General features: G+C 44.5%; 2 protein-coding genes across 7 annotated transcripts; one reads left to right on the top strand and one right to left on the bottom strand.

Annotated features, from left to right (window-relative positions):
• Window positions 1–15,379: 15,379 nt before the first annotated feature.
• On the top strand, window positions 15,380–22,946 carry NIPSNAP3A (nipsnap homolog 3A). Its single transcript, XM_064438447.1, has 6 exons — window positions 15,380–15,543; window positions 16,943–17,150; window positions 19,098–19,259; window positions 21,427–21,576; window positions 21,959–22,045; window positions 22,159–22,946. Exons 1-6 carry the CDS (start codon window positions 15,454–15,456, stop codon window positions 22,233–22,235), a joined length of 774 nt encoding a protein of 257 aa, XP_064294517.1. The 5' UTR covers window positions 15,380–15,453; the 3' UTR covers window positions 22,236–22,946.
• A 1,679-nt stretch (window positions 22,947–24,625) lies between these two features.
• ABCA1 (ATP binding cassette subfamily A member 1) lies at window positions 24,626–119,033 on the bottom strand. 6 transcript variants are annotated; one of them, XM_064438441.1, is made up of 51 exons: window positions 118,895–119,033; window positions 118,432–118,511; window positions 102,636–102,779; window positions 96,937–97,030; window positions 92,905–93,046; window positions 91,902–92,023; window positions 75,208–75,329; window positions 71,031–71,222; window positions 63,775–63,861; window positions 58,974–59,214; window positions 58,245–58,384; window positions 57,443–57,559; window positions 53,757–53,945; window positions 52,683–52,888; window positions 52,414–52,590; window positions 51,588–51,810; window positions 51,014–51,235; window positions 50,186–50,390; window positions 49,531–49,644; window positions 48,883–49,054; window positions 48,197–48,328; window positions 47,535–47,674; window positions 46,381–46,518; window positions 45,610–45,830; window positions 45,070–45,142; window positions 44,361–44,563; window positions 43,356–43,404; window positions 42,344–42,457; window positions 41,849–42,000; window positions 41,250–41,374; window positions 40,757–40,855; window positions 39,407–39,596; window positions 39,157–39,251; window positions 38,724–38,756; window positions 38,048–38,153; window positions 37,283–37,357; window positions 36,698–36,867; window positions 35,621–35,798; window positions 35,022–35,137; window positions 34,789–34,933; window positions 33,411–33,534; window positions 32,651–32,780; window positions 32,399–32,519; window positions 32,147–32,209; window positions 31,569–31,675; window positions 30,997–31,138; window positions 29,581–29,715; window positions 28,716–28,819; window positions 28,495–28,587; window positions 28,071–28,314; window positions 24,626–27,869 (listed from the first exon to the last, which is right to left on the bottom strand). In XM_064438441.1, exons 3-51 carry the CDS (start codon window positions 102,699–102,701, stop codon window positions 27,729–27,731), a joined length of 6,789 nt encoding a protein of 2,262 aa, XP_064294511.1. In that variant the 5' UTR covers window positions 102,702–102,779; window positions 118,432–118,511; window positions 118,895–119,033; the 3' UTR covers window positions 24,626–27,728. The 6 variants fall into 6 exon arrangements, with proteins under 6 accessions (XP_064294511.1, XP_064294515.1, XP_064294516.1 ...); XM_064438445.1 differs by having other exon boundaries at window positions 41,849–41,997; XM_064438446.1 differs by lacking the exon at window positions 53,757–53,945.
• Between the last annotated feature and the right edge of the window lie 25,146 nt (window positions 119,034–144,179).

The following is a 144,179-nucleotide window of genomic DNA, read 5'->3' as shown; positions in this document are numbered from 1 at the left end:
GGTGAATAGCAGCTTTTTACAGCACTACCGGTATCTGGAAAACCCAAGTCAAAGCAGGACTGCTGCAGCCACAACTATGACTGCACTGACATGCAACAAGCAGCCTTCAGAGTCAGGCACATCACTCCACTGTCCTCCCCAAAATGAGATCATTATGGTCCACAACTCTGGGACATTCGTACAGCAGTCACTGCCTGAAATGCTGCAGCCAAAGAGGGAATCCACACTGCTGAGAAGAAAAGTCCTAACAAGATCTGCTTCCATTGCTTAAACAAAGCAGGTGTGGACAACAAACAGCTGGCAACGGCCAGGCACATCCATATCCCTCCCCAGCTCTCCCCAGGCGGTGAGCACACAGCAGTTGCAAACGGCAGGTGGAAGGTTAAGCGGCAACAGTTAAGCACATTTCATTGGGACAGAGCAAGCCCAACCAACGTGAACAGATTGAGACTGACTTTGGTCAGAAGTGGAAAGTGTCTGCAGGCAGGTCTCTTGGCAGATTTTCTAAACAAAGGAAGGTACTGTTCGTTCCCACAACAGAAAACAGGAGCCAAAGCTGAAAAAGACTCCAGCTGGAGGTATCGTCTGTCTGGCTGGATCGTGACACCAGAGACACCCACTCTCCCAGTGCAGCACCATGGTAACAGCTGCTGTTTGCAGTGCAGAGGGCTGTATCACCAGCCATGGTGGGGTATGGTGTTTTCTCCTTCTGTAGCTGGTTTCCTGGGGCAGCCTGCCACAGAAGGTGGCTGTGCAGCCTCCTGGGCTAACATCAGCCTTGAAGGGTCATCTGATGAGATGGAAAGCCTTAGGAGAGCAAGAACCCCAAGGTACCTGGGAGGGCAGAGAGAGAAGGGAGGCATGGCTTTGCATCAGGTGACAGGGAATGTATGCCTGGTGTTACTCACTGAAGGTGTGGGTAGAAGATGGCCTACTAGGGGAAGACTCCTGTCCTCTCTTCTCATGTAAATGTCCTACAGTTTCCTGCTCCTCTCTAAAGCAGGACCCCAGACCTTCTTTCAAACTCTTCCTCTCTCTCTTCCCTCCCCAAGTGTGAACCTCAGCATGCCCCCTCTAAATTTCCACCCTCTTATGTACCACCCCACTTCCTCACAACCAGCCCCACCTCTTGCTCCTCACAGCCCTGGCCTCCTATAGCACTCAAACACAGGCCCCAGCACAGGAGCTCTCAATCCCGCTGCCCTCCTGCTAAATACCACTGCTGCCCCCTCAGGGAAGGGTCCCGGCTCCACCACCATACATCCCCTGTCTCATGCTCCCTACCTCCCCAGCAATCACTTATCTTCTTATGACTGCTCTTTCTTCAGCTAATTTTTCATTCCCAACCTGCCGTGGCCAGAGATCAACCCTCTGTCAGTGATATGGGCACAGACTCCACACTCAACATTACTTGAAGCAGCAGGAAAGCTGTAGGAAGTTCCCACCCAACCCACTCTCGTTCTTGCCCACCGTCTGGAAGTTGTGCCAAATGCCACATCTAGCCAGGCCCACCCTATGCAGACAGAATGCTCTATCCGAGAAGCATCGTTTTCCATTTGAGCTTTTCTTATACATTTTTCCCCTAAATGAATTGCTGCATGTTTGCTCCTCCCACCCTTTACCTCAGCCTTACTTTTCCATCAGCAACTGGATACAACAGCTCCTGCCTGCTCCTGTGTGATAGCCTTTAGCATTAGTTTTCACCATTTCCATACATCTTCCTCTGCACCCCAGATAACTGTACTAAAAGCCAGGCTAGCAGGCTATACAGCATCTGTGTCTTTTCTTCCCCTTACTTCCAGGAAATCTGCACCAGGAATGCAGAAGGCATGAAATGAATGATACAATGTCATGATTGACATGCAACAATGACAATAGTCTAGCATGGAGATCTAATCTCCTGCAAAGCAGGTTTTACCTAAGCAAATGTGGGCATTTTGGGGCATTGCCTGTTATTTCCTACTCCCTAGCACTCACCATCTCGATGTGGATCCAGTGCCTACAGGTGAAACAGATGTGCTGCTCTTGGCTCCGTCAAATCCAAAAATCCTTCTTTATTCTGTTTCCAAAGCTTGATTTTTTTTTTCCTTCAGTGTCATACTGACTTTTTACAACTCCATCAAACCAGCTTTACAACTCCACAGCTATCTCAACATCAAATCCAAGTCCAAATTCAGCCCAAGGGAAAAAGCCGCTCACTCCCACAAGTATGTGTTCTGATCCTTCGTGGTTCTTTTCCATTCATATTTTTAAATTAGGATGCTAGATTTTTGATAGCTGGTGCAGAAGCAACATGCTGTTTTCTTCCCTTTTCTGGACGTCAGAAAGACTGACTTGAAGAGCTTGCTGGATTCCTGTTTTCTGAGAGAAGCAGAAGATGAAGAGGTATGCGTGGTGATGAAGTGATAACTATCTGAGACAGTTGTGGGAGATACAAGCTCGGATCAAAGCCTGCTGGAGTCAGTGGAAAGCTATCACTGACTGCTTTGGCCTTTGGAGTCTCCCTTTGTTCTAAAAGCTTAAGGTTCTTCCCAAACTTTGGATTTCCAATGGCTGTCTTAAAAGTAGATGTTTAGTCTGATTCTGATCGTGCTGAGCACATTCAACATTTACTGCTTTGAGCAGTAGTGGCAAACAGTCAGCTGTGCTCAGGATAAGGCAAGTGTTTTCAAGTGCAGGACAAACAATTCTTAATTATAGTTTTTCGTACTGACAGGCTTCTCTGAAGTCCAGGGCACACACTCATTAATTAATCCTCCTACATGACCAGTCAAAAAGGAAAACCCTAGCAATCTGAATTCTCAGATGAAACAAATGAGGTAGAGAAGTTAAAGGATATGATCAAACCACAGATGCAAGTGAGTATTACAGTCAATATGAAAAGGCTGCTCTTTGCATGGCAATAAACCAGATGTCTTTCAGCTTGACGCCTCTCAGTCTCTACTAAACACATGGTTCAGTCCCTCTGAAGATAATCACATACATGAAATCAGGCAGGCACACAACAGCTTTTTGAAACTGGGATACAAATATCTCAGATTCACATTCATATTTTCAGATGCTGGTCAAGCACAAGGCAGAAGCATGACCCCCAGTGCATTTAGTGCAGCCAAAGTGGCCACAAAATAGCCAGCCAGACCAGCTGTCTCAGGAGTGAGCTTTGCTGAACTGAGCCTCAAGGAGGGCCTGGATTTGCCCAGGTCATCTGAGCTTGAGCTGTTGGAAGTGGGTGGCAAAAGAAGAGAATGATATTCAGAAGCACTTGGGTTTCTCTCTCCTTCCTCCTGCTTGAATGGGGTGCAACTTTCAATCAGTGACCTCAGATTAATAAACCTGTGTCACATCTTGGATTTCAGCTTGAGGGGATTATACAAGTCGGATGGCAGATTTTTATCTCTTTTTGCAAGTCAGTATTCGTCAATGTGTTAGCAGCTCCCTTGACACCAGCAGAAGATCACTGTTGGTAAAGTAGATAAAATATAAAGTTCCAGCTTTTCCATAGAATTCCTCATGCAGCAGTTCTTTAGACACACCTGTGGGAGGCAGATAGGTTTGCACTGGATGTTAGCAACAGCCAAGAGAACAATGGAAAACCCTTTTACTTCCCATAGTTGGAATGTGATTATTGCTAAAATAACTTGCTTAAATAATGGACTTGCTTAAATAATGGCTTTGATCTCCAAAGAAAACAAATACTGCAGGCTTATGATGACACAAAACTACCATAGCATCTGGTGGCATGACAGGAATACTTTTTGCATTTCCTGCACCCTCCCTGCATTTCCTGCAGGGAATGCAGTTTTGGAACATAACATGAACATTGCAAAGGCAACCTATGTATGAAGGCTATGGGCCTCAAGCCATACAGCTGCACTTGATGCAGCCTGAGGGTTTGCAGGCTCCTTACCAAGGGTCTCTTCTGGATATAAAACATTCAAACACATGAAAAGAAGCATTGTGCTATGTGCACTGAGGTAACCTAGCAAAAAGAGATTGTCAAAGATCCTTTCTTTTTTCTCTATAGAAAGCCATCTTTGAATTTATTAAGGCCAGATCACTGGGATCCAAGGGGTACTTTACAAGAATTGGCAGGGGTTGGACACACACTCCAGCAATTTACTTTGGCCAATGTGTGTGGCTGGAGATCTGGTAGAGGAAGGTAGTGGAAGGGAACAGACTGACACCATCTGTCTTAATGGCCACCACAAGCATGGGGTTTCCTATAGATCAGAGCCCAAAGAAGGTCTGGGAGATGGTAGTTTGCACACCACAAAACCTGTTGTCTAATGGATCTCAAGCCACCAAGATCTTCTCTAGAGACGGCAAGACAAGCCAGCAGTCGAAAACTCCCTGTAGGGACTAGAATCATCCTTAGGGGATGGCACTATGTAATTCAAATGATATTGCATGACAGACTGGACAGCTACAGGGACACTCATATGCTTGGAGTGGACTGGAGAATGAAATCCATCTTGAAGACGAACACAGTGGAATGCTTTCAAAGACCGGAGCATATTGCAGTAAATAAGGTACAGTACAGACCACCCAAAACTATCAATATAACTACTGTTTACCCTGTGGGAGAGACCAAAATGTGCAGAATGCTTTCTGAGCATTGCACCTTACCCAAAAAGTTCCCAGTTCAATCTGAGTGATGTTTTGGTTTTTCTTTTTTTGTTTTTTTTAAAAGCCAATGTTTTGCTGTGAAACACATGACAAGGAGGCTAATAAAGGTGTCCTGGAAGGTGATAGTTTGTACTGAGATTCTGCGGTTCCCCCTGTGCCACATCCTTCAACCCATCACCTTGGCTTCTCCCTCTAGCCCCAAAAGAAGGCACCATCACAGATGGGGACCAATCCCAGTCCCTCTGAACTCACAGCCACAAAGGTGTCTCCACCTCCTGTGCCCACAGTGGCTGAAGCAGTATTGCGAGCGGTGCTGAACATTGGATCCATGAGGATTCTATCAGACCAGCCTGGGCTGGGATTTTATACTCACTGTCGAGCCACCCCCCACCACCCCCCAAAGAGTCTGCTGGATTTGGCCCCCTCATTTTTTGAGGCACAAGCTTTCTCTTGAGTGCCTGACTTGACTAACTCACAGGCAGCAACAATTTGATTAAACAGTGCTTGTTTTAGCCTGGTTTTCTAAGGAAACAAGAGCTTTCGGGGTTATGCTACCTCTTATCTGTTTGTTCATCTGGCTGCTTCCCGTAATATCTTTTGAACCGGTTAGCTAATTTCAAGCAAAAGTAGGACAGAGGTCTCAGGGAAAATTAGGTTAATGGAAATCAGCACTTTATTAATGTTTGTTGCAAGGGAAAGACAGGGAGAAGCACATCCCTTTGGGCAGCAGTTAGCATTGGCAAGTCGTCCACTCATCTAGGCACCTTTTTTTTGCCCGCCAGAGGTAGCCACCAGGACACAAATGGGAGATAGGAAATACTGGTAGGAGTCCCTGAGGTTGAGCCAAAAGAGTGAATCCTCAGGCACAGAGACTTAACAAAATATTTTACTTTTTGATACCATTGGTAGAAGTTCCTTGTGATTCATGTGCCCTGCTAGCAGGTGAACAAGGCCATAGTTTTCTTGGTGATTCAACACCAACACCACAGTTGGTCCCTTTGAAACTCTGCCAGCTGTAACTAGAGGACTCCTTCATTTTCTTTGCTGGCAGAGGGAATTGATCCTCGTTACCAAAGGGCAACTCTTTGGTAAATACCCGGGTTGCTGCCTCAACATAACAGGCAGAGAAGGAATTCTGAAGTAAACATTTGAACCAAGTTATGGCATGGCGTTCATGGTTGTCCACCCTTTTCTGAGGCTGTGTCAATGCCAGCAAGAACTAATTCATGGAATATAGGGGGCAGAGCTGCATTGCAAAGAGCAAACCTGAGGCATCCCTGGTTGTTTCAGGAGCCACTCAAAATGTAGAAGGCTCTCGTCAGCTTTCAGTGGCAAAGGACTGGCTTTTGGCAGTAGCTGCTTGTCAAAACACAGTAAAAATCACCAGCTATAAATAAAAGTTACTTTCTCTCAGAAATTGACATTATCTTAGACAAAACGTCTGGGGGAAATCCAGAAAGTCAGGTAGCCAAAAATGTCTCAACCTTCTTTAATCAGGAAAGAAAAGGCTACAAGCCACCTTGCATTTCAGACCTTGATGGAGATTAGGAGGGATGGTGATCCATGAGTACATTACTCAGCATTTGATCAAAGAGTTATCATTTTACAAAATGGTATTTTTACTAGTTTTGCCCTAACACATCATATAAATGCTCAGAGCAGAGGGCAGAGGTCTGCCACATCCCTGCTGGCTGCAGACTGAGGGGTTTCTTTAAATTGTTTTCCCACTGCCCTTTCACGCTGCAAGGACCCTGCAAGTCTCATGGACTGTTAACTCTGTGGTCCAAATCCCACAGGTTAAAAATGCTGATCTAGCCCATACCGGCTGTATGAATGCATGAACACCATTTTAAGCACCCTTATTATTTTCAGGCCCGGCTATCCTACTTTCTCCCAGGCAATCTTTTCAAATGTTTCACTATCTTAACAAGTGGAAAATATCTGATCTAAATTTCCCTTCCTGTAATTTCAGCCTGCTGCTTGTATCTTACCCACCATGGACAGAGAGAACAGATTACACCTTTCTCTCCTGAGGCACTCTTGTAATTACATTAAAAAGGATCATATGACCCCCGAGTCCCCTCTTCTCTCAATTAAAACAACCCTGGCTTTTGTTCAGTCTTCCTTCTAAGTCCTGCTGCCTGTGTAACTTGTTTGAGATAGGTCTACCTACCGGATAAAGGAAAAATGCAAGAGTTTACCTTCTCATGAGAACCAAGCAATGATTACTGCAGCTACCTGTCACCAAGCATGAAGAAAATGTTCCAGGCTTATAGACCGTACATTTTTGGGACCCAGAGCTAGAAACACCTAGATGCAAATCCAAATTCTGCTGCTGCCAGTCTGTCTGGTCCTAAGCAAACTGAATCCCAGTTCACAGCTCCTTCACTTGACAGGTCTAGAAATAACAATGTGCTTAACTTAGCACAGCATGACCAAGGCAATATGAAGTTGGAGTTTGTGCAGATGTTGCAAGGTCTGGTGGAAGAGCTTACTGTTACAGCAGACTTCCATGTGGATAGGTGTTCTCTCATAGAAACTATTTTAAAAATTTTGTTCTGATATACTACAGGTGTCTTTAAAAATCAAAGTTCCTTGAGAGTGACTACATCAAACTGCTGGGATATCAGTAGCTTCCAAGTAAATGCGGGTAAGTTCAGGACTTCAGAATACCAGGAATCCCATGGGTAAGTATTGATATTTGAAGCCCTCCAAGTGAATGATTAAACCAATTTGCCTAACGTTGCCATGGCTCACAGGTTTCCTAGTATCAAGCCATCTGCGCCTGCTGGGAGGATTCTTTCCACAAGAGGTGTATTCCTCCTCCCTACAAGATGATTATGAGTATCAGAATGCTTTCTGGTTCAGGCTGGCCTTTTTATTTTTGTATCATTGCAGGAAAGATCCACATGGAATCACTCAAACACTTACTGATCGGACTTTTCCTCCAGACTGGAACTTTCTACACAACCACCTTTGTTGAGTTGTACTGGCCAAAGGACTCTGTATTAAAACTTCATATGGAGTGTTATAGACTTCCTAAGTTAAAACCGGAAGAATTTGGTTTGTTCTGGTTTGAATATATTAAAATATAAGAGAGATCTTTCTGCAATAACAATCACAGAGAGCACCAGTTCAGATCATTTTCTGAAACAGTGTGGACATATTAAAAGACAGCAGTGTTGCTTGTTTTTACTCTTCATTGAAAGAAAGAGTCCCACACGGGTAGATGTAAATACGCAAAAAAGGGAGTAGGCACTGATTAAGTTACAATCTCCAGGTGAGCCGAGCCCACTTGCAAACATTCTTCACATTGCACGTCCACTCAATTCATACCTGTCTACCTACCGTTTATTCAGGTGCTACAGTCGCACCTGTGTGGTCACAGGACTGCTGAGGTGTATCTCACAGCTCTTGCTGCCTAGTACCACTCTAGGAATTGCTTTGAGGATCATGGTGGCAGAACTTGTCTGTTTTGCTCCCAGCCTCCATCTTCTTAGCCTATCCATTTATTTAACTGAGCATACCCTGCTCAGCACGTTCAGCCTGTGTTAACCATAGCTCACTTGCAAGTAGATTAAGTAGTCCAGCCTTCAGCTGTGCTCATTGCACCGTGATGCAGGCTGGAAGGACAGAGATAGTGATCACACCATGCTGGACAGATGCGGAGGTAGCTGACAAGTACTGCTGCAAATTTCCCTTGTATGATTAGCACAGACCTGCAGCTCATTACCCTAAAGAGCAGCAGTGCCTCCTGACTTTTGGCGAAAGACATTGTATAACAAGGGAATTTCTCATCTTGCAGTACCCAGAAAAGCAAGTTTCCTAGGGCTTGAGGGAAGAGCAACTAAGGCAGAAACAGAGGCCTACTATCAGTACTCATTTCAGTGCAACATCAGGCAAAGGAAGCCTTGAAAGAGGAAATTTACAGAGAATGGAAGAGGGAACAACTTTTCCAGGCAAGTGGGACAAGACTGTTTTCTTACAGAAAACAGATGTTTATCTAAGCAATGCATCAAGAATTAGGAGAGGTGAGTCACTGGAGCTCATAATTCAGCCTTGCTTAGAAAACTGAGTCATTATTTTGGGTTTTTCATTGATGAAAAATCCTCCAGAACTTAATCTCAAACTCAACAGTTGAATTAGGGCAGAGAGGCTTGGTCACAACAAAAGAGCAACAAGACTGGCTGTCTCAAACCCTAAGAAGGCCAAGCACAGCCATCATAGAGTTCCTTTCATTAACACAGATGGGACTTTTGCTGCAGGGTGTGTGGATCAATGTCGTAAGCAGTATCACTGGTATTACAGAGGGTCACAGGTAAAAAGATAAAGACCAAAACACCTAGAAATCACACGCTTACTATGTGCCAGAATTGATGCTTCTCCACCCAGGTTAACGAGGCCCACAGTGAGTCAGCAACACTGTCCTTCCACATTCGGCATTGCAGGGGTCAGGCTCAGCAGGGCAGCACAGGGAAAAGGGGCTTGCTGGTCAGTCGGGGCTTCCCACTGCCACAAGCACAGCAACAAGACGAAGTGAGAGGATGCGCTCATCTGAGAGGGGCCAGCTTGCGTTCATCTTGGATCAAAGGTGGGAGAGGGTAAAAGAAATCACCCAAGAAAGGAAAGTGGTCCCTGTTAGCCTCCCCGCTTCTCTTATGCCAGCCCAGGACCATGTCTTTTCTCCACCTCTAGGCTGGGCCTGGCATGGGACTGCAAAGTAAGAAGGTGCTTTCCCCAGGTAGATGTCTTGTGTTGGACTCCATCTTCTTTCATACAAATCCAATGCAATGGGTACTTCTGCTTGTCTCCTCCATCACACAAGGCATCAGTCACGTTAGGAGACAGTATTGTTCCATCCTCAGCTGAAATAATCCCAGATTTCTCCAAGTTAAAAATGTCCAGGTCTGTGTGTAGAAGACCAAGTAGAAGACCCAGAAAATACCTCCCCAAGGAATGGCAGCGTGGCCCTGAAAGACTGATCTCTGCCAGCTGGCTTTACCTGCTTTCAAACCAGAGAAGTTAGAGCCTTCCTTAAAGCAATACTTAGCTCCCATCTTATACTCATGTCTCTGCAAGTAAACCGGGGTTCAGAACACAAGTACAACCTTGTCTCGCACAAGAGATCCTAGAGAAAATCTCACTCCGCACTTCCAGAAGAGAGATTACTGTATAAGGAAAAGAGAATTAAATAAAAGAAGGCTGTAGAGAATTTTAACTTAGGAAGGAGGATCTGCATATTTGATCAGCATCCTTTCAGGTCTTAATTTTATTGGGAAAAATGTTAATTGAGCTAATTAGTATCTGTGAAGCAAAAAGTCAACCCAGCTAGGTCTTCCTTGTGTAAACCTTCATCTGCATACTCATGTTGTCTCCTTGCTCCTTGCTTTCTGTGTGCTTTTTGTAGCACAGACCTTCCAGTTCTCAGCTGCATTGTGCTTGAAATGCCTACAGTGGCAGAAGTTACCTTATGTCACCCCGTCTGTGAAAACAAGCAAGCAGAGCTTTCATTTTTTGCCTAATTAACTAAAAAGGGATGACTAAAAGGAATATTTTACTCTCAAATTTTAAAAATATCATTCACAAAGCCCACATAGATATTCTGAGAGGAGCAACTGTAATTACAGTGGCCAAGTAATAAGCAAAAGCAATTAATACAGTCAAATAATTTAAATATAATATTTATGGCCTGTTGATAGGACAGAATTATTTTTTTAAATCAGAGGTTTGGAATAAAACCATTTGACTATAAAAATGATTGGAGGATTTCAGTGTGTGTTACCTTTAACATGTCCCTTCTTCTGGAATCACTAAACCATTAAAGATTTCCCATTAAAAAAAGAAAGTTAAAATCGATTCACCAAGCTTCTAAGAAACACATCCTCTAAAAAGGAAAAGAGAACATATCTGAATGTTTTCTTCTGAACTTCATTCAAACAGCCATAGTGGCCTGTTACCCAGTTTGTGCTACAGCTACTTACAATACGAGTGGTGAACATTTGATACAGCAAAATTTTTCTCCTCCTAATGCTGATATAACAATGATACAAGGCAGCATGACATCAAGAAGCAGGCCCAAACGTTTTTAAAAATCAAGTAGTATGAAGCAGCTCTCCAGTTCCCTTCCAGATAGCCATAAGCGCCTGTTCTGACCTTTATCTTCTTGCTGTGCAGCTCTGAAAGGCTGTGGTGCCTCAGCCAGGCCCAGACAGCTGATGGACTCTACCCTGGTGTGGTCAGGGGCATATTCAGGTCAGAGCATATTCAGGTGTGGAGTGGATAAATCTGGAGTGGAGAGCACAGACCAGCTTCCCAGAGAGATAAAGCACTATGTTGCCCTCCAGCAAAGCAAAAACATTAAACCAAATTTCTCAATGTTCACTTGCTTCTTGGTAGGGCACCCGAACGTGCCTCTGTTTCAAGCATGTCCTCAGGCCTGTGGAATAATTGCTGGAGGTGACTTAGAAATTAAACATATGTTTTTAGAAAAGGTGCAGTATTGAAGAAACTGTGAGGGTGAAGTGGAGCTGATATGCGAGAAATCCATTCCACAGAAGTTCCCTAGTAACCTTAGGGGTCAGCAATGCCAGGAGAACTTGGCATACTGACTCTAAGAGGAGTTGTCCGGAGAGTAGAGCGGTGTGGAGGCATTGCAGCCAGGCTCTGTGATAAATGGGAACTTGAGGAACCATGGAGCTGGTACGCTGCACATTTGCTACCCTGGGCCAACAGTCCATCATGCTTTTGACAAAAATGCTGTCCTTTTGGTGAACTTTGCTCATTATAATATCATTATAATTATCATTAACACACCTCCGTCTCAAAAGTTATCTGCCTCTAAGGTGCAACCACCCCTCACTGGGCATGCACTTTGAATTTCTTCTAGTCTGTGCTTTTAAAAGTAAAGCAAGGAAATTTTACACCAATTATAATAAAAGTATGTAAAGCTCTACCTGAAAGATAAAAAATAGTATAAAATGTGTGAAGAGGAAGAGGGTGTTGAGGAAGATACCATTGCTTACCACTCTGACTCCTGGGACCAGTCGATGGGCTGAGCCTCTCTTCCCCCCCACTGGGACACCTTTGGGTAGGACTGGAAACCTCTGTAGAGTCACTTTAAATCCCTAACATATTAGAGCTGTTTTGCTTCGTATTAGAGTCACTTCATATTTGTTTTGCATACTTGTAGCCTAGCAGTGTACTCATATCTTTGGAATTTATGTGTGTCTTGTAACCAGCAATCTTATCACCGGTAATCCAAAGAACCTGTGTATCTGTTGCTTTAATAAATTGTACTATTCATTAACCTAGCTGTGATCATTCTCATTGAAAGCGACCGGCCTGGGCATCTGCCAGATTAGTTACTAACAACAAATACTGTGATGAGTGGTTGCTCCTACAGCCCTTAGAGAATAAACCATTGACCAAATATGGGACTAAGGCCGGACTTAGCCGCACCTAGACTCCTCTCAAAAAAGGAGTTTGGAAAGCAAGGGGGTCCTGTCTGAACCTTGTGACTCAACGGTAGGGTCTCTCTCTAGCCACTCCTCAGACTCCTACCATTAATGCAACAAGGCCCTGGGTGCAAAGAACACTAACGTGATTCTTACCACTGGTAAACACAGAGATAGCACCGGTTCTTTAAGGTATTTTCATCAGTGCCACACAATAAATATTTATATACAATGCAGATTGTTTTCATGAGATGAGGAATGCAACCTCGCTAGGAAAAAAGGGAGAAAATACCAGGTTTGATAAGCTGTTACTCCGATTTTCATGTGCAAGAGCTGAAAGAATGGAAATCAGAGGATATTTACGTGTTCTGGCCTACTGGGAACGTACCAAGAGGCTGCATTACATTCAGGAATGTTGCCTTGTGTGCAAACCAGGAAACCACTTGTTGCTTGCTCACCCAGCCGCAGAACTGGAGAGAGGAAGGGCAGCACCCAGCATGAGAGATCTGTGAAAACGTAACAGTGGAAACCCTGTGTATTACACTTACACTAAACAAGCTCGTTGCAAACCTTTCTCAAGCCTACCGGTGGCACTGCACTACATAATGGAAACCCTGCTGCCACTGAAAATGTGTGATGAGTTAACACCCTCCCATGTTTTTGAAAACTGCCTTTCTGTTGAAGGAATTTAGGCTGAAGGATTTATGGAGAAATAGAAGGAAATTTTCTTGTTTTATCCTTCATGCAAGAGGAAACTTAAAGCTGTGATTCACAATTGGGAACATCTCCCTTAGGAAAGGAGCAGGTACTGTGCTTTCTCATCTTCCAAAACTCTGAGTCACTTCTCTGTGTTTAAGCAAACACCACAAATGAAGTTTAAGCTGCTCTCGAAAGCATTAAGCCTTTTGGTACAGGTGGTTACCTTTCTTTCATTACTACCATCTCCACTTAGAGTGCAAAGGAAATTAAGAAAATCCTACCCAGTGCTTGCCCACATTCACAAGTCACGTACAGATCAGATTAAAAGTGTTCCCTGTTCCATGTGAAAATGAAAATGGATTAAAATGTTGCATGCAGGGAGTACAACACATAAATGCTCTAAAGCACACAAATTGCCTTCTTGCATTTTGGCTCCCTGCAAACAAAAGGAAAAAAAACAACAACAAAAGGAAAAAAAGTTTTAAATAAACCATTTCAACTCAGGCAGCTCTGGCAGTCACAGCTATGTGAATCGAAAACTTCATTTGCTTCATCAATTCAGTACCAAAATTGAAAATTCCCATCAAAAAAAGCATCTATAACAGATACTCTCCACTATTATTTTTTCTACAAGATCGACACTGTCATTCCCTGATGTCCAATACCATCCGTGAGTTGTGGAATTTATGTCTATGAAGCACAGCTCCTGTTTACCATTCTGTGTATTGGTAGGCAGACCTGCAAGAGGCAGGCAAGGGTTCGAGGTACAATCCTCTCTCTTCACCACTGGCTCTGCCACAGCCACCAGGAAAGAAGAACAAACGCCTGGACTTCTAGAAGGACATGAATGAGAAAATACCAGGGGGCATGGTGAATTCAAGTTCCAGGCAAAAATGCAGAGCTGAAAGTTCAGCCTTCCCAATGAATTTTGTCTTAGCCACTTATCCATAGCTGCACTCATAAGCAGTTTTCTCAAATTTACTTGCTGTATGAAATAAGTTGCTGAATTGTTTCAGGGAACCATTTCAGGCCTTCACTGAGTTCCAGTGCAGTTTGTTGTACATTTTAGCTCTGAACTGTGTTGAACTGTTGAGCTCAAATATGAAAATCATATCTATCCCCTGATTACACGAAAGAAATATAAAATCAAAGCTTCTCCTTGACTATTCAGGTTAGGAAGAACAAAATCTGCTTTTTATGATTACTCAATTCAGAACGGGGCTTGTGTGATCATTCCTGATGAGAAAGCAAACACAGAAAAAGTTCAAACAATAAAAATAAAAGTTTTTAAAAATGTGAAGGAATATTCCAGCACAATATGACTGTGAACAACATTATTTCATCCATATAGGAAGAGAAACAAAGGAGAACCTTAAATAATTCAGAGTTTGCCATCTTATTCCCTGCCTTGAGCTGAAATACAATTTGTTCATAAGTAAAAAAAAAAAACCCACGTTAAACCAATCTTAAACCGGCAATAACTGCATTGCTAACCACACTTCATGTCTGCCTCTGCCGTAGAGACTACGAGAATTATTCATGCCATATTGCAAAAACTTTATGTTAGAATGTACCATGCTCAGCTCTTCTGATATAAAAAATTTAACCAATAATACCACTTGCAAATGAACACATAACATATATGCAGTGCAGATGCTTAATTCTTTCCATATCACCCTTTAAATAAGTTTGCTAGAACTAGCATTTCTATCTCATTTTAATTTAGACAATCTTTCTTTCTGGGCTTGTCTTTTAACAAAAAGAAAAATTTTCTGGAATTGTGAGAAAAAGCATTAATCCATCATTTCTCTCTTCACATTAGTCCCATGCAGAGGCCTTCAAAATCAATTACTTGGGGTGGAGGAAGGAATGTGCCGCTCCTATTAAGGGGAATCATGAAAGATACTGCCTTATTAATTTAGGCAGTCTTCCATAAACCACCCTTTGCCTTCCATAGGTAAAACTGACATGCGCTGACACCAGCAGGAATTTCACCTTTACATTAGTTTTGGCCAATATTCAATTCCACAAAGGTGTACCGTCCAAGCCACCACAAACCCCGACCCCTTGGTCACCGTGTGGTAACAAGAGCTATAGAGTGGGGTGCACGGCTGTGATGGGGTGACCACGCTGTACGCCCTAGCACAAAGCTCCCGTTTACCCAAAAGGATGCCACAGAAAAAAAGCCATTGGAAAAAGCTTTCTTCCGGAGGGGGACGGCGGGCGGAGGGCTTCTGCCCGTACAATTTGAAGTTTGATCCTCAGGTCCTGGAGGGCGGGTGGTTTCCTGAGCGGCCTGCCCCGCGGCACCCTGTGGGGGACCGGGCGCCCCGGGTCTCCCCGGGCAAGCAGGATGCTTTGTTACTGCATTCGGGCGCCCAGGCAGAGGCAGAGGCACCACATTTCAGGCGCTGGTGACCTGAGCGAGCATTTCTCCTCAGCCGTCCGTCCGTCTGTCCGTCCGTCCGCCCGCCCCACTCCGGCGGAATAAAACCCATCACCCAAACCCCACCGCTCGCTGCTGACCCACGGAGCGGGGCCCCGAGGGGGGAGGGGCCGCCGCCCCGCCCCGCCCCGCCCCGCCCCGCCCCAGGGCCGTCCGTACGCCCGCCCGCCCTCCCGCGCCGCCGAGGCGCTCCGCCGCGGTCAGCTTCCGCCCGGCCTGCCGCCCGCCATGCTGACCCCAGGGGCGCTCCGCCGGCCGCTCGTCGCCGCCGCCGCCCGCCTGGCCCGGGCCCGGGCCCGGGCCTGGGCCGGCCCGCAGGTACCGGCCGGGGCGCTGCGGGGGCGCCGGGGGCGGTGCCGGCGGGGAGGGGGCTCGTGGGGTGCGCCGGAGGGCGGGGTTTGGCCGGCGGGGGGGCGGGGTTTGAGCCGGGGGCGGGGTTTCCGCCAGCGGGGGGGCGGGGCCTTCCAGGGCTGGGGATGTCGTCGTCGCGACATGCTCTTTAACGGGCCTGTTTGCAAGGGCGGGAACGGCTCGTGCTGAGGGTGGGACCTGGGTCTTCTCCGGAGTCGTGTGACGCACTCTTTGGCCGGGAGAGGTGGCCTGGCAGCGGTCCCGTATTTGCTTGAACGGCAGAAAGCACCTAGGTCTCCCTTTTCCTGCAGAAATTCAGCATCGGTAGGGTCGCTGACCAGCGACTGCTGTCATGATTGTTCACCGTAAGTGCAGGATTCCTATTCGTTCAGGATCCCGTGGGGATTTAGAAACTGTCAATGCTAAAAGGAGCCATGACACATGACGGCCAAAACTAGATGCATAAAGCTCCAGAGGTCGTCGGGAGTCAGGACGTCTGGTCTCGGCCATCTGTACTGTGTGGCTTGAGCACTACAGTTCACATGCTCGAGAAATGCGTCAGGTACAGAATCCATCCTGCGGCCACCTCCATGCAAATATTGGCAAAGGCCAAAGGTTTGGTTCAGTCTTAATTTTTTTGAGTTTTCTTTGAGAGGCAAGTAGCATGTTCCAGGCTATTGAGGCCATTGCAAAAGTAAGCATATTCTGGGTCTTCTGAAGGGTTTTATGTTGTATGAATAGAAAAACAGGTCTTGGCCAGCCTTTGGGAAGCAATCAGTGGAGGGCAAGGATGCAGACTTTAGCAATCTTGTGCTAGAAGGAATCAGCCTTTCCTTTTGCCAACAAGATGTAATATGCTAATACTGACGTAAGACTGTAATTAGAAGACAGATTGCAGTAGCGTGAGTTGGTCAGATAAGGGCAGCACCGGCAGATGTTGATGGTGCCTCTGCTTCCGTGGCATCAGCACCCTACCCTTTTCATGCTGTGTTTAGCCAACTCTTTATTGCCTCGACTTTTTGCATCCTGCTGCTGGCTTCTTGAGGCAGGGGTAATAGGAGAGGAAAATCCCGCTTTGTTAGGAGGTAATAATTAAGCAATTGAGTGTGACAAAAGACACGTTGCGGTCTGTTGCACTGCCAAGAGGAGCTGCAGCAAATAATGCGCATGGGAACTATTTCCAAAGGAAAAAGTCACAAGATACTTTTTTAGTGGAGATCACGAAGTACTCCCTCTCCCAGCCCCCAGTAAAAAAAATCACATCTATATCATCTCACTGTTTTAAAAGAAGTCTAGAAATTAGACAGAAGGTGGTTTTCTGGCTCAAGAATTTGTTTTAGTTATTTTTCTTAACATTTTCTCTCAGGTACTCGCATCCCTTGCTACAGGGCCCAGACAAAATAACAGCATTTTCTACGAAATTCGCACATATGATATTAAGCCATCGAAGGTGAAAGAGTTTGTGGAAATGGTCAACAAGTACCTTCACCTTCGCACAGCTCACTCGGAGCTGGTGGGATTCTGGTCTGCGGAGCTGGGAGCAATGAATAGATTTGTCCACGTTTGGAAGTACGGTAGGCTCAGCATCCCTTTGCACTGCACGGCTCTCTCTGTGCTCCCTGTCTCCTAGGCAAGAAGGCGAGGAGGATGCTTACCTGGCTTTTATTTGTTGCTCTCACTGTAAGAAAGTGTCAAAAAAAATTTGTTCCTGTACTGGTTACTGAAGAGAATGCTTCAGAGCCTATCAGGACAATTTTGACCTGTTGGGATAAGAGCCTTCCAACTGTTCTTAGACAGCGGTCTCTGCTCAGAACAGGTGTGCTAGAGGAACTGTGGCAGAGCATTCATGGTAAGTATTTGTAATTTAGGGCCAGTTCCTGAACCCCAAATATCTTCAGAATTACAAAATGGATGGAAAAAAGATTGACACTTCCTTAATCAGATAATACATGTAAGCGCAGACAACCGATATGCAGTCGGTGTACGTTTATATGCATGTATGATTGTTCTCCAATTTTAGTTCAGTGTAACAGTCACTCCCCTAGAACAAACAAGCACACAGTCTGCACGCTTAAACGCCTTCTGCAGCGGGACTGTGCTGAGGTGGGAAGCCACTCCGCCAGACCCGACTTCCCAGGCTCACAAAGTGTTTCGCTGCTGCTTAGGCCTTGGTAGCAGCAGGCTTCTTGCAGTATAATCAACTTTTTGTGTGTCTGGAGTCCGTACTGACCTGGAAGGTGCTGGAGAGCCAAGAAAAGCTAACGACGTGAGAAACTAGGTGTGCTGGCTGTGCTCTTTGTGGAGACCAAGGGGACTGGATACTTGGGTTACGGAGAGGTGGAAAGGCACACCGGTATAATTTCTTTGTACACCTGCTGCAGGGCAGGGTACAGCTGTATGCTGAGACAGAGAATTTTGTTTCTGAAGTCTTCGGCCTGCTCACTGAAACGAGCATGTTCACAGTACCTGTTTAGAATAGAGTCACCCCTTTGACCTGGAGGGGTGAAGGGACCAGCCATCTGTTGACGGGAATATTATGAGTTTACATGCATTTATGGTTAATAAATTGTCCTGCTTCTCAGAACTTTCTAGCCTTGTTCTTTCTCTAAAAAGAAAAATAAATTAGTTATCTGTGAGAAATTTTGAAAACTGAGGAAAAACCTACAATTTTTATTTGATTCCTAATGGTGTTTACATGCGTAAGGTACAACATCCTTTTCTCCTGGATTCATCAGATGCCTGCTTGTACCTTTTTAGTACTTAAAACTAATTAGTATATTTTTCTCTTGGTCCCAATATACTGATACGTGTCAAGGTTCTTCCCATTCTCAGATGCTGTATTTTTCTCTTGTATTATTGAAAGCTGTCTGTGTAAATATACTGCTTAAGATGCCACTGCAGCTTAACTAGTTGAAATTCAGACACTCTTTAATCCAGTTAATTTGTTTTTAATTAAAAAAAAAAGAAGAAAATGTTTAGATTTTGGGCACTTAATAGCTTTTTATGTAGCTGAACAAACATTACTTCTACACTTGTAATTTTAATGTCATTTTTATATATGCCAAAATTTATCCTTTTCTTAATTTTCTCTTGGTGGGCCAATTTGCCTTCTGAATTTTCTTTTCAACTTCACTTCCTTCTCCATCGTGCTTTTGTGGAACCTCCTTATCTGTGGTAGCTGTTGCCACATCCAGTAGTCCCTGTGGATGCCATATATGAACGTTTCTTAATAGTAACATTACTTAATGTATTTTAATGGTTTTATAACCTTTATTTGAAAATTTGGTTTGGCTTGAAACCATTTAAAACTGAGAGCTAAAGCAAACGTTTTTGCAGAATTTAAAGAAAACTTACCACATCTGCCCTGAGCTAATACGCTGTTTGAAAATACTAGTTTCAAACTTATGTAAGTGCAAGCTTGCCTCCGTGTAATTATGCATTTTTGATTGAGTCCCATGTGACCTTTAGTGCAATTTTTCATGGTTTTTTTCCCCCTTTTTTTCCCTTTTCCTTTCTTACAGATAATTTTGCCCACAGAACAGCAGTCCGGCATGCATTAGCCAATGACAAGGATTGGCAGGGAAAATTCATCTCCCCAGCTCTCCACCTGATAGAAAAGCAGCACTCTGAGGCTGCATATCTGGTACCCTGGTGTCAACTTGGGAAGCCTCCAAAAGAGGGGGGTGAGCTTATTTTCTCTTTTGTTGATTAAAGTTACTGATGCTGATGGACTAAGGAAAAATGGCTGAAAGTTTAAACCAGGTATTTCACAGTTTTATAACCTTTTATGTAACAAGTGCATGTACATACACCCATGTGAAAAAGGTGACGTACATAACACAGATGAGGGACAAAGATTTTACGAAGGATTTTAAACTAACGTGCATCAGTAATGTTAAGCTTGTGAAGAGGTGTGTGAATTGCTTAAATGAACAGGCAAAATGGCAACAAGGTAGTAGTGGTCAGAGCAGTCATCCTGGCCTTGCTTTGTCCATCTGTCAGTGAGAGGGCATTTCCTGGAGACACTTCAGACAATGTTCTCTGTCACAGAGGTTTTTCTCTTCTGTCAGTTTGCTTTGATGTTACTGTTTCATTCTGGTAATAGTTTTAAGAAAAACAAACAAACAAACAAAAATAATCCCTACTTTTAAAAGATACATGCAAGGCAAGCATACTTTGTAACAATCATATGTGTCCTGATATACTTTAATCCTCTCTGTAGCAATTCTGTGGTGTTAATAGTATTGATTGTTCTCCAATTTATGAATGTTTGCAGACTTTGTTGCATGGATTGACGTCAAACAGGCCTTGCTTTAACCCTCAGCATGCGCATATGTGCAGTAATCTTTGTCCTTCATTTCCCTGTGGTTCTGAATTTTATGCTGTTGTAATTTGATTTGAAAGCCGGCCGGTTTGTTTTTAAAACAGGAGAGCTGACCTTTTAAACACTTTGTTCCCATTTTAGTTTATCTCCAGCCCATTGCTGGAGAATGACACCAGAGATTCCTGTATGGCAAGTGTCTAGCTTTCTGTTGGAGTGTCAGCAGTTGTGCTCTAGAGTAACTAAGTACCCAAACAGAAAGGAGATGGATAACGTGTCTTGTCGCAGGACTGGAGTATTTCAGCAACTCATGCCATTTGTCTACAAACAAGGGAGACTGGCAGAGCAGAGGTGCTAAGCTAGTCCTGGTCTGTTGGTTATGCCTGCAGCTCTTGCTGTGACCAGTTGCCAGGTGTCAAAGGGGTTTTAAAGTCATAAACCCCTTCAATGCCAGAAAACAGCACCAGTCTTAGAAAAGGCCACCTTGCATTGTTCAATCAGCCATCCAAATCCCACAAACATGTATGAGTACTTGTGATTTCTGCAGAGTAGTCTGAATCTCCCTAGATTTCCAGGCAACACTGAAAATTGCTAAGTTGGTCTTTGTGCAAAGCCCTCTGTTCTTCAGGGTCCTGGTGCTTACATTTGCACTTGAACTAGCTCCAGTTAGCGAGCTGCCTGCCTGTGCTGTGCTTTTGGGAGTCCCTAGATGCTGTGAGATGTTGTGCATGCTGAGATGAAGTGGCGGTTTCATGTTCTGCTGACACCAAATGACAGGCAGTTGTGTGATCCAAAAAAACGGGTTTTTTCACCCGGTGTGCAAAACGCCAAGCTACACACAGAACAGAGGTATTTTATTTAACTCAGTTTTGCACAAAGATGAGTCCTAGGTGGTAACCCACAGAGCTAACACCCCGCACCGAGACACTACAAGGCATTTATACAGTTAACTGTGTCAGTGGCAGCTAATATTCATACCCCGCAGCTAATAATTGGTTAATTTTGTTCATGCTTCAACTTAAAGGTACAGTTCACTTTTAATTTACCATGCATGCTCAGAGTAAGGGCTTATTTGAGGTGGGTAGGGGTGGGGGGTTTCCTGGCCTGTGGCCGTGATCTTTAGTGTTATAATGAGGATAGGTCACCTAAAGGATACTTTGTTTTAGTTCTTATCAACATCCCACTTAGTTGTTCTCCATGGCTATACACTTTATCACCCCATTCTCAGCATCTTCTGAGGCAGGACATTTGCTTTAATTAGTCTCTCAGCTCTCCTCAAGGATATAGTCATAAAACAAGTGCTTGTCTATCTCTCCATTCCCTCCTCTGACCTCAAATTCTCTTTTGCCCGGCTCACACAGTTCATTGTTATGGCTTAGTAGAAAAATGCAAAAAATTCCATTTTCTTCAGGATATCGGTTGCATTACTGGTTTCACAAGAAGTACATCATGGCCCTGACACACTGTTTGAGAACTGGCATATTAATTTGTATTTCCTTCCTTGAAGTAATCTTTGCCTCTTCTTCCAGGAATGTACGAATGGGTTACTTTCCAGATGAAGCCTGGTGGGCCAGCTTTGTGGGGTGAAGCGTTTCAAGCTGCGATCAATGCTCACATCAACACAGGGTACACAAAGCTCATTGGTGTTTTCCACACAGAGTATGGATTACTGAACACAGGTACTACTCAGTTTCTGATACAGACCGTGGCATGGGAAGGGGCAGAGGGAGTGGGGCAAGCCCTTGTCCTGGATCAGGATTGGCCTGCTTGATGAAAACGCTGGTGTGGCTCACCAAAGTCCTGTAAACAGTCCTTGAACCCAGCTTTGTGTATTGGGTTATAGGCTTAAGCCAGGTGCTATCTTTTTTCAGAAAGACTCTCAGATCTGATGTTACAGAGTCAAACCTTTTAAAGGCTCAGCAAAGGCTTATCGCACCACTTGGGGAATTGTTTCTGCTAACTGCAAGGCTTCTAACGGGTGAAGGCAGACTGCTAGGACTTACAGTACATGTTGTATTAGAGCATAACAGTATTCAGCTGACTTTATTTGTACTTTCTCAGTCCACGTGATCTGGTGGAACGAGAGCCCAGATCATCGGGCAGCAGGAAGGCACAGTGCCCATGAAGATGCCAGAGTGGTAGCAGCTGGTAAGAGCTGATGGATACTGAGAACTCACTAGTGTTGCTACCTGCATGCTTGCTGAGAGAAGTACTATGTCTCATTGGATTACTGTCTTAATTAACTATGCATTTAATTTCAGTGCGGGACAGTGTCAGATTCTTGGAGTCCCAGCAAAATGTGCTCCTGATTCCTCTGCCATGCTCGCCGCTGAAGTAACCTTCTTCTGGAGGATGTAACTGATGGCAGAATGGACAACATGGAAGTGCTATTCTACATCCCCAGGAAAAAGAACGCGAGCTGTATCACTTACAGCATGAACCACACTTCACCCATCTTCTATTTCAACCCCTCAGTTCTTAATGATCTTCTTCATAGCTAGATCACTTATCAAACCTAGTAAGTGAAGTGCTAGTTTCCAGTGTTACAGCTCAGGGCTGGTATCATAACGTATTTCAGTGACTCTTGTGATTATCGCATCTTGGCTATTGCATACTGGTTTAAGAAGGAATGCCCCCACATAGCTGTTACACAGTTACATTCTGGGTCACACTTCTCCTTGTGATTCTTTGTATTAATTCTCAGTCATGTAAAACATCAGCGTGGCTGGAATTGCCCCTAGTAGGTGCTGCGGCGAAGCTGTGCAGGTAGAGGGTCCTCATGAACTCTGCCTGAAGAAGACATTTACTCGCTATCTTGTTACAGTTCACTTCAGCTCTTTCCTTTGCTGTTCAGTAAACACTTCCTTAGGACTATGAATTACACACGTAATGCTTTGCCTTAATTATTATTTGTTTAGGGGGCTGACATTAGATTAGCCCTTCTTGTTCAACTGTGTCGTCAAACTCAGCTGAGCGACACATGCTTACATTCTTTGAAGTACATGTTGCCGGACTCTTAAAAGCAAAATAAATTTGGATGAAGAATGAATTTTTAGTGTTTACAGCTCAAGCTCTTACTCTTTTTAAACTGTGAAATCATAAACCCCCTTTTTTAAGTACAGCTTTCAGGACAGGCTTGGTAATAGTTGCTTTAGAGGCCATAAGCTAGAGTGAATAGCAGCAGGGGAGAGGGCACATGGGCCGAGAAGGCAAACTTGCTTTTTGTGTAAAGTGGTACAGAGCACCCTCTTCTGCAATTTAAAGGTCACTAACTTGCAGAACGCTTGGGAGGCTTTTCCACAGGTTAATCACTGACCTGCAAAGAGCAACTGCTTTCACATCTCTACTGAAGCACCTTTGTGTAGTTCACCTAATGATGGTAATTGCTTCTGTAAAGTGCATCAAGATCTTATGGAAAGCACAAAGAAAACCAGCTGTAGGCAATTATGCTTATGTCCAAGGTCCAGGGGTGGGATGCAGCTGCTGTAGTAAGGAAGTGTAACAGGTGAGTACAACCAAGTCCTTATACTCTCCTCCCTCAAACAGAGCCATTTTTTAGTGCTTTCAGAGTCGAACAAGCACTATGTCAGAGACTGCTGTTTTCTATTTTACTAATCCACTTTTCAAGGTATAAGTGGCTAATAAACTATCACTAGCAAGTTGATTCAGAATGTTGCCTTATGGCAGTTAACTCAAAGGAGGACTTTTGATAACAAAAACATGGGCAGAAAAATGGGACAGGGAATTAATAACGGGTTTTTTTCCCCCCACATGAATGCAAGAATTACACTGTTTTATTGGTTTTTTTAAATTTCAATAGAAAGGTATACTAAAGACAGTATAATATTTTTTAGCAAAACTATTTTCCTAGTGCCCAGCATTGCAAGTAAAGAATACGCAGGATGTTAGAGGTGTGCTTTATTCCAAAGTTTCTTGTTTTCTTGCAAGAGGCTGATAAATCAAGCATGTTACCCAGAGCAGCAGCTATATGCTAGATTAAAACAGAAAACCCAGGAAATTTTAATTGGCTTCTTATCTCAGGATGAATTTTCCTGATGAGTGTAACTTCCAGAATTGGTTGGATTCTGGAACTTAATTGGCTGGCAGTGGGACTAGAGGCAGTAGAAGTCAACACTTTAAAATCAGTTTTCCTTTGAGCAATTGGACCATTATTCTGCTTTCATTTGCAAATTGCTGTTCAGAATCAACCTAGTATTCACTTGAGTGATCTTCCTTTAATTTGATATTAACTAAGGATTAGCTAAGTTTAGGGTATTTCAGATTCTTTATACTCAAACATAACATTTTGCTTTGTCAGTGAAAGCAGGTATATTTTAGCGAAGAGGGGGAATGATTATCAATAGTTAACAACTGCCACATCTCTAATAGAAAGATTCGGAGGCAGGTGCCCAACTTGGGATTTAAACATCCAGTTAAGTCTGTTATGCTTTGCAGCTGGACTTGACAGTTACACTGATCGCTTTTTTCAGGATTTGCTGGAGACTTCTTTATTTCCTAGCTTTAGAAGCTTGAAGTAGCACTTGCCTTTCAAATCTTGCACCACCTCACTTACCTGAAAATAGTATGTGCCCCATGCTACTTTGTAGAGATACTGGAACTTGCTTGTACATTATCAACCGAAGTTCACACCACAACAAAACTGGGCAAACAAGAACTGCTAGCAGCACTCCTCAAAAGAACATATGCAAAAAACACTTTGCAGACCAATGGTGCCATAACAGCTTTATTTTTTACTTAACACAAGGCAATTAGAGTGCCTTTTAATACTTCACATAACAATTATTAGCAGATACAAATATATATACTTTTTTTGCTTTTAATGAAAGTGTCCATTTAAGGATTTAACTTAGACATTTCAGTTGTGAAATCTCTCTAGATTTTTGCAAAGTTAACAGATATTCCAGTGCAAAAATAGATCCCATTACAGATAGCATAAAGTGCTTGGAATGAAGGACCAACTGTTATTCAGGAGGGAAGGATAAGCACAAAGTGGTAGTTTAACCATGGGGAAAATACAACTTACTGAAATACAAATGTACTACAAAGAGGGATGCAACATGTCAACAGTAATAAAATTTAAAATAAGTTAACACCTCAGTGCAGTTTTATTTTCAAGAGTGGTTCATGTACTGTATGTGACTCGAGTGATTTTTCCCCAACACACACTTGAGTAATTAGTGGCTGTCTGAACTTACTCTATGACAAAATCTTCATGTGAGAGTTGCATTATGCTGTCTGTTCAGTACAAACAAGACAGATTAGAGCTGTGAGATAGTACAGTTAATATCCGTGTTTAACATTTTGTCACAGGTAGCAGACTCTGGATGAGCAGACAGTCACAAGGCAATAGGAATCAAGAATCTCTTTTTGGAGGGCTAAGGAAAGAGTATTATGATGTGACCTGTTTCCTGCTGACTTTATCATTTACATGCCCAGTTACAAAGAGCAAACCACAGCCCTTTAAAGGACCAAATGTGAATCCTCCCAGAAGTTGTTCTAGTTCTGCATGCACTAGTTCGGTGCAGTGCAAAACCTGAGCCCTTCACGTTGGTGACTTAATGCTGATTTGTAATAGTGATTTTTAGCAGTGGTAAGCCTTCAATACATGCTGTTTGTTTCACTGATACTGTAACATACCTGCAGCCTGTTACAAAGAAGTCATGGCTGTAGCTCAGCTGTTTAGTAATTTTTCTGCACCTGGAAGTCTGATATATTCATCACCCTTTAACTCATCCCCATAGGGTGATGATGCCATAAAGGTAATTACAAAGCATGTTTTAAGTGAGGTATACCAATCCCCATTACACTCCTTTCTCAATCCCCTTAGCAATGTGTTACACAGATTTAAAAAAAAAAAGTACGAAAAAGGCACTTCAGCAGAGCATGTAGTAAGCTCTTACTTTATCCCAAGGCAGGACACAGCAGGGACTGGGAACTTGTGCTAAATATTTTAACTGTTTGTGTATTAAAAATGCTGAATTGGTCAGAGTTGCACTGTACACCCGGAAATACGCAACCTTCTTCAGGCTCATGCCAGCCTCTCACTGTTTGTTGGGCTGCTATGGGCGTGTGCAGAAGAGAATGGTCTGTGACTGATTCACGGCAGAGTAGCATCAAGAACTAGTGCAGAACCTGTACAGGTATTTAAGGTGGAGGCATGACATACAGGAACAGCCCAGGAACTGCACTTGGGTTCAAACCACATTACTGAACCTACTTCTGAATGTGAAAGCAAGACAGAGGGGCCCCGAAGTGTATAATCTCCCACGACTGCTGTACAATGTGACCAAAAATCGGTTGCTCTTAATGTGTAATATCCCCTCCAACATTGTTTGGCTTTGTAGAACTTTAGAAATTATTCACCAATGTAACTGTAGCACTACAGTTTTATTCTTGAAGGGGATTTTTACTGAAGCAGTTTGTCACATGTATAATGAGGGTGTATTCTCTAGTTAGGGATCACCTAATGACTGAAACTACACTGCACAACAGAAGCAGAAACTTACACATTAATCTCATGTTATACCAGTTTCCAAGCGGGAAAATTTTAGGTGAACAACTTGCAGTAATTGCAGATAGTGGCTGATTGCTAGAGTCTGGAACTTGGTCTGGAACACGAATCTGGCTTTCGCTGAATGGACAGAATGAGAGCATAGCATTGCAGGCGTAATGTAAAGAAATACTATGGCTACAAAGATCAACTGAAAGCACTTTCAATCCCTAATTATGCTACCTACCTATTTAAAGTCATAAATAATACTGTTTAAAAAAAAAAATCTACATCTCACTTCTAGTTTTATCTGGCAAAGCCAGAAATGGCAACAGGCTTGTGCTAAGCAATAACTTCAGATGATGGGTACCTTTCTGGTGCAAAGCAGGGGTTAAGGAGCAGATGTTACGTATCTCAGTGACCTCTCATGATTTAGAATTTGCTCTTGGCATTAGCAGCTTGTACAACTACTGAGTTTGCTGCTGTGGTCCAAACCTTAAGTCTGCTTTCTCACCCACTTCCTCCTACTAGGTGTTCATGCAGCTGCTGCAGTACCTCGACGGAGCAGGAGAGTACTTAACTACACAAACACCTAGTCAGAGTAGGTTATTGGTTGTGATGCTGGTGGGATGATCCTGTGCATTTGCAGGGTTCACAGTTCTGCATATCACCACTTCCTGATAGAGATGAATGGATATGATGGCCCGTCTCTTGCCATCCCATCTGCACAGCACTGCTCTGTGGCCCCAGATTTGCCACCCACTGACCTATACCACTCCAGGAAAAGCAGCTGGTCAGGTAAGTTCTCACAACCTAAGGCTACAACACTGGTGGTGATTTTCCTTGCCACTGACTGTCTTGGTGCTTTCATTGCCTGCAATGGATGTAGCACCAGGAAATTCCCACTCCTGACATGATTGTTTTAAAGACTACAACGTGCATGTCTAAAATATCTATAAATTAGCCACTGGCCATGATTCCTCTATAAACTATTTCTGCAACCCTAGTAAAAACATACTGCACAGGACAAGATACAGTATGTCTGTGAAAGCCCACAGCATCTGGTGGGTGCTTTACCACAGCGTCAGAGTTATACTGTAATGAGCTAAGTTCAAGTCTTTCACTTGAGAACAGTACAAGACGACTCCACGAGGCACTGCCCCTGTAAAGGAATTTTGTTTTTTGTTGCATTGATTTGCATTGCATTGAATGGTTATCAGTACAGTGTCCAGTTTCTCTTCCTCTAGCTTCTTTGGGAGTATCCTAATCCCAGGAAAAGGAAGTTTGCATTCTGCTCATCATTTCTTCGCTGAAATTGTCTCACACACAACTTTCTTTTACCTTCTCATCTTGCAGGAAGGAATTAAGGATTGCAATGTCTACCACAGTCTGGTTTTTGTGCAATGACAGGTCCTTAGTGTGGTCGTCATCACTTTGGTCCTTAGCGAAATTTACAAATACCTACAAGAAAAAAAGGTCTTGTCACACATCACCCTGGATTTTCATTAATTCAGGGCTTTTTATAGACTGGGCTTCCTGTACTAGTCCTGTGATTCAGTACTCTGCTGAAATGCCCTTAAGAAGACAGGTCCAGTAAATTGGTGGATTTATTCCTACCTTTGCTCAAAGAAGCTTTTGGCAGACAGGCTACTAAAAACTTACTTGGTCAAGTGTGGTCTGAGAAACGGAGTAGTCTTCTATGTGGAGTCTCTTTTTGTTCTGAGAGAGAATACTGAATATTTTAGCCAGGGAAGATGGTGAAGAGGGAAGCTGGTACTGCAGCATATTCCGATGCTTTTCCTTCAAGACACTTCCAGGGAAGGCATGCCCAAAGAACTCCTCAACAGGCTTCAGGTCGGGATTTGCCCCTGCAATTCTCACCACTATGGTGTAGCCATCTCCAAACCTATAAACAAGAGGGACAACATGAGTTAAGTGCCATTGAAATAGAATTGCAGCTTAAAATCCAGCAGCATTTCCTACAGCCAGAATAGCAATGGGAATGCTGCAGAAGGAATTAAGTCTGACTGTTATTGCCATCAAAATGCAGACAGCTCTGTGCTGTAAGTGAAAAGGAAATAGCTACCTGTTCTTTAGATGCTGGACGCTGCCCAGACACCTGAATCGCCCATTGACCATTATCGCCATTCGAGTGCACAGGGCTTCACATTCTTCCATGCTGTAGGCAGAAGTAACATCATTAGCACTACAAGCAGCAGTGAAGGGCTAGGCAGCCAAGCAAACAGTTAGCATCCAGCCCTGGTAGATGCAAAAGCCAGGGTATCATACAATTGGGCTGCTACTTGCCTGTGAGATGTGAGCACCACTGATCTCCCCTCTTTGATTACACTCAGAGCACAGTTCCACAAGAAACGACGCGCTTTGGGATCCATCCCTGTTGTTGGCTCATCCTGCAAAACATACAAAAAACAGGTTAGTCTGTTACTGACAAATACCTCATCTCTGAGGTGACCTGTCCGTTCCAATTTTGCATACAGAAAAAGCTGAAAATAAGGAAGTTTGACTCATCTTCCAAAATGAGGGTGTGATTTATACTCCAAATATTAAGTTAGCAAACACCTTTTTCAGATCTGAGTAGTACTGCTTATACTGCAATTACAATATGTTGAAATATCCAGTTCTAATAGAAGTTAAAGTCAATTAGCTCATTTAAATAAAGCATTAACTTCCTCCAGCACTATCAACTTTGGTAATCCTAAGGTTTGTCCTCAATTCTAATGTAAAGAATCCCAAAATATTTCCAATTTTCACTGAATAATTAAAAACATAGGACTGATTCTCCTGCACAGTAAGATTTGCATATGTCCAACAAGACGACTTATTTTTTTGTAGGTACAGAATCTTTCCAGGAGTACTGAGGTGGTGAAGTTACTACACAGCTGGCAGTTTGGGATCATGTTCGAGACCCCCACTTCCTCAGTGATTTTTCAGAAATAGAAGCTTGGAGGCACATTATAGCTTGCACCTACATTTACATAGGGAATCTTTATTTCTGTGTGCTCTTTGCTCATTTTTAAGTGACTAATGATGTATTTAAACATTAATTTGATGTATTTAAGCTTTAGTTGGCCAGGAAATACCTAGTCTTCATTTGAAGCTGATTTTTCTCTTTTCTAAGGAAAGCATTAATAAGCAAAGGTTGCAGACTTACCAGGAACACCACAGGTGGCCCTCCAATGAGGGCAATCGCTGTGGAGAGCTTGCGCCTGTTCCCTCCACTGTAATTCCCAGCATATTTTTCTCCGTATTTCACAAGTCCCAGTTTCCGAATTGCCCACTCGCCAACCTACACGAGACAGCACAGCACCATCTTGAATCAAGCACAGCACCATCTACACAATGATGTTTTCCTTATGTGCTTTGGCTTTAAAAACATTTCTGTGAAGGGCCACTCCTCTGTGGATCTAATGCGGCAGGGATACGGGGGTTTGGAACATGCTGTTCACCTCTAGATCAGGACATATGCAGCCTTATCCCTGGGAGGCCAGAAAAATCAAACAGCTGCAGCTTATTGGCCGATGAGCATGAGTTCAGCGTCAGTCGAGCCATGTTAACCACCCGTGTAGTGCTCTTTGCAGCACCGGCTTTAGCTAGCTTTTCAGTTGCTGTGGGCTTGCAGCAGGGACATGGTCACTACTGACACACAGCAATCCCACCGTGGTGCATCTTAGCCTTTCAGACAGATGGGGGGGATCTGGTTTGCTATTCAGGAGTATTACTACTGATGCCAATAGGTAGGCATTGTTGTTGCCCTGGGGTCTAAAGAGAATTAGGGGGAAGAGATTCAGCTGCTACTCAGACCATAGCCATAACTGCATCCTTTTTTACATGGGCCTGGTGGGAATATCACACAGAGGAACTCACCAGCAACTTTCGATGGAGCCTGCAGTTTTCACCCATCATCACTACTCTCAAAGAGAGTACCTGGACATACCCTAGGCACCAGCTCTTGCCCTATCCAATGCACTGGGTACAGATTCCTACTTACAGCAGTTCCTGTTCTGCAGCACCCGGGACACATACAGTGAAAACTGCTGTTAACTCAAGAAAACAGCACTGAGAAGGTGACTGTATGGTGTTGGCAGCTGTCATTAGTTACCTAAAGACTGTTAGTGTAACCCAATGACTGAATGCTGAAATAGCAGCACATTAACGATGCAGCATGATCTATCAGAAAGATGTAACAGCCAGCATGAGGCTTCTGTTAAGCTGCCTAGTGCTTGTTCCCTGGGGCATTGAAGAATAAACTCTGGACAGCCAGTGAGGTTCTGTATGACCTGCAGCTCCACAGCCCTTAAACTCTTAAAGGAAAGAAGTAATTCAGTGGAAAAGTCCATCCACTATGAGAATGCAGAATCCAAAGAATCTGCCCTTCCATTTAGCACAACTTTCTAGGCAGCACTGAAAAACTACAGCAACTTTGGTTTGCCCTGGAAGAAAAGGGGGCAGATTTCACCACACATTATCTGCAGCAGCTTCACATCATGGCATTGCATGTGTTGCAAGGATGGTGCATGCAAGCAGGAACATCTGGTCACAGGGGCAGGTCCTACAGCACCATGTTTACCTTGCAGACTTCTTTCTCTGGAACACCTCTCAGGAGCGCGAAGAACTCCAAGTGCTCTCGCCCTGTCAGCAGTTCATTAACAGCATCGAACTGTGGGCAGTAGCCCATGTTCTGATGGACTTCTTGGATGTTGGACAAGATACTGTAAAAGAAAAAAAAAAATCTTTGTTAGGACGTCACAGTACTGGCTGCTATTTTAGGCATTAAAAGCAGGAAAGTGCAACAGTGGTTCTGGAGTCACTGAACTAGCAACAATACAGGATCCTAAAAGCCCGTCTTGGCCATATTCTTCTCTTCTTTCTCCCTGTCCCCCCTTCTTTTTTTAAATATGACATTTAAACATGAGAGGGCAGGTATTCAGGAGTGACTACCAGACTAAATAAATTTTCCTAAGCTGCCGAAGTACTTTACCAGACTCAAAGGGCTGAAACAGATGCCAGGAGTTGAAAAAGGGAAAAATGGGGCAGAGTTTAGACTTGCTGGAAGTAGAACAAAGGCAGTGAAAGCTGGAGGAGAAAGCAGCAAAGGACCTGCTTTGACACAAAGCAGAGGAAAAATGCATGGTCTTTCACCTGTTTCCTTTGAGGAAAGCTTCTCCTCCTGTCACATCTGTATCACCAGTTAGCATCTTAAAAGTGGATGACTTGCCAGCACCATTTACTCCCAGGAGTCCAAAGCACTGGGGACACAAAAGAGCAGATGAGCACGGTGTGCCCAAGAACAGGATTCAGTTGCACCGCTTTCAGCACTGACAAGATGAGAGGGAGCAAACTTGACCCTCAGGACAGCTGGAGGGAGCCTTTAGTGCATTTTCAGAAAAAAATCCCCAAAACTTCTGGAGTTTAAGTATAGATCTTTAGGCTGGGAAAATGAACTAACTGTGGTGTCACCTTGGTGCAGTGCCACCACGGTGTATCTGTGCCAAACCCTGGAGGGTACCAGGGTCTGGCTTCTGGTCTCAGACACTGAGAGTTCTGTGCCTTCTTCAAAGGCAGAGAGAGAGACAGAATCAGAAACTGCTTAAACTTCTACAGTTTCCTTTGATGTAATTTGAACATCATCTGTTTCCGATCTTATCCTATCCTTTACTGTCTGTTGCTCTTAAATACAGCAGCAATAGCAAAGCCATGAATTTGACAGATTAGCTTACCTCTCCAGGGGGGATTCCAACACAGATTCTATCAACTGCTGGCTTTCGCTTCATTCTGTAAATCTGAAACCAGAAGGAAAAGAATGAGAAAGTCAATAGCAAAGAGAACTATAATTAGAACTATAATTATACATATTCAACACTCCAAACACAATCCCATTTTGATCCCACTAAATTCCTCTGAATGAGGCTTCTGGTGAACTGCATGGTGTTGTGCCAACAAGCCTTAGCAATGCAGAACTTTTCTGTCACCTTGGTTAGCTCCTTGATTTCCAAGATGTCACTCTGTCCTCCCCCGCTAATTATCCTCTGTCTCTCCCTGGATACATCCTCATCTTCATCATTCACAGGAGGCAGCTTAGCATAGACAGGCCTGGAGAGAGCAACATAATAAAGCCTCAGCAAAAGATGACAGGGCCTCCATAGTTAATATTCTCCCCACTTCATGGGGGACATCAATGAAAACTTCCACCTGCTTGCGGTGAAGTGGAGCAGACAACCTACCTGGGTTTGATGAAGAACCTGTATTGGATGAGCACTGTAATGAGGAAGAAGACAACGCCCTCTACTGCCATGGCAAAGAGGTTCCTTCCCACTAGTTCCCACGACAGAGGGGACACGAACCGATTTTCTCCTGCCAAAATGAGACGCAGAGCAGTCACCTTTCCAGAGCAATGGGAGCAGGCTAGCATTTCTTCCTGCAGAGCTCACCAAGCTGGGCACCAGGGCAACTGGAGAGCAGCTAGTGGGAGGAGGGAAGAGATAGACCCCACCAAGGGGCCAGCTGTGGCTGCAAGTATATTTCTTACTATAGTGAAGTTGGGACTTGGGCCCAGAAAATTCAGTCTGCCAGAAAAGAGCTGGCCCACCTTCCTGAAAGGTTAGCGAAGCACAGAAAGACTGACTCAGGCCTGGCATCTGCACCCCAGGAAAAAAACAAAACAAAACAAAACAAAACTTTCCAGAATCTCAGCTACTCTTTACACTTGGCCTAATGATCCTCTCCACACAGTTAGCTTTCTGCATTTTCCTTTAATGCCCCTAGTAACTCAAAACTCTGGGGATCTATCCTCCTGGCACCCTTCAGTCCTTGAAACACCAAAAGAGGACAGCTGTTGAGACTTGCCAGCTTTGATCAAATCTGCAAATCATCAACTTCCAGTTCCTGAAAAGTCAGAGAAGCGGAGGGTGCTCATCCAGAGCAGACTCCAGCTTTTCCTGTTCAGTTCAGGCCACTGTCCCTGTGATACACAATTTCACTTACCAAACCTCTCCAGAGCATCAGCCATGGCCTGGTTTTTCACCATGTCAATGAGCCCCCGCCCCAGGCAGAAGTGGGGGAAGATGAGGAAGACAGACTTCAGTATGTCATTTATGTTGTTCAGCTTCTGTTAAGACAAAATCAAGTGCCAGTGAGCCATCTGAGCAGAAAGCAGCCACCATCTGCCAAGTGGGACCCATGCTGTGACTTGACCCCTCCCTCCCCCAACACTGCAACCCCACAAAAATTAAAGGATTAGAAATGGTGTCCCAAAAGCCAGTGCCAGGGCTCCTCTGGACAGTCAGTGTTGTTGCATTGCTCAAGATACTGCTATTTATACAAGCAAACTACACTGAAGGAGAGATTCCTCCAAATGCTCACAGTCTAAAAAGCAGTGTCTGCAAACAGTAACATGCAGAAAGGCTACAGCTTGAGGCGACATGAAGGTTGTGATTGCATAGACTGGTTATCTCAGAGGCTGTGCGTAGCCCCTCCCTAGCCCATACTGCAGGCTCTAATCCTTTTACTTTTTTGTCTTCCAGTTGGCTCAGCCCATGGGTTGGGCTGACAGCAGCCTGAGGAGAGGTTCCTGTTCTACCAGGCACTGATCTTCAAGCATGTACATGTTTTTATTGAGCTAAAATGGGCCTTGTAAAAAAAGGGAAAATCATCAAGGACTGCCTCCTTATGTCCACGGGCAGCAGTACAGTGAAGAGGTAACTCCCACAGGGTCTCCTCAAACTCCTCCCACAAGGAACCCTTCACACCAGTATGGGTCAAATGGGGCCTGCTAAGACATCTTATATTGCATACAGGCATGAGAGTAACCTTCCCCAGTAGGCATCTGGCTTTGGAAAAACTGAAGTGAGGTGTGTAAGTTCCCAATACAATTAGAGAGGTATCTACCACAGGAGGCGAAACTGAGGGCAACTAAATGCTTGAGTGTTTGAAATAGCCTGTAGTAGACAGAAACTACCCCTTAAGAAGAACATAAGGAAATTCCATATAAACATGAGAATATATATTTTTTTTAACCCTAAGGGTGATTGAGACTGTAAGAGGTTGTCCAGAGAGACTGTGGAGTCTCCATCTCTGGCAATGTTCAAAACCTGATGACCCTGAGTAACCTGCTCTAGCTGACCCTGCTCAGAGGTTAGACTAGACAATCTCAGATAAGTTCCACCTTAACTATTTTGTGATTATTGCCAGAGGGGGCCTTAACCCATTCCTGTCAGAACCTGTGTGTAAACCACTGCACTAGCTAATGTGTAGAGGCCAGGGGCTAGCCTTTCTGGAGAACTGGCTGCTAGAGGCAACACACCACCAACACAGAACTAAATTGTAGCAGCATAAGCAGTGAGGAGCTTCTGGGGAAACATACGTTGTTGGTGAAGAGCTCCAGGACAAAGGTGGCCACACTACCATTGATGCCAATGAAGAGGTTCACGCTGGTCAGCACAACATATGCTGTGCTGGGGATTTTGAACACAAAGGAGGCTGGATACATGAGAGGGGTGATGGACCACCTGCCAAGAGGAAAGGCAGAAAAATCAGATAAGCACCTTTCGAGTCTAAGAGCCTTCCCAATCATCCATCTGATGAGAAATCCCTTACCCATAGAGAAAGAGAAGGAGAGCCAGCACAGGCAAGTTGGAGGATGACACATAGGACTTCTGCTGGAAGCAGATGAAGATGATGATGACTAGCGTGGCTGGAACAATGTAGTTGCACTAGAAGGTGAAAAATACAGCTTTAGATTTGTTTCCAGATGACAAAAGAAAAGGTGTCTTTCTGCTCTGAACCAATCGTTTTCAATATTCTTCAGTGTTCCCAATGCTGTTTCCAATAGGAGACTCTTAGGAGTGTCACATGTGTGGACTACAACATAGTACACAGGAATTTACACTTCTTGGCCCCTCTAGAAGTAGTCAATAGACTCTCAAAGGTTCTGGACACCACAGATTGAAAAAAAACCTGCTTTGAACAGAGCAGAACAGGAGGCTACACAATCAAACATTCTGGGGCAGGTATTTTAAAGTGACATAATAAATGTTGATGATTGAGCTTATGGTTACCCTCTCATCCTTTGTTCAGTGTTCCTTGTCCCACTGAATTGATGTAGTCCCCACTGGCTCCAACTGCACTTGGCACTTCAGCACAGACACCATGCAAACACAGAATAGAGGACAGTTTAGCACAGTCAAAGCCCTTACCATATCCCAGACAAAGTTGGCCAGCCAGTAGATCACAGGCTTCACACCACTGATGAACTGCAAGTGTTTAGCCTTGCTGACACGTTCCTGGATGAGGAAGACCACAAAGCTGGCAGGAACAAAGGACATGGCAAAGATCACACAGATGGAGACTAGGACATCCACAGAGGTGGTCATCCTGGACAAAAAAAAAGAAGAAATCAAAGTGTTTGTATGCTGGTGCTGGCTCCTTTGAGATGAGATGACACAGCTCATGCAAGACAGTGCAGAAACCATTCCTCCTTCTGTTGTCCTTGTTTTGCAGCGTAAAGGATGACCACATCAGGCTGTCTTAAATACACAATTTTTCTCCAGCCATATAACAAAGGGAATACACACAGCCCGTTGGCACATCAAGGGCAGCACCACAACCTGGAGATTGGTTGGTAACTTCAGCACAATAGACTGCTTTCTGCCTTCCTTATCACCATCACTTTGTTTCCCATTTAATGCATTTCTTGGGGTTCTTGGAGATTTGTCTTTTTTTTGGTGCTGTTTAAAAGTTCAGAGGTATCTGACTGCCATCTGACACTGCTCTAAGATTTGAAGGACGTATCTGCAGACAGTTTGAGTCTTGACTCTGGCTGGGGTAGTAGTGAACTAGTCAGTGCCTCAGTGGAGTAAGCCCTGTGCATCACTGTGTGTCCTCCAGGTTGAGACAGTGGACAAAACTGAACAGGATCTATCAATGGTCCCTAGTCAAACAGTGGCACCTCGGGACAAAAGAATGATCATATTCATGGCGATCTGCCTTTCTGAATATGGCAGAAGATCTGAAGATTACACTGATTCTTAGAAACTGAAGCTTCCAGGGACTCAGACATAGAAAGCCTGCACACCAGTACTGTTCAACAGCAAGTGCTCAACAGCACATGTTGCCACCTGCCCAGACCACGGAAAACAAGGCCAGTGTGTTAAAGCCTAAAAGCCACAGGCCACTGAGCGTCCACTAGTGAGGCTACCACCTCCCATGTTGCCTGCTTCCAGTAATCAGCAGCTGATGAGACTAAACCCACCCATGCCCACATCAGGACTTACAGGGCCACTTCAGAGAGCTGTTGCTTGGTGAGATTGAGTGGGTGATTGAAGGCAGTGATCCCATAAGCTCGAGGGTTTTTGCCCTGCTGCAGGTTGGCCCGAAGAATGGCGTTATTAATCACATTCAGGAAGGAGGCGATGGCATGCCAGCCCTTGTTGTTGAACCACACCTGCAAGGGATCACATCAGCATCAGAAAGGCACCATGTACCTTAGCTACCTAACAGGCTCCTGAGCCCTGCAGAACATCCCTTCCTCTACCGAGGGCACATCCTTTCCACATCCTTCCAGCTGGTTTGCTCAGGGACAGTTTGATCAATAACCACAAGAGGCTGCTGGAAGCTATCACTGAGCCAGCGCTCAATTCCTTCTGGGCCTTAGGCCTAGACTCCATAGGAGAAACAGATTCTGGGGAAATCCACACAAGAATACAAGCTGCATTTGCTCTACCAGCAAATATAGAGATCTGGTCTGCACAGTTGTCCAAGGCAAACTGCTGGGACTTTGCTAACTTGCTAACTAAAAATAATTCTAGACTACCACAGTTTCAACTAGCAGGCACAGCAGTGAGGACTGGGTAATTTACCTTCACATTGTTCTTTGTATCCAGGCCTTTCATGAAACTTGACAAGCTATTGAGAAACCGATCTCCAGAACTCCCCTGCAAAGAGCAAAGAGACAGTTACTTCCCCTCTGAGAATACCATTATTCATGTCATGGGGTCTAGCAGGTGTCACACTACATTTTTCAGAGCTCTGACAGTTTTCTTTCCACTCTACAGTGTATCCACCAACCTGGAAGTAGTGAGAAGGCTAGAAACCCCCACTTCCCTTCCCCTTTCTTTTCTGCAGTCCCACCAGTAAGCAAGGTCAGCTTTAGGCCTGCTTTTTTCCCAGCACAAGGTATTAACCAGAGTTGCACGCAACCTTCAGAGACATTGCAGCCCACGGGCTGTCTGAGAAGAAAGCAGTAGCCCAAATTTTCTTCTGAGCCAAGGTGGACTCAACACAAGAATGTCCAACTGAGGTTTTGAAGGAGATGGAAACCGCTTGTTAATTCCCTGAGACAGCCTACCCTGTTCTGCCACAGAACACTCAAGAGGTGCCTGTAGTCCCCACTGCCTTGCAACTGGCATTGGGCAGAACCCACAGCAGCAATGTGGACTACGTAAGCCTCACCTGAGCGTGTCCCCAAGCCTTCTGCTGTTCCCAGGCATCAGCACAGAGGCAACAGGGAGAAGCTACTAGACACAGCTAACACACTCATAAAATGCTCCTCATTTTATGGCTTCCCAGTCATCTCCCAAGTAACACAACACTGACATTAGTGTTTATGGGGGACAGCTGCTCACCTGTGCTAGCTCCAAGATCTTCTTCACTTGTTTAATGGCATCAGTGACTTCATGGCTTGGAGGAAGCATGAGGGAACTGCTGGCTCCCAAGGAAAAGCCACCATACCTGAAAGTTTAGACAGAAAGTGATGCTAAGGCCTGACTACTCACAGACATGCAGAAAATGCCACTCCTCCTCCCTCCCCGGATGCCTCCTCTTCCTGCACTGTATCGAAGGCCAGTGTCTCCACTCTTACATGAAGAGATGGCTTTGATCCTCCTACACTTCTGCTTAGCCATGATGTCTCCTACTCTTTTCTGGGGTTGAATACCCATCTTATGAGTGGTCAGTGTGCTGTTCCATTCAATGAATGCAGCCATCCTCTGCTGCCAGTGCAGGCAAAGCAGGACATCTTCCTGCTTCCCCTGCTTGAAAGAATAGCACCTCCCAGGGTTGAGTAGCAGTCGGCTGATTCTGCCAATCTTTTCAAGCCAATGTTGCCCTCTGCATAAGGCAGGCATGCCTTCCCATGACATGCTCTGGGGTTGTCACAGTTTATCTGCAAACATGCTCCCTCAACATTTGGCAGTTAAGAGTCACAAAAAAAACCTGCCAAGTGGGGTGGGTCTGTCCTGCTTAATACCATGCTCAAGAGTTAGTGGACATATACGACCTAGAGAAAAGACAGCAACTCACCTGAACTCATTCACCCAGATCTTATTCTTCAAGCTGTAGAGACAGAAAAGAAAGCCAATGTATAATACGTGGAACAAGAGGAGAGACAGACCTACCAGTGCTGCAGGCATGTGGCTAGGGAAAAGAGTGCAATAGCCTCTCACAGCTGGCATGTATCCCACCACTCCTCTTCAGTGTAATCCCTGGGTTGGTGCCCAGACTTCCCCCATACTCTGTCTACAAGGCTCAGGACGCCCCCCTCAGAGCTGCCACAGCATCACCAATAAAGCAGAAACAGCACTTGAGCTGTGGAGCAGGACAGTCTGAGGAGCTGAGTGGGTCTGGCCCACTGCTAAAGAGTTTGGGTTGCCCAGGCTTATTTGCCTGATCTGCGCAACATCCCCCACAGAGCATTGAGTAGGGAGGGAAGGGAGAGGGTGTGTTCAACAGCTACCTTTTCCCAATGATCTGCGCATAGGTTTTCACTAGGTAGTCCGATACATTGCGACCTGTCAGGTTCTGTAGGATGTCAGCAGTGTCTTGCTCGCGCTGGCATCACCAGGGAAAACACATATAAACAGCCATCAGAAAATGCAGATGCCGAGTCAAACAAACCATGTGCAGTACTGCATGCAATAATCACACCCAGCCATTCTGCTCCCCAGGAGCACCCCTCACGGCAGCACCACTGAGCACCATCCTACCTGTGGGGGTGGCAGCCCGCCTGCACCAGGGGGGCACACAGGCAGCATCTTCTTGATCTTCTCATTGCTGCACTCACAAGATGGGGAAGGGTTCTCCATGCTCCAGTTGCCTTTCAAGAAGATGTCCAGGACTGAGTCTGGGACTGAAGCTGTGGTCCATTCACTCTGCCCCACGGTGCAAGGAGTGTCTCTGTGTCAGGAAACAGGCAAGACAAATGCAGTTTTAAAAACAACTGTGATGACCTTTGCTTACAAGCCACTTAAATAACAAACACCACAGTCCCCACAAGAGACAGGCTGTTTTTCAAAGGAGCCTGACCTTACTGGCACAAACAGCTCAGAGCAACAGACCAGACTCTGCAGCTTCTAACAGATCCCAGTGCCAAAGAGACAGAGGTTGGCCAACACTGAGTTGTGCCAGACACTCCCCTCTTCTCATTCGCTCCACAGCATGCAAGTCCTTTGTCTCAGTCAGTCCGAGCACACATAGAGTCCAGAGTTCAAGGAGCATCTGGACAACGTTCTTAGTCATATAATTTAGTTTTAAGTTGTCCTGCTAGGATCAGGGAGTTGACTTGATGATCCTTATGGGTCTCTTCCAGCTTGAGATATTCTACGATTAATTTCTTGTGTGACATTTCTGCCTTTGGGGCACCAAAATACCGCTCTTCCCAAAGGCAGCATCAGTGAGCAACCTCTTTCCCATGTCCCATGGGTAGAGTAACCCAGCTTCTGTGTCTGGTTTTGCAGGACACAGATTACTTTCCACCACTGGCCAGCACATAGGGCCCCTTGCCCCCCTTCCCAACACCCTGTGAACACAAGCTGCAGTTCTTCCAGACTAAGGACACACCATCCTGGACTCTGTATACCCCTTCTGCACTCATGGCCTGGATCTTCATTGATTTGCCCAAGGCAAGTCAGTGGCAGAGCTAGGAAACACCACCAGCACTGTCTGACTTCTCCACTCCTTCTGCTGGTACTTGGAGTGCTAACCTAGGTTTCTAGTGCAGCTAGAAACAGAGGATTGTGGAATGGGAGTAGCTACAGTCAACAACATACAGCAACATGACTAGGTCCTTTTCTGTGTTGAGGATCAAAGAGTAATTTGCGGGAGAGACCACTGTCTCCTCTCTATTTCTGTCAGTAAGGGCTTGTACTCAAAACTCACCCCCTCACCATGCTGAGGGCTGGTAACTTTCTAAAAAGGTCTTGAGCAGAAAAACTGAATCTAATTGCAACTTTTTGCTCTGGCCATGCACGACTACCATTCCATAAAGCTGGCTAAATTTACTGGGTGACCAGAAGCCAGCGCTGGGCTTCCCCTTCCCAGCCCAGAGTTCTACTTACGGGATGGAATGCCCCTGCATACAGCGTGTCCCAAAACCAGGCTTACTGAGAAGGGCATCCAAAAGCCTCTGAGTGCCTGCATCTTCTGGAGCATCATTGCTATGGATACAGCAGAGAAACACTATCAGGTCAGTGGGTAACAGGCACACAGTAAAAGCAGCAGCACAGAAAGGGTGGGAGCACAGTGAAGGAGCTCAGGAAAAGGACGTGGGTGGAGATTTCCCTTTGAGGAATGCTTGGCCTAGGAGCACACACACACTTCTGGTCTTTTTGCAAAGTATTACTAGAGTCACAGCACCATTCAGAAATTGATGTGACCGTACCAGTAGTTAGAGTGGGTGTTTAAAGATCTAAAAACAAAATACCAGGACTCTTAAACTGTACATGAGCTAAACAAATTTAAACAGCCTGGTAAGGAACTCAGTAATTCACATTTGCAGAGAAGAATAGAATTGTAGGATTTAGCATAATTTCTAGACCACAATAAACATACCTAATAAAAGTGTACTGCTCATCATACATCCAGGGCTGTAGTTCCAGGCTGGGATACTTCCCAAAGGGAGGAACAATCAGGCTGAACATGAGAGCAATACACACAAAGACAGCTGGCAGCACAATCTGAAATTGCAAGGAAAGAGCAGGCCCTTTTTAAAGCACATGTTCCCAGAGACATCAGGAGCTACATGCGAGTCATTTAACGGATCAAAACTTTTTCAAAGTTTCCTAGGAAGGTCTTTACTATTTACAGCAAGGCACTGCTAGACACCAACACAAGACCTATCCAGCCATTCAATCAGGGCACTCACTTGTGATGGAGAGGATTCAGCATTCAAATGCCGCTCTCAAGGCCAAATTTGGATTTGAACCTCAGCTGCATCCTTGCTGTGCAAGAATGCCATAACCACTTGGTCACCACGTAACTCCTTTCACTTGCATAGACCCCCTTTTGCTCAGATGTTTGGATGCGCAGTGAAGACCAGGCTTGGTTACCCACATTCCCTTGAGGTTTTCTGTCCACTTTCAACTCTGAATACAATCCATGGTCCAGAGCTGTCCCTGCTGAGAGAACCTGCACATGTTGGGTGGTCTCACCTGAGCAAAGAAACCCTTCCGGCTTCTCTTGGCAATAAGCAACCTCTTCCACAACAGAGCTGTGAACTGCTGCTGGGTGAGCTTCCAGCCTTTCATCTGGTAGGATCCTTTCCCATCCATGCCACTGAGAAGGTCTGTCTCTCTGGATTCTGCTAGCAAGAAAAAGTGACCCTCATTCAAAAGCTCACAGAAATGTTCTCTGGGCACTTCTCTGCTAGAGACACAGGGTGACAGCTGGAGCAACTACTCTCATGCATAAAAAAAACAAAAACAAAAAAGAGCGTGGTGAGCAGAGACAGCAACAGATATTCTCATGAATGGATTTTCACCCTTATCTCTGAGCCTGGGTGGGAGGAATGGATACTGCACTGCCCACTATTCCTAAAGCCAAATAAACCACCACTCCTTTGGCAGGATCCTCAGCCTTACGATCTGCAGTATTTGTAAGATGAAAGAGTGTCCACAAGAAGAAAACAGGCTTGAGCCGAGCAATACCTGGATCTATGTCTGAGTCATTAGGATCAAATGCATCATCTTCTGTAAACGGACGAAGGCAGCTCTGTCTATCTCCAAACACACGCCTGTTCCTTCTGGCTGGCAATGTCCCATCTGAAACCAATGCAGTTACAATTAGCTGATCTGCTTCAGTTCATCTCCAATTAGCCCCAGAAAAAAACCAAAGCAATATGATTTCCATTGTCTTCCAAGTAAGGAGCTGCACTGGAGTGACTCCAGTGCAGGTAAAAGTAAAACAAAGACTGCCACTCTGCAAAGGTCTTATGTTTTATGCACCATTTTTTGTGTGCTGACCTAGAAGCTTCTTCTAGTGCACTGGACACTTTTTCACTCAGCCATGGAAACTGCAGGCTGCTCTCACTCTATGAAAATTCTTACTTAATATGCTTATGACTCCAAGTGCAATTTGCTAGCACTAGTTTATCAGGAAATGCTAGCGCAAGCACTTAGTGCAGTGAGCTGCTCTCAGAAAGAGTCATTTGGTCTCTACTGCAATCTGACCCTGTCAGGAGTTTTTTCCTATTCCTCAGAGTAGACAATAGCGTCAGTCAAGTAATTCATACACTAGAAACTCTCCACTATTACAATATAAACATGCCAGCACTGATTCAACAGAAGTTAACAGTATGTTAAAGCATGTATTAAGAACACTAAGAACAGCTATTTTAGGTCATTAAAAATATTAGCACAGCGGAGTTCCAGTTCAGTCTGAAACAGGGCCTCTGACACTTTGGCATGTGTCACTGTATAGCTGGACATGCTGCCATACACAAAGGCTATCCACCTGCCCAAGGCTGGTGAGACCAGGAACGCTCCTTGTTTGATATACCCACTAGGCCCTTTATTCCCCTGAGAGTTAAGCCCTGCACTGGATTTTACTCCTGAAATATCTAGGCTTGGCCAGTATTGTGCTTAAACAGCAGAAATACCATATGAAAAGGCACCTCCCCCTGAAGGCCCCTTCAATGCTGTAGGAGACAACTACACCCACCTGAGGTTTCTGCATCCACACCACTATCATCAGCCACTTTCAGGAAGATCTGAAAAGCAATTATAAGTGTCAGTGAAAATTAAGAGGGGAGCGATATCGTGGGGACTGCTTCAGGAGATGCCATCAGAGGGCGCAAAACTGACAGATGCAGCATGAAAACAGAGGATATGGGGTTTACCCTGTGCACGATGGGGACATGGACTTTGCGGCTTCTCTCCAGCTTCCAGGAGCCAGCCTGTAACCACATACTAGCCATTCCCCCTTTCAACTGTCAGTACTCAGTGCACCTCAAACACAAACTCCTTCCTATGTTTCAGATAAAGACCTAGTTAGTAAATTTGGGGGATCCTACACTGACAGTCCTGTTCATGATTGAATGCTTTGTGGAGCTTGTCCCATGGACTCTCCTAAACAAGAAAAAAAAAAATTTCAAACTGCAGATAACTGCCAATGCCTTTACAGCTGTGGGAGGACCTAGAGGGCAACCTCAATAAGTGACAACTTCAGGGTTTCAGCTTCCCTTGTCATTATTAAAAAATATTTTAAAAAAATCACATAAACGGGATAAAGTGCATGCCAGGAACAAACCCTAAAAAACATCCCTGACAAGGCATATGTCCAAGTAGTTTCTGTAAAGTATAGTCTCCAGTACTGAAATGTATGCTTTCAGTTAAGTGCTGCACAAAGCATCCCTAAAAATACCTCAAAGGTGTTTACACAATCGTTAGAAGCCAAACTGGGGGCCAACCTTCACTTCTCAGTAAAGTGCAACTGAGTACAAAGGACCTGCCTATGCTTGCCTGTACTACATTTCAGCTTTTAATGCACACTTCCATGAGCACACAGTTTAACAGGGCAGAAGATAATCTATTTTGGAGAGGAACACAAAGCTGCCTGTTCCACAATAAATGTTTACAGGAAGAGACAAGACTCCATCTTGTTCTTATTTCTGCCATGATTCATTTTCAATAGTTTAACTGAAAAGAGAATCTTCAGCTCACTCACCTCCTCCAGGGTGGTTTCAGAGATGCCATAGCTGGAAATGCCAAGATCAGACAGCCGGTCATCAATTTCATGGAACAACTCCACAAAAGCTCCCTCTTTAGCAGCCTTGTACGGCAAGACATAGGTTAATTCATGGCCAATGTCCTCCACCAGCCTGGCCTCAGAAACATGTTTTGTAATGAGATTTGAAATTGCAGACACATCTAGAAGAACCAAAAGGAAAAGATGGTGTTCATCTTATTACTGCTAATTATGCAGAAAGAAGAGCTCAGTCTGAAAAGCCTTTCCGGAAGGAAAGGAGGGAGAATGGGACTTCTCTGGAAAGCAGCTCATTTCCATGGAATATCTGGTTTCTTTTTACATTCAACACAACCTTGGACAAAAAGCCTGGGAAAGCTTTTACATGCTACTGGCAGCCCTGCAAGTCACTGATATGCAGTTCACCAGCAAAGGTTACATATTGCTAACAGGCCACGGTACTATGTAATCTTTCGTTATTAAATCTCAGGACACCTTGAACCCAGATCAGCTCACTAAAGAAAAATGTTCCAATATTTACAGATTTAAAAATACCATCTCTGTGCATTTCATAGTTGTCGCAAGACTGTAGCTACACAGGGGCACAAGGTTAAGGCAGTTGTCCAAGGTCAAAGATAGAGCAATGTCAACACTGGGATTGAATCTTACATTCTTTTCCAAGCCTCCTCACCTATTGTCAGTGTGTCACTTTCATGGTCACTGCCAAGGCCAGCGTCAGAGCTGCTCTGGGAGACACTATCGTCCTGGTCACAAAAGAGAAGACAACCATTGTTCCCTGCTGTTTAACTAAAAAGGAGCCCACCAGACACTACACACTAGATAACTTCAACCAGATGCTGTAACATGCTGGATACTCCACAGAGGAGTCAGAAAGCAATGGTGACATACCACTGCAAAGGGCTGAAATACAAGTAAGAGGTCACAGTTATAGAAGTGCATGTTACAAAAGTGTGCACCGCATGTATACTTCATCTTCCCAATCCGTTTTGCACCGCCAGCATTGAAAGAAACTATAATAGAGATGTACATCCCATGCAACAGTTTAACTAGACATGATCTGGTGTAGTACTTAAAAGCAAGTAACACTTCTTTTAAAGAGTAGGGGATTTCTCTTCTGAGACATTCTAACACGCAAAATCTTAGCTGCTGCCTCCCATAAGTCTAAGATTTCATGAAGGAAGAATGAATGAGCAAGAAGGGTCAGCTGTACCTTCTTCAGATAAGACACTGTGCTGCTGCTGTTTCGGCAGGAGCTCAGAGAGGAATCCACATCCTTCTTGACCAGGGTCAAATAATAGCCTGTTCCCAGCTGGTTCTTCAGGAAGAGAGAAGAGCCAACACAGCAGAGCTTGCCATGAGAAATGATGGCAATCCGGTCCCCCAGAATATCTGCTTCATCCATGTGGTGCGTGGAGAGAATAATAGTACGGCCTGGAAGAAAGCAAGGGAAGACAATGCTGGTAAGTCAACCATACCCATGCTCCCAAGCCAAAGCCACAGTCACCTGGATCTTGCCATGATTATAGCAAGGAGGGAATGCGAGGTTGATGCCACAAGTCTAAGCTCCTTTGAACAAGGCTAGCAGTATGCAAAAGGTTCACAACTGCTGTCATGGGTTTATTCTCCCCACTTTCTGCAGGCCCTTGTCAAGCTCAGCAAAGGCAGGTTAATTTCATGTCAGCAGGGTTGGCTGCAGAGAGCAGGACACTGCTGAATACCACATGTGAACTTCTGACTTTAACTGCCCTCACAACCCTGTGATGAACTTTGTTCATGAGTTCTGGACATGAATAGGATGAGAAAGGAGGACAGATAAGAGATTAGAACATCCTTGTCCTGCATGCTCTTTGTTCCTTCCTCAGTGCAGGCAACAACAGATTTGCAAAGACACACTGCTATTTTGGGAACAGTCATTAATCAGATTGATTTTCTTTTGCTTTCTGTGACACATTCATTAGGAACAGAGGAAAAGACCACGTACCTTGCCGATACTTCAGGAGCAATTCCCATATTCCTCTGCGAGAATATGGATCCACCCCAGCTGTCGGCTCGTCCAGAATGACAACCTTGGAGCCACCAACAAAGGCTAAGGCAACTGAGAGCTTCCGTTGCATGCCACCTGACAGGCACAAGAAGAAAGAGGTGTTCAAGCTGAGGCAGGGAATGGGGGGGAACAGCAATACCTGCAGCAGAGTGGATAATGAGCTCTCCAAGAGAAAGCAGAACTGCACACTGAGAAGACCAAGCACTGCTGCTGTTTCAGGCCTTCAGGGTCCCACCACCTTCAGGACAGGGGATAATTCACCTGAATGGCCTTCCCTCAGTGGAGTCCAACTCTCCTCCTACTGCAGGAAACCACACCTTGCAAGCCCTTCCATAAGTGAATCATACTGTCTCAACATAAGCAGTGGAGAGGCCTAACTATATCTGAGGATCTGGAGGCACAGGTCTCCAGAGCTTGAGCCGCAGAAATAGGTCCCCAAGAGACACCCTTCCTGTGGAAATGTGCCAGCAGCAAGGAATTATATTACACTCTTCAATACTAAAGCCAACCTGTGGCCGTCTCTCTCCCTACCCAAAGTCAAATGCACAGTCTGTGCTGACAGTTGAGTCAGAAACAAAGGAGTCTCAGTCCTTCAATTGTCTGGTACAGACTGATACAGGAACCCTGCTGTTCCTGAACAAAGGGGAACGACACTGCAGGATGCCAACTGAAGAAGCAGAAATTAGGATAAGAAATGCATATATAGTTCATGAACAGCAAGGGACTTGGATATTATTGTCTGAGACACTCTCACCTAAACCCATAACACCCAAACACATTAATAAGCACTTGCAGAACACATCATGTGTAGCTGGAGCATGTCATAATGGAAGAAAGTACAAAATACTCAGAGAAAGCAAGTGACTTGTTATGGCCATCAGACAGCATAACATAGTGTAATATTTTATTAAGTACCTAATCAGTGTATCTTAGTAAACTTAAAAATAACTAACTTAAGTGCTTAATTGTGTGGTAATCCATATTTAATTGGAGGATCCAACCAAGGTCTGTGATGCTGCCTCTGTGAAACCCAAGAAAGTTTTTCTGGAACTGAGGAAGCAGCTGAGAAATGTAAAAGCAGCTGAACCTACCAGAGAGTTTGCTTGTCCTAGCTTTCAGCTTGTGAGGCAAACCGACATCCATTGCCATCTGCTCCATCTCCTCTTTCACCTTCTTTTCCGGCAGCCCTTTGAGCCGAGCGTAGAACCAGATGTGCTCCTCCACAGTCAGCCTAGGGAACACAAGCAGGCTCAGGGCACAGCTGAGAGCACCATGCAAGCATTCATCCCTTGCATTAACATTAAAGCAAGCTTGTTTGTTTGCTCAGGGAAACATCTCTTAAGGCCGAGATTTCAGGAAGGAGCTACAGACTGGGTGTGCTCAGTTGGGCCTGATTTCACAGTGTGGCTGTTTAGCACCAATTTAAATAGTCCTCCTTCAAAGGTGCTTGACAGAGTACCCCAAACATCCAAAAATCACTACTGGGGAAACATTTGGCCTAGTTAAGTTTAATGGAGTAGATTTCTTTAAAGACAGGTGAAAATTAAAAGTATAGGCTCTTGCTTATATCTCACAGGCACGTATGAACCTGCTAACAAACAGAATGTCCTTGTATCAATCTCATACCACCCTACTGTCTCACACCATGTGACAGATAGGAGACAATATGCTTTCAGCCAGGACAGTCCTATCTCTAAAGAACCCAAACATCTGTTGGGTAACACCAGCCCTGCGTCTCACAGATGATACTCACAAGTCAAACAGCACATTGTGTTGTGGACAGACACCCAGGTTCTGCCTGATGGTGCTGAGCTCAGAGCGGATATCTTTGCCCAGAATGAAGGCTGTACCCGAGGTTGGGGGGAACAAGCCAGTCAAGATGGACCTGAAGGACAAACACAACAGATAAGCACATTCCACCACAAGGATGTGGTTGCTGCACATGCCAGGATGGATGAATGAAGAGTGGGTAGAAGCCCTGGGGAACTCCTGCATCAGGAAAGGTGTCTAAGAAATATCTCACTAATGGATTAAAAAAAACAGCTCCAATGGTTTTAACAGTGATCAAAGCACACCCACATGACTCTGCTTGAAGCAAATATTTTTTCCTCTAAAAGCTTCTCATCCTTTCAGTCCCAACTTGCTTCCTTACATTTGTAAGTCAGAATCACAAATAACATTACTAGAAAATGCTGCCAGCAGATTCATTTGGCACCAGCCCAACCTGAACTACCTCCAATTTCAGTCCCCTGTATCTGTGTACCTTCTGAGGCAGCTGCAGAACCAGGGTAAACCAGCAGATTTTACCAGACTGAAATCAGTGCAGCACCCTAGGCTGCACCAGCTTGCACACTGCACAGCTACCTCTACTATGTTGATAGGAATCTCAGTATTCAGAATCACTTCTCTCATGGTTTTAAAGCATTATTTTGTTCTTACATGGTAGTGGTTTTCCCTGCTCCATTATGTCCCAAAAAGGAGGTGATTTGTCCTTCGTAGAAGTTCAGTGTGAGACCATCTACAGCAACTTTCTTGCCATCACGATAAACCTTGACCAGGTCCTGGATGGAAACACCAAGGCTCAGGTGCATAGGCTCTTCCTCCTTGCAGACTGGAAGAAAACAGAGCAAAGTAGAGAGAGCTATGATATGTTTTAACAGCAACTGTGTCAGACTTCTAACAAACATCACATTCCCCTAGGTCTGTGGAGATGCAAGGAGAAATGAGCTACATGAAGAACTGACCACATTTCTTCCTCAGGGACAGAAACCTTCCACAGAAGTTTTTCTTTAGCTCTTTTCTCTCTACTGGACTCATATGGGAGTTGGCAATGTCCAGTGTCACCAGGGTTGGCAAAAATGTGAGGAATTCTCAACTCCATGAGGCTGGAGTACCCACCTGCACTCAACTGGGCAAAGTACCTTGGGTTTATCTGGATACATCCACCTGATAAGCACACCCAAACTGTAATAACAAAGGGATGACCAATTTCACCTTAGCCACACCAGTCATGCTGTCCTTGGACTCTCCTTTCAAAAAAGGCAGACCATAACACTTCACTGCAGAAAGACTGTGTCCAGCACTTACCTTCTGAAGGTCCCTTCTGGTCCGGATGAGGGTGCTGCCTGTCCTGTGGTTCTTCGCCAAACCAATAGGACTTTGTGAAAGGAAAGTACCAGGGCCTAGGAATCCCGTACTGGCCTAAAGAGAAAAGCCTTACATGAGCCTGACTGCATCTGTTTTCTCATATTAGCTTTCAGGACAAGAAGGGAAGTATTCCAAACCACTAAACCTCTAGGTTAGGGAGAACTAAGAGGAGATCTTTCATGGTGAAGACACTGCCACACTTTGGGGGTAAGAGACATCTCTTTCCTCAAACTTCGCTTTAGGGTTAAAAGCCCTATGCTGGTATGTGCTACACAGACACATGTCATGCTGATACTCTCAACTCTTCCCCTGCAGCAGGGTCTGTGGACTTAGCAGTTCAGAGAAGGTAACAGCTGAAGTGAAGCAAAGCTTCTGGGACCAGCTCAGCCATTGCCACAATGGGGCTCAGTCTCTGCGGTAGGCCAACAGTCACTGCTATTAGCAGCAACAACTTCACTGTCATGCTGATCTGTAGTTTTCCTCCATGACTTTTCTGCAGCTTTGCTTAAAAAGGGGTCCAATTTGCACCTTGGCAAATGAGTAGCGTGAAAGAATCCATTTAAAAGTGTGATCCTGCCTCAGAAGCAGACCTCACCTGGGAAGACAGACTCAATGTACCAGGTCATGACCCCATATAGGAAGGCGTCGAACAACATCATGACAGCAGATGTAGTGATGCTAAAGCCATCTTCTTCCAAGGGGCTCTCAAAGAAGTTGTCCCACTGAACACCAACTCCTTGCTCCTCAAACAGTGCAAAGTACTCACAACCAAAGCCAAATGCTACCGGAGACAGCAGGCTCTGCAAATAGGAGGCATGAAAATGCATTCAGTTTTTCACGGCTACTCTCCAACTGGGCAGCTCAGCTTGAGCACAAGCCTAATGAACACAGTCCAGAAGCCTTATAGGAAAAGTCAAAGATCCAAGGAGCACGACTGTATTTACAGAGAGGGAGTGGCAGTCCCAGTCTTGGTTCCAACAAGCAAGCAAGGCCTGAAGTCTCTGCCAGAGCACCACCCAGAATTGTTTGTTTCCCTATTTTCTTTCCCTTGCTCTTTGGACTTCTATGTGAGGGAATACATCACTAACAGCCACCCTCTCCAAGCAGGTAAGAAGTGCTGTGCAGAGGAAAGCCAGCTCGTTCCTTCAGCCTGACTATCTGGTGGTACAGCACAACAGCATACAGAGATCAAGGCAGCTTAGTCTGGCTGAATTACTTCTACTACCAAACCCAACAACACCCTCTCAGCAGCTCCTAGCAGGTTCAGTAAACCTCTTCACCAAGCCCACCCCATAGCCTCTTACACTTGAAAATTATCCTCCCATTGCCACCTCCTCCCATAGTTATCAGTGTCCAGCTAGGGAGCTGCTGAGTGCCATACTGGTGGAAGCCCAGTACCCAGGACAGTTTCCTCAAGACTCACCGCAAAGATCTTTAGTGAGAAGCTGATGTAGTCCTGCCAGGCAACGCACAGCACATAAGGCAGGTACAGTGTGAAATAAACAATGCCCCCACAGGCAGCTGCCAGGTTGGCCCTGGAGAACACTGTGCTGATGAGGAAGCACTGGAGGATGGTCACAACACCGAAGATTGAGAGGAAAACAAACACCACACTAGGGTCGCTGTAAGGCAGCAGATTCCCCATCTGGCAGGAAAATAACAGGTGCATCAGGCTTTGAAAGAACTCTCCAAGGTGGCTCTAGCACAAGCAGGTCTGCAGAGCCGCTGTTCAGGGCAGGCTCGGCTTGCTGCAATTTGCACAACAGCCTTCCTAGAAGTGGGGCAGTACCAGAGGCACCTTTTCAAGAGCACTGTATCTACTACAGCCCCTTCCACTGTTTTCAGCGACTCAGCCCTGTTTTGTTCCAAAACCCTGTCCCCACAGAGTTGGTGGTCAACCCACACTAACTCCTCCCCAGCATGTCAGTGTAGACCACTGCTTAGCAGGCTCTCAAGGCTCTAGATTCTGCTGCCACAGACCAAACCAGTCAACTCACCTTAAGGATCAGCACCAGCAGGCCTGCACTCATCAGGAGAGGGATAAGGCTGCTAATGAACCAGCTTAGCCAAAGTATGCCGTTATCAAGTCCCATAATCCTCATTGTCTCCTTCAGTCGGGCTTCCTTCTCGTACACAATACCCTTGATTATCACAGCCACTGAGTAGATCCAGGCTAGAGTCATGAAGAGAGGCATAGAACGGCTCATAACACGCAGAAATCTGGAAGGAGGAAGGAAAGGAGCCGTAAAACAGAGTCAGAAACATCAGTGCAAGTTCAGGTCCCACTCAAGGGCTAGCAGAGCATGGTGACAGCTAAGGCTTCACTGCACAAAGCAGCCCATGTGCAGAGCATGACATAGGATCAGTGTCTTACCATGAGGCAAGACTGATGGGTCTGGAGCACATTACCAGCCCAGGATGGGAGCTGGAGTTCCAGCTGTTGCTCAGTGGAAGAGTGGGTCCAGAGACCTGCCTTTCCTGGTAACTGCTCTTAACTGTCCTCTTTCCACAATCCCGTGCCTAGCTGTTTGCATTTTTCCCAGTGCTATTTTCACCTGTACTGGGTTTGGGAATATGGGCACTTCTGAGGAATGCACACTGTATGTGAAATTCCTGTACAGATAGTTGTCCTGGGAATAACTCTGCAAGTCATTACATATTTTACATCCTCCATGCAGGTGTCCTAATTCCAGGGATTAGGAACACTAAGACGACTGTTCCCTCACTGATTGAGGGAAATAACCATGCCTGAGGAGTGACAAGAGCCTATGCTTCCCAAGCTACAATCCTCCTGGGAGCTTTTGAAGCAGCCTGCATACATACATGTCATCCACGTAACACGGATAGGGCATCTGCTGCACATAAACCCCTGTCTTCTTCTCCGTGCCTGTCTGCACCCTGATGATGGCCTGTTCCACCACATCCTGCAGGTAGGCAAAGCCTCCCCAAACATAGCGCATGTCCTCAAAGGGATCAGCACGGGGACCAGGATCCCAATACCTGTACCAAGGAAACAAGACCTTTCCATTAGAAATCCTCATCACCGCATTCCCCATGTGAAATTTCTTACAGGTCAGCATCTCAGGACTCACGCATCCTTGATCTTGTTGGTCCTTTCCACATTATCAATGTCCATGCGTATTTTGTATTTCACATGCTGAGGGAGCTCTACGCTGTTAGGAGCTATTTCAGTGAAGACTATTCCAGCCCAGAACCTCCTTTCATCCAGAAGCTCCAACGACTTGTTTATAAGCCGGACTTCTGTGGCCACAGGTTCCAGTTTGTCCAAGTTGACACACTAGACATGGACAGATTTGGAAGTGTTTATGTGATAAGTTACCAAACCAGAATGTACTTTGCTTACATTTGGGAAGGAGAAAAAAGAACTCTGCAATGGTAATGCCATGCCCAAGAAAACGCTGCAGTGTTGGACTACTTTGTAAGGGCTCATAGTAGCCTACCATGTTGCTAGGGATGTCATTTTTTCCTGGTTGACCTGCCAGTCAAACATATATCACTGATAAATACCCCAGCACAAGTATTTTCTGAACTAGAGGTTAGGTAGCATTATATTACCAGCTATAGGATCCCATCCCAGCATCAATTTCCATAGAAAGTCTTATTTTCTCTGTTACCAATAAACTAGGTCTGATTCAAAACCTTTAAAAATCAGCAGAAAGACCTAAAGGCTTTGCACCAGGCCCCTGACACGCCAAGGGCTCTTTATGCTTGCACCTATCTGCCAAGATGGCCAACTAACAAGTAGAACAAATTTCATTATTCTCTGTCTTCCTCAGCTTAGAGAAGCTGCTAGCTTCACCACTGTCCCCACCTAAAACCCCAGATCAAAATATAAGCTGTTACACTGCTGAAGCAAGGAACAGCTCTGAGCTGCCCAATAACAACAGTGTGGGAAACCACATGCAATGGCCAAAGTGAGAGCTTCAAGAACAAGACCTACAGTTAGGTTCCTACATCTATGTTTAGGCACCTGATTAAATGATATTTTCTAAGATGCTGTGCACTCAGCCCTACTAAAGCCTGGTCATTTACAGAAAATGGACTGAGGAACATCTATCTTTCCCTTCCAAGACCGCCCCACTGCAGAAGTGGAGACCAAGCTGCTGTCCGCCCTCAGCTCCTCGTCCATACTAGCAGGATCTCACCTCCATGAAGCGGGAGATGGTCTGGATAGCCCTGTCTGTCTCATTGAAGGCATCCACCCAGGTATATACTGAGCCATTTGCTGTCTCAAAGTCCTCCGGATGGTTTGACAGAAAACTGGCAACGTCCTCCACTGTCCAGTTGGAAGTCGGTAAGCGCAGGTCCCAGAGAGCTTTGCTTGTCAGCAGTGTCTGTGGATATTTTGTTTTCAAAGGAGAAATTGTTGTTAAGAATTAATGTTAGATCTCCTCTCTCATCATGAAAACAAGTACTACTGGTGAAAATGCCTTTTAAAAAGGTGCAGGGAAAGGCCCTCTGCCATACTGACAAGATCAGCACGGTGGGGTCCTTCCTCCTACCCTCCCATTGCAAAGGATGTGCCTCCACCATAGCTACAGCATGGGGTGTTCTTTGCAGGTTGGCTAGTTGTCTCCATGACCTGCAACCCATTTCCCAAGGAGAGGGCAGCAGAGAGCCACGCAGAGCTCTGCACCCCCGCACATGCGGAGCAGGTCTTGAAACACAAAAACAGGGAAGGAGATGTGTGTTCAGGAGAAACACATTCTGCTAATGGTGAACTCAGCAGAACCAAGCTCTGCTCACCTCTCCCGAGCAAACCTCTGCTCCCAGCTGGGATAGAGGGGCCGTGGCATGGCTGGAAGCTGAACTGTCACAGTGCTGAAGAGAAATACCAGCACCAGAGGCTGGGTGGCTTTTCTTATATATTTTGCTGTTGTGCCATCAGGGCTGGCTGAAGCAGCCCTGTATAGCCATGATCCCCTGCCTCTCTGTTCTCTTATCTGGGGCAGTGCTTTTTTCACCTAGTTTAAGTGCTAGCTTTCTGAGGATGGGCTATTGCCCCACTACTTGTATGCACAACACCCCACACAAGTGCAGTCCAGATAGAAGCACCTGGCATTGAAGCAGAAACCAGTCCTCTGGGAAGACAGTATAAGGGCAGGCAGGAGGGCAGTAAAGGACACAGTTAAACTGAAGTAAGGGAGACTTAAAAATGCTGCACAAGAGAGAAAACTAAAAATCCTAACAAATAAAAACAGGACATGGACTTTCTCCCAGAACAAAGAATGAAGTGGAGAGCTGAGAAGCTTCTCCATGCTCTGCTGTTACCAGCAAACGAGAAAGTAATGGGTCATGAAGTTACAAAAACAGCATTGCAAACTCAGAAAACAGAAAAGGCCAAGCTGACAAAGGAGAACAAGTGAAAGGGAAATCCAAGCAAATGGGGATTGGCTGCGCTGTGCTCTTCACATTTGATCTCCCAAGGCTGGCTCCTGCCGTCCTCCCCAGGAGGAAGGGCACTATGCCTGCACGGAAGGGGCTCAGCCTCACCATGTTCAGCAGCAACATTAAAAGCTGCTTGTGCTGGTTTTGGCTGGGATAGAGTCAAATTTCTTCAGAGCAGCTAGTATGGGGCTATGTTTTGGATTTGTGCTGAAAACAGTGTTGATAGGGATGTTTTTGTTACTACTGAGCAGGGCTTACACAGAGTCAAGGCATTTTCTGCTTCTCACCCCACCCCACCAGTGAATAGGCCAGGGGTGCAGAAGAAGCTGAGAGGGGAGATAGCTGGGACAGCTGACCCCAACCGACCAAAGGGATATTCCACAACATATGAAGTCATGCTCAGCACATAAAGCTGGGGGAAGAAGAAGGAAGAGGGGAATGTTCAGAATGACAGCATTTGTCTTCCCAAGTAACCATTACACACGATGGAGTGCTGCTTTCCTGGAGATGGCTGAACTCTTGCTTGCCTATGGGAAGGAGCGAATTAATTCCTGTTTTGCTTTGCTTGTGTGCCCGGCTATTGCTTTACTTAAAGTGTCTTTATCTCAACCCACAAGTTTCTCACTTTCACGCTTCTGATTTTCTCCCCGATCCAACCAGGGGGGAGTGAGCAAGCAGCTGTGTGGTGCTTAAGCTGCTGGCTGGTGTTAAACCACATCACCCTTAATGCCAGAGGCACATGCTGTCCTTCCTGAAGTTAGCAGCCGTGTTAGCATCAAGCTAAGATGGGCAGACATACCAAGTGCCAGAGATGGGCACACAGCAGCATGGCAGCCTACATGGCTAGCAAACAGCAAAGGACCAACCTCCCCCTTGAAAGGAGCCACAAACAGGCAACTCCCTGTTTCAGTCTATTCACGTAGAAGTGATCCATGCTGCACCGCTAAACTGAATGGGATGCTGCCCAGGAGCTGCCCAGGCATTGACAGTGAAGTACTCCTGCTTGTGTGAACTGCAACAGGTGACCATAAACAAGCCCCTGCTACTGCACCAATACAGAGGAGGAGACCAGACTTAAAGTCTGATTAACCAGACTTAATCAAGAATTAACTACCAGAGCCAGCAGGGTTAACAAGCAGCATAAAATGCAAATCCAGAAAAGCCTGGTGCTCATTTAAAAAAAAAAACAAACAAACAAAAAAAAAACCAAAAATGCAGCAACATTCACTTTTCAAAGGACACAACTGCAAACCAATATACAAACCCTAACTTTCTGCCTGCACTCTCTGTAACAATCAGTTCAGTTTACAGTTGGTGACCCCGATCCTCAATGCCCTGATGCCAACATCTCCAGAACTAACTTTCATAAAGCCAAAAGAGGCAAAGGAGTGATGAAAATTGTCTCTGATCCTCTAGTATGGCTATTCAGCATAGCATTACAGTGGGGTAAACAAGGAAAGAACTTCAAGGCTTACAAGATCTGAGTAAGTCTCTGTAGAACAGCTGCACTATGACACCCAAACAGCTGCCTTGCAGAGACAGCAGGAAAAGCTACTCTACAACTGTTTGTGTTGCACGATCATACTTTTATATCACCATGCTTCCACGCACATCAGCATGGGGTGCAAAGATCCACCCTTCAGAGTTGCACCTGAGGGAAGCAACAGCGAACTAAGCCACTTAAGCAGATAATGCCCCTGCAATGCAGCTCTAACACCTGGCGCAATGCTCCAGGAAGCCAACAGGCTAACAGAATCGTGTCAAATCTGAACAAGACTCCCAGCCCCTTCTTCATGGTCTAGTACACATGGCACATGATGAAGTGATCAGCCATAGGGTGATGTTTGCTCTTCCCCCATGAGCACCCAAGTATTACTAAATTAAATATACCATGCAACTCCAAATTAAGTTTTTAAAATATTTGTGCCAGACTACTGCCAGGCATCTAGGTTCGCTCTTGCATGATAACCATTCAATTCCCACTGTAGCCAATAGGCCCCGAGGCCACCTGGCACATTCCAGGATCTGACTGAGGTATATGACTGCTTGCTTTGCTGCTATCATGAGAGCACTGTTGTGGAGAAGTGCACAGCACAGGGAGCTGAACCTGTCACCAACCCCACAAGTCCCTAGTTTACAAAAAAAAATAAAAATCAAGCCAGATATTCATACTGCATTAGGGCAACACTGTGGAATAAACAGCCCATTTCCCCACAGAGGAAGATCAGAAATGGGTGTTTACAGCAGGCTCTAACATGAAGGAAGGAATGCAAAGCACAATGCAAGATTGGCACAGTCACAATGTGTTTCAATAAGGGGAAAGGGGTCCCCATCCATACTATTTGTCTGCGCAGCGCAGCACTGGAGCACCATCCAAAATAAGTATTTCATCACCTATTGCATAAGGCAACAGTGGTGGTTCTGGCAAAGATAGCATACTGACCCGAATGAGATCCATTTCCTGACTACTTTCCATAAACGTCCAAATCTTCGGGCTTATCTCCTCCCACATCCCCCCGAGGTCACGAAACACACCCAGCTCCTGGAACGTCCTGTTCACCTGTTGGCAAAGAGGAGATGAAGGTCATTTCCAAAAGCTGGCAGAGATCCACTGTGGACTGAGAGGGCGCATTGACCTGTCAAGTGAAGTACTGAATGTTGCTTATATTCAAACAGCAGCTCAGCTTCTGCAAGGACCAGAGTAGGGAAAGTTAAGTGCACTAGGAAGGAAAACAACAACAGGGAGTGTGGATGCCTATGGCTAAGCACTGCCTTTCAAGGCTTGGCGGAGAATGACTCTGCCCGGGAGATGAAGGGCACACAGAGGCAGCCCCTCCCCATGTGCTAGAAGACTCCTGGTGAGGGAGCCTGGGGAATTAGAGAGCACATTAGGAAATTATTACGGATCCACTGACCAGCTGGCAGTGGAGGAGAGCAAGGACATCTGAAAGCTTATCAAGGTCTTCCCCACTCCCACATCCCACATCAGAGATGCAAAGCCTGTGGATAATCAAAAGGCACCACCAGGAAAGCTTTCAGCCAAGTCTAGAAGAAGAGTTCAGCCTAGCCTTTTCTTCTTGAACCTTCAACAGCAAGTGCATGGGAGGTGAGAGACTAGGGAGGCTATGCTTTGCAGGCAATCCTTTCCAGGGTTGTGTTTGGGCCCAGTTTAACACAGAGCAGCTAAGCTGCACAGCTGGAGGACATACCTCATTCTACGTATCACAGGATAGAGCTAGAGTTACCTCAGTCATGACCCTCCTTACAGCTGGTGTGTCTGGAGTGTACAAGATCTTCCCAATCAGCAAGGGTTTCAAAGCCCTCCAGATAATCCTGGAAAGCGGGCTGGATTCCAGGTTCTTCATCAGCTCATTGCAGTAGGGTGCTGGGGAAGAGAGGACAAGGGTGAGTGGCTGAACAGCACAGTGACAACTGCAGAAGGTATATGCCCCACTTGTGCGGGCTTTAAGGAGTGTCACAGCTGAAAGCACAGCATTTGTCAGACAACAAAAACCTTCCTCTACTGCAAAGCTCCAGAAAAAGCCCCTTTCAGTCCAGGCCTCCATAGCCTGCCCAGCAATCACGGAGCACTTAGAGAGCCTCCAGCATTAAGTGCCAGACTGCTAGTTCTGTACTGCTCCCACAACCCTCCTGCATGGCACGAGCAAAATTCGTCCAGAAAAGCCCAGATTTCCAAAGAGTGCACACAACTGTGCTCCCTCTCCCCATGAAGGAAGTCCACTGCACAGCTTTCTGTGGACTCTACACAAGGCCCTTGTGAACTCCATGCATGTTGATATCCTTCCTGATCTTAAGGGCATGGGCAGCAGGTGGCAAGCACATGCCTTTCTGATATAATGAAACATATGCTGTCCCTCAAGACCACTTGCTTTCATCTGTGGAAGTTTGGAAAACACTAGCAATGACAACCATGAAGTAGATGGGACTTTAGGCGATGCCAGGGTTACACTTACTTGTGGAGTTATCATAGAAGTTAGTTACATCATCTTCAGTGCTGTTACCTCCAAACAGTGCTTTGTAATTGTTATCCTCATACCAGTTGAGGGATTTAATTTTGAGCCCTCCACCTTCGGGATGGCCACACACAATGCGTGACACAGCCTGGTAGATCTGCGTAGAGGAGTTTGAGGCATTCACATTGGTCAGGAACATCACCTCTTGCCTCATGTCGCTCCAGCTCTTCATGCTCAGCAACTGGAGGGGCAGGTGGGAGAAGAGCGCGGAAGCAGGGATAGGAACAGGATTAGCAAAAAGAGATCTTGCCACTCTTCTTCTAATCACACACCTGTTTTTCAACTGATCAGAATCCCCTTGAACGCAACATCAACAGTAAAGACCAGGGAAAGGACATTTCCTGCTGCCACAGTGGGAGAACGTAGAGGGCAGTCTCTTCTGTGCATGCACAAGGAGTGTGCCCTTGCCAAGCTCTTTACCCCTAAGTGTTCTCCTCCAGTGCTCTGGGTGGTTCCTGCCCTCCCTTCCCTCTCATGTGGAAGCCACTTCTTCAGGTTGCACAACGGCTCACATTCCAGTGGAGCCCCCTCCCGCTGGGTGGAGCGGGGTGCATCCAGTCAGAAAAGGGAGCAAGGAATGACACTAAGTGAGTGCAGCTCGTGGGACATGGGCTGGACAAGCTGCCGGCCCCAGCAGTGTCACCTGGCACAATTCCACCAAGGTCAGCAAGCCTCCACTGATTTACACCAGGCAACCAGTTTGACCTCCTAGATGGGTATCACTTGCCCCTGCCCCAGAACCTCCCTGCTCTGTTGTCAACAGCGTTCCCAGAAAACCCTTGAAAACAAGCCCAACTGCAGCCTGGAGCCTGATCACAGCATGAGCTGTGCATGCAGCCAGCCACAGAAAGGGGACTTCTGCCCAGCCAGCCTGACACCAGGCTTGATCTGACAATGCACAACTGGCCATGATGACTGGTACCTCCAGACAGATTTGTCTGGCGTAAGCATCTACCTGCAATATTGTCGTGAAGAAAAGGACCAGGCGCTCAGCCTGAGACACTCACTGCATTAATGTCACAGTACTCAGGCATAGCCAAGCTCACCACAACAGAAAAAGCAATGCACCTCCATGAACACTGTTTTCATGCTACACTTGAGTGCTGCTCTCAGATTCCCTTTCTGGAGATGTAAGAACACCAGCCAAAGTGTGTCCATACAGACTAGTCTGTTTATCTCAGTAACCTCTGTGATGGTGACAATAAGTGGGTACTAGGGAAAAAATAAGGCAAGGGCAAGAATGTAGGATACTTCGCTGAAGTAACCTTCCAGCTTCCACTTGTTTTCAGCTCAAAAAATTTTTTTATTTCCTAACCCTCAACAAATTTATTCCACAGTAAACTCCTACTGTTTTGCACATCCACAAGTATTTAACATCTAACACATCACTGGAAAGAACCTCCTCTCCTCCCTCCTTAACTTAGCTATCGTTAGCTCCATTTGGTGCTATGGTTTTGTGCACTGGAAGAGACAGTGAACATTTAATCCCTACCTCTTTTTTTTCTGGGCCACTCAGCTCTATAGGCCTCTCTCATATCCCCAACTCGTATCTCTTCCAGGCTGACAAGCCCCAGCCTACCCCCTTCTTTCTTGTGTGAAAGACATTCTACTTCTAAATGTCCTAACTGCCCTTCTCTGAACTTTTTCCAGTTCTGCTACCCCTTTTTGGAGAGGAAGGGCCTAGATTGCCTAGATTCCATATTGAACAGGAGGGCAATCCAGTTTTATATAGTGTCATGGTAGTATATTACAGCTGATCATCTCTTTTTAAGATCTTTTCTAGCATTTCAGCTGATTTCTTGACTGCTACTGAAATACCAGGTGACATTAACTTGGATGTTCTTACCATGCTGCCCAGAACAGCAACATGCACTAGTAAGGGCAAGCAGAGCTGCTGAGACACCTATTTGTAACCGCTCATCAGCTGATGATCTGCATCTCAGAAACAACTTTATATGCTGTGGCTCAACTGCCCTGTTTTCAGAGACAATAACAGAGTCAGTCAAAGGCCATCTGCCAGTTTTGCTCACTGTGTATTGGTTCTCCCACTTTTGTTTAAATAAAATGCAGATAATCAAAGTCTTGGACAGCTGGCAAAGCCAGCCAGCAACCATGCAGAAAGCAACGGTGTGCTGGAACAATTCAATCAAAATTCACCCAAGGAAAGCACTCCCAGAGTCTCTGGCCTTACACTGGGAGGCAAACCTGACCCTTTGTGCTCATCTGTAGCACGATGCATGCTTTAGATGTGCCAACATCTGGACAAAAATTCTTGATGCTAAACAACAGCTACTATGTGTCACATACATAAGGAGCCTCTATTTTTAGCTGCCTGAAAACACAAGACATTGATATGATTGAAGACAGCCGTGAGAACAGCTAAGGCCTGGGGAATTCAGCACATGTGTCCAGAGTGACTGCTTCAAGGGTACTTTAATTTCATTGCTACTGCCTTTGTTTGTACCCTGGTGCTACTCAGTCTAGCTCCACAGGTTCTGGGTGATTGACAAGACACTAGCATCATGAGACATGAATAAAAACATGTCACACAACAGCTTTTGTTGGTTATATAGGCTCACATGGATTTTTTGATTTTATGACTCCTCATCCAAAAGGCCAAGGGTGCATTTCACATGTGAAAGTGTCTAATTCAAAGGGACCCCTTGGGCATGTTTTTGTTACCTTAGGTAAAGCAGCTGATTCCTCCTGAGCAAAAAGTCAACTGCTTTAGCTAAAGTACCATAAACTCTCCAATATGAGCAAAGACATACAAATAGGAAACTAATTCCCATGAACATATGAAGTGTTAGCCATCTTGCAGAGGGATTACATTAGCAAATAGATTTTTACACATAATTTTAAGACAGTTTGAGCAAAGAGCTTTGTTTCGTCTTTGGCACCAGCAACTTCACAAGTGACATGTAGAGCTGCTCTGGTCACACCACAAGCAAGTGAAGCAAGTATCTCATGTGTGAAGGGTTACTGAGCTATTTCTTCTCTCAGACATCAGACGTGGCTTTCTAAGTGTTTTTTAATAGTTGCCTTTGCTCTCAATGTTTCATCTGCCTTCCTCAGTTGATTTAAAGAGCCCAGGGACACAGATCCAATCAATCCCCATAGTCAGAGACAAATATTTTGTTCAGACCATTCTCTAATTAAAATTCCTTGCTAGAAAGGCTCCTAGACATGGCACGGACAATAGTTCTCTCCAGCCCCTCAAGCTGCTGCCCTTCGAAACAAGGGTGCAAGTCCCTCCTTTTCACACAGAAATCAGCCTGCCAAGACAATAAGAAGTAACTTTCGGTCAAGCCATCTGGAGCAGCTCGTGCTGTACACAGAGGAAAAAGCTGCCTTTGTTTGCACAGCAATAGGGCAGAATAAAAAGTAGTCCTACAGCTGCCAAGCAAAAGGCACATTACCCTGGGACTTTTTCGGCCACATCAGCAAACTGAGTATCACATGGTTTCAATTATTTTTATCCCAGACAAGAAAAAAAAGGCGAGCTTAAGTGACATAACGGGAAACAGCTGTAATCAAACTCTGAAGGGCAGCCTCCCTGCTAGCAGCAAGAGGCTCTGCCACGGTCTTAACTGAAGCTGATCCTGGAATTATCTTAATTTCACTGTAAATGGGACCTGGCGGCAGGCTGTGGGACTGGGGGAGGGATGTGTGCCAGGAATTGTTGGCTGGCATAGCGCTGGCTCCCAGCAGCCGCCCCTCCGTGGGAGTGGAACGCACACTAACCTGAAGTGACCCACTCTTGTGCATGCTCTCAGAGGTTACTGCCGTTCACAGCTCTGAGCCCTCTTTTTCTGAGGCAAAGACGGAAGACTAGCGAAGGGGAGGAGGCGGAGGCGGCATTGTTTAGGTTAGATGGTTGTGATTTCTGCTTCAGGGAGTGTTTTTGCCTAGTAGCAGCACTTCAAAGTCAGAGCCAGCCAAAAAGCAACTAATGTTAAGTTTCTGGCTCAACCCCCCACCCCAGTTTTGAACATCTGACTCATGCTAGGCATGCAGGGCTTTTTTCTTAATCCATCGTTTCACCTGCAAAAAGAAATACTTGCAGCCTCTATAATGCCACTTTGCCTCTGCAAATCACTCTTTATGTTTTGCCAGAGCCTTTCTCAGCCAGTGTTGTGATGCCATTGCACTGAGTGCCCCACAAATACCGGAAAACAATCTCTCTCCCAAAAAGCTAGTTAGACAAAGAGCAAACAGTAGCCTGTAACTACTAATTTAGATTAGAACAACCACAACCTCTCTTCACATGCCATACCCTCTCCCCACCCAGAGCCCGGTAGATACAACCAAGTTACAACCCTGACATGGCTGGCAATTGAGTGAAAAAAAAAAAAAAAAAAAATAGAAAGGAGGCAAACCTCCACATGCAGTTTGCAAGGCAGCAGATGTATTGAAGCCCAAAAGTTGTGCCAGTGCTGACAAGGCAGAAGCCCACAGAAAACGTCTTAATTCCTGCTCCTCCCATGAGGACCCAGTCTTTAGCCATACACCTGATAAATTCCTATGGTCTTTGTATCTTCAAGTGCCAAGGAGTTGCAAAGTGCATGTTGCCTCTACTGACACAGGGAGAACAGCTGTAGGATGGGAGGGAAGTTTCAAAACAAGCCAGGGATTTGACACTAAGATGCACTAAGGAGCACCCAGGTGCTTTTTGCACTCAACTACTGGCTAAGACAGCAACCATGGTGATGTGTTCTCCTGACACGAAGGCACTCCTTACCTCTTTAACAAGCTTCCCAAGGCTCTCTCTCAAAGTTTCCACAGTTTCCGACAGATCATGCAAGGAGGAATTGAAAGAAATTCGGCTCTGCAGGAAGAGAGAAAAGGAAACTAGAAGTCACTGCAAGGCACAAACAAAGAAATTAAAACTGTAAACATTCTTGTAAATAAGAGTAATAAGGACTGTTCACATGGCAAAATGCTTAGGGGGGAAGACAGAGCTGGCTTTCTGTGCAACCCTGAACTTAAAATACCTTTCAGAACCCCACAACGCAGTGGAGATGCCCCTTTGGTTCCTCACAGGTTAGGTACACAGATGCCATAACCATCCCAATAAAATGCTAAGTGCATGCACATACACAGTGCAAAGGATGACTTGGATTCCAGGTCACAAAACAAGCACAGCCTACAGAACAGCATGTGGACAGACCTGAAATCCTGCAAGCCGGTGCTAAGGAGGGGATGCAAAGTCTACACAAGTGAGGGAAAGATCAGCTGGTAGACACAAGCTTTCAGTGGGACTCCACAACTACCAGCTCAGTTACAGAGAACTCCAGCTGCAGTGTATGTCATCTTCATTGTTCAAATCCTCCCAACAAGCCTTGACATTTTTTATCTGAACCAGGGATATATTTTAAAACAACCAGCTTCCATGAAACAGCTGACACTCACCATTATCACAAGAGAAAGACTGATGGCTTTCCAGAAGGGGAAGGCACAGTTTTCAGGAAACTATTTGCTCTAGGCAGGGAGTCACACTGAAGACAACTTGTTTCCAGTTGCTCTCCACGTAACTGGTGGGCCTGGGCTTTGGTTTGTAGGGTTCTTTTTCTCTTTTGTTCATATATCTGGATTATCTTGCATGGGAAACATTTGGACACAATCCTTCTTTCAAGGGAGTGACAATTAAAATAATCTCTTAAGATTTCATGTTAACAGCTACGCGTTGCAGCATTTGAAAGCATGCTGAAGTTACAGCATTGTGACACAGGAACAGCCAAGGCCCTTGATTTTAGCACACATCTTTTGGGCTGAAGCTTTTCATTTTCAGATCTTTCCTGGGGTAACTTCTGGAAGCAAAGTCTGCAGGCTTTCACATGTTCTAGCTGATTTAGCTGGAGGGTGATAAGACCTCGTCAGTGCCAGCTGGTGTAAGTGGGCACTGTTCCACTGATCTGCTGGTGCATTTAAGACCCAGCTAACTTTTCTGAGTGCACAGTTAGTGCCTGCTCCAAAGCCAGTCGCAGATTCAGGGAGGGTGCCTATAACTTCTATGAATTCCTACTAAGCAGAGTCCTTAAGCTTTGGATAAATCAGAACACATCATTATAGCTAGAAGAAAAGCAATTCAAACTCCCCACAGGCTAGGACCCTCAAGGCATATTTAAATAAATAGTCAGGAAACAAAGCTACATGACTGCACTACCAGTTCACCAACAAGACGAGGTAGGAAGTCCTAGGTTCATGCATAACAGTAGACATGCTTGTTCAGCTCCATGTACTTCATCAGGCTCTACACAAATTTGTGTTGCTCAGTGGATTCACAGGTGATTTAGAGATGAGGGATTTTTCAGACTGTACTAATTGGTTCACAGCAGTGAAAAGTCAAAAGCCAATTGCAAAGGATTAGCGAAAGGCCTCATGCTGACACACTGTTATGAATTGTCAGACAAAATTCAGTACTGCAAAGTACAGTACATAGGGTGAAGACAGTTCTAATTTAAGATTCCCTTCAATTGCTCTGAACTAGCTCCTGCAACTCAGAAAGGGTGATCTTAGAATTACGGTGATAAGACAGATCAACATCAATATAAATCCATGGTGCAATCCCAGCTCTCAAGTACTATGTGCAATTTTGCATCCTCCATCTTTGAAGGAACACAAGTACAGAAAAAGGCCACAAGTATGAATCAAGACAGAATGGCTTCTGAAGGAACAATAATAGACCACACTTCTTCCAGTAGGACCTGTAATGACACATAGAGGTTTTGACAGAAGTCTGTAGAATTACAAATGGAATGGAGAATGGGAACAGGGGATGATTGCTCACTGCACCTCATCATACAGGACTAGAGGGCTTCCAGTGAAAAGATCAGTTTAAAACAAACCAAAGGAATTACTACACACGCCACTTCTTCAAAATGGAGGAATCCTGTAGATACTATGCAGTGCTGAAGGTACCAAAAATTAATGTGGGTTTGAGAAAGGCTTAGAAGAATTCATTAAAGAAAAAAAGCTTACCAAGCACTATTAAACAAGATCCCAGTAGTAGCTGAGAAAGCCTGAGTTGCAAGCTACTTATGAACAGGACATTACACTGAGTAAGTGTTACTATATATTTGCCTCATGACTGCATTTCTTCACGTACCTCCATTATAGGCCACTGCTGGACTAGCCATCAGGGGACACTGAGCTGAAGAGGACATTGGTCTGACCCAGGATGTAAGTCTTAGGTGATTCAAGAAACTTGCAAACTGTACCCTGAAATGCGAGTGAAACCACCTATCCTTTCACAGCCCATCACCCTGACCCTTCTTCCTAACAAATTCACAGCACTCCAAGTCCATTTCTCACCAGAACTTGCAGTGATGTCATTACTATGGAGGGAATTTTGCTTTCTTCACCACCACCCTTTGAAACCTAATGCCCACTCAGGGAGCCTCTCAGAAGTCATACCTCCAAAGACAATGACAAAAATCAGTCACAAGTAGCCAGTCGTCTTTGTACAGATGAGCATGTCATGAATTTCCCTGGAAAATAACTCTTTGCAGTGGCTCACTGAGTAGTTCATTACATTCATAAGAGCCCTAGAGATTCAGGGCAGCTTCAGAGAGATTGGTCCCACTGTGAGAATGTCTTTAGTAGATGTCTGCACTACATCCTGTGGGGGGGGCAATGGCTCATTTTCCACTGAAATGCCGCAAAAATATCACCCGTCCTTTCTAGGCACACTCTGGGAAGACAAAGTTCTAGCAGGTTTTGGACTGAACTGCCCTGTACAATTACCGTGTTAGGGGCTAACAAGTCATGCCTTCATCTAGACCTGTCTTTTGGGGCAGCCAACATCACAATACTCTTGAGGATATTGACTGCACTGAGTGGACTCTGTGTGCTTTTATGCGCACGCTACAAGACTTGAAGTAGAGACAAATACTTGAAGTGACTGGAGTTGACTGCACTGTCAAGACAAGCCTTGAATAAGTCCACCTATCAGTCCTGCTTGCTAGAAGGGATGGACAACTCAGTTTCTCTAACTTGCAGGACAAGGCATATGTCTGAAGCATTGGGAGGTCATAACAAAATTCAGGCACTGTCTGCATCATACAGCTAACTGTTTCTGCTTAATGAGACCACTCTGCCACATTCGCTTTGAAATAGTTCTTACAATTTTATACTGATCTTAGCAGAAACTCTACACTGACCTTTGCAGAAAAATCACGTGCTTTAAACTTCTGCTTTTGTTTCCTGGGAGTGGAAGTCCCAAAGTACAGCTGCTTAAAAGCATGATATCATTGTACTTGACTTAAAACATACTCAAAAGAGAGCAAGGAAAGCCACAAGTTCAGTTGCAGCATGTATATACATTAAGAGGCCTCTTCTAAAGCCATTTTTCAACTGGAATGCATTTATTATTCAATGCTTAGTTCATGCTAAACATATGACAAAATACCACCCATATAATGAAGGGAAAAAAAACAATTGGATTTTCATGTGTTCACCCACACTCCTTCAAGAACCACTATAGTACGCAAGCCACAACATGTTTGTGGCTTATTACAGACCCACACCACTGGAAGCGAGTGTGGTAAAGCCCTTCCTAGGCAAAGCTGCAGACATGAAATTCCACGGGACCAATTTGAATTGTCTTTGTCATTTAACTTGCCCCCCAAATAATTTTCAAAACTGGGGAGATTTGCAGAAGCAAAGCTGTCCCCACCCATCACACCGGTCTATTGGGACACCTCTGACTTACTGCCATTGCTCTTGCTAATCAGGGGTGCCTGTAGCCTTTCACAAACTGTGTAGTTCTTCCACGGACAATTGCTGGCCTAGCACAGGGAGAAAGCTGGAAAGGAAATCTGTGTGCATGAAATTAGAAGTACTGTTTCACTGATGTTCTTAAGCCAGCTTCTCCTGCCTCAGTCTCCCTGACGACGTACAGCACAAGGCAAACCTCAAGAAGAGACAATGTGTCCTATGCACCATAGTACTTTTTGTTGGCCAAGGTGCTTCAGAGGATGGATGAAGATTAAGACATGGGTCCTGGAAAAGGGAATTTGACTTTTTGAAACACTTGTTGCTTCTAGTGGAGTGAACACTTAGTCAAGAAGGAAAGCTGATCCTCTGCCTTGGCACCCTGTGGTCAGGCCCAGATATTCTGCTGGGTTTTGATTTAAATAGCCCACCCTATTCTTCAGTAAGGAAATATAAGGAGACACACTTTAATCTCCTGACGATGCCTCTATGTGCTTGGCTCTGTTTTCTCATACTACAGAGCAGACTAAATTGAAGTAATACAAAGGATCAGTGGCAGAGGTAGGAATCCTAGTGGAAAATTTCAGTTAGAAGTCCTTCCTTGTCTTAACTGTACTATTGCACTTCAGGCAATGCTCAGGCTGTTCTAGATAGAACAGAGGAGCAGATATGTAAAGAGAAGTGTTTATTTTTTGCCTTTCTTTTTAAAAAAACTTCCTTTAAAATGCTGTAACATTTAGAGCTCATGCATTTCACCATGCATGCACTTTAACTTCCTTTTTAAAACTATACTCTGTCCATGATTTGCTAATAATTACTGTTTTGTTATGAGGTACCTAGAACACTTATAGTTTCCCTCAGGCTGCAAATGCACACACACTTTAAGCCAACAGAAGCAGGTGTTGACATCAGGGTCTTGGCCCACACACACGCCCTGACCACTAGGTTCTCGATCTTGCACCCTCATGTTAAGCACAAATGTTTTTGTATGCACACAATCAGGTCAGTCACTTCTAATCCGGACCAATTCCATGATGTAATTTACTGCATCGTCTTGCAGAGGGAACAACAAACAAGAATGCACAGGAGCAGGAACAAGTAGGTAGATGCTGGCCTAGGTCTTCTGGATTAAGATAGTTCAAGAAACTACAGCCACTCTACTGCCCAGACACTTGAGTGGCAAACACTCCCATTTTACTATTCAAGCCCTTGGTGTTCCGTTTACACAGTTCTTCCACACAGCTGCAAGTCCATTTCACCCCAATTGTATTGACCTAATCATATTAAGATACTGCCTCTCCAGAAATCAGAATGCTGCAACCACTAGAGCCCAGGTCCCACTGCATGAGCCAAAAACCTGCCTCTGAACTGCTGTTGTGTCTGCGTTTGATTTGGCCCTTACTTTTACTTACTGAAACACCATACTGTGAAGTGCATCAAGGGGATTAAGCAAAAAAAACCAACCAAAAATAAATATCTGGGCAAATTGCTGGCATTGGTTTACAGGCTCTGTAGTAGATACGGTGCATGCTAGCTTCAGTGTGCATGTCCAAGATTTGATCCACAGTGCCTTTAATAAGCTATGTCAAAAGCCTCCTTTATTCATTAACAGAAAGTTCCCTCTTTGTTCAAAGATGTTACTGCAGGTCAAGGCACTTTTTAGCCTTTAAAGACATTAAGTTTCAAACGTGTTGACTGTGATTCTAGAGTTAATTTATTCATTTCCCCTGGCCAGATTGAAGCCAGTTGTTTTTTTATTTCACTCACTGATGCATTACAGCAGCTTAACTAGAGGGTAGCCTGCGACATTTCTGAGGAAAACTGTGGACCTTTACAATACAGTGTACAATACACAGCAGGTTTAGAGCTGCTGGCTTCTGGACTCAAAGTCCAGAACATGAGCCAGCTTCTCAGAAGTCCCCAAAATTGCACATAATGTCTTAATCTGCTTCGCTTTTGCCAAGTGGCACAGAGTGGCTTATGATTGCTTGCTTTCATCAACAAACAATATACATGTAACAACGCAGATACACTCAGTACCTGCTCTGTCAGCTAAGCTGCAGAGACTTCCATAAGTGAGAAAAGCAAGACAGTCTGCAGAGGGCCCAAAAGGCCAATACTGAATGGTACTACAGCTAGCCATTTTCCATTCCCTTCAATCCCCCAAATTCTAGCATGATTTAGAATAAAGGCATACATATACGCCAAACTGAACACAAGAAACTGCTCACAGCCATTCGTTTTCAAGCAGCCCATCTTTGTTACGGGGACAGTTTTAGTGCTGTTACCTCATCTCTTAACACTTATGATTATCTTGCTCTTCCAGCAGGGAAGAAAATATGCGGATGGAGGACACGTGGAAAACAGAAGATGAGCTGTGGAGAGAAGTAACTGACCACTATGTAATGTGCAGAAGAGTAATATGATTCCAGTACCTGATAATGAGCCTCTTTGGGGACAAAGCCAAGCAAGTGGTACGACTTTTGGTCCTGAAAGGCTCATCATATATGGAAACTCACACAGCTGAAGTGTTTCCTCCTTCCACAGCAGACAATAGTGTTTGTTTTAGTGGGTAACAGAGTGGGTTCTGTGGTCCCTTCTTCCCTCTACTGATACTTCCAGCACTATCTTCCTCAAGCTTTTGTATTTTACCAGACCTACACTGCAGACTTAAAACAAAGCATCACTTGGGTTTCCTAGATAAACAGCTGCTTCCAGTCACCCTCCAAATAACTTGTTTTCCTGAAATTGATTGAATTCTTGCTCCAAAGCACATTCAGATTGTCAATCCTTGAAACAGGGCTTTAAAACTTAACTCTTCTTTGTATGAATTAAACCAGCTCAGAGGTCGTGGCTTGCCACTTGCTAGAAACTTCTGCATTCAGTGGCCCTTGGGGAGGGCAGAGGTGATGGTTTCAGCACTCTGCACAGGCCAGTCTAACACCTGAGCTCCTTCCAGCCAAGACCCATCATCTGACTAGAACACAGGGACAACTAAGAGCCTGATTATTACTATGCAGCACAGATATTTTCCTCTTGACAAAATGAACGCCAGATTACACAGCTTTATGCTCTGCAAGTACCACACTGTAACAGGAAGTGTAAGAATGACAGGAAGAAGCAATGTTGTTTATGTTCCAGTGAAAAATACCATCTTTCTTTTTTCTTACTGTCAATGAACAGTTCACTCTGGAAATGCAGGGATGAGTTCCTCGACTGAAAGCCCTAGAAAATGTCACTGTGTCAATGATAGCCTCTCACAGGTGGGACCAGTGAACTCACCTGAAGGGGCTTCAAAGGATTCAGGTTAGCACGGAAGGCCTGTTCGGCTGCATGGAGTTTTTCCTTTGGCAAGGTGCAAATGAAGGCTTCAGAGTCCATGGCCACAGTCTGATTTTGGATTTTAAGATATTCAGACAGTGTTGAGCTATTGCAGAGATGTTGCAGTCGCATTCGGTAACCAGACACAATGACCTGGAAAAGTGGGGGAAGCGGGTAAGTCTCCCTTCATGTAAGATCCATAGCACAAAATTAGTTATCGCCTAGACAAAACTAACCATTCATAACATTTCCAGATAGAGGTAAGAGAGCGTTTTTCTCTACAAATTGCACAGCCCTGACCCATGCACAACTCAATTCCAAGAAAAGCATGTTTCCCTGCTGAGTACATGGGGGAGAGGTCCTGGGGGAGGCAGGTCTCTCTCCATTCCTCCACATGCATGCCCAGAGCAGCAGTGATCCTGTCCTCCACAGCAGCCATTTCCTCCAACCAAGGGTACATGCATTGCCCAATCCTGAGTCTTCTGGGAACTGAGCCAGAGACAAAGCAAGGCATGTGACCAGACACAAGTCTGGCAAATGTGTGTGAAGGGCAAAAGACCTATGTCCCAAACTCCTTAGATATATCCACCAGACACATTTTCTGTACTGTTCTGGATCAGGATCACCTTCTCCCTTAGCTCTGGGGTATCTCTTTACTAACACCTGAGAGAAATATTTTGCAGTGTTTTAGGGCAGATAACGTATCAGTGAAAAAAAATCTTACTGGCTGCAACAAACAAGTGATAAGATTCTAGAGTTGTCTTTCACAGGCGTATTTTACTGAAGGTGCTGGTTTAGCTCATCAATAACGTTTCCTAATCCACAAGCAACCACCTTAGTCATGAAAAAAAACCGCATAAAATCCCTCTGAATTATCACCAGTCCCTTTCAGTCCTGATGGCCTACTTTCTTTTAATTTCAGTGTAGCTAGTTTCAGTTACAGGATTTAGGTTTGCTGAACAACGAACAGGTACACATCAAACAGACGTACACTTCATAAAGGTGATAAACACAGGGAAATCTAGAATCTTCCACTGGAAAAAAATTTTGCTTGCCTTAGGACTAGACAGAGAAAACAATTTTATTGTAAATGCACAGTGAACAACAGCTTTACACTTCATTTCTTCCTTCTGTTCTTTTGTAATATGCAGCATTAGTTGCCCAACAACTAAAGAGGATGATCTACATCCCACAAGAGTTAGCAGTTCCTGAATCACGCTGGTAAGCCTGAAAATTTTCCTTTTCTTTTAAAACCAAAAGGGCATCAACAATCCAGGGGAGTGAAGTGTGCTGTGTTCAGAAAACAAGCAGATGGAACTGATAGGATAGGGAATAGTTTTATAACGCAACACTTGTGCAAACCTTTAACCTCAGTCTGCATCCATATGCCAAAAGTAGGATGCTTCCACGCTGCACACTCAGCTGAATAAATGGGATAGCTCTCACATTGAAGAGTCTGGCCTTTTGAAAAAGTTTGGGTGGTTTTTTTTTGTTAGCCGAGAAACTACCATCAGCATGGCCTTGCTGAAAAGGGGACATTCCTGTGGCACTGGAATGACACTCAGGAGACCTGGGATCAGTCTCAAGTAGCATCCCTAGGTGGGCATACAGAAAACCAGCACTGTCCAGTGCCTCTGCACTCACTCCAAAAAAAGTGAAAGTGAACAATCCTTCCACCATCCCCTGTGTCTGTCCAATTTTTCACTCAGATTTTAAGCTGTTTTGGAGAAAAGCCACTCTATCCAAGCACAGTGAGGTCTATAGCACATGACCCTAGAACAAAGGCCCTGACTACCCCCACAAATTAAAACATCCAGTCACACCAAGCCAATTCTCTGCAACCATTTCAAGTCATCTGAAGCCATGGTGTCTTCAACAGGCAAATATATTCTAAGTGACAGGTTAAGTCCCCTAAGGACTCTCAAAATGCAGGCTCATGTCTGAAAGCAGTCACAGGTGACAGTTTTGTGCTCACAGGTCACATCATTCTCTCCTGGGACTGTCCGTCCTGTATGAAACAGGGAGATTTGTTCCACGCAGCGTACAATGTGGCCTGGTACAACCTTCTGAGCGCACGTGCCACTATCAGAGAAACACAAGGTTGAGCCACTCCACCCCAGGAAGCATCATGCTCATCAAGACACACTTTGGCCATTTTTTTATGTATTCGCACTGCATTCAGTATGCTAGACACACAACCCTGCTTGGCATGTTGGAGTACTGTCACTGCAGTAACACTGGTGAACAACAGTCCGATCTCCCTGGTGATCTCAGTTCCTTACTTGCAAACCATAACTTCTGTGCTTGTTCAACAACCACAGGATGCTAACAGACCGCAGAAGAAGGCTGTATTTGCTGTGAGAGGTTTGCATACTCTGAATAGGCCCTTCTATATGACCTTGTGAATGAAGCTGTGACCCACTCATACAGTCAGAGACCAAACAGCTATTGCCTATTAATACTGCAGCCACTATGGAGCTCAGTAGTGAGGTCAGATCTCCACCCCAGTTCTCCAGCAAAATCAAAGGGGTCCATTCTGGGAGCCAGACAAAGTCATCCTGCAGGAGGATAGTGCTCTGCTTCTCAGTTGTTATCTGCATTAGAAAAGTGCTCAAAGAAAGATTTCGTGGGCCACTGCTCTCCTCTGCAGCTTACTGCCCTGTTGCTTAGACTAGCTCTTCCTGCCACCCCAGAGCACAAACTGATATTAAGACTGAACCTCACCACTCCTAGTGTCTTGGCAGAATCAGCACAAAAATTCCACACACAGGAACAAAACTTAAAGCATTCAAGCAAGAACTAGCCAACTGATTACCCCTTCATCACCCTTCTGATACATTATGTAGATAAAATCTAAGCTTTTCTTCTCCTTCCCCTGGCTTTGCCATATACAGCCAATACAATATGGCAGCCACGCCATGTAAGGTCAAAGCTAGCTTTTTGCCTTTTTGAAAATCTTTCAAATCAGCTTCCTATCAGCTTAGGGAGAATGACTGTTGTTGCTGCTGAGGCCTTATGCTTATCCTTGCAGGACCATCCACAGTATGATTCTGCTTTAATCTGGTACGAATTTCAGGCAAATTAGTTTCAAGTGAAACAGAACTTGTAGCCTAAAATGGGTAAGATTTTTTTTTCCCCACTTGACTTTTAGTGGAACATATCCTTAACTTATAGGATTAATTATCAAACTGCATTGAAACAGATGGCTTGATAGAATTCACTGAAGACCAAGACAATGTGTCCAAAGGGGGACAGCATCTGTAACTACATGAAAGCAAAGTCTAAAAGGACTATTAATCAACTCCACTTCAAAGAAAAAATCTGATCTGTAGTTAAGCAGCAGAACGGATTTCTTTCTCTTTTTGTGCATCACCTTTTGCACTGCCGTAACAGAATTACAGATCTTCCTTTGAAGTCTGAAGCAACCAGTTCTGACTTCTGCATTAGAAAGGATGCTGGTGGACTAATTCATCCAGCCTTGCAAAAAACACGTTATGACCTTGAAAAAGGCAGACAGCCATCCCAAGACAGAGGCTCCACCTCACTGTCACCATTGCCTGTGTTTATGAAGGCAATCATGGGAGCACTCAGGAGTTTCATCTGAGATCAGGACTCTCTTGTACTACACAATGTACAAGTTTACTGTCTGTCTTGAAGAGCTGGCCACAGACCAAAAACGATGCCTCCTTCCACTCCAAAGGAATCTAAGGTAGAGCAACAAAGAGACCCTGCTCCAGTCCATGCTGAGTGACTAAACATTCACCCCATTTTTATTTCTAATCTAAGTAAAAACAGTTTGAACAGTACTAGCACCATAATTAATGTTTTACTAGGGTAAAAAAAAACCAAAACAAAACAAAACCAAAAAAACAGGAAGGAAGAAATTTGATTTAGCCTGAAGGGTACTAGGTTGTTTTCTTACACAGATCAAAACATTTGCATGTGGTTCTAAGTTCTTTTTACAGCTTACAGCCAAACAAGACAGTAAATTGAGGGCAAGAGGGAAGAGAGAAGCAGGGATTACATTTTCCTCTGTGTTTGTACAGCACGTAGTACTGCGGGGTCCTGCACTGTGAATCTTGACGCTATGGTTAAACAATAGCAAAGTATTATGTTAGCAGTTGAAAGTGCTATTTACCTGCTGGAGGTTGACCTCTGCATCCAGTAGCTTCTCTACTGAAGATGATGGCATGGACACATTATGGTGGAGGAAGTCTGAAAGCGTCTCATTGTCAATGAGGAAATCCCGAAGTTTCAAGTCTGGGAAGTGACAAAACAAGCAACATTCTGGTCAGGGCAAAGCCAAAAGAAAACTCATGTGAAAGTTCTGAACAGGAAAAGCAAAGCTGACAAATGGGGGAGAGGGAATTACACAAACCATAGCACAAAGGAGAAAGAAAAGCTGCTGGCAAAGTGCTCTGAAACTTGGCAACTTTCAGAGATGTCAATCCATGATGCCTTGACCTCAAAAAAGTAACATTTAAAAACAACTCCCTTTAACGTACTGCTTCAGCTCAGTTTGCACGTACGTACACACACGAATCAAGGCACAACACCCAATCTGGGGTGAAACCTACTCCAGCATCAGCCTTGGACAAAGATTCAGCTTCACTTAATTCCTGCGTCATTACTGAACATGGGACCAAGCTGACGCATGGACCACTGAGCGATTTACTAGCCTGTACTTAAGTATGTTAATAGTAGACGTACTCTACTGTAAATTTCAAAGTCTGACATATGCAGACATACAGATATGACAGAATTGCACACAAATGTAGGAAGCAATCTTAACTACTTGGCAAAATTTCTGTAAATGCTTTTAAATTCCATTTTCTTTCCCAAAAGCTTCACCTTCTGAAGCCACTGGTATTTCAGCTCTTGGCTTTAAACCAGATTTGTATCTCCATCACAGCAGAGGGGAACCATCTGGAAATTATAATCCGTGTACACTATTAAAGTTCACAAACCTGGAGCTTAAGCAACTGACCCTCACACTGTTTATTTTGGGTTTTTTTAAAGAGAGGACAATTTTATCTTTTCTATGCTTAAATAAGCAGGAATGAGGAGAGCAGCTATGCCAGGAAGAGCTGAGAGAGCAAGACTCACGGGATTTACCATGGTGAAGATTTCCACGTTAACCAAGTCAACCAGCTAGGTGCTTTTTCTACTCTAGGAAGAGAGGATGGGATGCTGCAGCCCACAGCAAACAGTGGAAAACAACAAGCTCTGAAGGGAAAGTAATGCAAGGGAGCCCCAAGAGTTTGTACTTTCCTCCTTCAATACAGAACAGCTGTAACAGAACATTTTTTTCCCCTTTCCTGTTTTTTTGCTTAGCTCAGCAGGTAATACCCTCAAGAAAGCTCAACTGTGAGGAAAAAGCATGCTGAGCACTCAGGGTGCCACCGGCAGTAACAGGGAGGTTGGTGGTCTGGGTGCCACTTCTGCTTGCCAGGACCCAGCCTGGCAGAGCAGCTGGGGAGGGGAGGAAGCCACGCGCTCTGCGAAGCACACAGGGGTTACTGACGGTCATTGCTCTCTCGTCTACATATCCAGTTACAAATTCCCCACTGCCTTTTTGTTCCACTCGAAAAAGTAAATCACCCCCCTCTGCTGAGGCGATGCAGAGGTTACTTTGGGACGAAAGTTTCTGCCTTGCTCTCCTCTCCCCCACCCCAGCAGGACCACTCAGCAGTATACCATTTTTGACCACACCATGCAAATGCTCCACTGCCCCCATCACCAAAATCAACCACCATCCCCCTCTCCCAGCCTGGGGAAAGGCTGGGAAAGGAGCCGGCTCCTACAATAACATGAAAAAGTCCTTTTCTTTCCAGCAGAGGCTAAAGCACCCTGCTTCACCACAACTGGAGGAAAAACTCCCCCCACCCTGATTCCTTGGTTACTTCCTAAAAGCGCTGAATTCCCTAAACACTTCTGCAGCTTGTTTATTTTTCAGTGAGATCATCAACAGTTTGGAAACTTAGATGGACGAAGCGGTAGCTAGATGAAGGCACCCTGGCATGCAGAGATACGATGTTTGCAAGCTTTTTCATTTAATCTGTCCCCACTCAAAATATTTTTCAAGCTCTTCTTAAAGGGCCACACACAATTTTAAAAAAGCAACCAAGCAATAATTCTCCTACTTTTCTGTTTCCTTATTGTTATTTTGCTTTTGGGTTTGCCTAGGCTTTTTTATTTATGGGTTTGGTTTGGGGTGTTTTTGCCATATGGACAGGATTTTGTCGGTCAGGCACACATTCTATAGGTAATTGCAAAAAAAAAAAAGCAACCTAAACTATACTGGGATTCCTGCTGGCCTGTCTGTAATCATGATGGAGAGTAACAAAGAGCCTGCCATCTTCCACAGCTGTAGCCAACCCAGCATGAACAGGGCATTTCTCCCTTGCCTTTTTGACATGCTGAGCATTTTCAGACTTGCTCAGCGCTAGAATTTACTAAAAATCGAAGCTGCGCTCCAGGGCAACTCCTACAAACATCTGAAGGAGTTTTCATCATCATTTGGAGGAAAACATGAAGGGAACAGAACGTAAAGTTACCAAAACTGCTTGCGGGACAATGCTTGGCTTCCAGCCGGCTGGTCATGAACCCGTGCTCACTGATCATAACCCTTGTCTGCCCAAGACCACACATGGAAGCACTGCGAGACCAAGGGACTGAATCCCAACGCCACAGTCCTGCTGCAGTGCCCTAAGCTAACAGCCAGCCCTTCTTACCATGCATTTTCTCCTCCACCCCATCCGGTCCTACTTCCAGCACTTGTGGCTCAGTGTCTTGTGCAATTCCCCTCAATCATGGAGGCATGCATAATGACTTGCACGTGAAACCACAGAGAAGCACCAAACACTGGCATCAGATCTGAATTCCTGCCCTGGATACTTCAAAAAGACAAGAGTTAATAGAGGTTTCCTCTTGAAAACAGCCGTTCTCCAAGACTACTTGCCTAGTAGGGCCTAAGGAAATACAACAGCATTAGTTAAAAGAACTCCTCCAAAAATAGAAAACAAAAGAAACAGGAGAGTCTTTTGATGGCTAATACCAAGCTTACCTAATAATGGAAACATTTGGAGTGGAAGAACACATTTTATAACCAGAGGCCTACTACTGCAATATTTTCCTGCCATAAAAGCTCAGACACAGTATCAAGTTACTCAAAAAACGTGAGGGAAGATGCGTCAGCTCAAATGTGATTTAACTCACGGAGCGTCTCTCATGCTTGAGACTGACCAACAGCATTGGTATGGTCAGCTATGGCAAGCCGGCTGGCACAGAGCAATGCAGCTGCAGCATCCAGACAGCACACTGTAGAGAAGTCTTTCCACATACTTTTGCTGATATGGACTTTCAGCCTCTTTCCCTCTCCCCTTCATCATCAACAGAAAACCAGGGGAGCTGCAATCCTACAGGCTCCCCTCACCGCCACCAGAGGGGACAGCTTCTTGGCCAAAACCTCAGGACCCAGCAACCAAGACAAGCCCCAGGCACAAACATAGACACGAACTTGAGGTCAGACTGAGCAACCAAAGATAGTCAGATCTGATGTGAACCATCTTGCTGATTCAGTGGTAGGATGCACATCTGCAGAAGAAATACTGAGGTAGCTTGTCCTCATAGTAAACTACTTTTACGGTTTTGGTCCTGACCCCACAGGAACAACAGCAAAACAGCAGAGCATGTAAACAGAGGCTTTGCTTTTAAACCATGCAGATAACCCCCAATGCCAGCAGGCCCAGTGGGGCTGAAATGATTTTGTTCTGCCTAGCTCCAGCTTGGGCACTGTATTGCAACAAAGGAGGAGACAGTCCCTATCCACATGAAACAAGCAAAAGAAGTCTATTTCCCACACATGGCACAGAGAAAGGTCCTCTCTACAGTCACAGCAGAAAGCCTCCAACAAAATCAAGAGCTCCCAGTGCTGGAGGTCTTGTGCCTTAACCACAAAACCACCCTTCCACTCTGAAGTCATAGGTCAGGATTAGACAATCGCACAGGGCAGCATTTCATGGATATTGACTTCATAAAAGGCACAGCTGTCCATTTCCACATAGTTCAAACCAACCTTGGAGCCTGAATTCTGGGCATGGAAGCCAGAAATTCATGATTTTTGGATTGCAGAGTATCTCCTACAGGACTGACACAATTTTAAAGTCTTTTTAAGATTTACATTTTCCTGACAGCTCAACCTTTTTCAGCACCTTCAAGCCTGAGCACAGAGTGAGGCTAGTCATTCCTTGCTTGAGAATCAAATCATTGTGGCGACCAAAAAACCCACAAACCTACTTGAGAAGCTCATGACACATGACTAGCAAGGAAAAACAGAACCTCCATGCTTGCTACATTAGTAGTTAAACCAAACAGCAAAACAAAAAGTGTTCATTATGAAAAATAGCAAGTCAGTGCTATGTGGGGGTCTCTGTTCCATGCAGATCACAACTAAAGTACTGACTGTGTGGTGAAGAAGGTGTTCATGGTCCATACACTCCACACAGCCAGAGGTTTTTTTGTGTCCTCATTCTGGAAACGCTTACTTCCATTCCTAGAAACACAGTTACTTTCACAAGCTCAAAACTGGCTCAGTGCAGGAAAGAGAAACCACAGCTGGGAACCAGTTTTAATTTGCTGATCTTACTACAAGTATGACAGTGACAGGTCCCACAGTAAGTGGTGATCCTTTCCAGCAATAGTGGGAATATCCACAGGCAAGTGGGACAAAAAAGCCTGTGGGGATATGTTACAGAGCAAGACTATTCTCCTCAAACTTCTCTCCTTTCTTGCTTCACTTGGTAGCAGAGAGGGCTCATACCTTCCTCCAGAAACTTAATGGTGCAATGTCTTTTAAAATTAAACAATAGGGTAGAAAAACAAAGCCCCATGGAAAGTGCGGGTACAGTTTTCATATCCTGAATGCTGCCTTCTAAAAATAAACGACATGCAAATGGTATTTCAACATATGTCAGTCCACCACAGAGTACAAAGCTCACCAGGTCTGACTTCAATTTGTGTGGTTTCTACCCAAAGGGTTCGTGCCCATAATCTACCATAAACCAGTTTAAAACTAATATGCTTAGTGAAAATATTGTGACAGTCAGATCTACTGTTTGCTTCCCAGCTTCATATGCCCTAAGTCCCTACAAGGAACTGGGTGAAGGAAGGGGGAGAAGGGGATTCATGCCATAAATTAATTCAGAAGCTAAGAGGAAAGCAGGGCAGTGTGTCCCATCTACAAACACGACTATTTATCTTCAGGGGATTTCACTCCCTACTGATGCAGCAAGTAAGGCAGACACATTTATATTATTTTCTGTACATCCCTTGTGGTTGGAGAATTTACTAGCCTTTGGCTATGCCTGTAATCCTCACAGCCAAGCATCAAGTTAACAGAGAAGCTGGTGTTAAATTACGACTCTTTATTTCTCATCACAGAGACTGCTCATAGGGCAACCCAATCATTTTCCTATCAGCAGCATTAAGGCACCACAGCAAGATGAAATAGCAAGACAGGACAGGGTATGAGAAGCTTTAGCTTCTTTCTTTAGGGTCTGCAGGTTTCCCCAAGTGTCCAAAGACGACACAAAAGAAAAGTGGGTTCCCAGCACAACATAGTCAGAGGCACCTGTCTCCACCAGTTAACAGAAGGAGCCAAGCAAGGAAGAGCCACAAGTGAGCAAATAAGGCATCTTCTTCTCCCTGCACAAAGAGTTCAGATTCACAGCTCCCAGTTCCCTCCTGAGGTAAACCACACTTCTGCAGCAAGGGAAGTGGGTGTGCAGCACCTCTGTAGTGCTCTCATGAGAGGGCAATACTCAAGACACCCAGGCCAGCCTGACTGCACAGCTGGCTGTCAAGCCTGTGCAACACTGCTCCACAGCACCCGAGCACAACCAGAGAACAAGATCACAAGGCTCCCCAGCCACACAGGCCTGCTTCACCCAGGGCACGCTCGTTCACTGGTCATACTTCCAGTGACAGGAGGCTTTGCAAGACACAAGCACATCAAGGGGCTGAAGCTGAGACCAAGAGCTCCAGCAGCTGAAAGCATTTACTGCTAGCACATGTGACCACTACAAGGACTCTGGCTGGAAACCAGTCTTAGCATTCAGCAAACTCTCACACTGTGAGAGGACCAGGGCAGGCAAACCAAGTGCTGCCACAGAATTACCTCATACACTGGAATTTTGTATTGATTTTTCAATGAAGCATCTGGGAAGTACTCCTCAGGAACACATGACAGGTGCACTTGAACACCTCAACAGGTTTTCACACTCGTTATCCATCACTGATTAACAGACAAAAGGTGTCTGAAGCTACTTCTCAAAAAAAAAACAACCTGGGATTTCAAACAAGTTCAACAGTGGAACCAGAGACTGAATGATTTGCGAATTGAGACAACCATGCAGAGGAAACACCGACCTCCTAATGCTGAAGCCTGTAACAGCATTGTACCCTACTAAACCATTGACCCCCGTCTACAATGCAGAAAGCAAACCTTTCAGATGGGCCAGTGCTATGTTTGACAAGGCAGCACATTTTCATCTGCCCTCATTACATTCCTACCTTTGGACAACATGTCCAGAAAGCATGACAAAATAACATTTTTTAAAGTTTTGGGGGGTTGGGTTTTTTTTTAAAGAAATTACTATGTTTTAATTTTCCTTTTCCTATAAGGCACTCTTCCCCCTGTGCAGTCGGAATAGCTCTCAGAGCTGCCTGTATCCCTACTGATACTGGCAGGAGCTAAAACTGTCCTCTGAACAAGTCGGACAGCCATACCCTGATTTGGTGACAAGAAATCAAGCAGCTCAGCAGGCCTGTTGTGCAGGATCAGTTAGTGTGAAAACACAAGCCTAATTTGCTCACAGCCGAAGTGCTGCCCCTTCTGCAGCCATGGCTTGACCTGTTTTCAGGGTAGGCTACAACTTTCTGCTGTGTGTCATTAAGATGTGTAACAGTGCTGCCTCTGCAGACATCAGATAACACCCAAGTGAGCACCCACTCAACAAGTGCTCGTTGTCTTCACGTTTGCCACATTAATGGTGATGCGAGCGGAGAGGAGGCAGCCTGCCATCCACCTCCAGCAGCAAGGATCTCTGGGAGAAAGCAAACATTGTGCAACAGGCTCAGGCCTTCCCTCTCATCTTGGGACTGCAGACACTGGGACCATCTCCGTTCTTCTACAAGTCACCATTTTTACTCAGAAGAGCTTTAATAATAGTGGCTAGCACAATCACTCTGGCAGAAAGCACAGCTGACAATGTGTACTGGTGCTTGCACAAGAGACCAGTCCTTGGTTAGCCCCTACTGGGAGGTATAACTGGTTGCAAATTGTCCTGCCTTATTTCACAGAATAAGGACAAACTGCAAATTTCTCAGCCTTTGAATTGGCTTGTCAGCCACAGAGACGACCAATCTCAGAGCTGACCAGATACAATACACCATTACTACAATAAAATTATTGTCAGGAGTGGTATACAGAACACACATTTAGGGCTGGAACAGGCTAAGGGCACAGTCTCTAGAGGTCAAATCCAGCTCAAAGAGAAGTGCTTCTAAAGAGGCAGAAAGTAAGGGTTTGCTGTTAAGACTGGATTTGACGCCACTAGGAACATTATGCCCTAGATAATATGTAGATTTTAGATGTTTCAAAACATCAACTCAGACACAGTAAAATACATTAAAAATGAAAGTCAGACTGGAAACCAAATGCCATGGTCACATCCAGCCACATACCACTATTCTAATGGCAAACACTGGTGTGAGCATACAAGGAATGACATAATGCTACTAAAAAGCATGGAGCTAAGCTGAAGTTCAAAGTATGAGCTGTGACCAAAGAGGACCCTGTCCAGAATTCCTTGTACTTGAGCAAGTGACCTTAAATTCAGTGGAAAATCAAGTTACAGGAAAAAGCTGGACTGGACATTTTAATCAAATGATCATTACCAACAACAGAAGAGTTTTGATGAGCTGGCTACATGAGCAAGCATCTAGGAGACTGCTGGTTCAACTGCGAACAAAAGACACTTGTATCAGAGTCATTCTGAAGCCCCACAACAATCAGGCAGAACCACACCAGCAATATCATGTTATTGGTAACTTATCACAGTACCAGCTACCCAGTTTGAAAGGCTTCCCTGATGAAAATAGCATGGGTATTGATGAACCTTAAGCAAAACAGCAGGCAGAGCTACCCGGGATCAAACCGCTCTGACTGTCCTGTGTTTATATTTATTTAGCCTTGCACAGAAAGGCGTCTGAAGAGAAAAAGCCACCCCTCCCTTGGGTGTGGAACCTCACTCTGCCATGGCTCTCTTCTTCTCACTCATCACAGATTCCAGGAACCGACTCATATCAGACTTCTTTTAAAATTTAACACAATATCAAGTCTGCAGTCAGAAGATCATAGTGGCACTTGCTTCCTCTACGTTCAGGAAAAACCTGTCACTTCTGGATTTAATGCCAAGTCCTAACGTCCCTTATCAAGACCACAACAGCAAAAGGCACCTCCAGAACAGTCAGTCACACCAGCCCAAGAGGTAGCAAAAAACGCTAAACAAGGATAAGCCAATCATTACAGTCCAATTAGTTTAAGCAAAAAGCAGTCTACTTATACTGAAAACACACCTACACCCAAATTATTTCAACCTCCCATGATTGCTCCCTATGTTTCAATTTACTTGGTCATTGGAAAGTTATCCTTACAGATAGTAGTTTGGTTTTGCTTTTGAGACTCAAATCCAAAGGAATTGAAGGGGGGGCGGGGTGGGACATCAAGCTTCAGCACTAAACCAAGAGATTGTGTTCTCTGCCTAGTTTAGGGCAACCTTTGCAACCATGCAGCCCTTTCACTACTATAATTCAGAGTGTTGAGCAACAGCACTTCAAAGTAGTTAAATAATTTTCTCAGTCTTTGGGAAAGACTGAAAAGCAGATGCTTAGTAGATGCAGATTGCCCAAATTCCCATAAGATCTTGGCTAGACATCATGTTTCTTGTATCCTACATGCTATACTATACTGCTGTTCACATTGGGATGCTCTCAACAGACCCTGCCTTGGTAGTCTGAGGAGCTCATCCTTCTGGTTGGTGTTCTTCTGGGCTGCCAATATACTAATCATTCCTTCCCTACAGTACTGACATAACTTGCTGGCTGAAAATACACCTTGGAGTACTTGCACCAATACCAGTGTCCACGGTGTTTTACCTGGAGAACAGGAACATTACCAGTAGACACAGAAAAGAGCACTGCCTTTTGTTGCTTTAGGAACCTAGTCCTCCGTACCAGGATCCATCCCAAAGCAGTGCAGCTAACCTGAAGGAATTTGAGTGTGTACTGCCAGAGAGGTCTTGTGCATTATTTATACAGATGCATTCATAAAGTCCTTTGTACTTTTTTCAGGTAGCAGCAAGAGGTAACATGAAAAAGGAAGGAAAGGGACCAGGAAGATAAAGGCTTGTGGTCTTAGAGGGCTGCTCCATTGTCTTGATTTCCATTCCCTGGCTTTAGAGCACACTTTTCCCCACCTCCTGGACAGTGGGCAGGTATGTGAACAGAGCAGGGTAATAACATAGGTGAACAGGGATATCCAATGGCTGCTGACCATGTCATCACACAGCTGTGCCTTTGCTATGAGGGAAGTTGTTGGGACAACGCACTTTCATGTGCACATCTTGTCTCCAGTGGTAAAGCACTATGTTCTGAAGTAGTGTTTTGTTGGGTAGACAACAGCTGCTTTCATAAGCACCTGGTTGGCACAAGTCAGAACAAGCACTCAGACGTGAGATACCGCTATCTTTGTGGTAAACTGTCTTTGCCCCATCAGCAAATACCCTTCTGGCATATATGTATGCTTAGTCAGCCTCAGGTATTGCCCATTTATGTTTTAGCTGCACTTCCTAAAACAGATGGAGAACTACAAGGAAAGGAGCTCTCGAGATGTAATAGTTTATGGTCATCAGGTTCTGGCTGTGTGTAGTCATGCAAACCTTCTGCAAGCATCAACCAAAAAAATGCATCTATAGACTAAAATGGATAGCATTTGCCTCTAAAAAGACACACTGAGAAGAACAGAAAGGTTGGGGGCGGGGGGAGGGAGACAGGGACGGAAACCCAAACCCACAGGAAAGGGTCTTTCATTGGACCATCCTTGAAACAAAAACTAAATTAGAAGGGGGAAGGAAACTTTGGGTGTTTACAGAGGATATGTGTCAGAGGTCAGCCGAATGTCCTCCACATATAGCTTAGTGCTGCCAGGTATCCTCGTTTCAGCTGGGATAGAACTAATTTTCTTCCTAGTAGCTGGTACAATGCTGTGTTTTGGGTTTAGTATCATAATAGGATAGCAACAACTACAACACCAGTGTGTTAACGGGTGTAAGCGCTACTTAAGGACTTTTCAGCTTCTCATGCCCTGCCAGCAAGAAGCTGGTATCAGTGAGCAAACAGCAAGTTTGCCTGATGGGTTAAACCGCAACACCAGGTCAGTACAAAAAAAAAAAACCTAGGGCAAGATCTTCAGCTAATATATGAGCTACACCCATTTTTCATCAGTTGAGGATCTCATGGCACACAGGCATAAGCAGCATGTAGTCTTAACAAACTCAGTTATTAACACTCAGTTAATACATAAAAGCATTTGTGTGTGTTTTTTTCCTGCAGCTTTTGCACTTAATTTCAAAGGATTTTTACATATGTTTTATTTCCAAAATTCTGGAAAGTATGATACAAGCATAAAACATGTAACCTGAACTAAAAATGCATCTCAAATAAGACACAACCACTACTTGATAAAGCACAGCAAGACTCAAAAAAACTAGGGTTGGAAGTGAAGAATGTTGCAGTTTGTTGAAGCTGCAAAGACATTTAGCAACAGGAGGTAGGATATGTTATTTTAGCCAGGATCCTGGCTTATTTTATGACAAAAAAAATCAAATAGAACAGCATCTGTTTCCCATGAAAAAGGCTGCCTACAAAAGTTGAACTCTCATGGATTTCCAGAAAATTTGGTTAAGCAGTGCTCTATCCCCTTTGCCTGGGTAAAAATGAGCTTTGATTCAATATCAACAATATTTCAAAACCATCACGTTTTACTGCATCCTGACTACACTGAAAACTGCCACATCATATGTGTTTCAGAATGAGGGCTCCAGTTCCTTGGCAGCTGTTTGTTTATTTAGCTCACAGGAATGCCGTAAAAATTAGGTAATAAGTGTTTGTAGTGCACACTGAAGATGAAATGTATTATTACTAGAGAAGGCTCCAAAGCCGAATATTAACTTGAGAGATATGGGAGGTCAGATCCAAATTAGGCACTCTGGCCTCGGTACCAAGTTGGACACAGAAGTGGACAGGGCTTTTTCCAACTGTGGCAATTTCCTAACAGCCACCCTCATGAGTGCCTAGCCCCACGGAAGTCCCCCAAAAAAGCTGAACTTTCGCCAGATGACAATGGTATAAATTTCCTAGGGGACTACTAACACCAAGCTCCATGTGAAGTCTGTCCCACTGCCTCAACCAACCTCAGACTATAGCTGTCTAAACCTAATGCAACTTTCCACAAATCAGGCAATTTATTGAGATTCTGAGATTAGAACTCACCATGAACAAATCCAGAAATTGTTTCAGAGTGGAAAACACAAAAAAAATAAATGCAAATTTAAGTTAACACTGAGCATAAGTTTTCAGCAACATAAAGCTGGTACTAGCAACTTATACTGCTACGGTTGCATATAAAAGGAGGGAGATAAGAGAGAGTGAAGGTGTAATTGTTTACTTAACACTCTTCATTTTATTTTCTGATTCAAAATAAAAGTGTTGACAGACCAAGCTGAAGAGTGTTAGGAGACTAAAGAAAGCACACGGACTTTTTAATAGTCTTGCTTCTGCTGCACACACCAATATTACTTATACTGTGACAAGCACAGTAAACAACTCTTCTTTTCTTTATCATTGTATCTTTACCTAGACAAGTTAACACCAAGATAAAGACAGTGCCTCTAAGGTTCACTGATTTGGTATCTGTTGGAATAGCTGTGTTGCTAATTGTAGATACGGGCACTGTTGGCTTCCCTGCATGCAGTCAAACCATCAGCTGGCACCACAGGGCAGTGTTTGTGGCTGGCCTAAAGGAAAGGCAAGAACCTGAGTATCACTATGGAGCACAGCATCAGAGAACCCAGTTGTATATTTATGTGCAACCCTGCGATGGCAGGAATGCCACCCTGCCACATCTGCAGATGTTTCTGGGGTGAAGGCCAGCTGGACATATGGTTTGTTATTCTCCTTTCCAGCCTGGCTGTTTTTTGCTAAGACCCTTCCAAAGGCAAGTCAGAGAGGAAACCAGCTTAATTAGGGAGAGGTAGGCAGCTATAAGAATCAATTTGAATGTTTAGCTTGAGGGCGTGTGTCATTTTTGTTAGGGAGAAGACACTGAGGAGGAAGTTAACTAAGTCCTTAACGTCATCTAGCAGATAATGTAGAACATCCTGTTTCCCTGAGCACCCTGAAATCAATCTACAGCAGCACACACACCACCAGAAAGCCTCTCCCAAGGTTGCTCTTCAGCCCAAGCCCTCCATCATCCTTTACCTGTTAAAATAAAAGTAGCACTATTAGCACTGACCAGACAGGCTGCAATCTCCTTCAGTCCCAACATCTGTCTGTGCAGCAGGGTGCAACATCAGACGATGCCACCCAGCTCATGTTTCTCCTACACCACAAGCAATACTAGTCCAGCAAACAACTGGGAAAGGCAGGGCACATACAGAATAATAACCTGAGATCTGATGCAATTTCTTAGGCGATGTTTGTTTCCCTCTGCCTATTTCATTGCTCCATTATTGTTTAGTTGGGTTGGTTTCAAGAAAAATAGAAACATGCCCTTTGGGATCACTGAAAACTAAGAGCAACGAAGTAAATACCAGCTAGACTGGCTTATGTGCAACTGTTAGCAACAACCAAGGAGGGTGGCTTTAATTTTAGCTGTTCATTTATTACCCCATGGTACTGCAGAACAAAGTATTTGGGAACCCTATAGAGAGAAGGAAGAAATAGAGAAAGTGTGCCTCAGAGCAAAGAGTAAGCTGTATCTCCACCTTTCAAACAGGAGGAAAACTTATTTCTTCCAAACACTTCATCCGCTACTAAGATGGCATTGAGGCCAGTAGCAAAGCCACTGACTGCAAGCAGCAAGCCAAACCTACTGCAGGTGACAATCCCAGCAGCCATGTCATGCTCTTGGAAATGCTGTCACCGAGGTCTTTGACTCTGTTCTGATGTACTCTCTGCCTTATCATGAGTGTTGAAGACCTTGGTGACATTGCTGGACAGAGATGTAACAACTGCTCAGAAGGAGAGGGTACCTGGCACCCGCCTGCAAAATTAATTACATTTAGGTATATGTGTTTCTGCACATAGATTTCACTGCTCTGGGCTTGCTGAAAGTTGCCATGGAACAGAGTGCCCATACAGCATGATAGCTGCCTGCGCTGAACTCCCCCATGTCACCAGTTAGTACTTCATCCTAGCCAGAAAAGGCGTTACCTGAAGCAAGGGTGTTCTGTTCCCTACTGGTAACACCTTCCCATCTCTCCACCAGAAAGTTCTGGAGCTCAGAGGAGCAGGGAATAGCCACCCCTCAAACTCCTGGACAAACAGCCCTGTTATGAGGGATTACCTCCTATCTCATCAAGAAGTGACTGAGCTACAAAGTCTGTTGGCATGAGTGTTCAGCACCGCCTGAATAAAAATCCCTCTTCGTCTTTAACCAAGACACTGGCTTGCAAGCACCCTGCCATCTTAAGCAAGTTTCCCTTTCCCAGGGTTCAGCACATGCCTAATTTCAGATCAGACAACACTAACATTCACACCTTGAACATTAGTGAGGCCTGCTTTAAAGAAGCTTGAAGTGAAAGGATTTCAGCAAATGCTCTCTGAACAGACTCAAACATCTGAAGCCAATGCAGACATGCACGCTCTACATGACTAGCATGCAAACAAAAATCTATACCACAGCTCCAATTTGTATGCTAGTAATGGAAGATCACCTCCTGAGGCCTGTTCGAAGCCATCAGGCAGCAGTGGGAAGCATATGTGGAAGCAAGACATCACACCAGTGTGAGAGGGGATGATGGAGCTGCAGACTCCAGCAGAACCCACATCACACAGCAGGGAGCACACAGTCCCTCCCACTTGGGAAACATGAGCTGCTAAGCTGTTTCTGTCTGCACCACTGATTCACATGGCTTCAGGTCCAGGCGAGTGCTGGACAGAGGAGGTATTACAAATGTTTTCAGTTATTAGCTCATCAGGTAACTAGCGTTCCTGCTATTTGGGAAAATACATGTATAAAGGCAGTGCTTTCAGGTTTGGAAGTGTGCTTATATCCGCTCCTACTGTTTTCTTAGGTTCCCAGAGTCCCTGAAAGAAATGTCCTAGAGAGGAAAGGATTTAAGCATTTCTCACACCTCACTGGCAACAGCAGCCGAAGAGCTGACCTGTAGTTTCCTTCCTTGCACAGGGATCTAAGCACTGCTAAGCATGAATACACAAGTGTTTGTAAGATTAGAGGATGCTGTTTTATGCATGCTGTCAGAAAATGAATCAGGCAGCCAAAGAGTGGGCAGCAGGGACCCCCAAGTTGGAGGCTTTGTAAATGAGCATATAATGAGAAGGACAAACAGTCTTTGTTCCCTATAAGCCTTACCAACAATGGGCAGTCTGTCACTCTAGTGACAAAGGCTTGATTTTTTTATTACACATTTGAAGTATTTTATTATAGAAATATGATCTTTCATGACTGGTCTGAGGCTTATTTTTGCAGTCAGTCTGCTAATCTTTATAGTATAGAGAAACATGAGCCTTCTGACTTGACTTGTACAATACTCCCCACATGAAATGCTTCTTGGAATCACTACTCCCCCTCCAACCTTCCCAGTAATGACAGCTTTAGTTTATGGCTTTCATAGCTTTATTGTAAACACCCGTGTGTGATTCACTGCATGTTTCAATACAGAACACTACTATCTAGTCTCTTTGGAGGAGTTAGCTTGCAGATACTACTGCAGGCATGAAGTGCAAAATCCAGTAACAACTGTCATTATGACAGAGAACTTACACAAGATCACCAAGTAATACCAAGGGTTTGAAGAGGTCCATGAAAAACCCTATTAAACCTCTCCTTGGGAAATAGACAGCTCATTTCGGCTGTGTTCACTGTGCACCCACCTCTGCATGAAAGGTTCATTCTGCATCCTCACCCCCTTAAAAATGCTGCAGCTTTAGGTAAAAGCATGACAATGCCACTTACCAGTTCTCAGAGTAAGAAGAGGGGAAGCTGGCAGTACAGATATTGAGCCCAGCAAGGAAGAGTGTCCCTTATACATAAGTAAAAGTATCAACTAACGCTCAAAAGAGTCAGTAGACCACAGTATCACCTACAGATCTGATCACATCAGGATTCTGCACAGCCCTGAAGGGAAGAGAGGAGAGTTAGATATCTAAGACAAATCCCTTGCACAGTTCATGCCTGTACACACAGCCACCACACATCCGTCACTAACAATAGAGTATTTCAAAGTGACCTGCAATGTACTGAGCAACACAGAAAAGGATGTAAAAACACCACCTCTGCTCAGGACACATCAGGCATGAAACTTCATGTCACACCAGGTCAGATATTTTTCTTCCTGGAGCCTGTCTGAGCCACGCTCAGATGAAGAGAGCTAGGAAGAACCGCAACTGTAAAACCAGGGACAACCTTCACAGAACACTAAAATACCACCTACATTCGAAGAGGTCCACATGCCTGGATAGAGGCTGTAGGTGAAGACACTCCATGGATGTGTTCTCTGCTCCATTTCTCTCTAAACCAGTACTTTCCATCATTTCCAATAGACACATGCAGCACTAACATAGCAGCCAAGAGAAATAATCTTTCAGAGAAGAGTACCCCAAAAAACTCTACAAAGTTGCCATGTCAGAGACACCTGGCAATAACAAAAGACTTGCCACATTTCCCAAGACTGGGCAGAGCTGTTTCATGTCCCAGGTCTGCTGCAAGCTTCCCATGTGATCTCACACTAGTCACTTATTCATCTGCACGGGACAGGAAGGCACACCAGACCTTCTTGCGCAAGCTAAAAATGGAAGGGTTCTCATTTTCCACTGCAAATGGGGCTGTGCAAGCCCTCAAGACAAAACACCTTCCTTTGGATCCTGCCATTCAAAATCCTGCCAGACGATAGCAGAGAATGAAGCAACCTACACAAACCAGTCATATGGAAACAAAATAAAAAACAAAAACCAAGAGAAATGGAGACTTCATTGTCAGATAATAATCAGCTTTGAGTTTGTAAACTGGAGGCCAACATCAGCTTCTCCTCATCTGTGTTATTCCAGCACACTTCCCTCTGGAGCTCAGGGGGTAGAGTGCTAAATTGTAGCTATATTGCATTCACTGCTTCACTGACGAAATAGCAAAATAACTTGTGTTTTCCAAAAAGACAGACTACATGGACCCCTTTGAGAAAGTCAACATTTTAACTGACTTCAGTGGGCTGAGGATTGTAATTTCACATTCAAAACAGCTGCTATTTTTGGCATTACAGACCATCCCTTTTCCACCGAAGAAGCTAAAGAGCACAAAGCTCTGGCACAGGACGGCTTAAGGTAATTCTGCAGGACTGGAAAGTGTTTGATGACCTGCAAATTGTAATCACACATGCTTCCATTATGGTACATTTCAGAAATATACAGACATGCAGCATTAACCAGACCAGAAAGGCCAGATATAGGTGGCTCTTTCTACCATGCCGTTACCTAAGCCAGAGGAGTTTCTCAACTTCTGCAGTTTTCCCAGGACTTTCTGGACATCCTTTATGCTCGTGTCCTGTTGGCTGTACAAAAGTAACCTCTTGGCATCTGAGAACAGGCGGGAAACACTGGTGAGGGGAAAACACAAAAACAACCAGTAGTCATCATCTCTGTGAGCCAGCATCCACAGACAGTTTTACATCCCAATTCCAAACTTCAGTCCGTTTCAGTTATGCCACTGCCCTCTCCAGTACAATAAACCCTTTCTTCAGTGACCACCCTGGGACAATCCAAGGAGCCGAATAAAAGATGGCTGCTAATGCAAGGTCAAACAAAGTTACACTGGGAACCTCCATGCATTTGAAAGCTTTTATTTAAGACTGGGATGGAGAGGGCCTCCTGCTGCCTGTAAAGTGCTTCCTCTCAGAAGCACGATAATTGAAGTATGTCCTTGCTCCATTCAAATGCCTTTCCGGGTTGCAGACACATTTTACTCTGCATTAAGCCTAACTGACCTAACAGTATGAATGCAGCAAGCAGAGCAGGTATAGGGAAGCTGGCCATAAATTGTGCCTTCTGCAACACATTAGCCAGTAATAAATGACAAATGTCAGGGAGTATCCTCCAGACCTGCTCTTCAACTGCCTCTCACTCTACATTGCCCATCTCAGAGGTTCATTAACTAGGGAAAGGGGGTCTCTGAAAAGAGAGCTTACTCCTTGCCTTTTTACAGGCCGAATTCTGAGCAACCAATAAAAGAATGGGCTCAGTCCTCACCCAGGCAGAGCTTTTCATTCTCCAAGAGCTTCAGCTGCTTGGACTCAGCAATACTGCACACCTACCAGCTCTCTGCTCTGAACTTTGTAGCTGGAGGGCTTGGTACTTCAAAGCCAACAGGAATAGCAAAACCCTCAATAGTGTAGGGTTACACAACTAACTGGCAACTTCCAAATATCCCTTTTCCACATGTTCCCCCAACAAGAGACACGGAAAAAGTAGGCAGGCTCACATGGAAGCATTGAAGTTTCCAACAATACCAGGGGATTCCCCAGGAGTCGGGTAGCGGAAACAAGGGTTGTTGGCATTGCAGATGATCCCCTGTATCCATGGCAAGGTTCCTGCTGAAGGCATAGCTTTGTTTGGGAAGTGACCTAGAACAGAAACAGAGGAGTTAGGAGCCAGAAACATAGGATACAAGCCAGTACTACACAACACCGCATATAAAGGGCAATGCTAATCCTGCGCTGGTTACTGCCCCAAATTCCTTATGAGAGAGCAGAACAGCCAACACTAAGAAGGGCTGAGCTCATTTTAAGTTCCTCACACAGCTCTGGCCCCCTCCACTTAAAACCCAAACCTTGTTAAGCCTGTAGGAGCAACTCTTTGCTACCCTCATCTTTGCAGTATTGTTTTTGGCCATGCTGACAGGGCTATAGTACTTCTTGCTGAGGAATGCCCAACAGCAGGCAACTCCAAAGCCTGGCAGTGGTGAGCATATGGTGCTTTTAACCAGCCATGCTTCTCCAGATTTGCATGCTTAACTGACACAGATTCTGCTTGAGGCCACATGGACAGCCCTGGCCAGGGTCTGGGTTCTGAAGACCCATATTTCTATTCAGTCCTTTTTGTTTTCAAAATCCATTTACCTCAGTTACACAGACTGTAAACACCAAGCAAAGGGTCAGCAGTTGTGGGGTGGGTGCCTACACTGGTTTCCCTGAGATAAGTATGTCATTGCTCCCTCATATTGGCTTGATTTTCAGACAGTCTTAAAACTTTAGAATTCCTAAAACATTTAGGCACCTGCCTACCATAGTTTGTACCTTTTTGCTGAAGTGTAACTCTTGCTACTAACGACCTACTTAAGCCATAGTCCAGAGTTTATGTCCTGTTTATGTTCTCCATTCTGGTGAAGAGTTAAAGCAGTTACAAACTACTTGTGGCAGACCTCCACCAGTATGCCAGTCAGGCACTTCTGAGTCCCTTACCCTCTGATGAGAGGTGAGGAAAGGCTTCCCTTCTATAATCCCACACCTTAGACAAGCCATCAAGCTGCTTTCTGCAAACAAACTCACCTCCTCACCCACACACTAGGGAAGGGAGCACAGAGGAAGGTTATGCCCTTTTCTCAGTATCTCTCACAGCTACTCAAAGCAGCTTAGTCAAGGCTTTGACCATGAGACACACATTCTCCCTTCTGGTGCCCACCCTGTCCTCACAGCACGCCTGCAATCACACAGGGGCCTGGCTCCCAAAATCCACAGCACAATGAAGATGCCAAAGCCCCAGGAGGAAGAAAGGTCAAAGCTGCCGAAAAACAGCAAGGCTGGTTAATGCAGGTGGCTGAAGGAAGATGGAGGGCTTATCAGCCTTCCCTGGAGAAAGCCAAGGACTCTGTCCAGGAGAAAGGTGAAGGAACCAAAGGTTCATTGTTTCTAGTACCCAGGGGACTGTTTGTTCCCCGTTCTCTGTTCAAAATAGAAAAGCTGTTTACCTGAACGCTTTGGCTTTTGTTTCATTTTGCTTTTTGTTCTTCTTGGCTGAGGGGCTTGTGGGGTGGGGGGAAGAAGAAAAATCCCAAGACTTTCAGATTCTTTTTTTTTTTTTTAAATTTCCCAGAGAATCACATTCTCTCTTCCATGCTTTTTATTTTACATGGCTAAGAACTCAAACTCTTAAAAGCAATATGAGAAGAGGATGGGCACACAAGAATGGTAGCTTTTTACAGAGTGATGCATGTAACACCAGTTTCTTGAAGAGTAAAGTAGGAATCTGCCAGTTTTAAGTCAGATGAGTTACACAGAAAACAGTGTAACAGCACTCCATTTTCAATTACATTGCTGCAAACATCTAGCTTTGCAGTAGAGAATAAAGTCACTTTTTTCAGATTTTTTTTTAAATATGAAATGCATTTTGAATACCTTTAAGGGTCTCAGGAACAGAAAAGAAAAAGTCACACTCTACAAGACAAGTCAGCAATCTTGCTCAATAGCAATCTAAGATGCCCTCTCTGGCTGGTTTGGTGAAAGCCATGTAACCATCACTTAAAAAGCTAGCAAAATTTTCCCTGTGTTTTCAGAAAAAGGTTCCTCACAGTAGGCCAAGCTGCTCGAAATAAAAAAATCCTGACTGGAAAGTCTTACCACAGAAACAGCCCAATCCCTGGTTCTTCTCCTCAAACAGGAAAACAGAACTGAAAATCTTATCTGTTTGTTGAAAAAGACTACACCATTAAAATACTGAGGGTATCTGGAGGCTACAACACTCTTGCATGCAGCTCTGTTACTGCTATCATCAGGCATTACCTGCAAGTGATTTTGTAACAGCATACAGCACTGCCACTACAGATAACAATCTTGTTTCCTTTAAGGCATCCACAGAGTTGCCACAGAGTTCACCATGAACTCAAAGCTTCTTTCTATCTCTGCTCACAGTTCAGCAAAAACAGTTCCACTATACAACACTTCCGCATCTGTCAGCATATGAGTGAATGTTCAATGAAACCAATCCAGACTTTAATTTAGTTATCTGTTCTTAGAAGCTTTTAGAGAAATGGAGAGGAGTTAACCACAAAAAGTGAATTAGAAGATTACCAGATGCCCTGCACTCTACAATTCCTGATGACAACATAGGGAGAAGGCAGACAAAACAACATCAGTCAACATAAAAGGGAAGGGCAAAGGGCTGCAGGTGAAAGACTCAAAACTCTGCTTGGGACACCAGGGTGCCAGAGCAAAGGATTTACAAGGAGGCTAATGACTAACAAGCCCAATCTAAACAGCTCTATGAAAAGCCAGCTCCTGCTAGGTTTCAGTTTATATACCGCACTGCCAGAGCTAAGACAAATTACCATTACGCTGCCAGTTATTTATACCAGCTGAGCAGACTGCTTATTGCTTCTCTTCAACTTCATGCCCATATTACAGGTACCCCTCCTAATGCCACTGTAGCATTCAGTCAGAATAGGAAATTCAAGTGTCATGCAAAGTACAAGATTTAATTTAGGAAAGCTCCCAGTTAGGCTGCCAAGCACTGTAGAAAGTGAGTTAGGCAGTACATGGGACTAGCAGTGTCCAAAGTAACAGGAAACTGCAAACTTTAACACTTCAGCTTTGAGAGCATCCTTGCTAGCTTGAAAGCCTAGCAAGCAGCATAAAATGACCCAGCCACTCTAAAGAACCAGAGAGTAAGTGCTGTAAGAGCTAGTTCTTTACCCATTTAAGACTGAAACTTCAGGGAGCCCTCCAGAATCATGTTGTGTTGACCTTTAAACCTTACTTTGCAGTAATTAGTCAAAGGAAAGATAAACAAAGAGCTTTTCCACAGTCAGCTAATTGCAGTATGAGGCTGTCACTAATCACAGAAAGACAAAGCATATTGCTAATAAACAAGTCATGCTTCCTAAATCAAATGGCAACCAACACAGAGGCCTAAAGTTTGGGTTTTTTTGCAGAGCAAGAATAAGCTTTCTTTGAAAGAAAAGCAGAAATGTGCTCATTTAGGATGTAAAGAGAAAAACAGAATAGTTTTTGCCCACAAATACATGAATGCTGAATACAGAGCTGACAGTCTAATGGTTAGAATGAATGGAATGGCTCTTGTGCTCTTTAATGTGATACATTAACCCACATTACTGCTTGAAAATGAGATTGCTTTCTTACAGATCTGAACACTGCCTTCTTTTTATGCTAAGTCACATACAGATCGACAATGAGAAATAAGACTTGGGTTCTCTGTGGGTTTTGCAGACTTGTCATAGTTCCACAGCAAGTTCTCAGCTAATACATTATAAATGCAAAAAAAAAAAAAGACACAGCAAGAAAAACCAGCAGCAATGTACAGTCCTGGAGCAACATTAACATGTCAGAACACACTGCAGTCCCCAAGGTGGAAGGAAAGGAGCCACTAAAAGTTCCCTGAAGGTTTCTGACTGAAGTATGCAGTCACTGCTCCTGCCCTTCTCATCTTGCCAGCTGCATTATTACCTTCTAACCATGAAACAACAACCATTCTGGGTGCAGCTGCTCTCTTTTGTACTTACATTCATGCTGCTCGTAGGGCGGATATGAAAGTCTTACAGAGATCAGGATGAAGAAGATAAACAGAGGCCAGGCAACTTCGATCAGCAGCTGGAACTAGAAACAATAAAGACAAAGTATTAAGACATCATTTTCAAAATACAGGACAGAACAAAGGTTCCAGGACAATCCACTCGTAGCTGAGGACAGTTTTGCAACCACTGCTTTACTTTGCCTATGCATACCAACAAATCTGTTCCTCCAGCTTCAGAGAATAATCTGCAAAGAATTACAGGCTTTTCTCATTGATATGTGCCAGTTATGCGACTAAACTGGATATGCTTAAGGGCTATTTTTGGCTTCTTTTCATAGCTCTTTTTGTCCCCTGACTGAAAGAAACCGCTCAATGAATCTTCCCAGCAGTGAGCTGAATTTTTGGCCTAGTATTTTAGAGGTAGTGGGAAGTTCTTGCATCCCACTCTCACAGCAAACCATTGAGCTTCTACCCTAACACATCAGGCATGGAAGTTGTGCTGGTGCATAGCTATGCCACATCTTTCAACTTCAGTGCTGAAGAATTATGTTGGTATCAGGAAAGCAGAGCTACTAAGATGAAGCTCATACCTAGCTATTGTTTTGTTCTAATGTACATTTGTTCGCAAAGGTAGGCACCCACTGGTCCAGTGTACCTACAGATAGACAGTGAGTGTTAGGTGAAAATATAAAGCAGTCAGTTATCTAGAAAGACTAGACAAGAACATAAGAAAGGTCTGCTATTAAACACAGAGCATTTTTTAGACAGGGAATTGAAGCACAGAAAAATTCACTGAGATGTCCCACATCCCATAGAAGAATGTAGACAAAGCAACACTTCAGCCTAGGGCTTCTGAGAAACAAGCAGAGGTCTCCCAGGCTTGAACTTCACCAGCCACACACCTCCTGTCCCACTCCAGAAAGACTGCCTAAACATGCATTTTAGGTAAGCCATGAGACAAGGAAAAACCAAAGTTTTTTATGCTGCTCTCATTGCGTTTTTCCTGCCTCGGGAGAGGGAAACCGGACTGTTTTCTCTGTCAAGTAAAGAGAAATCTTCTCCCCTTCTTTCCTGGAAAACCTTGTCTTTTCTGGTAAGATGTCTACATCATTCTTATTACAAGCCACATAGGGTAAGACCTGCACCCCAGTGGGAGAGAGAATCCACACACACGCATTTTCCCATGTTACACCATTAACAGCTAAAATTAGGCTCCTGACACTCAGCACAAGGCACTCTATGCAAATTTTGAGGTTTGTCTTCTAGGTGACTGCTGTATCTCTAAATAATCTCACACTGTAAAACAGTGCATTAAAGCAAATGCCACTTGATCCAGCAGAGTAAACCATTTAGGGTGGCTCTTCACAGATACCCTTAACGGCTGACATTCAGCCAAATGGCAACCCTATCCAAAAGGCATAAAAATTGAGCACCAGGCTCTGCAGGATGGGTTTGGGATATTGCTTCCCATCCATTATTTTCATGCACATACTGAAGGACTACTGGATAAGAAACTCCACTGAGACCATACTAACAGAGATGCCAGGAAGATGTTTCAGTGTGTTTGGTCTCTGTTTTTAGAATAAAAAGAAAAATGTAGTGGTAGCAGACACACAGCATTAACAGTTACAGCCTGCTTCCTTCTGCATTAAACATTGATCTGGCCCCCAGAGGTCAGAGATGCTCAGAGCTAGGACACTGACAACTTGTCTACTCCTTCCTTTTTCAGGAACCCCTCACAGCTGTTGCCAGGATGGTGCAGCAGGACTTTCCCTCTTCTTTACAGAAGGGTGGCTGTGCAATAAGGACATGCCGTTCCCTCCATGAGCACCAACGGCCATGCTCAAGCACACATCATGGCCCTCTGCCCCCCTGGCTGTAGGCAAGGAGCATGTACCCTGAGCAGCTGCCACTACATTGTTTGGGGAACGGCAGTGTCAGCTGGGCTTGTGAAGGCTTCTTGGGGTGACCAAGGTAGCAAAATAGCCTACTGCAGCCCTGTGACTGCTACAGAACCAGTGAGAAAATGCTGCCCTTGAGATCAAGCCCTGGCTTGCTCAGAGAAATATTAGCCCCTGCCATACCACGCTGGGGCTAACAGTAGTGCCCAATGGCCCTGTTGTTGAAGGGGGATCCTGACCGCCTGCACACAGCACTCCTCTTTTGCATGCCTGATTACAGTTAATTACACAATCATGAAGGTAACCACACGCAGGCTGCGTGAACAGCGCTGTATACCTCTGCACACACAACACCTCTAACTTCTAACAGAGAAAGGAGGGATGCAGCTTGGACTGACTGAGCTGGACCTTTAGAGCTGAAGACTGCTGCATGAAGGCAGCCACTGAAATGCTACTTAGAAAGAGCGGGCAACTGCTGCACCAGAGGCTTGCACAGAGTCAAGCTCAATGGATCAGTAGCGTTTCAGCAGAGAGTTTGGACTCCCTGGAAGCCTCTTGCACTTTTCAATAAAAACTGAATTCTCTTCCTTTTTCTCCTAAAGGTCAGTAGGTTCCTTCCCCTACTGCTTCCTGACCTTCCTGTGACAGCACGTTCCATCCACTGTGGCCTTGGCAAAGGAAGACACAGAGATACTGAAGGGGACATGTATCACCCAGGTTCACGCTAAGCAGATAACAAAAAATCAAGTCTCCTCACCCACTTTCATGCTGCAACTACTAGACCAGCCTGGTGAATAGTGAAATGAATCTTCAAACCTCCAACCCCTCTGCCACCCCTGCTCCTTCTGGAGTTGAAGGAGGAATGCATCATTTGCACACAGCAGGGGAATTCAGAGAGAGCACTTCACCAAGAATAAACTACTCCTAACTTTACTGAGGCTAGTCCCTGAAGCACGCCTAATTTATATCAGTTGGCTGATAGTGCAGCATATCATTACACATTGTGCGATATCATTACACTGTGTCACCAGCAGATCTGCTGAGCAAGAACTAACCAAACTATCACTCCACCTCACCGCCAACCCACCTTTATGGTCTAGTTTCAATGCAGGGAGCTGCCAGCAGCTGACCAGTCTCTTTATGTGATTTTCAGGTGTCCCCCCATTTGCAAGACAGCAGGAATAGAGAACTGTTTTTATACAGTGACCCTGAACATGATTTTTGTTTCCTCTTCTCCCCCTGTAAAAGCCTTCAACCCCACTCTGGTGCTGTTTGAAGTTAGCCAGTACAAAGTAATGCTTGAATTGCACACGTCAGACTGAGCTTTGAACCCACCTTTCGCAATGCAACCCAAACTCACAGCAGCCAAGGAGAGCATTCAGTAGGAAGCAAAGACTAGCCAACACTTCTTGTGGGAAAGAGGGTAAGGATCAAACTATTTATGGACTACATCTTCAGTAAGTACAAACGGGAGAGCACCGTCACCAGCACATTCAGGTCAAGGAAACTGCTCTCCCAACAGTAAAGCAAACAGATGAATGACTGCAGCCATAATAGCATGGTGAGATATTCTGCTACTTTTCTGCCATTTTCTGTTAAGTGGCCTTCCCCTCCTGACATCTTCAGGTCAAGCCAAAATGGGCACCATTAATGAGAAAAACACCGCAGATATAAGAACCCCACAAAAACAAGCAATGTCTCAGGCATTCATTGTGGATTGACTAATACCAGTATGGAACAGAGACTATGGGCAGTTTCATGCCCTTTGGACTACGTGATGGGAAACCAATACAGAAGCTGCCACAAGGTACCAAAAAATAGCTAAGCAGATCCAAGATCATGACAAAACTACAAGCAGGAAGGTATTTTTCAGTGATACACACTTAGCCTACTGTGTTTTTGTGGCATCACCATAGGATCTGAATGCACCTCTGCTGTCCAGTAAGCCAGCCTACAGCTAGTTTGACAGGACATGCATGGTAGACTCAGACCTCTTCAAGTAGCATTCAAACCTGACGCATGATTTTTGGAAGACCCTAACAAAAAAGCCAATCATCCCCACCAGAAAACTCAAGTCCTCTGAACCTCCTCCTGGTTTAACCAGTTTAACCATTCCTCCAGAGAATCCATCAATGTCCTGCATCTAACCTAGTTGCTAAAGTTTGGGAGAGTTCAAGAATAAAATCTCTAGTGGCAAGGGAGAAAGACACTGTTTTCAGTTTGAAGTGCCTAGGTTACATTGGCAATAGCTGAGAACAGCCTGTCTTTTTAGGAGCCGCAGCCAGCTTTGAGACTACCTTCCCCAGCTCCATTGCAACGTTATTTAAAATTATGAGGCTGTTCACAAGGTTAGGATGCTGGTCTATTTGTCCAGAGAGCAGCCAGCCTCAATCCTCGCAGCTGACATAGCCCATAGCCCTTCAGCTGGGGAATCTTGCACTGGGAGATCAAGGCTCCTGGAGTAAGGACAAAAACATGCAAATCACATCTAAATTCCTGCTATCATTGGCAGCTCCATAACCAGAGGTATACTGGAAAAGTCAAAGATGCCATGTGCCCCCTTTGTCTGGTTTTATTTAAGAATGGACTAATTACAACTTTGAATTCACTGGACCCAAGTCCAGTGAAAATAAGCCTCAGACACCTGAGCAAAAAACTTCGGAGACTGACTCCATCTCTAGTGGTGAATATGATAGCCTCTCCTCCCTTGTGACTCCAAGTTTCTAAAACAACCCAGCCCAAACCATTTGGCAAGCACCCTGACATTTGCAGGGTTCAGAAAGCTTATCAGAGAGACCACTTTCCACTCACCACCTCAGTAACTCATGTTCCTTTCACATTCCCTGCTCATACCTCCTCAAGGTCAGACCTAACAGGACAGATCCTCTGCACAGGCCTGTTGTACAGGGTGTGCCCTTGTCCAAAACTTATCCCCTAAATCCCTGAGGAGAAATAGCACATTTTCTCTGGCTTTTAGCTGTCTGCAGGAGTTACAGCATTCTGTGAGGTCTCATAAATGTAAAGGCAGAAGCATTTTAACAACACTGTACTGGATTTATGCTCCTGCACCTTTCTCACCACAAGGAGAAACTCTTGTTGCATATTGTCTACCTAAACAGGTACATTCCCACACTACTAACAGGTGGGGAGGCTAGCACTTAAACTGATCAGAACATACCTTGGTAGAAAAACTTCAGTCACCTGGATTTGTCTCCATGCCAGTGCAAGAACATGTGTCATGCCAGTCACTTAAACTAAACCTCCTGTTGTAAAGTTACACAACAGGTTTGTGTTCCTCTCTCTCTCTGATCAAAGAGACTGAAGATGCCTGCTGTTGGCTCCACCACTTCTGCCATTAAGTAATGGCAGAATTTTGTTGCAGCATTCAAAAGCTTTTAGACTCAAGCGCACATCCCTGCTGCCTGGCAATGACCCAGCTGCAGAGCAGGGCAGGTCATAGCACAGGTTTTCATTTTACATCTTCCTTGCTGCACACGGCAGTCATGAACCCTCTCTGCCTGGTCTGACCTGAGTGTGTCAGTACTCTGACACTCTGTCACACTGGGATTCAGGACAGAAGTCCTAAGTACCTTCAAGCCCTCTGGTTTCTGTCCACCCACCACTCTCTTCAATTTGAATTGCACGTTTCCAAAGGCAGACCAGTCGCCCTGTCAGTTACCACTAAAGCTAAAACAATAAGAATCAGGTTGTTTCCCTGTTTTGCTTGCATAATAAGCTATGCAAGGTTACAACTTAGACCTCAAAAACCCCTTTGTCTAATACTTACAGTCTGTCTTCTTCTGTAGGTGAAGTTCTTCCATAGCAGCAATCCCAGCTGCGTCCAGAAAGCCATCTTCCTTCAGCAAGGCCTAGGAGCTCCCTTTGTGCAGCAGCAGCAGTACACAGCAGAGATGATGTGGCTAGGCATTAACTAGGGAGGGGAAAAAAGAAAAAAAAGAGTTGAAAGGGAAAAGCTGTCAGTCAGAACGGAAAAGGCAAGAAGACAGGGAAAGGCAGAGGCTGCACTCTGAGATCCTATGTAACCCTACAGTCCCCCATGGCACTCCCCACCACTGCCTTTGTACCCCATGCACTCCAGCCAAGTCTCATGGGCCTCAGTAAGCTCAGATTTAGACTGTCTCTCACCTCAGAGTTACAAGGCACAAAAGAATGCAATACCCGTAGGACAATAACTTTCTTCCTTCCTGCCACAAAATCCCAAGAGGAAGAACAATCTAGAACAAGGATAAAATCATAGGCTTTGAAAGCTGATTTCAAGACCCCTCTGAATGAGACTGAACTATACAATTTAACCTTTTTTTAAGCTTCTTTCCATATTTACTTTTATAATGGTGAAAAGTCTGCTGCCAAATTAGGAAAATCTTTGTTTTGAAAACCACTCAGCGTCACCACTTGTAGGAGAAGATCCTATGCACTTAACAGGCAAGGGAGAAACATCAATTTCCTTAAAGGTAGGTGACTAAGAATGACCCTGCAGCCATTCCTATTTGGAGAAAGCAAATGGTAAATTGCTGTTGAGTCAGTGTTCGAGTCTTGCAACCACCTGGCTTCCAAGACTGTTGTGAACTGCGTCCATTCAGCATGCCCCTTGCCAGAGTATGAGAAAGTATAAGGGGTTTAAGAAACACATTCATCTCTCTGGTTGCTATTAATAATAGCATGGTATAGGCTTGGGTACACACAGACTTCCAGGAAGATTCAATCAAATGGAAAGGTGAGTTTATAGTACATTAGTTAAACTTCATTAAAACTTTTTTCCAGAATTAATTTGGTATAGCTTAATTTACTTTTGAGTTTAAGCCCACTTCATATTAAGAATAGTTTAATTCTGAGTAAGCACCCATGCAGGACTTTAGTTAATCCACATCAAATTAATTCTGATTTATGTACTTGAATACACTCTGTTGACAGGCTCAATGTTAACAGGACAGCTAGCAGCTGATCCAAACACACAGTGAGAGAAACATTCCAACATCTGTTAAACCAGGAACACACATGCTTTTGATTCTAGTATCCCACATACCAGTACCCTAGCCCTATGATTCAGAGTTGCATGCCTGATTGCAAACTGCATTGAAAACGTTCCCAAAAATCCATAAATGTGCTAGGAACACAAGACTTCCTCAGGAAATGCTCTGACCAGTCCCACGCCAGAGGAAGACTAGATGATAAATGGCAATTCTGGATGCGAGCTAATGAACAATTGTGGCCTTTATGTCTCATCCAAAAGTAAATTCCATTATTACAATTACTTCCAGATTAAAAACTTGTCTCTAATAATATAGGTCTGTTACAAAAAAGCTCCCTAATATGACTAACAAAAACAATTAAACCTATTGCACTGAGTTCTACAGATAATTACACTGTAGTATCACAACAGGACAACAGTGCTTCTTAATGCCAGTACAGAGCAGCAAAGAACAATAACATACGCCTACAAACTGAACCTCACTGTCAGCATGCAGGCAGCTGAGTGTAGAGTCAGCATGGGCTCATTAGCTTCTGCTAGGTACTGCTGTAATTCATGGACATGACCTCTACAGATGCTCCTTCACAGAGGGATGCCCAACTGATCTGACAGGAGAGCCTTCCTCCCTGTCCAGTGGTTCCTGGTGGTTCGAGCACCCTGACACTAACATTACCAGCCAGATGTGCATGCAGCTGGAATGACAGTGAATTCCCAGACGCACTCAGAGTGAGGCACTTGACAGGCTAACAGCACATCCACGGCAGGGATAAAAATTGCCCTCTGTGCACAATCTCAGAGGACAAACCCTAGCTTCTAAGGACTGTGCACACGTGCTCCTGGACCCAAAGCACACATTTGCTTACAGGCTTGGACAGGGGGGCTTTACAGCACCTTCTCTGCATGTCAGTATTAAACATTGAAAGCTGCAATTAACATGTAACCCAGAGATTAAACTAAGTAGGGGAATATTATCACCCTTCCTTTGTACCCCCTCCACAGACCCGTTTCTGCTCAGGATTCAGGAGATTTGGCAACGATGCCGTTATTCACCCTACTGAGCAATGTGGATTGCTACTCACGTCAGAGTGCTTGTGCGCTACCACTAACTTGGTGCAAAAATCTTTCCCAGAACCCTAGAACTGGTCTTTTCAAGCATTTTTCCACAGGGATACTCGTCTGTGGGTCACAGACCTCCATTTGCTTTGCTGTCTCTCCAGCATGCCACAAGCCTTTCTGCCCAAGTCCAACCCTGCAGCCACTGGACAAGTTCAACACAGAGGTAGAGGACAGAAAGGGACTGCACAGCCATCTACAATCACTTTTATTTTATTTTATCTTCAGAAGGGCATTCAGAGTGCCCACCCCATATTCCCCTCTCTACAATACTGTCAACTCTCAACACCAAACTACTTCCCAATGCTTTACAACTATTACAGCTGAATGCCAAAACCCACGAGGATAAAGTGCCACAGGAAGAGTGCAGGAAGGATCCCAGTGACCTTTGGAGTTCTCATCAATAGGAGTATATCCAACTCCTGTGCCTTAATACCCTGCACAGAGGCAGAATAAAATTTGAAGCAGTCTGTGGGATTTTTGAACTAATCATGGGGTAGCAGGTTTAATCCACATCAGTGAAAATCCAGACATTGGTCCCTTATAATGGCAGTCCACAGTATCCAGAACACAGAAATATTGCTTTATTGAGGTTGAAGGGTTCACATTGCGAACTGTAGTCAGATAAGGGCACATCTGATCATTTAACACATCTCAGCTGATCAGCAGAAGCCTGAGCAGCCAGGAAGACTCAGCTGCGGCTGTCCACTTGGAGTCCACCCCTCCAGAGTTCAGCTAAACTTTACTGGGAGCAAAGCAAATGTACTGGCCTTCAAAGCAGGCCACTTTGCCTGGATACAAGTTTTGAATGAAGCAAAAATACTGATACGTAAGGACTGTGTCTGAAGACTGGAAAACCTGGCCCCAGATGTAGGCTCCACCAGCTAAGTCCCTACATTAAACTAGGGGACAGGGCGTAACACTGGACTAATCACCAAAAGCACAAAACCTGAAACATGCCCAGTTCTCCTTCCAGCCGTGCTGGGGTGACAGCTTCAAAGACATACTCTACCCCAGTAAGTGTTACAGACTGGGTAATACATGTTTGTTGATGCCTAGAGCTGTCTCTGATTTTGATCCACAGAGGGTGACATATTTGGTTCACTGCTGATAGACATTAACTAGCTCCACCTGAATTACTAATGCATCAGAAAATGCTCTGCAAACTAAGAATCTCAGAGGAAAATGGGTTAGCACCCTTTCAGGTGTTCTTCCAGCTGACAACAGGCAAGAGTTGTAAGCCAGAGATGCAGAAAACAGATAGACCCAACACTCCCAGCTCAGTCGGACTGAAGTCCATCTGTACCTCCACTTCAGACTAGCCTGATAAGTTCAACATAGCTGGGAAGGCCAACCTGCCATTTAGCACTGCAGTGCCAAAACACACAAACACTAGCTAGTTTCCAGTGTAGGGTTTTGTGTCTTGCTTAAGCAAAATTTTGAACCAACAGCAGGTATCAGCGATCACTCCTGACATTTACACAGAACTGTCTAAAGCAGCAATACTATTTCTGCCTAGAATAAGAAAAGCTGCATGAATTCATCACCATAGTATAAATTTTCTGTGATTTAAAGTACCACAGCTCTGCTGAAGAGAATGTGGATTTATACCTGCCAATACTGGACCCATCCTTTTAAAGTGTAATCCCTTGCTTTAATAAAGCACTTCTCCATGAAAGTAGGAAGAATTCCCTCAATTGCAACAAATAGTGCAACTTAGTTGTGGAGAGGTCTTTGTGTAAGACATCCACTTTTCATATCCAGTCTTTTTACTGTGTGAACACTAAGTTTTCCAGCACAGGCAGATACCGATACACAGCAATTTTAACCCTCGAGGCATCAGGCTTACTTCTCTTTATCACCCAAAAATCTACTTTTGTCTAGCTCTCCTTCAGCATTTCTCCACCTCTTCACCAACATATATAACACAACTGCAAAGCTTAGACTAAGAAGCACACACAGGGAGACACAAATTGCTTACAACTTCAGAGTACACCTGGCAGCTGTCTACTAACTCAGGTGCAAACTCAAACCACCATCTCAGCACAAATAAACAGATACCATCAGAAGGGGCTGTCTGATAACTGAAACAAGTAACATGTTTGGAATAACATTGTGTATCCAGGCATATGCTCTGTGTAACACATAGAAACAGCAACACACGTTCAGTTAACCGGCCAGCCAAGAATTAAGAAGCCATTTTATATTTAGCCAGCTAATAAGTGGTGGGTATCCAGTATACAGAGGACCCTTCATGCTCTACCAAACACGCCACTCAGACTTTTGCACACTTAACACACTATTTTTGTCAGGTGTCTCAGTTTCCCCAATTCCTGACAGAAAAACACACAGGAGGGATCAAGTAAAAGGTATCCGAATACTTTCCCAGATCTGGGGAAAAGCTTACCCTTACAATCACAAGACCTTGTTTAGCCTGCAGAATCAGTGGAGAACAGAGGACAGGCAAGAGGTGCAGAGCAATCTGCACGTACCTTCTGATCTGTCCTGGGTTCCTGTTTTGTTCTTAGCAAAGCTCTAACACCGTGTCAGGACCTTCTCTACTCGCCCAGCCCAGCAGCCACAACACCCACCAGCACAATTAAAGCACAGGGTCCACATGCTTGTCCCACGGTCTGCCTTTCCAGAAGGCTCCCTGCACATGTCACTTCTCCCTGCTGCAGAAACCCTGCACAGCCTCCAGACCTACAGGGCTACAATTTCAGCTCAATATGCAATTCAGAAAGCTACTCTTAAGAGAAAGTTAGGCTACACAGGGCAACCTCTGAGAACACTGACTGTGAAACATATACTTTGACCAACCCTTTCCTTCTAGATCAGTGCTACCCACCACTTGGAAGTGGAATGGCTGTTGAAAAGTCCATTAGCTGGTATGCCAAGAGTCTCCAAACCCAATCCATCTTAAATACATAGAAATATATTTTTACAGCTGTAGATTTTAAGAGGAAAAACACTCAAGTAGCAGAGAATCAATTCCCCACCCCCATGCCTGGTGTCTGTACTAAGTAAACATAAAACAGCCTTCAAAATCTGCTTTCTGCAAACAATGCAGCTGTTTGCTTTCTTTTGGGGGCAAAAAAACCTTTCCCCTAGAGAAAAAAAAATAAATCACTATTTAGTCAGGGAACAAAGCAAACTTATCAAACCTTATGAGACTGGAACATTTCAGGATTCTGGAAAGAGGCTATACACCTTTTATGTCTCCAGCAATGACTTAAACACAGTCCTGGTCAGCAAAGCTAAAAGCTTTTACTAGTTGATGAAGGTAAGGTGGCCTCCATGAAATCAGTTAGCAGCCTCTGTCCCATTCTCTTGGTCAGATTTTCCACACCCCAAAAGCTACCACCACTGGCAGCTCTCCACAGACCAAGCAGCCAGGGAGAACACCAATCCAACATCTAGAAATTATGCCCTTATGAGGGGAAAAAAGGCATTATTTGCTGGACGTAACACAGGTTTGAACTACTAGAGCCAGTGCTGTTGCTTGCCCGCAAGCAGACACGGTATAGCACTTCATACTTTCTGCCTCAGACGGAAAGTTGTACATCTGCTTAACTCCAATAGCTTTTGCCTATGTATGTATCAAGTCAAATAGACCCACTTTGGGAAAAGGGGGCAACTAAAGCACAAACACCAGATTTCAGCAGAAATTTAGTCCTCTTTGGGAACGCTGAGAAAGGTCTTAATATTTTGTTTCCTTTAGGCAGTGTCAGGTTGCATTTTGTGGAGCAAGCAGTATCATGAGCCATGTACACTCTGCAATGTCCAGATCCAAGGCCAAAGTCCCCTAATGCTCCATATGCCATCAGTTGAGACAGGCCTCCATAAGGCCTGTGAATACCAAGGGGGGGTCAGATGTGCGTGCCTCATGAACTAACATTTTGACTCAAACAAGACAAACCATCAAGAGAACTAGTAACCCGGATGGGCATTTGGATAACAGAGGTGCAGATTAAGCCAAAAGTCCAGAATTAAATCCGCATCTCCCAAATCAAGGTCTAACATCCTCACCACTTCTCTGCAGAGCACCAGGACTTCACTTCTTCCAGCACAGTAGCTACAACCAAGATACTTACTCTTAAACGACAACATCCACTTCATACAACCTGTGACTGCAAGGCTACAAGAAGCTCTCAAGACACAAGTATTTAGAGGACAACTTCACCATAACTTCCAGAATTCCAGGAAAGCAAAAAGCACTTGGCATCTCCGCAACTTTAAATGAGACTAAAGGAAGAGGTAAAACAGCATTAATCCCAATTCTGTTTAGATTAAGCTAGATAAAGAGCAGCTGTGCACAAATGCAAGCAATTTTTTATCCTGCTGCCAGAGAGCTAATTGGACATAATATCCACAGCAGAAACAGCCAGTGCATAAATGATCAGAAGTAGCATCCATTCTGTGATCAATACAACTCACACAAAGCTTGCAAAACCCATAGCAGCAAATCTGACATTCCCATATCTAAAACTTTCAAGAAGTCAAGAAACTTACGACATCTTAGGAACGAGGGGAACTGCTACCCAAGCAATCATAATTTTATAGGAATAACAGTATTGCTCTTTTAAAGTAATCTTTTAACCCAAAGAGCCTGAAATAGGTTACAAAAAGGTGCCATGAAAAGTGTTAGCAACACAGAGAGTTCAAGCAACTCACCCGAGGCCACAAGCAAAGCCAAAGCAGAGATCAGGATACAACCACACGTCTGTCTCCTGGTTTAAGCACTGCTAGACTCTGTAGCAATTGCAAGCAATGCAGGATCAGCAGTGGAGGTGTGAGCTTTGAACCTACGGCCTGCTGCCTGGGACACAAGATCGTTTTTAGTGGAGCAACACAGACACTAAAATCGAGTCTTGCATAACTCCCCACAGAGGACATTTCTCTCCCAATTGCCAAATGACTGCCAGACACCAAGTTTCCTATTCCATCTAAAAAGTAATTCAGTGAGAAGTGCTTTCTTCTTCAAAATCACTGAGGTCACATCACAGGGTTTACACCAACTCGTTGTTGCTAACAATGTGATTGGAGAGTTTCTGGGTCAGCAAGCAAGAATTTAATTAGGACCACAAGCAACAATATTTGGGTGTCAATTCTTGGCAAGATCCTCTACTAGTTTACATCACTTTACATACATGACTACCTGGCCTTAGGTTAGGTAGTAAACAGGTTCTGGCCTTGCTCTCCAGTGCTTACTAATACTCAGAGCAAGTAGTACATTGCTTTCAAGATGTCCATCCATCTGCCCTCTAAATAACAATGATTTGTATGACAGACACACTTGAAGTTCCACCTTTATGACAATCCACAACCAGTTTATTTTGTCTTCCCTCCCTGAGGAGCATGTCAAATTTTGTAAAACTAATATTACAGGATAGTGCGAAAACATCAGGAAGCTGATGAAACAGTCTCATGAAATCCCTCTAGCGACCTGCCACCTCTAGTCCAGGCAAAACCAAGAGACACAGCATCTCACTCATCCACAGGATCCCTAAGGCAGCATGCATACAGCTACAAAACACTGAGTGACTTCCCCTCATTATCTAAGAGGACCCAACCTCACAGAAGGCTGGAGACAACCACTACCAAAGGACTCCTTTTAGCACAGGCTGACAATAAAATACCTATTCACAATCTGCTTTAACTGACACTATTAAAACAACTAGTGACGTAACCCGAGCCCAGTACTATATTCTGCTTGCTGCACTAGGTACCACACAGAAAAGGGAGCCCGGATCTTGCTCTGGCAAGAGTTGGAACTAATATAATGCCATGTTAAGGGCAGAAATATGGCTTCCTAACTATTTAGGCAAAATGGCAAGGGCTTTCTAAAGGTATTTAGCCTCAGCACTAGGACTGAGCAAATGAATTTTTTGAAAGTCAGTATATTATGTGCTGAGCCCTTCTGAATGCTCCACTATGAATAGCTGAGCCGATGATAATTTTTAAAGATCTGGCCCAGAACTAACATAATGAGCACTGAAATCCCTGGCCCTGAACCCTTTATGGTATCTGTCTTCCCTCTTCTGTCAAAGCTGCCCTACCAACCAGAAATAAACCATAGGGTATGGTTTCCCAAACAGTCAAGTGCTAGCTTAAGGTACTCCATAATAAAAATTGGACTACCTTTTCCAGTGTCCTCAGTGCCTCCTTCGACATTGACACAAAGCCATATTTTCAGAAACAGCTTGTGTTTTATAAGCTTCCCTTGTGACACAACATGCCAAGCTGTTTTGAAAACCTGTCCCAGGGGAGCAATATCTGCCTACCAGAATGACCACAACTGGTTCTCATTACTTCTAGCATGCTTAAAAGGCTTGTTGGTGAAAATAAGCACAAGCTCTAATACAGTGGAAGATATCAAGCTTGCATGCACCTCAGCTGGACAGGCCCAAAGAATAGCACATGCAAGAGACTGTGGCACACACTTAGGCAAGAAGAATTACTTAAATATCAGGTATAATGTTCAAGATGAAACACAGTCATCTATTTTACAAAAAACCCAGCTTCGACCAGAAAGTTGTGAAATATGTGAAGCATTTCAACTTTCAACATTACATTGAACATTCCCTACTTTCCCCACACAAAAATAAGCCAAAATCTAGTCCATTCTCTGGCAAAAACAAACACAAAAGCTGATTTGCTTTATCATGACCAATGTCCAAAAATCCATAGTCCATATTAGCAGGGTGGTGTGGGTTTTTTTTTGGCTCTCAAAGAATGAGCTCTTCTCTAGTGGAATCTAGAAATAACAGAACATCCTGCTAAAATAATAATTGCGACATTTGAGCTCAATTCATGCCATTAGCTTTGATCTCTGAGCAACTATAGTATTGTCAGTACACAGTCTGCAAAAAGCTCACTTTTTCCAGCTCATGATGCATCCTGTTTAAGGACGTTATCTTTGCAACTAGGAAAAAGAGTGAAGTATTTCGCATTGCTAAAGGTACTTTTCCACTTGGTATCAACCCCAAGGGTGAAAAGGAAGACAGAGCTCCCCCAAGAAAGTCATTAGCCTCATCAACTTTTAGGAAAAGAAATCTCCAACCTCAGAGGGTGTTAAGACAGAAACACCTTTGACCACCACCCCTTCCACAGCACATCCTGGTCAAAGTGTAACACCGATAGGTGCTCCATGATCATGCTGCAGTGGCTGGAGCATCACCGGCATGGTTGTATCTTCTATTGAGCAAAGTTACCAGTCTTTGCAAGCTTGGTCATCATGCTCATAAGGTTTGGGGTTTTTTTTTTTTTTGGAGTGGAATGTGTTCTCCTACATCTTGTTTTTATAACTTGCTTTTCATCTTGGGAGAAGACAAGGACACAAACCCTGCCCAGTACAAGATTAAACTGCAGTTTAAGGTGTATGCCTGCCCTGTAACATCAAAAGAAACTTTATTCTTATTTTCCTCTTCATCTTTGCCATTTGGGACCATCACGCCATAAACCAGTGTGCGTGTTCGGTAACAGAGCAGAACACAACATGGCTTATACTGTCGAAAGTCTCCCAGTGGTGCCCTTGAGATTCACTGCCATAAAGAACAAGCTATCTGTAAATCTTGGTATCTACACAACTGCACTGATATCTGTGGCATAGGTATAAGTAACAGCAGATGAAACAAAAATATCCCTGAACTGGGCAGAAAAACATCAGCCAAGAAAAAGCCTCTAGCACAATGAAAGGAAACAACATTGTCGGAGAAAAGCAATAAACTGGCACAGGCAGTATTTAGCAGCCATTGTCAGCCTTAGCAGTTTGATCCTTCAAAGCCTACAACAGACAGGGCCACAACAATACCTCAGCTCCCACAGGGCTACCATCTAACTTCACAGATTTGGAAGCTAGTAATTCACTAAAGTGAAAAACAGATGTCCAAGTCCTTTTCAAAGCAGTGAATGTCAGCTATGAAGAAGAATAGATGTCTGATCTGTCTCAGCAATTGATACAGAGTTCAATAACCACTTACGTCTAAATTATTAATAGAAGAATATGAAAATAATTGACACACATGGTAAGAAGGAAGCCCACATGCCTGCCGTGGCAGGTGTGGCCACAGGGCAGCTAGCTGGGAGCACTGCCAGAAAACATATGCCAGACCTCCCCATTTTGCCTGATCCACAGAGGAAACCATAGTTCCACACTCTATATTCTTCAGCTCCAGCTGTACAACCCATATCCCTGCTGCTGAAGCTTCAATCTTTAGGGTCAGCATGGCAGTTAACAGACATGCAAAGCAAGCAAGTATACCTATTCTAACATCACGCACAGACAGATGTGAGAAAAGAATGACAAATTCATTCATGTCCTAAACTACATGTCACAAGGCAGAAGGATTCAGGATGGAGCTGAGTTCTTGCTCAAATTGTTTCATGGGACCAAGCAGCGAGGTGAAGAGCTATGGTCTAGTCAATCTCAACCAAATGACTCAGAATAGAAAAGACTCTGGTAAGCAGAGAACTAGCATGAAATGCTAAAAATAAAAGCACTAAGCTTGCAAAAAAGAAATGTAAAGAAAAGGTTTGCAAGTTTTTAATGGATGTAGGGTCCAAAACATGTATTTTTCTGTTGAGCTTAGGATATCCTTAATGGTGCTGAGGAAGTCCCACTGGAGTGAAAGCGTACTCGCACAGACAATCCAGGTGACTGCAATTATGTCTGGTTTTTGTATCTAAACAAAACTGGGAAGATAGATGTATTGGTGTGGAATATTAGAAGCATGTCAAGAACTGGGAATGAAGCTCTGGAAGACATGGCAATCAGGAGGACAAAAGAATAACCTGGGAAAAATAAGATCTGAAGAAATCTGACAGTAGATGGTGCACACATGATGGTATCAGTTTGCTATAAGAAGGACACAAGTCCAGATCTCTCTGAAGACAGTAGAAAGCTCCTATTGTTTACTTTAGAGTGAATATTTAAATATAGATTTGAGAGAGATGGGAAAAAAAGCAGTAAGAACTGCTGCTCCAATTTAATAAAGTAATAAAAATAACTAAAATACTTTAAAACACAGAAAATAGATAAAAAGGACATTGCCAGAACAAAAATACAAATGCAGGATCAACTGAGTTTATTAAATAGGAACAGTTCATTTATGGGAGGAGTAGATTTTTAACTTTGACCCCTGTACTGCTACTACAATGAAATGCCCATACTTCTGCACTCAGAAAAGGTTGTTGCTGCTTTATTGTTTGGATGGGGAGAGTTCTAGGGGTTTTAATCCATTCAAATTTTGTCCTAACTGCTTTTATTGGCAGCCATAGCCAAACTCTTATTATGAGAGCATAATTACCATATGAGGAAGAGGAAGAAAAGCCATTAATAGATCCATATACTATCAATAGATTCCCCATGAATACAGCTCTCAGACAAAATAACATGTATGATAATTTGCTTGTTTCTTTTGAAAGCACAAAAATTAATTTGAAAAAGCAGACACTACGACTAAAAACCTGGGACTTAAACCCAGGTTGCTGACACGAGCAACACAGCCTACTGTCTTTAAAAAAAAAAAGTGTTAGCCACTGCAGGTGAGAAAAACACACTTTCACTTCTAGCATGAAGAGTACAAGCTCTCATCATGTCATTGTTATAACAATGGCAAAAGCAGATAAGAGGAAACAGGGGCAAGTCATCACAAGAAGATAGGCACTGGTGCTGGGAACCAGATTCTCCTGGTCCCTAGTCCTGCTCTTGTCACCTACACCACCACCACTGCTGCTCTGAGACCTTCCACATGGTGATTAGCTTAGTAAAAGCCAAAATTAAGCCAAGAACACTAACAAGTATTAGTTGCAGAGTTTGGTTGCTACTGGGAGCAGGTAGGCATTCACTTGGAAATGGGCTAGTAGAACTGCAGATTGTTTCAGGGAGCCAGGCAGATTGGGTGGTAACAGGTTTTAGCCGCCTCTATGTTCCAGGCAGCTCTGCTATTTGCTAAAAAGGAAACCGGAGCTCCAGAACAATCTCTGAACTGTGTGGTCAGAGGCTCCGAGTTCATTTGCTCTTTCCCAGAGAATGACCTTGCTATCTAGCCCAAACCAGAACAGTCCTGGAAAGGCTCTTTTGCTCTCCTTTTTCTAATACTAATTTTTCCCTAAGAGCATAACACAAACTGATTTCACTGTGTTAGATAGAGCTCTGCTAAGCAACACTCCTCTGGAAAACAAAGAAGAGAAAGGTCAGCTTATATATGGATATTCATGCCACTCAAACTGACGCGCATTCTTATAATCTATGATCAAGCTTTTTCACTAATAACCCAATGAATAAAGACCTAAGTAGTCCAATTTTTCCTACACCATTAGCCTGCTGTGTCAGGAAAGCTGCATCAACAGTTTTCCATTCTACTCTTGCCTCGCTTTCTCTCCTTTTTCCCCTCATTGACAAACGCTAAAAAAGAGAGGGCCAGCTTTGCTGTCACCTCTAGTAAAGAAACAGGGAAAAAAAAATTTAAAAAAAAATATGAGAACGGGGTACTCCAGTCATTAGTTCAAACCATAAAAATTCTGAGTTGCTCTGTATGACTTTTGTATGACCGACAGAAATAAAAGACATGTAGCTACAGAATATTAATTTTTTAAACTTTTTTGTGAACATCTTTTGAACACGACAAGTAGGAGTCTTACCGTGGTATTTTTAATCTATACTGTTAATATCAGTAACTGCAGATGGGCATTATCGCTAACTACACAAAAAACTTTCAAGCTTTTAGGATTAAAATCCTCAACTGGCGTAAGTATGAGACAATCTCAGAAAGAACAAATTTCTATCATGTCAGACCTGGATAAAGTAGGTAGAGTCCCTCGTGCCTCAGATGAACACAAAAAATATGTTGCATGTATAAATTATGTTTTACTAAACAGTAGGTCATGACTCTAGCCCCTCTCACACCAGGAGTCATCAAGAATAACCAGTCTAATAGAAACACACTGGTGTTTGATCAGCCATGGCCTCTGGACTTATTTCAGGATTTGGTGTGCTGCCCAGCCTAGGAGACCTATATAAACACCAAGGGTGCTTGCTCTGAGGTTACTTAAACAAAGTGGTAGTCTGGTTCCCTTTCTGCTCTGCTCCTGTCATCATCTTTGTGCTGCCACCAGCCCTCAAAGACATGAGAAGACTCTGAACCAAGGGGAAAAAAAAAAAAAAAAGAGGGCTTGTTCTCAATTACTCACCATGGGCTGGTGAACTCCAGTGGCAGCAGAGGATGAAACGCATGGGGAGAGAAAAGAGAACGGGCACTGGGGTGGAAAATGAAAGCAGGTCCATTACTAGCTCAGGAGCAACTCTCAATTACTCTGGATTAAAGTTCTGAAGAAACCACACCCTAGGAAATACTGTGCCTGCATGGTGCAATGCAGGAGATAAACACTAGCAGAGCTGATCCCATCTGGCCACAGATGGATGATTTCAGTACCGATCCTCCTCCTGCTCTGCCTTTGTGGGTCTAACTCTGCCAGGTGAACTCACTGGTGAGACAACAGGCTTGCACAGGCGAAGGCACAGGAAGACTTGCTTTCTGAATTTTGTATATTGCACTTGATTAATGCAATTAATCCAGCCCAGAATGTCCACAGCTTTCCCCGAGTCTCTGAGGCTTATTCCTGACTCACAGCAGACTGTTTTACCCACACACAGCCAGGGGGAAGTTCAGCCTAAGGAATGCTAGAAAAAAGGCTACTTCAGCAACAAATGCTAAAATAATTTTACTGACTTTTTTTAAACTCATGGCACTTCAGCTTCTGTAGTTTGGCATTTCAGCAGGACCCACTCCTGTCTATACCGTGATGGTTAATCTTGAATTAGGTGCCAGACCAAATCTCTGCTCACACCAATAGCACTTAGCTACACTTGTTTTTCAAAACTAATTTAGCATTACAAAAAAGGTTTGCCAGCAGCTGCCTGTGGCAACTGATTCATAAACATGCCTCAATCTCACTGGGCAAGGAGACCATTAAGAATCTTTCAACATACCTGCTTGCACTGCCATGCAGCTGCATTTAGAGGAAATATGGAATTGATATCCAAAATATTACCATGACTCCTGCAAATGCCAAAATCTTACATATAGCTGCACCCAAGGTGTTCGTTTCACATACATATCATATGGCTAAGGGTACTTCAGCAGCAACTTATCAAGGGAAAGCTACTGTCAATTGTTGGAGCATAAAAAAGCCACATCAGTTTTTATTATTTTTTAAAGCTAGGCATTCTCAACTGAAAAAGTTCAACTTAAATACTTCTATACAGCTCTTGTGTTCCACACTACCAAACTTTTATCCACGCTTTGTTAAGAGTTGGCTTCTAATTCTCACCATAATCAACCCTACCAAATTATGGTCGCATGAGAAACAAGGTGCTCCATGTCATGAGTAAAGGCATCAGACTCCTGTCCTTACTTGTCCAGACCATACCAGATACATACGACTTACATAAATTAAAATTCAAATTTGCACAATGAATTGTGAAGACCCACCAACAGAATTTGTACCTGCTACATCAGTAACACACTGCAGAGACCCAGGTAATACCCATTTAGCTGAATAGCCTACAGGGGCATCACAGAATCGCACACATTGCTATTCCCGCTTGCTACGGAGGCAAGCTGTGCCACAAGGGCCAAGCACAAAAAGCATTTGCACTGCAGTTTACTACTACCATGACCTCCCCTTTCAAAACTGAGCAAGACTGCTCCACTGCAAAAGCCTTTTGCCAGCAAGCTTGGCCATCTGTTGTTAACGAAACATGCCCAAGACACGGCTGTTCTTTTGCAGCACAAGCACCAACCCACTTTCAAAGGCACCTCCAAACTGAATTTTACCGTGTTAATCCCCATCGATAATTTTCAGGAAAGTCCAACTCCTCTTTAGGCTTCATTTTAGCACATTTAGAAGTATGTAAGTGCATATTTACATCCCTCTGGCTTCAGTAAGGTCTATTCCAACACACTGAACATGAACTTTGATCCTCCAAACAGTTATTTGTACAGCCTTAAAATTTCCAAGGCCAACAGCTGGCGGAAAAAGGGGGGGGCGGGGGGGCGCGGGGGGGCGCGGGGGGTATGCACTCCTGGTTTATGTTTAAAACAGGCACAAACGTTGCTGAATATGAACTTTTAGTTTAGAATTGGAGTATCTTTCCTGATACATTTTAAGCATCTGGGTAGTTGTGCACCTCCAGAACTAAGCGGCAGTGTTTTGTAACAGGCTGATGATAGGCTGTAATGTGGCAGTCCAGACTTCACAACAGTCTGGCTCACAGACGCAAGATTTGCTGCACGCAACCGAACCTCCTGCCCATCACAAAAGTGGCCAGATCGATCTTCTTTTCTTTTTTTTTCTTTTTTTTTTTTTAACACCACTCCCCCTCATCCCAAGGCCCTCCCCTCTACCCCCACGACTTTATAGGATTCATGTAAGAGTGAAGGGGATGAAAACCCTCCCGTTATCTTCTAGCACCCACCAGGGCTGGAAGAGGCGGCGATAAGGTGAACCACCCTACGCGAGCACTGCCAAGTCAAGAGTCGCCTCGCTCAGGATAAGCTAAAATAAAGTAATTATAGAAAAAAAAAAACATAAGCGCACACACACACACACAAAAAGCCCCACTATTAGCCCCTTCCCGACCCCCCAGCAAGCTGTCCTCCGAGCCACGATCCCGACACCCTGGGCACAGCGAGCGGCGCCCCGCCGGGTCAAAAAAAAAAACAAACCAAACCAAACATCCAACAATAAAACAACAAAAAACCCCACCTCAAAAAGCCCACTTATTTTATTTTTTTCCCTCTCGCTTTATACCGCCTGCTCCGGGCGGAGCGGGGAGAAGCGAAGAAGCCTCCCCCGACAGCTACCCACGGTGCGGTGTATCTATCCGTCCGTCCGTCCGTCCGTCCATCCGTGCGTCCTCCCCCCCCGCCGCCGCCTACCTCCCCGGCCGGCAGCCGCCGTCCGTGCCGTGGGGAGCCGAGCCGAGCCGCTGCCTCCGCTCCGCCGCCGGCCCCGCTCCCTCCCCCGGTCCCGGTCCCGGCCCCGCTGCCGCTCGCCCGCGCCCCGCAGCGCATCTTATAGTGCTGGGGCGGCGGGTCCGCCCGCCCCTTCCACGGCCGGGGCCGCCCAGCAGCCAGCTTTTCCCCTTCCCCTTTCCTCTGGTGTCCTCTCTCCTTCTTGTCTTTTCTTTTTCCTCTTTCCCTTCTTCTTTTTCTACTCTCCTTTTCTCGCCCCCCCACCTTTTTTTCCCCCTTTCCCCCCGCAGCGGCTGCTGTTTGGGGGTGGAGGCGATTTGCATGTGGGCGGGCACATTGCCGGCATAAACAAACTGTGCGGCGGTGTACGTCCGCCCAGGCCTCCCCCACGGCGGGCCACGGGGGGCGTGGGCCGGCTGCCTGGCCGTTGCGAGAATAGTCGGCGCTCCCAGGTGCGTGAGACGCACCCCAGCCCGACCCCCCGCCCGGCCCCCGCGCCTGCCGCCGGCCGCCTCTTCCTGAGACCTCGGGCAGAAAGAGCAGAAACCCGGGCACTGGGTCACCTGCCCGGTCACCGTGCTCCGGACGCCCGCAGCCCCACGCCCGCTCCGCTCCCCGCATCTTCAGGGCTGAGCCGGTACAAGCCGGGCTCCCATACATGCTCAGAGCGTACCAAGAGCGGAATCAATCAATAATAAACAACTTCAACAGGACCAGGATTTGTCCTTCACGTCACTTACAGTAAGGAAAAAGCAAGGAACTGTGAAAGCTAAGACTGTGATATTTACTCATGAATAAGGACAAATTCAGTTGTGTCAGTTCTTGGAGAAATTAACAACCATTCACAAACTTAAAAAACAAACCACCCAACTCTATTTTTAAAGGTTCACAGTGCCCAGCTTGCCTTGCTCCAAACACAAAATCCATAAACGTTGGCGTGTTCCAGCTACCCGAGGTATGGTCTGTGTTATTGATCTTACCAATTATTAAATTCTCAGGTGTCTGAGAGTGTCACAGCTCCTTCTCCTCCCAAATCAGCTCCTCCCCTAGAAACATCACCCACCATACAACCCCTTCTGAATTTTTTGCTTGGTACACGGTAGGAGCACTTTAAAACACTGCAGTGCAATCCGTGGGAGTGTAGCATTTTCAATGCATAAAATGCTCTGTGAATGAAGGCAAGTAATGCACAAAAGGCAGGCAACTCTAAATTACAGTTCCCTCTCAGACATAATGCACTGCCATTGCTCTTCCACAGAAAAGTGGATGATGTTATCGTCCATGCTGTTACTGCTTTGCCTGATGAGAAATCTGGATGATACATGGTTACTGAGGGAACTGTACCTTCAAGTTTCCCGGCTGCTATTTCAATGCTTAGCCTACCATATATATTATACCATGTACAATACACATCATTGTATTTCCTTGAGTAGCATAGAAATACAAATACCTGAAAGCAAGCTCCAGAGAGCTCAGACTGATTGTAATCTGAAATAATACTACGAACTGGAGTCTCACACACAGCAGTAAATATTCAAATTAATAATGCAGACCCTTCTATACTGAATAAAAGCTGACACGTTCATTTCAGCAGAGACCCAAGCACCCTCCCTCAGCCATCATCTCGCACAGGGGCTCAGGGCTGGACAGATGAAAAAGCTCCTGGTTCTGATCTTGGTTTCCCCAGTGTAGCTACTGCAGAACTTCACAGGCTTAAACGGATTCACCCTGTTGGTACCTTCATCTTGTAAAACTGAAATAAAAATTGGGTCATCACTGTGTAAATGCAGCTGTGTGTCTTTCACCATATACTAGAGCCTTCCAGCTTTACACATTTCCAAACGCTTACTGGATCGTAATTTTAAATTGTAAAATAAATAATTTCAGCATGCTTACTCAAAACACAGGGAGGAAGAGTACATTTAGTTTACAATCAGCAGGCTCATCCCATGCAGCAAAAAGTTTGAAAGAGAGTGGGGTACACTGGATAGGGTTTTCAAAAGAATTAGTGACCTGACATCAGTGTGAACAGCACTACATCAATACTGAAGAGCAGAAAATTGCCCTGCTACTGGCATCTCCTTACACCAGGTTCCCCTAAGGAAAGTGTGGGGTTTTTTCAATATCATCAGAAGGCTGGATTTTTTAAATCCTGGAAATCGGTATCTGTGCCAAGTGTTAAAGTATTTGGACAACATTTTCCAAGGAAGCAGCTAATATACTGTTCATGAGAAGCAAATGGAGCATTTCATTTAGTTCGCTCTGTTAAAATACCTGTAGGATGGTGGGAAAGCATCTTTGTGCACCAGTGGATAGCATTTTTCTGCTTTCATGTTCTCATGGTTGCATGACAGTGGCATCAGGTCACTGAGAGACAAGTGCTGACAAGCGGTACAAGATGGATGACAAGGGAAGGGGCATGGTTAGATCCGATGGCTAGGCTGTACAAACACAAATTCAATAGCCACGCTGGGAATAGTTTCTAAGAATAACACTGACTATACTTACATGTGGGTGGCTTGAGTTTCCAGAGTGGATGAGCACATGCAGCTCCTATAGATTTCTGAGACATCTGTACCAAGCCTTACATCCACAGCAGACATTACGTTGGCTTTTGTGTCCTGTGGAAGGTGTGACAGGTCTTTGCAGGCAAAGCAGTCTCAGTCACAGAATTCTGCTTGTTTTAATTTATTGCCAATTAACACAAAATTTAAACTACTCATTCAGATGTTGAGAAGGAGATACAAACAGAAAAAAAGAAGACATAAATAATTAAACACTTAGGGAAAGACATTTTATCCTCTCTCCCCAAGCTCAGCTCCAGTTAATCACCTTTCCTACCCCCTTCCTAGTCTCAGCATCCCTTGCTTGCAATAGGTATTATGCTCAGCCCCTCCCAATTCCTTCTGTGAGGCACTGGGCAATGTGGAAGGTTGGGGTCAGTGTGTAATGGGTTTCTTCTGCTGTTCCTGGCTTCTTACACATTTTCCTCCACTGCTCCGTGCCTCTAACTGTTCCTCTGCGTCACTGTGTCTTGCTCCTCCATGGGCTGCAGTCTCTCCAGGGAAGCTCCTGCTCTGGCATGGAGTGCCTTCTTCCAAGGTTGTTTCTCTCCCTTCCATGTGTCTCCTCCACTTCTTCCTCCTACATCTCCTCACACCTCCTCCAGTGTCTCCTGCCCTAGAGGCTGCTGCTCTTTCTTAAATATGTTTGAGCAGAGGTGCCACAGGCTGCTTTCAAAGCTGGCTGAAAGCAGCTGTGACTGGCATAGAGGAGTTAATGGCCACCTCCCTTGCAGCCTCCTGCTACTAGAATCCTGCTGGTATGCCCAATACACAGTTCCCATGCCATCTACTTTCAGATGAGACCTGATCCTTTCTTCTTTTCCAAAGGCTAGTCTTCTCCTTCAACCTAATCCCTCACTACAATGTCCTTCTGCAAGTATGAACAAGCAGCCCACACTGGGGTCCAGGCTGGGTGCAAGGGAAGAGCTAGGGAGCTGCAAAGGGACTGTAGCTACTCCGGATACTGAGAGGTCAGAGAATATGTAAATTGCTGTTCATGGAAAAGACATTCAGGAGTGGAATGAAGGGGTGGAGCTGAAAATAGGAAAACATGCTATGTTCTTGCTGAGGAGGAAGTTGTTTCTTCATACCTGTAACTTCTACAAGGCAAAACACACCATTGTTGATCGTGCAAGTTTGATGATTCCTAACATCAGGATACTAGAGAAGACTTAGTTAAGCACACCAAGAAGTATCTTGGTATAAACTGAAGAGGTCTGAGACAGATTTCAGCGATAAAGAAAGCCACAGTTTAATACACCTTTTGCAGTCAGCTGTTGAGATGTTTCCATCTGGATATCCAAGCTCTTTTTAGCCCTAGATGACCTAGTTTGGACTAAATTTAGGAAGCAGGAAAGATAGCAGATTAGTAATACTTCTATTCAGAAAATTACTTTTCAAATACCTTTGCTCATCTCTTTTGTATTACTTGACAGTTTAGTAGCATAACCATGGCTTCAAGATTCCTCACTGTTGTATCTTGGGGTACACACTGAAGGTTAACCTGCATTTCAAGCACCTGCTCTGTCTTGTTTTACTCTCTCCCTTGATTTGCAATACCTGAGTCAGAGGCTGGCGACAGCTTTCATAAGGTCTTCCTGGAAGGAGCTTCCTAACTTTTAGTAAGAAATAATTGCATCGTTATTACTTTATAGCAACATAAGCTCTCACTGAGCATCCTAGCCTCAATTTATATTTCCTAACATGGGAGTTAGTCACTTCAGCCTGATCTACAGCCCAGTGAGTACAAGTGACTGCATCATGCTGTTTACTGCCAACTTCCATGCTCACTTTTCTTCCCATCCTTTTATTTACAGAAAAAGAAGCAACAAGTAGTTGCTTTTCAGTTGTTCCACCTGGAGAGAAACAGAAGCACTGGCTAGGGTTTAATGACCCCTAGGTCCTCCACTGTGCCCTGCAGCAGGGAAACATTGAAGCGCTTATCTGTGTCATGTGAAGCAGTGAATCTGGGAGGTTACTTAAAGACAAGAACATCATAGGCCTGTCCCAGTGCCAGCTGGAGGCAAATGAGCTTGCTCCCATACCCGCCATCTTTCAGTATAAGCATAGGCTTCAAACTGTCTGCAGTCATGAGTAAGATGCTTCTAAGTCCTTTAAATAAAATATATTGAAGCTCAGATATGAGCAAGCCATGACTTAAGCAGTTATGGGTAACATTTCTTAATGTAACATACCTCGTGTTTAAGAAGGGTGATTTAAAAGCCATCTCTTGTGAGGGTTGGTTGCTAAATGACTACTGTTATTTTAAGACGAGAGCCCATTGCCACAAGCATAGCCTTGCCATTTCTCACAAACACTTAACAACAAATATAAGCAAAATTACATCTGCAGTTATCTATGTACAACAAGGTGCTGTGAATCCCACTGTTAACAAAATTACTACATTTTGGATGTAAAATATACATGCAGCCAAATACTTAGGTGGTAAAAATTATTTCACTTTGACAGAAATAAGCTGATTTTCCCAACTATGGACCTAACCTATAGTTTGAAGATCAAAGAAAGTATGTAGAGTTGCCAACTAAAATGCTGGAAGCTTATGTAAGGTAGCAATTCTGATTTTATATTAAGCTTTTTTCTCTCTCAGATTCCCCAGAGATATTAATGGTGTCATGGTTTAGCCCCAGTCGGCAACTAGGCACCACAGAGCCGCTCGCTCACTCCCCCCTGGTTGGACTGGGCAGAGAATCAGAAGGGTAAAAGTGAGAACAGTTCTGGGTTGAGATAAAGACACTTTAAGTAAAGCAAAACGCACACACACAAGCAAAGCAAAACAGGGAATTTATTCACTGCTTCCCATGGGCAGGCAGGTGTTCAGCCATCTCCAGGAAAGCAGGGCTCCATCACGCATGATGGTGATTTGGGAAGACAAACACCATCATTCTGAACATCCCCATCTTCCTTTATCTTCCCCCAGCTGTATACACTGAGCATGACGTCATATGGTATGGAATGTCCCTTGGGTCAGTTGGGGTCAGCTGTCCCAGCTGTGTCCCCTCCTGGCTTCTTGTGCACCCGGCAGAGCATGGGGAGCTCAAAAAGCCCTTGACCAGTGTAAGTGCTACTTTGTAAAAACTAAAACATCTCCACATTATCAATGCTCTTTTTAGCACAAATCCGAAACAGAGTCCCATACTAGCTACTATGAAGAAAATTAACTCTATCCCAGTTGAAACCACAACATATGGCATGCAGCATGAATGTGTTTTTGCATTAACCTTTCAACCTTCCTCTACAATTGTCTATCTTTCAAAAATTAGCCCAAACTAGGACTCCTGCAGAAATATTTCATTGTGTGTTGCATGTGCATTGCCAGACAACTTTTATAGGGATAGACTGGCCTGTACAAGTCAAGGTTTCTGTGCAAGCAATGTGATTACATAAAGTTCAATGTCAACAAAGCTCATGCTTTAAAAACTGCCTGTCATCTCCCACAATAAATGTTCATGCTAGTGACATCCCAGTGCATGGAACAAGGAAGCAAAAATTAATTACAGAACAGAAGTGAAGCCTAGTAGACATAGAACCCAATCAAACGCAAAGGAAGCCAAATAAAAGGATGCAATGTGGTTTTAACTAACTTCAGTCTAGGTACTGAAGGACAAATCTTCACTGGTGTAAAATGGACCAAACAGGGTGTAAACTTCACCAATTTAGACCTTGAGATGTAAGTTAAAATGGTCAATTCCCAGACTTTCCTTGTGTCCAGCCAAATGCCATTTCACAGGAGCTGCTGTACTCTCATTTCTTAAACTATTATTTAAGACAGAACAAAATTTGGCTGTTTAAGATTGTTACTCAGTCAGCCCTCGTGAAACTCGGTGCAACTTTTGCCTGAATATGGACTCTTACACCTCATTACTACAAAAGCTTCAGTCTTTTACATAGAGAGCATGTATTTGAGCAGCTCCATTAAGCGTGTGCTTGGGAATCTGACTGCATAGGCTGGCTGTGCCCCCTCTAAATTTCAACTGTAGATAAAGGCAGTCCCTGTTTAACAAATCTTCTTTCACCCACAGTTCTAGAGCTGTAGACAACAGCATTCAGTGCAAATCTTAGTTGCAATGGGATCAGTTTCAGGAAATTATGTTTTTCCTTCACTAGATAATGACACTCAAGACAGGAAGGAAATGCACCATCAAGTGTTCAAAACCAGCCTGTAAAACAGAGCAAAAGAGAGAAGGGAACTACTCCATAACTGTACAGCCTGCTTCAGCGCCAGTATGACGACCAGCCATGGAGAAAAGTACGCTGTCCTTCACCTCTGATCATAACAACAGATTTACATTCAGAGCAAGACATCTTCAGGCCGTGGAAGGTTTTATTTACCTAGCCTCACTACAATACACAGGCCAGTGAGACCCTTGGCCTCCACCCAAGCAAAGGTGTGCTTTTAGACCCTTCAGCCTCACAGCAGCTTCCTGCAGCTCTCTCTGTACCCATTAAACCTCCAGCATGGAGCTGAAAGAGTGCCTCAATCCTTCTCCTGACAGCATCTTCACGTGTGTGGGAAGGGAGGATATAGGCCTATTGTCTGCCAGGAATGACAGTGGCCTTAAAGAGTCACACTTTCTTTGTTGTCAGAACCATTTCCTCAATTCCCCTCACTGGGCCTCTACTGAGCTCATGAGTACTCCACATTACTGAGCTTTTTCATGTCCATGCTATCCTACAAGGACTTTTTTTCCAGGAGGCAAGAAACACCTCTTTTACACTTCCTTTTCCAGGAATGACTTTTCCAGAGATAGGACTGAGACCAGGTTTTGGTTTTGTTCTTTGTATAGTTGGAGAAGCACCTTATGCAATTGCGCTTTAAAGGTATCTCTTCAAATCTTGAGCCTCCCCAGACATCAAGACAAACTTATGCTGCAGAAGGGTCTCTATTCAAACACAAAAATGTTTACAGAGCTGCTCAGAGTTGCCAGCCAACTTCCACACAGTCTGCTCTGTAGACCCTAACTTGTTTTCCTCTCACTAGGTTGTTCAGTTTGGGGTTTGCTTTGCACTGTGCTTTTACATAAAAAGAACAGGCAGCTTTTGAGTTCTGCCAGCTGTTACATTTTGCCCTGTCAAAATAGCTTCACTTTCTGAATGTTTCCAGTTCTTTTATCAAGGCAGCAGGTTTGACCTCCACATCCTTTAGCTACTTGTGAGCATCTGGGTCTGGATCTAGGGTGTAGCCAGCTTGCTCTGAGAACCCAATCCCCTTCTTGGCTCCAAGATGGGCCGGTTCCTGCTTCTGCTCATTTTGTCTTAATCTGAAGAACAGGTATCTCCCTGTGCCTGTTAATTATCTCTCCAGCACCTGCAGCAAGACGACATAGTCAAGTTTAACTTTCTCTGGTGCCCCTCCATTCCTCCCATCCATTACTGTGTGATTTCATCAGGTAGCTGGAGAGACTAATCCCATTGCTGCAAATGCTGTCTTTAACTAGCATGCAGTGTTGGTGCCAGAGGCTGTACAGCCCCTGGTCAGGATATCAACACTCTATTGCATATTTCCACAGAGGCTCCAGTACCAAAGCTACATCCTTTCTTATTCTTCATGGCCAGTTTTCCTCTCTATCCTCACATAGCCGGCCCAAGTGTGAAATGCTCTCTCTTTATTGTCCAGCACCAAAACTCGCTGACTTCAGTATCCAGATCTTTCCTCTCCTTTGGATGAGGTTCCTTCTGTTTCTTGTCAGCTTAGAGGACCTCCTTCTCACTTTGTTGCTTCTGCTTCAGCACATTCCCACCTGCCTCTGTAGCAAGAATAATGCAACATTTTGGAGGCACTTTACTTTTGGAGAAGGACAAGACAACCAACCTCCACCTCTCTGTCCTCAAGCCTTTACACAGAGATTTGACCCTGCTGCACTTGCTCCTGATCATGCTAGCCAGACCTTCCATAAAAATAATTCTGGGGCTTCTTATTTCTCCTATTAGCTGCTTCCTCCATTTCTTAGTCCTTAAGAGTATCGCACATAATTGTACAGGAATTAGCTAGCTTCACTGACTTTACTACCTTAGAAGGAACAAAACATCCCAGTAATTATTTTTTCCCAAGATGGGATCCACTAGATCAGGCCTTACCTTGGCAGCCAATAAAATATTTTCTTCTCCTTGAGAACAGCATTGTCTTCAGCATTAGGCCCATCAGAATTAACAGAACAATGAGATATCTGTTTGTGTTGTTTTTCTTAATAGCTGTAAAAACTTGTCCACTTTCTTATTGTGCATTCAGGAAATAATTTTATTACAATTGCTGTATCCTGTGATCCTTGTCCAGGCTTCCTCCCTGAGGTGCTGATCAGTGCTGACTTTCATATCTTCCTAAAGGAAGTTACGATCAGGGACAAGTTTTTTGATGGAGATTTCCATGACTCCTCTCTGGTGATGTATGGGCTACCGAATCATTGTAGCCTACCAGAAAGAAATATGTAGTGAAAATTATTCTAGCAATCAGCCCAAAACTATTAGTGTTCAAAAAAAGCTATATAAAGAAATGGAAGGCATGAGAAAACTGATGGGTATGTAACACTAAGAGGAGGGGATACAGACCATACAGATAGGTGCAAGACAAGTTTAATTTCAGTGATACTGTCTAAAGCACTCCCAAGGTTAGCAACAAGATGAACATGCATTTTAGGTTTTGGCATATTCTATTTTCTTTATTAAAATAAATGAAATATAACCTTGGCAAATGCTTGCAATCCAGGTTCCAGAAACAGTGTTACCACATAAGAAGCTATGGTCAAGAAAACTATATAGGAAACCTATAAAATATAATTTCTGTAAAAACACTTTTTTCCATCAGTGCTTTTAGTAGTTCATACGTCACATGTTGTGCTAACCTTAGGGACTCAGAAGCTAATATAGCTTTGTAGCACTACTCCAGAGTTCATAGGCCATTTTGTAATGCATCTGGTTATGATCACTTTTAGAGATTAATTAGATAGGTCTCATCCATTCCTGCAGGGCTGCATGCCCTCTAAATACACTGGGCTGATTAACTGGGTGTTACTTCGTAGCTCAACTTCAGATCCAGAGTTTCCTCACAGAGTATATGTCATGTTGAACCAGGCCCATGAGGTCATTATTAATTTTTCTTTTCTCCATTCCATTACTACTTTTTGGTTTTAAGAAGACCTAGATACTGGGTGGTATACGGAAAGTACCACCCTTCCTTAATTAAAACAAGAAATAATCATTTAACTTCTGAAAATTCTTCTGCTTTGTCGTGCTCCCAATTCTGAATGAGACTGAAGGAAACAACAGCCAAAAAAAACCCTGAAAGCCTTGACTCCAAGTCACAGCACAGGAAGTTTCAAGGAGAACTGAGTATCCTCTATGCATTAAACAGCTTAGCTGCTCTTGCCCCAGTGCAGATGTGTCCCTAAAGGCTACAGCTGAAATACAACTCTTCTTACATATTGCCATGCTGAAAAACCGACTGCAGCCTACCACTGAATGATGGCAAGAAGTAGGAATCCATCTTGATTTACACTATTATCTTTACATTGATATATCTTTAATTACGTCACTATGTCAACCCATGGCAGTTTTTTACCCAGTGTCCTGGGGAAATTTGGCCAGTTATTCTGTCAGGAAAAGTTTAAGTTTAGTTGATCTTACTATGGAAGAACACGGTGGAGAAAATTACTTCTTAAGGGATCTTCCTACCCCATTTTTCCACGTCACTCTCCCTACGAAGTAAGAGAGTATAACTAGAAAGTACACCTGCATACTACTGTAATCACAAACATGCTCAGCTGCATGCACTGCCACAGGGGAGCTGGAGGAGATGTCAAACCAACCACAGTGCCATGTCTAGAAGCCCTGTTCTCACAGCAAAATGTACAGTAAAAAAATCCCACTATGTGGCAACTGCTTAGAGGACCAGCAGTTACAGGAGTTCTGAGGCCTCCTCCTTTTGCACAGTATCAGCCACCTTAGGAATGTCAGTGTAAATCTACTGCCAGTACTGTCACTGCTCCCAGAGCTTTATGCAAACCTCTGCATTTCAGGTTTCAAAATTTTCCAACAGTACAGGAGTTACTGGCTCCCCTACCAAGTGGAACTGACTCTGGAGACTTAGAGTGACCCACTGCTGTCCACAGACGATCTTGCTGTTCAGTAGTTTACCTGCCGTGCTTAAGAAGTTGTTTGATGGATGGAATTTATCTGCTTGGTATTAGCAAGTAATAGAAGTCAAACAAACGCCTTTGCCACTTATATTGCAATTTTAGAGGAGAACATCCTCACTGACCAATTTTCTGGCATGTGTCTAGGATTCGAGAATGTGTGGGCCTGCACGCCTAAATCACTTGCTGAGGAACACTCTGGTGAAGATAAAGAAAAAGCAAGGCTGGTTTTATGAAAAACAGCAACTAAACTCTAGTTTTTACCTGTGTCTTCAAATATCAACAGTAATATTCTTTGCACTTAACTACACGTTCCCCTACACACAGTGAGTTATCACAACCGTATGAAACCTTGCATACATTTATTTTACCCGTACTTTCCTGAGAATCTCAAAACCCTGGCTCTTCCAGCTTTTTGTTCCTGGGACTGATTTGCAGACAGTCAGTTTTTGTATTTGAATCCTTTCACTTGCACTCCCTGGCACTTCCTAGATGGAGACTGCCGGCAGCTAAGCTTTGTCTTGGTGTTAGTATTCTGTGGAGTTTTGGCAGCAGAAGTACAGAGCAGATGGCAGGCCTTTCTCCTTTCTTTAAGATGCACCAACTGACTTGGAGCTGTGGATGGCCATGAAGTAGAGACTGAATGCGAGAGTCATCCAGATAATGGTATAGGAGAGAGGGGCTGCGAAGCAATGCACAACATGACCCCACTTCTGACACTTCCACAAATCATTGTCACTCACCCTTGACTCAAGTTCCTCCCCACTGCTTGGGGTCAGAGGAGTGATTATTTTATATCAGGGGAGACCAGCTACAGCCAAAGCCAAGTTCTGCTTAGCTCCGTATGTAGGTAAAATAAAGGACAGTCTCCAGTCCTGGACAGGACAAAATCAGACCTTATCTTTCCTACAAAATCAGTTCAAGTCCAGTTGGTAAACTGCTGGTAAACTTAATTTCAGCCTTTCATATATTCATGGATCAAGATGGCAGTATTTTCTGCTAGTTAGAGATTATAATTTCATCAGCTACAATACTACTACTGATTTATATGGAGCTGCATTACAGAACCTGGGCCTCACATGCAGATATGAAAGGAAAAACTTTTTCAAACTCTTTTGTCAGACCAACCTGTGTGAAAAATTTCCTTCTGCCACATACAAATGTCATCCAAACCCTGCACACCTATGGCTAGCTGCAGGACAACATCAGAAATGGTTAAAATGGAGACTCTCATAGCAAAGCTTCTGCTTTTCAAATTCTCACAATCTTAAATAATTACTCACATGTTTAATGAGTTTTAAATAAGTGGATGAATCCTCATCCATTGGTGTTAATGCAACTATGCAAATTATACATGGGTGAGAATCTACTTGCATCACACTGTTCTCTCTCTTTTCTCTTTGACAAGACAGGTTTTAAAACCATCTAATCCATATGTATCCTGAGGGAAAATGTAGTACAGAAGCAAGTATCAACAAGCTTCCATGCTGGACAGAGAGAATTATCTCCATGGAATAACTAATGCAATTTAGTGTCTATGCCAGTACAGCCCTACTCCCCCCGGTACTGTTCTCCTACCTTTTTCCTTACGATTTCCTTTATTTTTCCCTGTCCCCAGCCTGTACAAATATCCCTTGCTAGTTAACAGCAGCCCACAGTCGGACAGGATAAACCAGGGTGCATCCAATGCCCTCAGTTACATTACAACATTGCAGGCCAGTGTGAAAATCTGGCTCATGCAGATGGGGAGTTTGATTTTTCAAGTCAGCAAATCACTGAATTGCTGGGACATGCTGAAAATACATCTAATTACTAGAAGGCATTCCTCCATCTTCATAGGCCATTATATTGCTAGGTTAAACACAAACTGACTTAGAGCTTGTGTACACAAAGAAGCTAATTCTTAGTAAGGAAGAAAGTGAATTTACAGCTGAGCACTATTCTTCTTCTGTGGACACATTCAGTGTGCATGAGGTAAACTACTGTTTGGTCAAGCTTTGAGTAAGTATTGGCCCAGGAATGATTCCCTGAACAATGTCCACCGCAATGCAGATCAGCCTTGTGAGACCCAGAGAAAACAAGTATGCTGAATATGCTGAAATATGCAGTAAGAACCAGTGATGAAAAAAGCTACAAGAAAACCATAGGTTTTCTGCAAAGTTATGGTTATTACCCATAATAATCCATCCTTGATATGCCTCTGTATCTTGCCAAACAGATGGTAGGTTAACTGTTGGAAGGTTAACTCCTATGCATCCTGGGCAAAGGCTCTCACTGTATCACCCACACGTGCACAGACAAGGTGGGTTCTCCTGTTAGTCAGACAGCTCTTAACAGAACTATTACATTTCCAAAGGGAAAATGAAGCTTTTCTGATGTTTCACTTCCCCTTCCATGCTGTGCTGCAAAATCCTCTGGCCTTCTATCCTTCTCTTTCCTAAAAGTCACCTCAAGAGTTCATTGTTAACCAACCTCTTCTTACTGTTCCGGCTCTTTTCCTTCTATGTTCAGCTTAGCTGCTCTACCCATCAGCTCTTCTCTCCTCTGTCCAATTTGACACACCATTCTTTCTTCACTACATCTTGTCCCATCCTTTCTGACTTAACAGTGACTAAGAAAGGCAGTTAAACCTTCCTGAAACAAGGCTACAAAGCAAGACCTATACTCAAAGGGAAGGTGGTCACTTCACAACATGGCAGCATAGTCTGAAAATATCCCTCTTCCAGTTGTATCATGTGATTACAGGGAAGTTTTCATTCTTATACAGAGAAACACTCACAATACTAGGCCTTGGATATTTTAAATTAGCATAAACTTTGTCATCACTTGTTTGGTCATGGTGTACCCATCACAAGTGAAGAGTTTAGTTCCATTCCTAGCTAAGCTGCTGAGGTGATCAAATTGAAATAGATTAAAACCACTTCTAGTTATATTAATACTATTTTTTTACATATGTGCCTCAATTATTACTTTTTAAAATAGAAATTCAGAATCATGAGGACAATTGTCTGACAGCTTTGAAGTATGTAGAGTCAGATTTAATAAACAAATTGCAGATGGGGCTGCCTTTCTAAGCGATCAGTAAGCAAAAGAAGATACAACCTGAACTCCCTTGCCAACACTAGACTGTGACTAGAACAAATTCTTAGAGTCCCAAGCTGAGTCCCTGTGATTCTGGGATTTTCCTTTGCATTAGATGCAAGAAGACAGAAGAAACTGTCTGGTATAAACCACTGTGTACAACATCTGATTTATTCTGCCACAAAAGCCATGTACAGGTTGAGCTCCATGCATAGTGCAAATCCCTCAACACTGTGTAAAAGAAGACAGATTTAGGTCTCTCCTATACAAAGACCCTCACCTCCCTACACCCTTACTCCAGACAAAAACCACTTTGCCCAGGCTAAACAAAGGAAATTTAAAACTTATGTGAAGAGAAACTTCCAGATAACTCACGGGAACACATGAAAGGACATACGTCCCTTTTACTTAATCTGCACATGGGCTTCTAAGTCTTTGGCAAGGCCACTGTTTTTGAAGGTGGAAGAGATGCAGTGGAGTTTGGAGCTGTAGGTCTTTGTCCCCTTCTCACAGGAATTTCATGTGCTGATGCACTACAGTATCCAGAGCACAGCAGAGGCTCCAGCATCCCAGGAAGACAAAGATGTTTCAGATCGTGCTGTTCTTGGGTGGGATTTTTGGGTAATTTTTAACAGCCTTTTTTGTTGTTATTCTGACAGTGCCTGAGCAGGAGTGCGTTGAATGCTTCCTAGGATGGGCAGAGACATGCAAAACAAAGCAGGTTGATTGCTTTTGATCTGTGCACATATGGAATAAAACAAGCCAAGCTGTAAAATGCAAAACATAACTGCCACCAAAGGTGTGGGCATCACTTAATTCAAGATCCCCCTATGCCCTAAAACTGGACAGAACTTCTCTTTCAAAGTGTGCATGGCTACTATTAAAACAGAAATAAAACCTTCTGACAGTGAAGAATCATCCTTACAGATAACCTTTGTAACCAATATTATCCATATTCCCAGCCAGAAGTCAATATCTGTCTATAAGCAGGAATCACAGAAAAAGCACCACTTTCCTCCTTCAGGCACATTCAGGTGAGACAAGTTTTATTGGCACCAAAAGACCATCACAAAACACTTCCCCTTTGTTCTCTTTTCAGAAAAAGGATTTTGCCTTGCATTCTGCAAAGCTCCAGGTGACGCCGAGGGAGACAAAACTGTGAGTTGTTATTGTTAATATCAGGTCTGGAAAAATGTATATACTGCACCCTTCTTTTAATGGCACTGACATTAGCACATAGAACAGTCCTCCTAGCCAAGATCCATGTCCTGCACCAGAACCATATCAAGCACCCCACTTAGGATTCATATGTTGTGTAATGAGATAATGTAAAGGCCGGAACAATGTGTATCCCCCCGCCGTATGACAAACAAATAGAAAAAGAAGGAAGATACATTCATCCCACAAATCTTAAAATATTCAAATGGTGTTTCTGTGGCATGGGCATTCTACTTCCATTTCACTTATCCAGTACTTCCTTTAGTAACAGCTGAACTCATATAACCCCTGGTAAGATACAAGCTGTGATGACTTCACACCAGTGCCAAAATGGCTGAAATCAGGGAAAAAACGGAAGGCTCCAGACTGCTCAATTCAGTCTATATTGTATTGCAGACTCTGGGATGAACTCAAGGAACAAGGATTCAGCCATATGTTTTAGAGTTTTATTCAGCTCAACACTAAAATGTCCAATTTTTATTTTTTAATGACAATCAGAAGAATTATCAAGACAATATTATCTTTATAGGAAAGAAAATTCCCAGGCATGTCCCAAGTGTTTCTAACTCCTAGATAGCTGCATTTATTGTCTGTGTACTAATTAGTCTCTTCAACGAGCCAGGGCTGTAAAGCGAGGTCTCAGACCCAGGCAGAGGCTTTAAGTTATTGCTAACAGGTAACTATATATAAAAAGAGAACAGCACTTCTTTTACACAGAAAGAATTGTTATTTACATAGTGCCCAGAGCATGCTACAAGCTCTGAAGGGAAAATAAAATAAATACCAGGAGGTATTTAAAAGACGGCAGACGTGGCTCTTAGGGACGTCGTTTAGTGGTGGAGTTGGCAGTGTTAGATTTATGGTTAGGAGTTGATGATCTCAAAGGTCTTTTCCAACCTAAATGATTCTATGATTCTGTGAAGTAACCAGCATATGATGTAAAGCAATAATCCTGCTTGCTCTAATAAAAAGGCACGTGCTTGTTTCCCTAGTTAGTGGGCTGAGCTCCACATTTGTTTCAATACTGAACTAACTACGCGTTCTTAAACTGCCATGCTGCAGAGATTTTTTTGTTTGTTTTCTTTCGGTATTAAACCTCTCAATTCCTCAGCAATGGAACTGGAACAGATTATTGAGTTCAGTGCAGTTCTTGAAGTCAAAGGGAGTTACTTCTCCAATAGGAAGGCTTTTGTTCAGAGCACAAGGCTGTTTAGACACAGAGTAGATCTGTAAGCTGTAAGGAACAGTTAGTGCCAGAGAATTTAGCTTGTTCATTGTGCTCATCAGTGTGTGTTACCATTTTGGCATGAGAAAGAAAAGCTGCACAGTATTATCAGAAGAATTATTAAAAAGGTAGAACATTTTCATAGCCGAATTCCTGCCATTCACTGTTATTTCAGACTGTACAGTGCCAATCACTGTCCTGACAAACCCCGAACACTAGCTGGGCACGACAAAAAGAGACTGTTTGAAAACTCTACTCTTGCAATCAAATCCAAGTGTATGTATGCTTTCCAGTGTCTCAGCCTGCAGCATCTGTGTGTACACCGCGGGACACAGTCTGAGCATTTAAAGAAAAATTAAAGAGAGCTCAGTTGAGAAAAATATTGATTTCTCGCACATACAGAGGAATATTCACCACTTACTTTAATGATATGTTGGACATCCATTTTGAAACAAAGAAACTGAGAACTCAAGTCTTTCTTGGAGAGGAAAGCTTATGGTACAATAACTAACTTCCACTTTTCCTCTTTTTGACTTTGCCTTCTTCATGATATTTTGCATTATGATTTTACCTCCAGCCTGATGCAGAAGCATTTATTATCATTATCGTCTACTATACATGATAATTCCCATAACACATTTGATTTTTTGTACTGTAGTATTGCACAAGGCTTCCAGCCAGTGATCAGGTCCTGTGTAAACACCAAATATGAAGATAGCTGTTGCAGCATATAAACATTTTTCACATGCCTGGAGCACTGTATTTGCCGACTGTTAACGTCTTATAAAAAATTAGGTCCTTTTAGTTCCATACCCGGCTGCCTCATTCCAGAAATCTATTTATGAAAACCCAGTTACATTGCTGAAATCTTAACCTAGGCCTAAGGAGGCTAACGATATTCCTGCTAAGGGGGAAAAGAGTCCGACCACAAAACTGCCACATTTGAGATGAGAGTGTCATTCTAGTTCCTAATTCTAAATTCCCAGTTCTAAAAGGGAAGCTAAAAATGAACACATCCTAACTGCTGTCTTTACTATACAGGACTTCTGAGGTTCTCCCAACATGAGGTATAATTGGAGTTCTTGCCTTTGTAGACCAGATAATGAATATGCCATTAAACAAGGCTCCAATTACACTTCCAAGGAAACAGAATTGGAAATCTGTGATATTTTTAAAGACAATCCAGTTTACAATAAAATTCCAGCTCAGCTGGCTTAGTTTCCAAGCTGGGAAGACATGTTCAGCCTTGTTAGAAACACCATAGAAGCACAAGCTTTCTACCCTTGGATAGCACATACTCTTTTCAAGAACAGCTCTTACACAGTTTAAGCTGTCCAGATCAGAATGTAAAACCATGTTAAAATACAGCAGGACAGGGATGCTGCTTGAAAATGCTGTGTATGTGTCTATCCGCTTTTCAAACACAATCACTGCGAGACAGATGAGGAGAGATGCTCTTGCCTGAAGCACATTTTCCACTGTTGCAGCCTGAGATTTCTGACTGAAGTCACACATGGAGGAACAAAGGCCTGTAGAGTAAGGACAGATGACAAGGAAGAAGGGAAAGGAAGCACAGAAAGTGCAAGCACTCACAAGAACAGATCCAGAAGACAATCCATGGAAGGCAGAGTCCTTTGGCAGAGACTGCAATGCTATCTCTGGTATGCACCTCTTCAAAAGATCATTTTATCTAGATCCATTTTAGCTCATAATTCTGACTTCCCCAGCACGCTGACTCTTCTTTTTTCTTTCAAGTCTAAAACCTGTTTCTTCATTGGTATGTACGCAAGTCTGCAGCTATTACAAAATTCAGGAGACGACAAAATTGTGTGAATAAATGTAAACAAGATATTCTCATGATCCCACTACAGAAACAAGAATTATAGTTTTAGTAAATTTTGTATTCACAAGGAAGTCAGAAGATTCACTGGTATGAAAAATGGGCCCCCAGAGAGTTCAGTACCTAGTAAACAGCAATTGTGCGGTTTCCTTTAAATATCCCTGAAGTGAAAGATAACAAATGCAGGTGGAAAATCTACATCAACAGGTGTGGGCAATGCAACCGGAGGGGGGGGAGGGGAAAATTACTTCAAAGGCTGTAAAAGCGATAGAATGGTTAGTTTCCTACCACCCCACCTCCCATTTCCCACAGTAAATCTAAATAATTCCCCTCACTTTGTTTCTGCCTTTGTACAGCATAGGGATGTCCAGTAAACAACTTTACTCAGCAACCTGGTAACAACAGAGGGCTAAGAGAAAGAAAAAAAAAAAAAATCAATCAGTGCTTCAGAAATGGAGAGAAGAAAGTCTGCAAGATGACAACAGGTGGGATTCCAGTGAAAAACACAAGGAAAAAAAAATGTGGGGGTGGAAGCATTTAACTCTATAGCAACTTTTAAAGCTGCTTTTAGGAGTAAAGAAATATTATCCCTAAATTCTTTACTGCTAAATTTTACATTGCTGTGCAGTATCATCTGTGTGATTGTATTCTACAGCTGAAGTAGCTAAATAGGAACAATGTGTAGTTTGTGAAAGAACAAAAAAAAAATCCGTTCATCGCTTTTGTAGCTATTTATGACAGTTAAATTGTGCTTCAGTTGCTTTTATGGAGTGGTATACAAAAAATGGGAACGTGTATCATGTTACAAATTCTTGCAGCATTAAATTTCCTTCAATTTTGGACTCTTCTAGACGAAGGGAGGACTGCTGGGTTGGGCTTTGAGAGCCTATCCTGTTGTTAAGACAGTTAAAACGAAGGAAGAAAAAAAAGTGATTACAGTGTCAAAAAGATCTACAAACATTCCTGAAACTGAGCTAAAAAAACACACGGATAATCCAAGCCTTCGGTTCACAGGCCAGTTCAGGTCATGCTCACCATCCTTTACAGCAGGAACGGCGGGTGCTGTAGCTACATACACCACAGAGGGACCAGCCCCTCACCTGGGTTTCCTGGTTAACCACCACAGGGTTCATCTGTGTAATAAATACAAGAGGCCAAACTGAGACCAGGTAAATTCTACCTATGAAAAGTTATGTATTCAGCCCCTCCAAATGCAAAATTCAGCCCAGCTGCAGGATTCATGCTTCCGGGCTCACTAAACACATCTACAACATACTTACTTTAGCTCTTTTAACAACTGCTGTGTGTGCCTCACCGCTGCGGTTTTAACACCGTAAAGATACCGAGCTCTTCCAGAGTGAGCGAGCATTTCAGTTTGCTCCTAAAAAAGACTGCAGAAATTTACTGTTTTGTTTTTGTTTTTTTTTTTTTTTTTTTTTTTACTACTTTCTCCATCATGTACTGCCAGGTCAGTAAGAATGGTTTGGTGTTGGTCTTGAGATTCCGTAAGTCTCTTTTGAGCACTTACGCTTGATCCAAGATCAAAATTCTCACTAGAAGTAATCCTTTCATGCTGAAATCCATACAGTGTGGTGTAAGCTTTGTGTGCAACAGAAGCCTCATTCACGCAGCACGCCGCCGGGACTGCTGGGAATCACTTCGCAAGGTAATTGCGGAGCAGAGCGGCCTTGCGGTACCGCTTCGCCAGCCGCGTTTACAAGAAAAGCAGAAGGGCTGTTCCAAAGCTCGCAGGCACCGGCCTCCCCCTCCCCCCCCCCACCCCCCTCCCCCTCCCCCTCCCCCTCCCCCCCCCCCCAAGGCAAGGCAGGCGCGCGGCCCGGCATGCGCACGCCCTCCAGCAGCGACCGGCAGTAACCCCGCGCACGGCCGCGCTGAGCCGCAAGTGGAAACACGCTCTTCCCTTGCCAGCGTTTAAGATGAGCGAAGCGCCGCGCGACCTGCAGCCGAGCCCCGCAAGCGCATAACCTTTCGGCTGCGAAGAAGCGGCGGGGGGAGGGGGGAACACGGGGGGGGACACCGACAAATATAGCACGCACCGACTCTTGCCGCCGGCCGGGCGTAGGCGCCCCTGCTAAGTGACACTGCCACCCGCGTGGCGGGCGTGTCGCCGCGCTCCCCCTGCCCCGGGGAAGGGCTCAGTCCCCGCCGCGCTCCGGGCTGCGTTTGCAGTGGCGGGGGGAAGGGGAGGACTCGGGCAGGCTTGGGGCGGCCCGTGCTCCGAGGAGCTCGGGGGGTGTGGGGTGTGGATGGGTGGCCAGGCCACGCCAGCAGCCCCACGGCCGGTCCCGGGGGAAGGACGCCCGCGCCCCCTCCCTCCCCAACCCCGCCGCCGCGCAGGCGCGCTGAGTGCCGCCGCCTGACCGAGAGTTACCCCGCCGGGACGCGCCGCCGCGAAGTAGGTGAAAGGTAACTCGGTGTCAGCGCCCTCGGGAAACGCGGCGGCGCCGCGCGCGTGCGCGGGAAGAGCTTACCCTCCCCCCTCCGCGCGCACTGCCTGCCCGGCGGCGAGAGGCGGGTGGTGCGGGGGGGGGGGGGGGAGGAAGTGGGGGAGGGAGGCCCTGGCAGGAGCGCCGAGCACGGGGGGGCGGGGTGACGGCGGGGCAGCGGCCGGGAGCGGCGACCCCTCCTGCCGCCCGCGAGATGCCTTGTCCACGGGGTGGTGGTTGGCACGTGCACGTGCACGTGCTGGGTGGGAGGCCAGTGCGGGGGCGGGGTCACCCCCGCGGCCCCACGCCTGAAAAGGGCGCGCGGCTGGCGTGAGCCGTCCGTGTCGCCACGCGCCCCACCCGCGTAAATCGCGCGCCGGCTGCGTGTGTCGCTGCCGTTAGAATCAGGCCGACCCCGCTGCCTCCAGCCGGCAGAGCCCTGGGGCGGCCCGCGCGCCCCGCTTCCCCCCACGCGCAGGGCAGACCCTGCAGGCCTCTGTTACCAATGGCGAGGCTGCGCCTGGTCACTGCAACAGCAGTGCTGGTGTTCTAACAGAATTTTAATCTCAGAGGTGACAGAGGCAAGAAGTCGAACGGCTTCACTTCAGACTTGCTTTTTATCTGTTTCTGATCTCCTTTAAGATGTTTGGGTAATTCACGTGGGCGCCAACCTAACGCTGACAGGCTCCTGCCATCCTGTTACTCTTCCAAGCCCGCAAAAATGTCACCCCCTCTCATGTACATACTGCACACGCGTGTGTACCTATGCAGGATGATGGCTGGCATCTGCGCTGCCCCAGTTCATAGTCCCAAGCAGCTCCCTGTGGAGGGCGGTGAAGGACCATCCTGGGGTGCGGGGTGCCCAGGGCCTGCCCTGCAGCAGGGGGGCCAGCCTGTGTTGCCAGTGGGACCCGGCGCCCTGCCCGAGGTGGGACTGGAGCGCTCTGGCCGGGAAGCTGCCTCTTCTGTGAAGAGCTGTGTGAGGAGCCTGAAGTCCCACGGGGAAGACGAGAAAGCTCCTGCTCTTTTGCTTTTTTTTCCATGGTGCCTTTCGGGGGGGCCTTTGTTTTGTGAGACAGGAGGAGGGTGGTTAATGTCAAGAATGGCACGGCACAGATGCTGTAATAAAGAGAGGCTTGCAGCATCCCACAATCTGTGTTCATCTCCTCCCCCTTCTCTGGAACTTAATTCCTATAAACTGTGAATAACCTATTGCAGCTCTTGCAAGCTTCAAATCGTACTACAGTTTAGAGCACAAAGAACACTGGTGTTTTAATATTTTTTGAGCTTTTGAGTATATCCAGAGATGGGGGATAGTTAACCAAATAAAGCTGCAGTGCCAGGAGCTCATTAGGTGCTTTACAGCTGTGCTCAAAGCTACGTGAGTGAAAACCTTGGAGAGTTTGTCCTATATTACCACTTCCACCTTTAGTAAACACAAGGCATAAGAGATCGTCGGGCAGATTCCATCTCGAAGCACACACTTGACTGACTATGAGGACATCGCCTGATCTATCATCTCTCTTAAACTGCAGTAGGTATGATGACAGTAACAACATGGAGAAAACGTTATGCCATTGCTTAGTTCAGTAGGTTTCTAAAGGTGTGTTTCAATTACATATATGTGAATTTCTTCCACTTCCTGTTTTAAGTGTAGAGAGACTGTCTACATTTCTCTGAGACTGACATCACCTTGTTTTGTCTTTAATGAAAACTCACCGTACACTTGGCTTTTCTTTTTCCTGGGTTTACTAGTCTTCTCTGCAGATGCCTCACCCCAGAAACAATTTTTCCAGACACCGTGTGACCCAGTCCTAGGGAAGATAAATGTATTTAACCTCACACTGCTCTCCCACAGCCTGAACATGCTGAAACAGAACGCAACTGCCCCAGAGGACAACACAGAGAGGCTGCAAGTATATTTCAATAGAGAAGCAAAGATAAAGTTGGTATGAAGCTTCAAAGCGTGCAGGGAAGAATGTGTTATTTCAAAACCCTTCATGTTTGTCCAGGCGTTGGACAATAGCATTCCTCAAAGCCTACCATTTCAGTTTTACAGCACCTTCAGAAATCAGTGATACCTCATAGTACGATGTGAAAATAAGTTCTGGCTTAAAGTGTTTACACTGGAGCAGCCGATGCTAAATTCTGTCCAAAGTGGTAAATGGCAGGCACTTTAGGGCACTGATTGCGCGTTGGGTTTACACAAAGATTGGACAGCCACTTCTCCAAGTGTTCACCTTGGTGTGCTCCCTGAATCAGTGGTTAAATTTTCACCAAAGTCAGTGAGAGAGGAGTCAATCTGTCCCAAGTTACTGCTGAAAATCTCAGATATTAGGAACTGAAGTTTACCAGTTGAATACCAGCGAAGTGGCACCCCAACTTTACCATTTAGGGCCTGTTATCCCTGTTACGCAGAAAAGCCTGACCTGGTGTCTCCCATTAAAATCAGACTCTCTATTAAATTAATCTAAGCAGAGCTTTGTTTCCATGACCTTAAGGTGGATCGTGCCTCACTGCAGCTACTTAAGTGTTGTGCTGCTGTTTTTGCCTTCTGACAAACTTCTTCCTGCTATGACTCCTCTTGCTGTTTAGAGGCTTTCCACAAGTATTCAGAGGGACAAAATGGAGTTGGCATGTGTCCTCCTCACTGTCGAGAGGGGCTGATGCAGCCAATATACTTGGAGAAATAAACTCTTTTTCGAGGGTTACACATTGCCCTTCTTTCTCCCAGCTCTTTGTGTCTGAAAGAGGACAACAAGGCAATATCTGCGCTCTGACACCTGAATCCTTAAAAAACTAGCTTTCCTTTTGAGTGCACACACCCCTAGCTAGCCCATCAGCCTAACGTAAAGATCCTGAAGACCACTGTTTCCTGCCATACCAGTTAATTTTGGGCCTTTTCAAATAGGACCGAAGTTGAGACAGCCACAGGATAATTCACAAAGATTTTTCAGCTTCAATGGCTCCGTTCTGCAGGAGAAGGTCTTGATCTGCAATTTAGACTACAAGTCTGCTCACCTTGGTACCTGAGGGAAACTCTTGAAAACAGTGGATTCACTGAGCATTATTTTATGTGCTTTTACTAGGCCTGTCATGGGCTGCCACAGTTGTTGCAGGACCATGTGCCTCACAGGCCACTAGTTTTTCCTGCTTTATAGCCTCATAGGCAAAGATGATCTGCTCCATTTAACACATCAAACATGTAGTGTAGTTGCCCTCAGCAGGGCCCGATACTGCCTCATGCCACTTCACTAATCCCAATGCCTTCAGTCCAAAGCTGTGCATCCGAGCCTCAGAACTGAAGAAATCTTCCACTGCTCTCCTGCTGCTCAGGAAACAGCCCTTCTTGCCTCTTCCTTCCCAACGGTCAACTTTTCCTGCCAGCTGCAAGCAGGCTGTTGTAGCATCCAGCTAATTAATTAGGCCTCCCAGGTATAGAGGGTCACAGACTGGCTGTGTACCCCTAAGAGCTTTTCTTCCTCTTCCAACCTGCTCTTTCACAGTGCTTACAAGTCTGTCATACCACAGGATTTTATTTGCACAAAAGCCTCTTTCCAAGTTTTGGCACTTGGAAAGCCCCTGAAATATAAGAATGACATACATCCACATGCCTGTCCTTCACATTGACAACGGAGCCAGGCAGACACAGAAGAATATCTGGAAAAGCATGAGAAAGGAAGGTAAGTAAGTGTGCAAGAGAGTACCTAATGGAAATTAAATTCAGGCTTTAGTTCTTACCTGGCAGCTTAAAAGTGCTAGACTTAAGGCCTAGATCCTCATCCCCTGTTGAGCTCTGCTCACTGCATCGTGAGAAAAGAGGGGAAGTGGAGGAGAGAGGGTGCAGCTCTCTTCATATCCCCCCAACTGTGCAGTTGCCTATTGCTTAGTGGGGATTTCTGCTGCATGGGAAATCTGGCAGTTTCATTTCTCTGGAGCTTTTTAGTGCTGAGCTGTTAAACAAATGTGTCCTACATAATGTAAATGTATTCAGAAACACAGCATATTATTCCTGATGAAGTCATATGGATGCTAGGCTGAAAATTTGCCACTAATTTACTCTGCGCACACAGCCTGCTTTCAAACATAAGGTGAATGACTTATTGTAACCCCAGATTGGTTTCAACACCAAGTGATTAAGCCATGACATCTAGACAAAGTAAATTAAGGAAGTGGTTTTACAGAACAGGCTGACACAAGACAGGCACAGAACTAATTCTGTAGCAAAAAAGAGAGTGAGTCATGCAACTGCTACATGTGCTTTGGTTAAGTTCTTGCAGATCAGTATCTCTTGTACATACAGCAGACATGAGGAAGGGGCTATAATCTCACACCATGCTTGTATGTAACAATACTGCTATAGTAGCATCCAACTTGAAACGTTTTTCCCCCTTATCCTACCAGGTGAAATTGAGCATCACTCTTAACTTAGGAGAAGCTATACCCCTCCCCTCCATTCCTGCTTTCTCACCCAATCTCCCTTTTATTTAGGGAGCTGTACCTCCAAAGTCATGACAAGTTTGCAGTGGCTCAGCAGGCCAACACTTCTTTCAAGGTCGTCTGTCATATCCCAGAACTTAACATGGATTTCTTGTCTTTTATGGTTTCAAAAAATGTGAACCAGATTCCAAAACCACACCCCGGTCAGCTCAGCAGAGCAAACTCACCATCATTAGTTTTCAGATTTAACACACATCCCTACTGAACTGCTGATGAAAGAAGAAAGA

The sequence above is a fragment of the Phalacrocorax carbo genome, chromosome Z (assembly GCF_963921805.1).
Source record: "Phalacrocorax carbo chromosome Z, bPhaCar2.1, whole genome shotgun sequence".
NCBI classification, from domain to species: Eukaryota; Metazoa; Chordata; class Aves; order Suliformes; family Phalacrocoracidae; genus Phalacrocorax; species Phalacrocorax carbo.
Note: the sequence above shows the minus strand (reverse complement) of the source record. Positions and strands in the feature narration are given on the sequence as shown.

Excerpts from the sequence above, each read along its gene's own strand:
- NIPSNAP3A (XM_064438447.1), top strand. The coding sequence starts at position 15,454 with ATGCTGACCCCAGGGGCGCTCCGCCGGCCGCTCGTCGCCGCCGCCGCC. Across the intron at positions 19,260-21,426 it reads GAAGCCTCCAAAAGAGGGGG|GAATGTACGAATGGGTTACT; the intron begins GTGAGCTTATTT and ends CTCTTCTTCCAG. Across the intron at positions 21,577-21,958 it reads GTATGGATTACTGAACACAG|TCCACGTGATCTGGTGGAAC; the intron begins GTACTACTCAGT and ends GTACTTTCTCAG.
- ABCA1 (XM_064438441.1), bottom strand. The coding sequence starts at position 102,701 with ATGGCTTTCTGGACGCAGCTGGGATTGCTGCTATGGAAGAACTTCACC. Across the intron at positions 45,831-46,380 it reads GCTCCTGAAGTATCGGCAAG|GCCGTACTATTATTCTCTCC; the intron begins GTACGTGGTCTT and ends GCTTTCTTCCAG. Across the intron at positions 37,358-38,047 it reads AGATCTTGGAGCTAGCACAG|GGGAGTTCTGGAGATCGGTT; the intron begins GTGAGCAGCTGT and ends TGCTCTTTGCAG.